Source organism: Rattus rattus, chromosome 4, assembly GCF_011064425.1.
Source record: "Rattus rattus isolate New Zealand chromosome 4, Rrattus_CSIRO_v1, whole genome shotgun sequence".
NCBI classification, from domain to species: domain Eukaryota; kingdom Metazoa; phylum Chordata; class Mammalia; order Rodentia; family Muridae; genus Rattus; species Rattus rattus.
The window spans coordinates 46,345,211-46,469,449 of record NC_046157.1 but is presented as its reverse complement, the minus strand read 5'-3'; the positions used below and the strand labels follow the sequence as shown (position 1 = coordinate 46,469,449).

General features: G+C 40.2%; 1 protein-coding gene and 2 pseudogenes across 1 annotated transcript; 1 reads left to right on the top strand and 2 right to left on the bottom strand.

Annotated features, from left to right (window-relative positions):
* Positions 1-10,635: 10,635 nt before the first annotated feature.
* Nsun3 (NOP2/Sun RNA methyltransferase 3) lies at positions 10,636-71,832 on the top strand. The gene is made up of 6 exons (XM_032900335.1): positions 10,636-10,752; positions 11,623-11,732; positions 27,293-27,636; positions 36,431-36,585; positions 37,480-37,601; positions 71,382-71,832. The coding sequence occupies exons 1-6, from the start codon at positions 10,741-10,743 to the stop codon at positions 71,683-71,685; spliced, it is 1,047 nt and encodes a 348-aa protein (XP_032756226.1). The 5' UTR covers positions 10,636-10,740; the 3' UTR covers positions 71,686-71,832.
* LOC116898926 lies at positions 42,450-47,566 on the bottom strand (annotated as a pseudogene).
* A 647-nt stretch (positions 71,833-72,479) lies between the features above and the next one.
* Positions 72,480-75,375, bottom strand: LOC116898339 (annotated as a pseudogene).
* Positions 75,376-124,239: the final 48,864 nt, after the last annotated feature.

Below are 124,239 nucleotides of genomic sequence, written 5' to 3'. Positions count from 1 at the left end.
GGTTGTTTTGATTTGCATTTCCCTTATGACTAAAGATGTTGAACATTTCTTTAGGTGTTTCTCAGCCATTCGGCATTCCTCAGCTGTGAATTCTTTGTTTAGCTCTGAACCCCAAAATTGGTAAAGATCTTTTTCCCCAATCTGTTGGCTGCCGCTTTTGTCCCAACCACAGTGTCCTTGCCTTTACAGAAGCTTTTTGCAGTTTTAAGGAGATCCCATTTGTATTCTTGGATCTTAGAGCGTAAGCCATTGGTGTTTTGTTCAGGAAATTTTTTCCAGTGCCCATGTGTTCCAGATGCTTCCCTAGTTTTTCTTCTATTAGTTTGAGTGTGTCTGGTTTGATGAGGAGGTCCTTGATCCACTTGGACTTAAGCTTTGTATGGGGTGATAAGAATGGATCGATCTGTATTCTTCTACATGCTGACCTCCAGTTGAACCAGCACCATTTGTTGAAAATGCTATCTTTTTTCCATCGGATGGTTTTGGCTCCTTTGTCAAAAATCAAGTGACCATAGATAGGTGTGCGGGTTCATTTCTGGGTCTTCAATTCTATTCCACTGGTCTATCTGCCTGTCTCTGTACCAATACCATGCAGTTTTTATCACTATTGCTCTGTAATACTGCTTGAGTTCAGGCATAGTGATTCCCCTGGAAGTCCTTTTATTGTTGAGGATAGTTTTAGCTATCCTGGTTTTTTTTTTATTCCAGATGAATTTGAAATTGTTCTGTCTAACTCTCTGAAGAATTGGATTGGTATTTTCCTGGGGATTGCACTGAATCTGTAGATTGCTTTTGGTAAAATGGCCATTTTTATTATGGTAATCCTGCCAATCCATGATCATGGGAGATCTTTCCATCTTCGATTTCTTTCTTCAGAGGCTTGAAGTTCTTTTCAGACAGATCTTTCACTTGCTTGGTTAAAGTCACACTGAGGTATTTTATTCTGAAGAGTGTCCTTTCCATAATTTCTTTCTCGACTTGTTTCTCTTTTGTGTAGAGGAAGGCTACTGATTTATTTGAGTTAATTTTATACCCAGCCACTTTGCTGAAGGTGTTTATCAGGATTAGTAGTTCTCTGGTGGAACGTTTTGGGATCATTTCTAAATATACTATCATATCATCTGCAAATAGTGATATTTTGACTTCTTCCTTTCCAATCTGTATCCCTTTGATCTCCTTTTGTTGTCTGATTGCTCTGGCTAGATCTTCAAGAACTATATTGAATAAATAGGGAGAGAGTGGGCAGCCTTCTCTAGTCCCTGATTTTAGTGGTATTGCTTCAAGTTTCTCTCCATTTAGTTTAATATTAGCTACTGGTTTGCTGTATATGACTTTTACTATGTTTAGATATGGGCCTTGAATTCCTGTTTTTTCCAGGACGTTTATCATGAAGGGGTGTTGAATTTTTGTCAAATGCTTTCTCAGCATCTAATGATCATGTGGTTTTTATCTTTCAGTTTGTTTATATAGTGGATTATGTTGATCGTTTTCCGTATATTAAACCATCCCTGCATCCCTGGTATGAAGCCTACTTGATCATGATGGATGATTGTTTTGATGTGCTCTTGGATTCGGTTTGCAAGAATTTTATTGAGTATTTTTGTGTCAATATTCATAAGGGAAATTGGTCTGAAGTTCTCTTTCTTTGTTGGGTCTTTGTGTGGTTTAGGTATAAAAGTAATTGTGGCTTCATAGAAGGAATTCGGTAGTGCTCTGTCTGTTTTAATTTTGTGGAATAATTTGGATAGTATTGGTATGAGGTCTTCTATGAAGGTTGGGTAGAATTCTGCACTGAACCCTCTGGACCTTGGCTCTTTTTGTTTGGGAGACTTTTAGTGACTGCTTCTATTTCTTTAGGAGTTATGGGGTTGTTTAAATGGTTCATCTGTTTCTGATTTAACTTCAGTACCTGGTATTTGTCTAGGAAATTGTCCATTTCCTGCAGATTTTCAAGTTTTGTTGAATATAGGCTTTTGTAGTAGGCTCTGATGATTTTTTGAATTTCCTCTGAATCTGTAGTTATGTCTCCCTTTTCATTTCTGATTTTGTTAATTTGGACACATTCTCTGTGTCCTCTCGTTAGTCTGGCTAAGGGTTTTTCTATCTTGTTGATTTTCTCAAAAAACCAACTTTTGGTTCTGTTGATTCTTTGTATAGTCCTTTTTGTTTCTATTTGGTTGATTTCAGCTCTGAGTTTGATTATTTCCTGCCTTCTACTCCTTCTGGGTGTATTTGCTTCTTTTTGTTCTAGAGCTTTTAGGTGTGCTGTCAAGCTGCTGACATATGCTCTTTCCTGTTTCTTTCTGCAGGCACTCAGAGCTATGAATTTTCCTGTTAGCACAGCTTTCATTGTGTCCCATAAGTTTGGGTATGTTGTACCTTCATTTTCATTAAATTCTAAAAAGTCTTTAATTTTTTTCTTTATTTCTTCCTTGACCAAGTTATCATTGAGTAGAGCATTGTTCAATTTCCACGTATATGTGGGCGTTCTTCCCTTATTGTTATTGAAGACCAGTTTTAGCCCATGGTGGGATGCATGGGGTTATTTCTATCTTTCTGTATCTGTCGAGGACTGTTTTATGACGGATGATGTGGTCAATTTTGGGGAAAGTACCATGAGGTTGTGAGAAGAAGGTATATCCTTTTGTTTTAGGATAGAATGATATATAAATATCTGTTGCAGAATGCCAGCAGCAAACCTCTGAACTACTAACGGGGACCCCGCTAAGGAATCAGAGAAAGAACTGGAAGAGCTTGAAGGGGCTCCAGACCCCATATGTACAACAATGCCAAATGCAACCAGAGCTTCTAGGGACCAAGCCACTACCCAAAGACTATATGGACTGACCCTGGACTCTGACCCTCATAGGTAGCAAATGAATATCCTAGTAAGATCACCAGTGGAAGGGGAAGCCCTTGGTCCTGCTAAGACTGAACCCCAGTGAACCTGATTGTTGGGGGAGGGCGGTAATGGGGGAGGGTGGAGGGGAACACCCATAAAAAAGAAGGGAGGTGGAGGCATTAGGGAAGTTGGCCTGAAACCGGGAAAGGGAATAACAATTGTAATGTAAATAAGAAATACCCAATTTAATAAAGATGGAGAAAAATAAGAAAATAAAAGAAAGCAAAAAAATTGTGTTCAGAAACAGAATTATCAACAGAGGAATCTTGAATGGCCGAGAAGCTCTTAAAGGAAATGTTCAACCTTCTTAGTCATCAGGGAAATGCAAATCAAAACAACTCCGAGATTACACCTTACACTAATCAGAACAGCTGAGATAAAAATCTCAAGGGCCAGGCAGACAGCACATGCTGGCGAGGATGTCGAGAAAAGGGAACACTCCTCCATTGCAACTAATGCTGATACCCACCAGCTTGCTATCGTCTTTCCAGCCCCATGCCACGTTTTCTTCAAACAGAAAAATTTTAAATGCTTTTTAGTGAAAATTTAGAATTTACTAAAGCTCTCAATAGCCTAGGAAAGTTCACGTATTGAACATTTTATCATGCTAACTGGTCTCTAACTATGAAAATATTTTGGGGTCTTGGAGATTGCTCAGAGTTTCAGAGCATGTACTGTTTTCACAGACCCCTGTGCTCTGTCCTCAGCCTCCGTGCCAGACAGCTCATAACTGGCTGTAACTCCAACTCCAGTGATCGGAAACCCTCTCTGGCTTGAGGCCTCTGCACTGTCGTGTGTGTGTGTGTGTGTGTGTGTGTGTGTGTGTGTGTGTGTGTGTGTGTGTGTGTGCATGCACACACACATAATTAAAAATCTTAAAAAATTATTTTAATTTGATGCTCATTGTCACACATTGATATTTTCTTGGTTCATTCTGATACGTTACCTTAGGAAAGATGTTCAATAAAACACATAAGATTTTACCTTAACCTTACTAGGGACTATAGATTGTACCTGAAAAAAATACAGAATGGAAATTCTTTAAATTAATTAGGATTTAAACTGAGTCAACAAAAAATAATTGAACCACAAAGGGTTCAGAACAGAGGAGATAAATTACAAGTTCTTAGTGTTTTTCAAAAATTATTGGGAAAATAACTGGTTACACTTATTATTAAATTAACTCTCAAGAGTTAAGTAATTTGTTTCAAGCCCTGCAAAGTGACTAAAATTTTAATATTCCACAAAAATTTACAGCTGAAACAGAAAGAGAATTGGCCCAGGTACAATAGAGATCACAAGATGCCTGTGTGGACAGATTAGACCATAAGCATGACTATTTTAACTTCACTCATTCTCCTATTGGAATAATTTTGTGAAGATTTAGAATTGATTTTTTTAGCATAAAAACAGACTAAAAGATTAAAAACCTATATAGAAAAAGTTTCTGAATTATTAAATGCAGACTAAGACTTTGTCAGTTGAGAGGAATTGATCCAACAGATATTGTAGTTCCATATACAAAGGCTCAAATTACAAAATTATGGATGATTGATGATAACTGTTGGGCAGTTTGCAGTAATTACTAAGGAAATATTAACAATAACTAGACTTCAGTTTATAACAAGGACATAGTGGTTTTGCCTCCAGATAGCTAAAAAAAAAATACCAAATCCTTTGAGCTTTAACATTTAACACTGATGAAAATAAATTAGGAATGGCAGGTTATAAATCAGGGATCATAATTAAAGTAGTTCAAAATCTCTATTCTGTTCAAAATCTGAATTATATAAAATTCTTATGATACTAGGTTTTCCTGAAACTCTCAACATAATTACTGATTCTCAGTATGAGAGGGAGTTGTTTTACATATAGAAACTGCTGAATATTTTTCTGTTAACTCAGAATTAACCTTATAATTTATGGAATTGCAACAGACAATTAGAGACAGGAATTACCCATTGTATATAACTCATAATCACTCTGATACTGGATTGCCCAGACCAGTAATACATATGAAGTATATCAATTTTTAATACGAAATGTATCCAAAATACCAAGATTTCATGATTTATTTAAACCTTTACTATTAATACATAATATTATACATATTACATAATATTATACATAATACATAATATTAATAGTAAAGGTTTAAATAAAGGTTCTCAGTAACGTGCAAAAAGCTAAAGAAATTATTATTTAAACCTGTTTTAATTGTTCCTTTTATAATCAAATTCCTTTACCTGCAGGTGGTAATCTTAATTGTGAACAAAGAAATGAGATTTTGCAAATGGATGTATTTAACAGAATTTGGAAAGCTAAAAATATACATTGTACTATAGACACTTATTTAGGTTTTCAATGGGAAATTGCCGTAAGCTCTGAAAGGGCAGATTCTCTAATCACCCATTTATTAGAAATGATAGATATGGGGATACCATTATAAATGAAAACTAATAATGCTCCCACTTATATTTCTAGTATCAAGCTTTTACATGATATAAAACATATTGCAGTTATTCCTCATAATCCTACAGGACAAGCAATTGTGCAAAGATGTCATTAAAAGTGATGCTTTTAAAACAAAAAGGGGGAATTAAATGCCTTCTTACCTTTAAATTTTAAATGCTAATGAAACAAAAACAACAGCTGCTAAAAGGCATTGGATTATAGAAAAAAATTGCTTATTTAAATGATCTTGTATATTACAAGAATGTCTTAAATTAGAATCAAAAGCAGGGAAGGTATTATGATGGCATCAATGTTATGTTTTTGTTTCTACAAGAGAAGAAAATTGTGCATCCCACCAAAACTAATTAAAATTCAACCTGGGCAAGAGAGGAGTCATGGAGGACTTGGCTGCTGACATGAATAGCATGGGAGGTATTTTTAGGAAGGAGAGGTAGCCGTGAGAGAGAGGAGAGAGAGAGGAGAGAGGAGGGAGGAGGAGAGGGAGGGAGGGGAGGGAGGGAGGGAGGAGGAGGGAGGGAGAGAGAGAGAGAGAGAGGAGTTGAGAGGAGATGGCTTGGCTTTGGTTATGTTTTGTAATTGTGAGTGCAGGATTTGTTCAAGGTGTATAATGTTGAGGACTTCAGGACAGTTAATGAATTCATGGGAATCCACTGGAAGTGGATGTGTGGCCGTCATTTGGGCAGAAGAAAAGTGGGAATGTGAGAAGAGAGGAGATTTTTGGGGAACCATTCATCTTGAGGGAACAGGAACCAGAGGGTAAGGAAGAGTCTTAAAAGTGGGGTGGCAGTTCCACAGGCTGTCATGTTGGTGTGATTTGTCTTTGCTGATAATGGGGGGCTCTGTTGATGCCCAGGTTCTGTGGGGTCATCTAATGCTAGGGAAAAAAAATTAAGATTTTTAAGCAGACGGTTGATCCTCCTACATGGGACAGCTTAAGAAATTGGCTGAGGAAGGAGAACAGTAGTTTGTCTGGAAAATCTGTGAACACTCCTTGTTTCTCACCATGATGCCTGTAATAACTGTACTGGTCATACGGACAAATCATACTAAGTGGGATTGTATTGCTAATCCTCCAATTAACGGAGGAGTAAGTTGGGGATACATGGCTATTCTTGTGGTGACCAATAACTCTTCTTGGCTACCTGGTCCTTATGACCATCGTGGATCTTCTCAACCTGCACAGGAGGGTAAGGAAATTGTAAATTATACTGTGAGAATAAAAGGAATTCCTATTTATATGGGAAATGAAATTTATTGCTTAAGTATAACTTCTCAATTTGGCTATCTAGAATTGATCACAGTACTACCCAGAATTCTTACAGAAAACTACATATACTACGAGCATTTAGAGTTGAGGGACAAAAGATTAATGTCATTGGTTCCGTAAATTTACTATCTTGCAAATTGTGGATTACTAACAAGTAATCTGATTGGCTATATTGGCAGCCATGTTAAATAAGAAGTCATTGATTGGAGCCCTTATGAATCCCCTTGATGACTGCGCTCTCAATCAGAATTGAAATGGCAGTGGTCCAATCAAATAAAATGGCGGAAGTTGTCTCTGCTTTTAGAGACTGTATTGAGTGGTTATGTCAGACCCTCTATCACAATTTTGTAATTCTATTCAGACTAATTTGTGGAATTTAGCATGTTATTTTCACCAATTTGAAGCATGGGATGGAAAGTTGGAATTTTAATAACGATAAATCTCATTCGTTCTTTAATTTAGAACAAAATCATACTTTTATGACTTGTATGCCATCACCTTGTTACTGACAGGACCTGTGCAATGGCTCCCTGACGGTTACAGCATCACTGTGCAGACTGCACTGTCTACACCTGTGTCAATGCTAGTACGTCCTTGCATGTTACCTTTGAAAACTTATGTATCCTCAGAGGAAGGCCAGCAATCTGGGTACCAGTGAGGTTGTCAAGACCATGGCAAGACTCACCTGTGAAGGTGCTAATACGGAAGCTTGCTGGAAGAATATTAAGAATTCAGATGGTTGGGCTGATAATTTCTGTGGTCCTGGGAATCATCACATTAACTGCTACTACTGTCGAAGCTGGAGTTGCTATTCACGCAGAAGTTCAAGCTGCTGATTTTGTGAAAGATTGGCATATGCATTCTCATGAACTTTGCACACACACACACACACACACACACACACACATGGAAATAGTTGAGGAAATAACTGAATTGAAACAAGCTCTAATGCTCTTTTGAGATGACTTAGAACTATTGAGTGTGCAAATGAAATTGAAATACGATTGGAATATTACTTATTATATTACGCCTTTAAGATTCAATGAGAGCAAATGTGATAGGGAAAAGGTAAAAATGCATTTGTGAGGTCATCCCAATCCGTCTCAGGCGATTCATGGTTTACAGCAAGAAATTATAGAAATATTTCCAAAGAAGCCGCCTGATTTTCTTTTCTTTTTTTTCTTTCTTTCTTTTTTTTTTTTTTTTTTTGGTTCTTTTTTTTTCGGAGCTGGGGACTGAACCCAGGGCCTTGCACTTCCCTGGCAAGCGCTCTACCACTGAGCTAAATCCCCAACCCCTAGCCGCCTGATTTTCAAAGAAGGTCTTGAAGATGATGTAGCTTCATTTATTCCCATGAATATGTTTTAAAACATTTCTTGCTGTTGTGGTTTTTATAATCTTTTTGTGGTGATAGCTTTACACATGTATGTATGCTGATCTATTTACCCAAAACTGTTACACGACTAGGTAGACCAAAGGCCATATTTACAACTCCATAAACTCCAACATTATTATCCAGAAAGACAGGGGGTGATGTAGTGATGTGTGTAGTAAAGCCTTTGTGTCCGACATTGAGTGAAATGCTTCAGCAGGGCTTTGCTGGGTTTAGACTTATTAGTGGAGGCTGTGAAATTGTTCTGAGACTGTCTGAACCGTGAAGAAATAAATGGTGTCTCCCTGGGAAGTCTGCATAATGTACACATGTGATCTACACACAGTGTATTTTATGTCCCCCTATAAGGGAAGTTTAGGATAACAAAACCAATAAGAATAGAGGTCATATCTACTTATTCAAGTAGTGAATTGTCAGCTTGAATTTCTATGCAATACCTGGGTGCCCCTAAACTACTGAGAGTCTCTCTCACCTGAACTGAAATACTGTGATTGCCTGAACTGTTCACAAGTCTTGATACCAGGTACCTCTATGAGTTTTGTTTGTTTGTTTTTAGTTTGTTTTTGCCATTTGTCCTAAGGAATGAAGAGCTCTCATAACATCAGACAGATTTTAATACCCAGTGGATTTTTACCGTTTTGACAACATAAACAAGAAGAATTTGTGACATGGCTTGTATAAATATGAAACATACATAAAATTGCTAGAATAAGAAATGAACTATAAAGTATTCCAAAACACTTCTTACATAAAATGATTTAATGATAAAAATGCCTAGATTAAGAGATCATACCTAGGGGAAAATTATTAGTCTTTTAATTTACTAGTTAAGACTTTCACACTATCATTGAAAGAAATACACTGAGACTGGGATGTAGTTGTTCTGGTGTACTGTTTGCCTAGCATTCACAAGGCCCTGGATTCAATCCCTGGCAACCCCATAAATTAGACATGAAAGCACACCACAGATAATCCCAGTACCTTTGAGGTGGAGGCAGGGGGATCGATCAGTTTAGGTCATCCTTCACTACATGGTGACTTGCAGGCCAGTCTGAGCTACCTGAGATGCTACCTCAAAACAATATTAACAAAGAAACAATAAAGCAAATTCTTATATTTAGTATAGGTTGTTTCTTATGCCATCAGTAGCTCAAATAAGTTAAAACATCCTAGTATGAGTCTACCTCCTATTTTCTAGGTTTTCCTTCATTGCAAATATAAAATTAGTATATTTACTAGTTGGGGCATTTTATAATGAACATACAAAGTACACAAAATCTCTGAATATAACAGCTAAAGGGTAAATGGATTACGTGTATTCATGTAGACATTTGCATGCTGATTATTGTATTTTATTTTGTACTGAATCAAAATTCTAACATGCTACTTTATAGATTATTGAGGAACTTACAAAAACAAAACAGAACAAACAAAACAAAACCATACTAAGCTTCAAATCACATTAGTGTAGAAGACAGTTTCTTTGCATAGGATTTACAGAGACCAGCACCTACATAAGTATACTATACTGACATTTTGAGCATTGAGTGCCATCTCACCATGAAGATGTTATTATAGGAGACCAAATCATCTCTGAGAAATTTCTGGTTTGTTACCAGGGAACAGGCAAATGATAATGAGTGGTTACTCCTAACAATGTCAACACTGATGCTGGTCGAAGTGGGCTGGGGGCTTGGTGGGTCTTTCCTGATGCTTGGGAGTGTGGTCTTAGTGCTTAAAACAGGCATTATTCAAGTACCGATGTTGTAAGTCAAGTCCAGCCACGTATAAAAAATAAGTCTACTTAAAAAACAAAACTGAAAATGGAAAGCAGAAAAAGGTGACTTATTCAATGTGATCATATAGGGAAGAGGAACAAAGACATCCAGGCCTTTAACCCACTGCCGCCCTTGTCTTGTGTTTGGGGTCCTAATGAGATCTGTGGTCCCTGGGACTAACTGGACATCATCATCGGGTTCAATCTCATTCTGTTAGAAGCTGCTTTGACATTTTAAAACTGTTGGAAATCTCTTTCCAAAAGACAAGTTCCCCTTATGGACGTCCTCCTTGCCTTCCCTCCGCCTGATACTCCAGGGAAAACTCCATTTTTTTGTATTATTTCAGAGGCTGATGCTGATAGACAAGCCATCTCTGGAAATACCTCCATACCTGTCGGGCTGCTAACAAAACATGCTAACGGCCAGCTCTCAGCATATGCCCTGGAGTCTCTGTTGAGAGCTCTAGTCGACATTTCAATGTAACATTTAACGCTTCCCATTTTGAAGGTACATCACCTCCGGCAATTCTAAGGGAAGGGGTGATTTCATCTTTTTACCGCTCTTCTCAACTCGAGGCTCCGTTTTGTAAATTAGCTATGCCTCTGGCTATAAAGCACTGACTAATAATGATTCGGGGCTTTTCTCGAGCCCACGGGCTGAAAGACGCGAAGGGTAACACTGCAAACGCAAGCTCGTTCCTTAGCTGGGGAAAGCACCCTATACGCTGCAAGCGGACAGCTTCCGCTCCGCCTCTCGCGGGATCAGAGTCCCCGGCGAGATTTCGCTAACTACAATCTCGCGAGAACGGAAACAGGAAATGTCAGGCAGCCGTGGCCTCCAAGCAGGACCCGGAAGTGTGGCGTTTCTTTGTGTTCTTCGGCGAACTCTTAAGGAAGAACTGTAGTTTGCGAGCTCAGGCGGGACCATGCTGACTCGGGTGAGGACTTCGGCGGTCGAGCGTCCAGGACTGAAGCCGCCGAGAGACAGGGCGGACTGGGATGGGACCCACACTGCCCAAAGCCCGAAACCATGCTGAGTGTGGTCCTGGTGTTTCTTCTGTCCGTCCGCTTTCACTGCAGGGTCCGGCCCCGGGGCTGGCGCTGAAATGCCGAGGACATTGTTACTGCGAGCTTCTCGGCCCTGGGGGCACCCGAGTGATGAAGGGAGATCCAGAAAGTCAGGGCGATGCTTATTTCCGTAATTAATACTTTTTTACGTTGACGGCAAGGTTGCCGAGGTGATATATATCTATAGTGTTACTTAAAACAAAACTTTTATGACTTCTGAATTCTTAGGATACGTTCACATCTAACCTGTGCCTTACACTTGGGTAATTGCCACTTTGAGAAACACCAGTTTCATAAGTAGGTAGACTGTCGATGAAATAATTTTGTTACAAGTAAAGCATTGCTTCCATGGCAGGAACTGACATTTTAAAAAAACATTTCTTTAAAAGCAGGAAGCCCCACTCCTGATTGCCTATTGGCAGTAGCTTGCTGAGGCTGCAGGAGGGTTAGTTTATGGTATGGCTTTAGGCTATGGCTCCACACACCCCTGTGTATAGTAACAGCACTAATTGGTCCCGAGTGGATTTTTTAAAAGGATGTGAAGTTGGAAGGGGAACTTACAGGGAGTCTGGGCGGAGTTAGAGTGGTGTGGGGGCGTGGTTATCAAAATATGTTGTCTACAAGAATGAAATTCTCAAGGAATAAATTCAGATATAAAAAATTTAAGGGCATGTAAATGTCAAATTTCAATAAACGTGTGATATCACAGTGTGTTGTCAGCAATTTTTTTCTTATCGTAGCTGAAAGCAAAATCAGAGGGGAAGCTTGCAAAACAGCTATGCAGAGTTGTGCTGGATCAGTTTGACAAACAGTATTCGAAAGAACTTGGGGATTGCTGGAGTACAGTAAGGTCAGTATGATTCATCCCTTGATATTTTGTGAGAGAACAGTGGAAGTATGAGGTAAATACCTCCTTGGTGAGAGCGGTCCAGCAAGAGCGTGGTATATATTTTACAGGTAAAGGAATCCCTCTCCTGCTTAAGCTGTAGACATGAGGGACAAATCAAAAACAGAAGACACAGTGAAAGTAAGATTGAATATCTTCTCAATTTTATCTGTAAAATGGGAATGTGCTATATTTTAAAACAACGCTGTAATAAAAACCCTAACTTTGGAGAATTCTAATGTTGTGAAATTCAGAAGATAACAAGTCCTTAAAGTCAGTGTTCTCTCTCTTGGCTAAAAGTCAGGCTTTATTGGGCAATTATGATCACCATTACATCTGTATCTGGAACACATGCATATGGACAGACCAATCTAAAAGCTAAGTGGCCTTCATGATGACTGTGGTTGAAATGGCAGGGAGGGAAGGCAGTTGACGTTAGGTCGGTAGATTGTGGGTTGTCTTTTGACCTCCATGCTTAGCCATACTCTATGCCTGAAATAAATTTAATAATTTTTTTTTTCCGGAGCTGGGGACCGAACCCAGGGCCTTGCGCTTGCTAGGCAAGCGCTCTACCATTGAGCTAAATCCCCAACCCCAAATTCAATAATTTTTAAAGTGACAAATATGACTTGTGTTTCGGTGAGTTTTTGTTTTCGATCAGAATGGTAGTGAAGAGGGTTTTGTATGGGATGCATGATTGTATATATGATACCCTCTAGAATACAAAGACAATATAGTCCTTCTGTCTAGTTTACATAAGTCTGTTCATGGGAGAGGTACAAGGGAGGGGCACCTTAAACATTCCAGAAACATGCATCAATAATAGGGCATTTTATTTATTGCAGTGTGTGGGTGCCAGTGAAAGCCACTGGTGACTTTGGAATTAACTTGGCAAAAGGACCAGATATTCAGGGCTGAGAGAAGGTTGCCAATCTATTTTGCACAGCTGAGATGAAAAAGTGGGATGACTGGATAGTCTGGAACTTAGACAGTAATGTTTCAATTATACCATCTCTTCTGAGATGAACTCAGTAGGTATATCTTTTCATAGAACAACTTAAGCTTATTTTGGAACAAAGATGAAGTCTTAATAAACTCAAGTGGGTCAAAGATGATTTTAGGACATCAAGATATTTAGGAAACAAAGTGAAACGGCAACTGTTATTTCAGCAATGCTACATTTTCTATCAAACCGTGAATAGTGACATATATAATGAATTCATGAGGATTTTAATATGCATTCATATGGAATATCTAAAGAACCACACGCTTTACATTTTTAGGTTTTTATGTTCAAATGATACCTACTTAAGTACTGTGTTTCCAGTTTGTCTTCTGGGGCTGTAGCATAGAGTTAAAGTAATCTGCCTAAATTTATTTAGCTGGTTAGTAAGTAGAGTTGGAAGTTCTGCCCACTCTGAGTCCCGATCTCCACTGCTGACGGTACTATGCCTCATACCTGGGATCTAATTAAGCATACTTGGGTGATTTAAAACAAAAGATTTACAAGAAGTATTTTTGTCTGGTCTTTTCAGTCACTTGGCTATTCATAACCTGTGATGAGTTGATTTTCTACTTCATATACCCAGAAAGGTTTATAAATTACTATATGACCCTGAACAAAATGAGCATTGAACCTTAAAGCCATGTAATTAGCTGTGCCTTCTGCTCTGTCTACCTTTTTGGTAGGATTTCATGGTAATGTTTGCATAAGCATGTACTAAATTTGCCATAGGCAAAATAAAAGCTTTCTCAGAAACACAGACCATGGAAGGTAGCCTAGGGGAAATAGGAACAGAATTACATGTTTGTTTTATAGCTATTTGCAAACCTAATGTTATACTTCATTTAAGTACTTTTACTATCAGCATTCTTCTCCTCCCCCTCTTCTAGAAGGAATTCACATTTCTCAGATTTCTGCAGCAGTGGGGAAGGCTTGGTTTCACGGTTTCTGTAATTGAGCGTTTGCTGCACTTGCTTCCAGCGTGGTCCCTTCAGGGAAGTGTGTGGCAAACCTTGGCGTTTGCATCCATGTGATGTCATGTTACACCATGCAGTTCTTTTCGGACTGAGTGCATTGCTTCTGTTTTCGAGCAGTTACTCTTAGTTCTCCCGTTCAGGATTCCCCTGTGCATGTTATTACTGTCTTGTAAACCCATGCTGCTTTCAGGATTTCCTTGGGTTCTCTCCTGTGGAGGCATCACTGTGAGTCTCGTTTCTTCACTCCATTATATCTTTAGTATCTTTGTAATAAAGAAACTTCATTGGGAAGTAGGTCTGGGGTTTTCTCTTACCTTTTCAGAGGTGATCTCTGAGTCCTTGAAAATGTACTGATAATGCCCTGATAAGAGTCAGATGTTTACCTGGGGATTTGTGCCACACCTGCCAGTCTAACAAGGGAGATGTAGACCACAAATAAGGGAATAACCTGCAGAAGGGTTGGCATCTAATTAAAGGTGACTGGTATGGATGGACAGTCAGTTAAGTCTCTGTGATAGAATCTCCAAAAAGAGCTGGGTACTTAGGTTTTATGAGCGTCCTTGGTTGGCATTATTACCTCACCCTGCTGTTACAGCGCTGTGTTCCCTTCCTTCATGGCATTGTGTCTAGGAGATTCTTCATTTTAAAACCAACACCACCCCTCTGAGCAGCCCTGTGAGGTACAGTCGTTTCCACTCACAGATAGTCAGATGGAGACACAGAAGTCAAATAACTTGTGAATGGGTACATATCGTATATCTGGAGAGGGAAAGCTTGCATATTATTCTTAGTCATTCTGTTATGCTGCGTCTCGTGCTGCCGTGCTTCACTGTGTTACCCTGTCCACCCTAGGCTACCTTCCATGGTCTGCCTTTCTATGAAACCTTCACTATGACGTGTTACACCTGAACCAAGAGTCTTAGAGTGAAGCGGAAGTATCCTCTGTGCCTTTGGTACTTGATGTTCTGCCCCCTCCTTCCGTATGGTAGTTAAAGAGTCGGTACAAATCTCTTAGCACCTTGTAGCATGTAACCTAAATAAGGTATTGAAGATCTCTACCACACTGTCCTGGTCTGTAAAACAAGCAAAATAGTATATATTCCATATAGTTATTTCAGAAGAGAATTTAAATTTCCATAAATACACCAGTGATTCTTAACCTTCCTAATGTTGTTATCTTCTTAATAGAGGTTCTCATGTTGTGATGACCCCTAACCATAAAGTTATTTTTGTTGCTACTTCCTAACTATAGTTTTGCTATTGTTATGGATAGTAAAGTAAATATCTGTGTTTTCCAATGGTCTGAGGTAACCCATGTGAAGCATTGCCAGGAAAAGGTGAGAAGCAGTTATCCCTTTGTTAAAATCTCTGAAGAAAACAGACGAAATGCCTTTGAAACAACCTCAGAATGTTTCCATGAGTCCATTGTTTCTGAGCCAATCCTTAAAATGGTCCAGTGAACACCCTCTAGTGGACAGGGAGGGCATTAGTATAGGGATTGGTTATTTTTGTCAACCCTAGAAATTCAAACTAATAGCTATTGTCAGCTTAGCTTCATCACCTATGAGAAGGTTTGGTAGGGACCAGAATAACAGGAGAAAGAGTGTCACAGAAAAGCTAAAGATTGTATTACCAAATATGTCCAAATACGTAATATTTCAACATTTTCATGTTTTAAGTGCTAGACTTATTAAAATAGTAATTACAGGGTTTAAGATATAACTCAGTGTTAGCATTCATAGTCAGTGTCTATAAGACCCTCGGTTTCGTCATGGATACCAGAAATAGAGTGAGAGGAATAGGGATGGAACCTGTGGCTGATTCCTTTACATTATCCAGAAGCTTCAGCGAATAGTAGTTATTGCTAATGTTATGAACCCCATACAACAGTCAAGCTGACGTAATGACTGCTGCTCGTGTGACATCACTGACTTTCTCAAAGATTAGTCATTCCTGTGTACAAGTTTAGTTTACTGTCTTTTAAAGTCACTTTACATAAAGTTTAAACATAAAAAAGTCATATTGTAAATAGGTAATAGCTTATGGCTCAAGCAGAGTATTTCTTTAGAGAATGAATGAATAAAGCTTAGCAGGAAGACAATAATGACTTGTCATGTTGTAGTAAGAATAAGAAATGTGAGTCACAAACCTTTCATAGGGACAGGCAGTCACAGCACGTCCCAACAGTCTCTGAGCCCTTTCAGAAGAATGCCTACCCAGCTCCCTAAGTGCTCCATCTCAACTGCCTTTCTCTGCTTCTCCTGGAGTCAGAAAGAAGCAAAAAGGCAACAGAACAACATGCACGGTTACACAATGTACCTTTGGGACTTCTAAAAAGCACTTCTTTTCTCTCTTTTAATATGTTTTATATTTAGTTGTTTTTCTTGTATCAGCATTGCTAGCATTTGTGTTTATATACACCATGTGAGTACTTCCTGCCTGAGGATGTCAGAAGAAGGGACATCAGATCCCTGGAACTGTAGTTACAGGTCCTTGTGAGCCACCATGTGGATGCTGGGAACCAAGCCTGGGTCCTCTGTAAGAACAAGAGATGCTCCAGAGCTCTTGAGCCATTTATAAAATATTTCCCTAGAATGTCAAACCCCACAGATGCCTAAGGTATGGGATATCAGTGTCAAGGCTTAGATAGGAATGGAGAATTGACAACTGAGCAGTTCCCAGTGTGCATCTCCACACAGCCAGAGAGCTGCAACCGACAGCTCATTAATGTGCTTGGGTGATGAATCAGTAACAGTTCGGGAGATGCTGGAGACATAACTCAGAAGAACTCAAGGTGGGAAACATGAAAACTGTATTGAATTTAACAAAACATGTTGACTTTTAACTGACTTAAGTGGTAATTCCTGTTTTATAAAAGTCCAACATAGGTATAAAATTGATATTGAAGCCTGAATCATTCTAGGAAAAAGTAATTATGTACGGAAACAAAAGCTTTTTCAATTAAGATATGAGTTTCCTAATGAATCTTACTCTTTAATAAATATCAAAATTCAAGTAAATTTACTAAGATTATTGATAATGGAATCTAGAATTTACCATTTTTACACATACAGATTTAAGAACACAGGGAAAGAAAACATAATAGTTATGTGCAGTGCAGGTATGAGTGTGCATGGCAGGCAATTGTGAATAAGATGGTGAACAAAAATGGTAAAAAGAATGGTTCCCAAGCATAAAAATATATTGAAGAAGTATTAGTACGTGAGTGTTGAGTGGACAATGACAGGTGTGGAGTCACTCCAATACTCACGTTCCTCAGGTGCATTTATTTATATTCGTTTCTGTTGTAGGTACTTTTTTTGGAGACAGGGTCTTGCTGTGTAGCACAGGCTATCTCAGACTTTGAAGTGTTGCATTTAAAGGAGTCATATTCCATATCTGCTCACAGATGCACTTAAAAATTTTTGAAATTAGCATATATTAATTATAATAGGCTATAATATAGCATCGCCATACACATACATAATATATTTTGATCATATTCATACCCTTTGTTACCGTCTCTTGTTCCCCTTTCCACTCCTGATAATAGAATTTTCTTCTCAACTCTGCCCACTTCTACTTTCATGTCCTATATGTATCTGTGTGTTTGTATGTGTGTGTGACCTGTGTGTGACCTAGTCAGTATCATTAAGGGTGACTATTGGAGCATGGGTTACAATTTACAGAAGCTTGGGCAGCTTACCAGTGGCTACAAAAATGAAGAAAGTGTTTATACCCACTAACCATTAGCTGTGTATGAGTCTTATGAGTCCCTTCTCCTTTAATACCAAGGTTCTGACTAGCCTGATCTTGTGCAGATCATGTGCATGTAATAACATTGCTCTGAGTCCAGGAATGCAACAGCCTTATCATGCCGAGAAGTCAGCAATCCACACCTTCTCTCTCTTCAATGTCTTCTTCCCAAACGCTCCTTGAGTCTTGGGAAGAGTGAAGTAAAGAAGTGCCATTTGTAGTGGACACCACCAGTCATTTCTTCTCAGTACTCTGGCTCGTTGTATATGACTTTCGATATTTACGATGACCACCGAAAAGATTCAGCCTCTGACGGAAGATGGTAGCAACACTATTCCGGGTCTAGGTCATTGATTTTGAAGGTGCCAGTCATACTGGCTTCAGATACATTTTTTTTCTCCTGACCTTAGATTATTGTTCTAGTCTTCTTCAGACTACATAGTTGTGAATCTTGGGAGGAGGCTTGGAACCCTGCTGTGTCAGTCTCCTTGAACTTTCTAATCCTACCTGTCCATCCATCAAAGCTGAGTTCTAGAAATAGTGACAGTTCTTGGGCTCTGAAGGAGCAGCACGTTCAGTGTTTTCTTGATGTGTGTGTTTGGTGGTGGTGGGGTTGATGTATGTGTCATGACCCCTGGGTTACAAATTTTTTTAAGATTTATTTATTTTACGTATATGAGTACACTCATTGTCTTCAGACACACCAGAAGAGGGCATTGGATCACATTATAGATGGTTATGAACCACCATGTGGTTGCTGGGAATTGAACTCAGGACCTCTGGAAGAGCAGTCAGTGCTTTTTTTTCTCCATCTTTATTAAATTGGGTATTTCTGATTTACATTACAATTGTTATTCCCTTTCCCGGTTTCCAGGCCAACTTCCCCCTAACCCCTCCCCTCCCCTTCTATATGGGTGTTCCCCTCCCCATCCTCCCCCCATTGACGCCCTCCCCCCAACAATCACGTTCACTGGGGGTTCAGTCTTAGCAGGACCAAGGGCTTCTCCTTCCACTGGTGCTCTTACTAGGATATTCATTGCTACCTATGAGGTTGGAGCCCAGGGTCAGTCCATGTATAGTCTTTGGGTAGTGGCTTAGTCCCTGGAAGCCCTGGTTGGTTGGCATTGTTGTTCATATGGGGTCTCGAGCCCCTTCAAGCTCTTCTAGTTCTTTCTCTGATTCCTTCAATGGGGGTCCTATTCTCAGTTCAGTGGCTTGCTGCTGGCATTCGCCTATGTATTTGCTGTATTCTGGCTGTGTCTCTCAGGAGAGATCTACATCCGGTTCCTGTCAGCCTGCACTTCTTTGCTTCATCCTTCTTATCTAGTTTGGTGGCTGTATATGTATGGGCCACATGTGGGGCAGGCTCTGAATTGGCATTCCTTCAGTCTTTGTTCTAAACATTGCCTCCCTACCCCCCCCCCAAGGGTATTCATGTTCCCCTTTTAAAGGAGGAGTGAAGCATTCACATTTTGATCATCTGTCTTGAGTTTCATGTGTTCTGTACATTTAAGGTAATTAGAGTATTTGGGCTAATATCCACTTATCAATGAGTGCATACCATGTGTGTTATTTCTGTGATTGGGTTACCTCACACAGGATGATATTTTCCAGTTCCATCCATTTGCCTATGAATTTCATAAAGTCATTGTTTTGATAGCTGAATAAGTACTCCATTGTGTGGATGTACCACATTTTCTGCATTCATTCCTCTGTTGAAGGGCATCTGGGTTCTTTCCAGCTTCTGGCTATTATAAATAAGGCTGCTATGAACATAATGGAGGATGTGTCTTTGTTATATGTTGGGGCATCTTTTGGGTATATGCCCAAGAGAGGTATAGCTGGGTCCTCAGATAGTGCAATGTCCAATTTTCTGAGGAACCTCCAGACTGATTTCCAGAATTGTTGTACCAGTCTGCAATCCCACCAACAATGGAGGAGTGTTCCTCTTTCTCTACATCCTTGCCAGCATCTGCTGTCACCTGAGTTTTTGATCTTAGCCATTCTCAGTGGTGTGAGGTGGAATCTCAGGATTGGTTTGATTTTCATTTCCCTTATGACTACAGATGTTGAACATTTCTTTAGGTGTTTCCCAGCCATTTGGCATTCATCAGCTGTGAATTCTTTGTTTAGCTCTGAACTCCATTTTTTAATAGGGTTATTTGTCTCCCTGCGGTCTAACTTCATGAGTTCTTTGTATATTTTGGATATGAGCCCTCTATCAGTTGTAGGATTGGTAAAGATCTTTTCCCAATCTGTTGGTTGCCGTTTTGTCCTAACCACAGTGTCGTTTGCCTTACAGAAGCTTTGTAGTTTTATGAGATCCCATTTGTCAATTCTTGATCTTAGAGCATAAGCCATTGGTGTTTTCTCCAGTGCCCATGTGTTCGAGATTCTTCCCCACTTTTTCTTCTATTAGTTTGAGTGTATCTGGTTTGATGTGTAGGTCCTTGATCCACTGGGACTTAATCTTTGTACAGGGTGATAAGAATGGATTGATCTGCATTCTTCTACATGTTGACCTCCAGTTGAACCAGCACAATTTTTCCATTGGATGGTTTTGGCTTCTTTGTCAAAAATCAAGTGACCATAGCTGTGTGGGTTCATTTCTGGGTCTTTAATTCTATTCCACGGGTCTATCTGTCTGTCTCTGTACCAATACCATGCAGTTTTTATCACTATTGTTCTGTAATACTGCTTGAGTTCAGGGATAGTGATTCCCCTGGAAGTCCTTTTATTGTTGTGGATAGTTTTAGCTATCCTGGGTTTTTTTGTTATTCCAGATGAATTTGCAAATTGTTCTGTCTAACTCTCTGAAGAATTGGGTTGGAATTTCGATGGGGATTGCATTGAATCTGTAGATCGCTTTTGGTAAAATGGCCATTTTTACTATATTAATCCTGCCAATCCATGAGCATGGGAGATTTTTCAATCTTCTGAGATCTTCTTCAATTTCTATCTTCAGAGGCTTGAAATTCTTTTCAGACAGATCTTTCACTTGCTTGGTTAAAGTCACACCGGGTATTTTATATTATTTGGTACTATTATGAAGTGTATCGTTTCCCTAATTTCTTTCTTGACTTGTTTCTCTTTTGTGTAGAGGAAGGCTAGTGATTTATTTGAGTTAATCTTTTACCCAGTCACTTTGTTGAAGGTGTTTATCAGGTTAAGTAGTTCTCTGGTGGAACTTTTGGGATCGCTTAAATATACTATCATATCATCTGCAAATAGTGATATTTTGACTTCTTCCTTTCCAATCTGTATCCCTTTGATCTCCTTTTGTTGTCTGATTGCTCTGGCTAGATCTTCAAGAACTATATTGAATAAGTAGGGAGAGAGTGGGCAGCCTTGTCTAGTCCCTGATTTTAGTGGGATTGCTTCAAGTTTCTCTCCATTTAGTTTAATATTAGCTACTGGTTTGCTGTATATGACTTTTACTATGTTTAGGTATGGGCCTTGAATTCCTGTTCTTTCCAGGACTTTTATCATGAAGGGGTGTTGAATTTTTGTCAAATGCTTTCTCAGCATCTAATGAAATGATCATGTGATTTTTATCTTTCAGTTTGTTTATATAGTGGATTACGTTGATGGTTTTCCTTATCTTAACCCATCTCTGCATCCCTGGAATGAAGCATAGTTGATCATGATGGATGATTGTTTTGATGTTCTCTTGGATTAGGTTTGCAAGAATTTTATTGAGTATTTTTGCGTCGATATTCATAAGGGAAATTGGTCTGAAATTCTCTCTCTTTATTGGGTCTTTGTGTGGTTTAGGTGTAAGAATAATTGTGGCTTCATAGAAGGAATTCGGTAGTGCTCCATCTGTTTCAATTTTATGGAATAGTTTGGATAGTATTGGTATGAGGCCTTCTATGAAGGTCTGATAGAATTCTGCACTGAACCCATCTGGACCTGGGCTCTTTTTGGTTGGGAGACCTTTAATGACTGTTTCTATTTCTTTAGGAGTTATGGGGTTGTTTAAATGGTTTATCTGTTCCTGATTTAACTTCAGTACCTGGTATCTGTCTAGGAAATTGTTCATTTCCTGCAGATTTTCAAGTTTTGTTGAATATAGCCTTTTGTAGTAGGATCTGATGATTTTTTGAGTTTCCTCTGATTCTGTTGTTATGTCTCCCTTTTCATTTCTGATTTTTTAAATTTGGATACACTCTCTGTGTCCTCTCGTTAGTCTGTCTAAGCGTTTATCTATCTTGTTGATTTTCTCAAAGAACCAGCTTTTGGTTCTGTTGATTCTTTGTATAGTCCTTTTTGTTTCTATTTGGTTGATTTCAGCTCTGAGTTTGATTATTTCCTGCCTTCTACTCTTCCTGGGTGTATTTGCTTCTTTTTGTTCTAGAGCTTTTAGGTGTGCTGTCAAGCTGGTGACATATGCTCTCTCCTGTTTCTTTCTGCAGGCACTCAGCGCTATGAGTTTTCCTCTTAGCACAGCTTTCATTGTGTCCCATAAGTTTGGGTATGTTGTACCTTCATTTTCATTAAATTCTAAGAAGCCTTTGATTTCTTTCTTATTTCTTCCTTAATCAGGTTATCATTGAGTAGAGCATTGTTCAACTTCCACATATATGTGGGCCTTCTTTCCTTATTGTTATTGAAGACCAGCTTTAGGCTGGTGGTCTGATAGGACGTATGGGATTATTTCTGTCTTTCTGTATCTGTTGGGGCCTGTTTTATGACCGATTATATGGTCAATTTTGGAGAAAGTACTATGAGGTGGTGAGAAGAAGGTATATCCTCTTGGTTTAGGATAGAGTGTTCCATAAATATCTGTTAAGACCATTTGGTTCATGACTACTGTTCGTCTGTCTATGTCTCTGTTTAATTTCTGTTTCCATGACCTGTCCATTGATGAGAGTGGGGTGTTGAAATCTCCTACTATTATTGGTGTGAGGTGCAATGTGTGCTTTGAGCTTTAGTAAGGTTTCTTTTATGTATGTAGGTGCCCTTGTATTTGGGGCATAGATATTTAGGATTGAGAGTTCATCTCGGTGGATTTTTTCTTTGATGAATATGAAGTGACCTTCCTCATCTTTTTTGATTACTTTTGGTTGAAAATCGTTTTTATTCGATATTAGAATGGCTACTCAAGCTTGCTTCTTTAGATCATTTTCTTGGAAAGTTGTTTTCCAAGCTTTTAGTCTGAGGTAGTATCTGTCTTTGTCTCTGAGGTGTGTTTCCTGCAGGCAGCAAAATGCTGGGTCCTCATTGCATATCCAGTTTGATTATCTGTGTCTTTTTATTGGGGGAATTGAGTTCATTGATGTTGAGAGATATTAAGGAATAGTGATTGTTGCTTCCTGTTATCTTCGTATTTAGAGGTGAGATTATGTTCATGTGCTTGTCTTCTCTTTGTTTTGTTGCAAAATGATTAGTTTCTTGTTCTTCCTAGAGTGTAGCTTGCCTCCTTGTGTTGGGCTTTACCATTTATTATCCATCATAGGGCTGTATTTGTAGAAAGATATTGTATATATTTGGTTTTGTGGAATATTTTGGTTTGTCCATGTTAATTGAGAGTTTTGGTGGATACAGTAATCTGGGCTGGCATTTGTGTTCTCTTAGGTTCTGTATGACATCTGTCCAGGAACTTCTGGCTTTCATAGTCTCGGTGAGAAGTCTGGTTTAATTCTGATAGGTATGCCTTTATATGTTACTTGATCTTTTTCCCTTACTGCTTTTAATATTCTTTCTTTATTTTGTGCGTTTGGTGTTTTGACTATTTGTGAAAGGAGGAGTTTGTTTTCTGGTCCCATCTATTTGGAGTTTTGTAGGCTTCTTGTATGCTTATGGGCATCTCTTTCTTTAGGTTAGGGAAGTTTTCTTCTATGATTTTGTTGAAGATATTTACTGGTCCTTTGAGTTGGGAGTCTTCACTCTCTTCTATACCTATTATCCTTAGGTTTGATCTCCTCATTGTGTCCTGGATTTCCTCTGTATGTTTTGGGCCAGTAGTGTTTTTTGTTTTACGTTATCTTTGACAGTTGTGTTGATGATTTCTATGGAATCTTCTGCTCCTGAGATTCTCTCTTCTATATCTTGTATTCTGTTGGTGATGCTTGTATGTACAGTTCCTTGTCTCTTCCTTTGGTTTTCTATATCCAGGGTTGTCTCCCTTTGTGCTTTCTTTATTACTTCTATTTCCATTTTTAATTCCTTCACCTGTTTGATTGTGTTTTCCTGGAATTCTTTCAGGGATTTTTGTGTTTCCTCTCTATAAGCTTCTATTTGTTTATTTGTGTTTTCCTGTATTTCTCTAAGGGAGTTCTTTATGTCTTTCTTGAAGTCTTCCATCACCATGATCAATTGTGATTTTAAGTCTAGATCTTTCTTTTCTGGTGTGTTTGTATACTCAATGTTTGCTTTGGTGGGAGAATTGGGCTCTGATGATGCCATGCAGTCTTGGTTTATGTTGCTTGGGTTCCTGTGCTTCCCTCTCACCATCAGGTTGTCTCTGGTGTTACCTTGTTCTGCTATTTCTGACAGTGGCTAGACCGTCCTATAGGCCTGTGTGTCAGGAGTGCTGTCGTCCTGTTTTCATGTTTTCTTTCAGTCAGTTATGGGAACAGAGTGTTCTGCTTTCAGGCGTGTAGTGGTTCCTATCTACTGGTCTTCAGCTGTTCCTGTGGGTGTGTGTCCTCAGTCTACCAGGCAGGTTACTTGGAGCAGAAAAGTTGGCCTTACCTCTGGTCCTGGACCTGAAGTCACTCCTCAGGGCTGTGTTTCAGGGCTCCATGAGGGCAGCAACCAGGAGGGCCTGTGCTGCCTCCTCCGGGGTCCCTGTGGTGCTAGGCATTTTCCTCTAGAGTCAGAAATGTGGGCAGAGAGTAGTCTCCTCTGGCTTCCCAGGCCTGTCTGCCCCTCTGAAGGTCTAGCTCTCCCTCCCACAGGATTTGGATGTAGGGAGCTGTTTGACCAGGTCCTTCAGATCCTGATAAGGTCTGGAACGCACCGTTCCTGCAGTTTGAGTGCCCCTATCTTTCTGTTCCCGCAGTCAGTTCTCTTAACCTCTGAGCCATCTCTCCAGCCCCTACAAATTCTCTTTACCTGCTCAATTGATTCCTAAAACTTCCTTATAATAATAAAAATCCAAGAATATCTTGGTAAGTTCTGAAGAAAAGAAATACTGTGCCGGAGGCGGAACAGCAGACAAGTACCCCTGGTTTTGTTAAGAGATGCATGGTTGATATAAGCCGAGCTAATCCCGACTGTTGCACATGACTGTGAACACTGACCAAATTCCCATCTACTTTGGGGCCCATGAGTGGTATACACATCCAGAATACTTATAATGACTTCCTCAATTTCAGTTTGGGACTCATGTTAAAGCTGTAGTTTCCAAAGTGTGGTCCTAGAGAACAGAGGTCTTTGTACCACCTGGAAACTAGTTAGAAACTTGAATTTCTGGCTCTGGGTAGGGTAGATAACTCAGTAGGTCCAAGTGCTAGTTAAGCAAGCTTAACCTCAGCTCAGATCCACTGAATGCTACTGCACCCATCTACAATCTCAGTAGTGCTAGAGCAAGATGGAGGAAGAATTGCTTGAAAACCGGAGGGTTGACTGGCATGGGGTACTAAATGCAGCTGCACAAACAAGAGAGACCCTGCCTGCAGTATGATAGAACAGGAGTGAACTAGTCCTCTGGCCTCCACAGAGGCACTGAAGTAAGTATATGTACACTTTCACTTTTGCACATGCACACCATATATTCACACACATATAAATAACTCACCAGTTTTCTTTAAAAGAAACAAAAATTCCAGGCCCTATCCTCCTGAAGCAGTAACTCCAGGCAGCATCCTCTGGCAAAGTAAATGAAATGAATGCACCATCCATAGGAGTAAGTGGGAGACAGCGAAAGGGGAAGGCACTCCACATCACCAGAGTAATTGAAATTCACATGGCAGGGAGGAGTCACAGGTGTTACATTTCAATGCAGCCATTTCTCACATAAGCAACTTCAGGGTGAGTAGCAGCTGGAATTTATTTAATTGACTATGGTTAATGAGGCTCCCAAAAACCTGAGCCGGAAAGGTCAGCTAGTAAATAAATGAAATGTTTCCTGCTGCATCATCTGTCATTTGATGTGAGCTTGTGATCGTTAGGAGAGCTAATTGTTGGATAGAATGCAGAACTCGGAAGGTGGGAAAGCGTGCACCATTAATCTATAGCAATGTTTAAATCATCCTTGGATCTGTATCATCTGAGCCTCTTTTCAACTCATTAATTCTATTACTGCAGAGTTCCCCAAAGTTAACTTTGCAAACCCCAGTTGTTGTTGGAGAAGAGCTTAATGTTCATCCCTTCAAACACATTATTTTGGTGATAGTATTCTCTGCTATAAAGAATCCTTGGCTTCAAATTTCATAACTAAGGAAAACTGTGCAAGTGCTGACACACAAAACCACCTTTTCTGGATCTTGTTCTTTGAAAGATTGATTATTATTAATTAAATTTGAGCCTGCCTAGGTTATGCACATCACCTGTGTGCAGGAGCATTCGGGGACTGAAAAGGGACACTGGATTCACTTTTCAAATGGACTGTTGTGAGCTGTCATGTGAGTGCTGAAAGTTGTATGTGTGTCCTCTGAAGACCAGGCAGCACTTGTAACCATTACTGAACCATCTCTCCATCTCCAATAAAAATCCTTTCTGGCAGATACAAAGCTATGTAAATTCTAGGCATGTTGCTGCCAGAGGGCAAGACTTCAGTGATATGGGAGCTAAAGTAAGTGAGGCATTCCTCTATGGTGTACATTTAAGGCGCCATAGAATACTCTGTGTGTGTGTGTGTGTGTGTGTGTGTGTGTGTGTGTGTATGATATCTTTGTTACATGCGTGAGATATGTGGTTGCACATGCTTGCACAGGTATGTCTATCAGTGCACATATATGTGGAGATTAGAGCCGAATGTCAGGTGCATTCAGTTTTACAGCCTTGAGAAAGGCTCTCTCATTGAGCTTCCTGTTAAGTGCCAGGGAACTCAACTCCCTGTCCTCTCAAGGCTGGAGTTAAGGGATGCATAGGTTCCCTGCCTTTGTATCTGACTGCTGGGTACCATGTTCGAAAAGCAACTTCTCCTCCTCTTCCTTCTTCCCAGCCTCTTTGAAAACCTAATACATCAATCAAAAGTAATTTTACAATAACCTAAGATGAATAAAAACATATTTTTAAATGAAGCCAGCATGAACATCGCAGCCTTATGAGACAAAAGAAAAGTCAGGAAGACCAGTCCTGAATTAGTCAGATTTTTGTCTTGCTGTTACAGAGTTAGTTATGAAAATGATAAGTGATAGATGTATTTTGCTCATAGATTCAGAAATGTCAGTTCATGATGAGCAGGGAGAATTTAGTGGAACAAAGTCACCCACATTGTCAGGGTCTGCAGATAGGAAAGGAAATGGGAGCGGCTGAGGCAAAATTTATGTCCCCAGGACACAGCCCTATTGAGTACTGTCCCCCAGCCAGGCCCCACATCTGACTTTTCATCATGTCCACCCACGGTACAGTATATGAACCTGCCAGGGATTAATCTATTGATTAGGCAAAAGCCTCAGAAACTAGTCATCTCAGAGGAAAAGCCAGAGGTCTGCAGAAATGAATGCAACTGTTTCTCAGCCCAGTCACAGCAGCAGTCCAGATTCACCATTACAGATCCTGTCTGAAAAATCACAGATAAATGAAGTGTAAACCTATGGCCACATTCACCCTCTTCATCTTCAAAATGTACTCGTTCACGATGCTAACACTCATTTATTGCTCATTTTCTGTCCCAGGGATGTTCTGATATCTCCATCACTGTGGCAATATGGTGTCCTCTTCAACCGATTCAGTTATCCCTCTGAACTGGAAAAGACCTTGTGTTTGAGGGGCTATCACACAGTCCTTCAGGACGCTTTGCCACATTATCCCAAGTCAATGAAGTGTTACCTCAGCCGAACTCCAGACCGAATGCCTTCAGAACAACATCAGCCTGGACGTTTGAAGACGTACTACCTGCTTAATGCTGCTTCTCTTCTTCCAGTCCTGGCTCTGGAACTGAAGGATGGGGAGACAGTCCTGGACTTGTGTGCCGCTCCTGGAGGCAAGTCCGTAGCTCTGCTTCAGTGCGCTTATCCAGGTACTGTCTGCTCTGTCCTCACCCACACTGTTCCACGATTCAGTGTTTCAGATACCTGGAAGGCAGATGAAAAGAGGTATGAGAACGAGGGTGCAGGGTTAGGAATCCTCAGTCACAGGAGGACAGCGTGAGTCAGAGTGAAAACCACAGCTGAGGAGGGATGGGGAAGTGCACTGTCTGATGCAGAACTCCATTCTGGGAGCACACATCTCCCAGAGAATGTGACTGAGTGCTCGGAAGCTAATTGAGGAGGGTTTTGAGATTTTCATTTGCTGTTTGTGCTTAGTTTCACTGGGGATGACACTCAGGGCTTCTCCGTCTGAGTAAGTGTTCTGCCACTGAGCTCCTTACACTAAAGAGGTTTGTCTGCATTTATTGTCATTGCTCTTTGTAAAATACACAAAAATCCACTTAAAACTGTTTCATGTGCTCTTCCTTAGACTGTACTGTTCTGTTCAGTAGAGGTATGCTAGGTAACACATACAGTTTCAAATTTTTTAATATTATCGTTTGAAAAAAGTAATAAAAGGTGAAATTAATTTTTCAGAATACTAAGATAATGTCCCTAAGGCACGTAATCATAACAGAGGTGCTAAACGAAGTATTTTATACTCTCATTTTTTTAGAGGTCTTTATGTTATTTTATTCCTAAAGCACTTGCCAAGTTCTCATGATCACATGTGGCAAGAGAAGATAGGATTAAGCAATGCAGTAAGTTCTTCTAGAGTGACATTGTTATTGTTAATACTGGTGTGAAGTGTAGGGGCTAGGATGTGTCTCAGTCAGTACAGTGTTTGCCGTGAGCTTGAGGACCGAATAATCTTGTATTCAGAGCAGTGCATTTCAAAGACAGTACTGGGCAGATTGCTTTGTGCCTATCAGTGTGCCGCCTGAGGAGGTAGAGACACAGGGCGCTCTATGGAGCTATGCTGGAGAACTGTGAACAAAGACAGATACCCCAAATCAACCTCTTCCCCCTCTACATGCTTGTTCAACTGAAATCTCACACACACACACTCACACACACTGTAAGTCCATTTCATTGTACAATTATATTGATACAGGTGATCATTTTACACAAGAGCTCTTACTTGCTGAGCCTTGTCTCCAGTCCCTTCATGGTTTAAATTAACTTTTTTGAAGTACTGGAGGCTTCTAGACTGTAACACATTTTTCTTAAGATTAGGGATGAGTGAAAAGCTTGCTTTTATTTGCAAACTTGGCGAATGGCCATGTGGAAGGAGATGTTTTTAGGAAGTGGATGATCTAAAAAGTGATTTGTTCAGATTCCCCAAGCTTTCCTGTCTCTTAGAAAGGCATTATTTTCCCCCAGGATGAACATACAGCAGTTTGTAAACTGCTAATTTATTTCTTCCTTTGAAAACCTGTGCTGTTGAAGTAAGCTTTTGGAAACATTCAATATGTTAAGCTACTTTTTCGCTTGATACAGATATATATGGCTATGATACAGATATATTGATATTTAGAAGGAAAAAACACCTAAACACCTAATATGTTTTACATCTTGGATATGATTTTGAAAGTGAGGATTTCTGTATTTTGACATAAGAAATAAAAATAAATAGGCTAGAATTTAGAATACATTATTATTTTTATAATCTGAGTTGTGCTTTTTGGAAGCATTTAAGGAGTATTTGTTTTATATTCTCTCTCTATGTGTCCCTTGATGATGATCTTATATTAACTCTCACAAGATTATTAATTTTAGGTATAGAATTTTGAATATTGTAAGAGATGGAAGAGAAATATCTGAATCCATTTCCATTTTGACAAGTGGTGTTTAATCTTAACCCACTTCATAGGTTATAGTACTTTACACATTTGTAGTGAGGACGATGACTGGCTCTGGAACTCAAAGGTAACTGATAACATTCTGGACCTGGAAGATGGGGAGAGCCTTCCATCAAGGGCTGTGAACTACCAGCAGTGTTCCCAATAAGGAGCTTTCCATCTAAGTGGGACTATGATAAAGGTTCCCTACAGGTGCTGCTGTCGTCATGTTGCTATTTAAAGCCCAAATTAAGTTAGCCATGGTGTTCACATGCGGATGCAGAAGCAATGCTAGTTGCTGCTTATAGAGAAGCAAAATTTAAAATGATGGTAATACTAAGTGTGCAGTTTATACAGTGGTTTTGTTTGTTTGTTTGTTTGTTTTTTACGTCCACACTGGATCTTATCCTGGGCAACAAGGTTGTGTCTTTCATTGATGAAAGGGTTTAAAATGATTAAAGAATTAGGCTACTTTTCTATCTGGTGATCCAGCTGCCTTCACCAGTACTCCAGTTATAGAGTGCCTTTCTTCCTCCTCCTCTTCCTCATCTTCTTCCTCCTTTTTCTTCTTCCTCTTCCTCCTCTTCCTCTTCTTATTCTTTTAAATTAAAAGAGCTATTGTGGGTTGGAAAGATGGCTCAGTGGATAAGGGTACTGGCTGTTCTTCCAGAGGTCCTGAGTTCAATTGCCAGCAACCACATGGTGGCTCACAACCATCTGTTATGGGATCTGGTGTCCTCTTCTTGCCTGCAGGTGTACATGCAGAGAGAGCACTAGTATACATAAAAATATACAAATCTTAAAAAACAAAAACAAAAACAGCTATTGTAGTATTCTAGTTTTTACTGAAGAAGAGCAAACACTTGTGATCCTAATGTAAAACATGAACTGCTAACCAGAAACCATGCAATCTAGTAGAGTGTCATGGTCAAACTTCTCCACAATGGCTGTAACCCTTCTACAGTGAAATTCTCTTACTGCCAGTAGTGCAATTTAGACATCTGGTTGGCATTTGGTAGCAGGAAATATTAGAATTTCTAGTCATGTCTGCCCTTTAAGCTATGCCTTAATATCTGTAGGCAGTTTTCACATTTCTGTTGTTTTTAGTATTATGTCTTTATTTAACCTTTCAGTACTTGGTCATAATGTACTTAAAGGTAAATCTGGTTGTGTTGGATATGATGTGACCATTGCCATCTCTGTGGCTGGATTCTTAAATCTTGTTCCAGATTTAGGGAGACTTGTAGTGAAGTCTATTCTACACCATTGGCATTTTCACTTCCTTCTCGAACCCCTGCAACTCATATAATTGCTTTTTTGATGGTGACATCAAATTCTCACAGGCTATCTTCATCCCTACACCCTACTTTTATTTACTTCTTTTTTTCTCCAAGAGAATGTTTTTAAATAATGCGTTTTCAAGGCAACTAGCATTTTTCTTGTTATCTGATCTGTTCTGCTGTTCCTGTCTTCTATTGCATTTAAGCATTTGTTAGATGTTTTTAAGAGTAGCTTTAAGGCTGGAGAGCAGGCTCAGTGGTGAAGAGCATTGACTGCTCTTCCAGAGGTCCTGAGTTCAAATAACAGCAACCACTTGGTGGCTCACAACCATCTGTAATGGAATCCGATGCCCTCTTTTGGTGTGTCTGAAGACAGCAACAGTGTATTTATGCATAATAAATAAATACATCTTATAAAGAATAGCTTTACTTTGATGTTTCTCTATTTAGGTATTAAGTTGCCTCTTTACATTTTCTTGAATCTTACCAAATTTCCCCAAAAGTACTACTTTAGCTCTTTTCATCATGCTGCCTGTTTATATTGTTTTTGTCAGTTTTTGTCTTATTTTATCCATTAGATGTAGTCATGATTCTGTGAAGATTTCTTGTACCTGATATATGAATTAGTCTGTGCATAAACATTAGGTATTTCTCCCAGGTTTTATACTATAGCTGTGTCTGTGTCTACTGTTTAAGAAATTCTGAGGTTTGCATGAATCTGTGGCCTTTCTGGTGATTCAGCACTAGATGGCACCCTAAGTCTGGCTTTATTATAGTTCTGCTGTTGATTTGTTGTTGTTGTTGTTGTTGTTGCTTGCTGCTGCTGGTGGTTCAGCTACCTGATTCCCTAAGCCACATTTTGTCACTTATCTTTTGTAGGTATGTAGTTCACAATGAACTAGAGAAATGCCTCAATGTATAATTTGTCATTACAAACGTTACTCCAAGGCTCGAGTCAGCCCATGTGGCTCACCTCCAGTCACTTGTCTGTGGTCAGGTACTAGAGCTAAACCTGGTTTTGAGCCACACAGGAAATGACCAAGCCAGGCTCTTACTTGGTGGCTGGATGCATCTTGGTACATAGCTCCCTTCTCTTTGCTTAAAACTCAGCACCCCCTTTACATACATTTTCGAGTACGTGTGTGTGTGGAAGTGCACGAATCCACTTGCCAGGCACACTTGTGGATGTCAAACTATGGCTAGCACAAATAGCGATCTCCTTCCAGCATGCGCATCCTGCCGGTCAACTTTCAGGTGTTAGTTGTCTCCTCCCTCAATGCCTCTATGGCTCAAACTCATGTTGTCAGGCTTTTGGGACATACTCCTTTACCCACTGACCATTTCAACACCCCAGTTCCTCTCTTTACTTGCCTTGAAGTAGATAGCTGTTCCCTCTTGATTTGTCAGGGAGGAAATAGAATTGATAGTTTCATGGTTAAAAATACTGAAAACCAAGATTATACCCAGAGCCCACAGCCTACTGAGACCATCATAGCTTAGGGACACTGAGACCTACATTGTTATAGACTGTTCCTTAATGGATTTATTTCCACCAATGGTTGCGAACATCTATAACCATCCACAAGAGATACTGGCAAGGTTAGAAGTTTAGTTGATGGTGGCATTAAGGCAGGTATAGGACCTGGGTTCATAGGGCACTGGCCTATGGCCTGGGATGGTTAGAATGTGCTCACTTAACAGCCTGGCACTGAGTTCTTGCATCAGTTTTAAAATGGTATTAACAACCTCAGTATTCCTCAAATGCATTAAATAAAAGAAATCTAAACCCTGCCCTGGGAGCAGTTTTACCAAGAGCGAGCCCAGATTTGAACTCTCTCTTCTCCGTGTGTCTTCCATCATTTGTCCTGTCTGTAATTTGTCTGGGTCTAAACCTGTGCTTGCCTAAACATTTCCTGTCTTGTCTCTTCTGTGCTTGTGTCCATGTCTGTGCCCCTAATAAAGAATGTTGTTCTGTATTTATTTGAACAGTGCAGAAAACACATGGGAAGGGATGGGGAATACAGAAATTTGAACAGGGTTTTACAAGGGATGACCCTTTACAGATTGCAGCCAACCCCACCAAACTGTGCTGCAACCATCGTTGCAAACAGACTTAGCAGCCCACATCCAGGGCACTTCCAGGATTCATCGGGAATAATTGCTTTCTAAGGTCGCTTTCAGCCTATTTCCATGTTTCCTCATTTATATAATACATACACACACGTGTTACTTGTAGGTGGGGGACATGGATGTACATATATTTTAAGATTGAGGCTATATATTTGCTTAGATTATAAAAGATGATCACATAGGCAGGCCACAAAATAATTAAGGCTAGTCATTACCATTTGTGCTTTTTGCTTCTTTTTAATTTTTTAATTGCATTTTTAATTTACATTTTAAATCAACTTTCCCAGTTTTCCCTCCAATAATCCAATATCCAACCCCTGTCCCCGCCCTGCTTCTATGAAGGTGCTCCCTCACCCACGCACCCACCTTTCACCTCCTTGCCCTGACATTCCCTACACTGGGACATTGAGCCTTGACAGTTCCAAGGGCCTCTCTTCCAATTGATGTCTGACAAGGCCATCCTCTGCTACATATGCGCATGGAGTCATAGGTCCATGCCTGTGTTCTCTTGGGATGGTAGTTTAGTCTCTGGGAGCAGTGGGCCATCTGGTTGGTTGGTATTGTTCTTCTTATGCAGTGGCAAATCCCTACAGCTACTTCAGTCCTTTCTCTAAGTCCTCCATTGGGGACTCTGTTCTTAGTTCAGTGGTTGGCAGTGAGCATCCACCTCTGTATTTGTCAGGCTCTGGCAGAGTCTCTCAGGAGACAGCTATATCATTCTACTTGTCAGCGTGCACATCTTGGCATCCCCAGTAGTGGCTGGGTTTGGGGACTGCATGTGGGATGGATCCCCAGGTTTGGCAGTCTCTGGATGGCCTTTCCTTCAGTGTCTGCTCCATAGTTTGTTTCTGCATTTCCTCCTGTGAGTATTTTGTTTCTCCTCCTAAGAAGGAGGGAAGCATCTACACTTTTATCTTTGTTCTTCTTGAGCTTCATGTAGTCGGGAATTTATCTTGGGCATTCTGAGCTTTTGGGTTAATATCCACTTATCAGTGAGTGCATACCATGTGTGTTTTTCTGTGATTGGGTTATCTCACTCAGGATGATATTTTCTAGTTCTATCCATTTGCCTGTGAATTTCATAAAGTCATTGTTTTTGATAGCTGAGTAGTATTCCATTGTGTAGATGTACCACATTTTCTGTATCCATTCCTCTGTTGAAGGGCATCTGGGTTCTTTCCAGCTTCTGGCTATTATAAATAAGGCTGAACTATGAACATTGTCCTTGGAGCATGTGTCTTTGTTATATGTTGGGGCATCTTTTTTTTTTTTTTTTTTTTGGTTTTTTTTTGTATATGCTCCTAGGAGTGGTATAGCTTCCTCAGGTAGTTCAATGTCTAATTTTCTAAGGAACCTCCGGACTGATTTCCAGATTGCTTGTACCAGTCTGCAACCCCACCAACAATGGAGGAGTGTTCCTCTTTCTCCACATCCTCACTAGCATCTGCTGTCACCGGAGATTTTGATCTTAGCCAGTGTCATTTGAGCTTTTGTTCTTAGCCATTCTGACTGGTGTGAGGTGGAATATTTTTTACTTATTTATATGAGTACATTGAAGCTGTCTTCAGACACACTAGAAGATGGCATCAGATGTGAGGTGGAATGTTAGAGTTGTTCTGATTTGCATTTTCCTGATGACTAAGGATGTTGAACATTTAGCTGCTTCAAAGCCATTCGATATTCCAAAACAGTTGAGAATCCTTTGCAAAGCTTAGCTCTGTAGCCCCTATTTTATCCAAAATTTTTTTAAAAAAATCCTTTTTTTTGAAATGCGAATGGCTGAGAAACACCCAAAGAAATGTTCATTTATTTTTTAAAAACTTATTTATAGAAAGAGAACACTCTCCATTAGTGAAAATCAGTCTGTCTTCAGACACACTATCCCTCTCTTGAAGATGGCATCAGATCCCTTTTCACAGATGGTTGAAAGAACAGAGTCACCATGTGGTTGGATAGAAAATGAACTCAGGACCTCTGGAAACAATGACAGTCAGTGCTGTGGAAAAATATCATCCTGATGAGCCATCTCTCCACCCACTCATTGATAAGTGGCTTTTTTTGAATTTTCTTGCCTAGAAAAATGAAACTCAAGACAGATGATCAAAATGTGAATGCAAAAAAAGGGGAAACTGGCTCAGTACATTGAGAATACTGAAGGAATCAGAGAAAAAACTGAAGAGCTTGAAGGCTGAGACCCCATATGTACAACAATGCCAAGCAACCAGAGCTTAGGACTAAGCCACTTAAAGACTATACATGGACTGACCCTTCTGACCTCAGGTTACCAGTCTTAAGAGCACCAGTGGAACCTCAAAGTGTATTGTTAGGGGGGGAGGGGAACACCATAAGGAAGGGAGGGGGGGGGGATGTTTGCCTGTCTGTGGCTTAGCAAAAAAAAAAAAAGGTAGTCTTTTTTTTTTTGGTGTGGGAGATTTGTTCACAGTAATGTCTTGTGTTCACAGTTCTAAGGCAAAGACCTTTGCCCCCTTTTTTGTCTTACCTCCTAGTGGGAGGGGCCCTGTTTTTTGTGTGTTTGTTTATTTGCCCGCTAAGGTTGTATGTAGAAGGAGTGTAGTTAGTCTCTGGACTCTCAGGCAGTCTCAACACTGTGCCCCAAGGCAAAGTCCTGTGCTCAGTTTTCTGCTTGATTTCCAGGAGCTTAGAGCCTCAGTCTCCAGCTCTGCTTCCCAAGGGTGGAGGAGTGGTGCCTGCCTTGCTAGCCCAAGTAGTAGCCTAGGTGTGAGGGCTGCAAGACTGACTTTCTGGTGCATGGTTTCACTGGGGCAGGCCATGCTACTGGATGTCAGGTCAAAGTCTGAACTTTGTTCCTTTCCCCTGCTCCAATGGGAGTCTCTCCTCACACTGTCTAGAACTGGAGGGATGTTGACAAGGACATCTCTTCATTTTTCTGTTTCTTTGGTGCATCTTCTTATACTATGCTAAAATCAGACACTCTCTCCCCTGGCTCTCCAAGCCCTTCAGAGCAGTGTGTCTTTGGGAAGCCACCATAGAAGGGTCTTCTTCAGTCACCATCCTGTCCTCAGTTTTCGTCACATTTAATCACAACAGCTATGCAGGTATGATCCCCATTTTACCAATCCCCATGAAGACACCAACACCAACACTGTCACAGAGCTAAGTAGCCTTCCTAGGCTCAGTTTCTCTGACTGGGAGCTGGTCTACTTACTCTTTTTTTAATATACACTGTATTACCTTCCTTCAGTTAAAATGGATGCCTTCTACCAGCAAGGAACTTAAGGTACCTATCAGAATTCATTGCTTACTGTCAACAGCTCTACCTCAGGGGGAAAACTCTGTGAGCTTTGGTTGTTCTGCATCTCTAGGAATCTGTAGGTTTACAAATTAAACTTGATTGAATAAATGCGAGAGCTTCTAGGAGGGTGTGAGGCACAACATTGCATGAATATTTTATAAAATATGTATTTATTTTTGTTTTTAAAGTTATCATAATGTTTACCTCTGAGCCGTATCTCTGAAACATTGATTTTTCTGAAGTTTATTTGCTAAAAAGTAGAATTTGCCAATGACATTGCCTTGGAGTACTTCGGAACTTTTTAATCCTTCATATTTAGGTTATCTTCTCTGTAACGAGTATGATCGCCTGAGAGGAAGATGGCTGAGACAGACGTTGGAATCTTTCATCCCACAGCCTTTGAGAAATGTAATTAAAGTGTCTGAATTGGATGGCAGAGAAGTGGGAGAAGCCCAACCTGCGACGTTTGACAAGGTACTTTTATTGTATTGTGGAAAGCTGACAGACTCCTAGTGATCCGGCATTGTGCTGCTCTGTTGTTCTTCTCCGTCTGCTTCCACATCGTACACTTTCTCAGGGCTCTGGGAGATTTGATAAAGTGGATGTGCGGGCATTTTTCATTTGATGGTTACTATGCTTCAGTGGAAACAGTGATGTTGGGTTTGGGGATTATGGAAAGTTGTTTTCTGGACCTCAAAGTCACTCTGGAAATGAGTTACCTTTTGAACCATTATAAGGAAAAAATTGTACATTTTACTTTAATTCAGTAACATTTTATATATTAGTGTATGATAGGTGAAGAAAGGTCATTTCAATAAATTAAAAGTGAATTTTTAATTCTTAAAAATAAACACTGATCCTGGGTTCAGTCCCCAACAGTGTAAAATTTACTAGGATAGAAAAAAAAATACGTCTCAGTTTCTGAAGATTGGTAACTTTTGTCGGTTTTATCTGTAGTCATCCAGAATATTAAGTCCAGCCAGGGGTGATAGCACATGTCTTAAATCCCAGCACACAGAAGGGCAGAGTCAGGCGGATCTCTGCGTTCTAGGTCAGCCTGGCCAAGGCAACACAGAGAAATCCTCCCTTGAAGAACCGAAATAAATGAATAAACAAACAAATAAAATAAAAAAGAATTTCATTGCATTCCGTTAGTAGCACCAGTAGGTGTTTAGTCTGCTCCTACTCTGTCTCTCCACTGAGACAAACACTGAAATTGCGTAGTGTTCTGTATCGGGGACAAATATATAACAGGACTTAGCACGTCCTATCCCGGGTCCCTAAGGTGCTGGTTTTATTTACGCACTGTTTGTCACGTGGCGGCTCCACACACCTCCCCTGAGAGTGTTTGCACTCTTCTTTCTCCAGGTGTTAGTTGACGCTCCGTGTTCAAATGATCGAAGCTGGCTGTTCTCCTCAGACTCTCAGAAAGCTACCTACAGGATTCGTCAGAGGAACAATTTGCCTGCCCTCCAAGTAGGACTCTTAAGGTGAGGACTGTTTATTCAAACGTGTATGTGGGTTCCCCATATAATTTAAATACCTGCAGTCAAGCGTGTCAGGAGGGCAAATGGAAAACTTCCTGGTTCTGATTAATTCTCCAAAAGATGCAAACAACAAACTCCAGGCGTCTGTTTAAGCTCTCACAGTGCACTTCTTTCTCAGTGTGGCTTCAAAAGCCATGAAGGGTTTCACTGTGACTCACTTGTTTTTCTGCCTAGGTTTGTCCCAGGCCAGGGCCTTAGCCTGCTGTTTAACCAAACTGGAGAAGTCTTCCAGTGGAAGTAGTATTGGACCACATCACAGTTCGGTAATTTCCTGGAGAATGAATCTCCTAGGAAGATATAAATACTTGTTCACATTTGTCTCCCTCAAGTTTTTCTTTATTTTTTCCTTTGCTGTAAGCAGTGAGGTTTCCAGCGAATATTTATTTCACCTCTCATGAAATTTCCTTCACTATGTTTTTTTAATATATTTATTTATTTTATGTATAAAATGAGTACACTGTAGCTGTCTTCAGACACACCAGAAGAGGGCATCAGATCCCATTACAGATGGTTGTGAGCCACCATGTGGTTGCTGGGATTTGAACTCAGGACCTCTGCTCTTCCAGAGCAGTCAGTGCTCTTACCACTGAGCCATCTGTCCAGCCCCCACTATTTTTTTTTAAATTGTTTTATTTATTTACATTCTAAATGTTGTCCTTCTTCCTGGTCTCAGGTCGAAGAGTTCTCCACCCTATGCCCCCTTGTCTTTGCCTTTGAGAGGGTGCTGTCGCACCCATTCCCCTCACCCACCCAGAGACTAAACCACCAACCAAAGAGCGTTCACAGGCTGGTCTGTGGCCCCGCCGTGCATGTAGCAGAGGGCTGCCTTTACTAATTTTCATTTCGGCCATTACCTAATCTCTTTGGATTTTCTACTCTATTTAATGCTTTTCTTCTCACATTGTCTCAGTTTATTTTCTATTGTTTTCTGTTTGCTTCATTTTTACAAACCTTTTCTTATTAAAGTTCTTAGATATCCACTAATTGTTAAGTGAATACTTTATCTTAGTTTTACTCAACTCACTCTACTTTTGAAATAAATTTGTCTGGAATTTGAATTTTTATTTTTCGTGTGTGTGTGTGTGTGTGTGTGTGTGTGTGTGTGTGTTTAGGCATGCACACCGTAATGCATGGTATGTGTATGGAGGTCCCAGAACCAATTTTGCAAGTTGGTTCTTTCTTTTCACCATATGTTCTGGGTATTGAACACAAGTCATCAGGTTCGCATGGCAAATGCTTGTCAGACACCTCACCTGCTAAGATGCAATAGGATATTAAGGTTCCTTCTTTTGTTTCTTCCTTTCTTTGCTTTCTCACTGTTTTTTTTTTTTTTTTTTCACTGTGTTGCTATGTAACCCAGCCTGGCCTCCACTTTTCAACCCAGTGCTTCATCCTTTCCAGTATTCAGATTATAGCCATGAGCCATCATGTCCAGCTAAAATGTACTTTTATGTATAATTATATTATCTGGAAATACCAATATTCTAAGATGATGATGTTAATGGTATAAGCCTCTTGGCCACACATCCAAGCACATACCAGGTTTCTTTAAGCCATGTCTAACCACTGGACTTAAGTTGGTTTTAAATGCCTGTAAACTTTCTGCATCAATCTCTATGTATGTGAGTATATATAAAAAATACATTAAAAATAGCCGGTGTTGTTATGTGCATATGTCCTGTAACTTGTAATCTTATATGTGGTACTTCAGAGCCTCTACATATATGTACCTTCTCAACTTCTGTGGACTAGAGGAACAGTCTATTATATTCTTTCTCTTTCAAAAGAGTTTCTTTCTGCATACTGTCTTTAGTCGCAGTGGACTGCCATCATAGTGATTTTCTTGATTGAATTTGAATTTTCTTCTAAAGTATATGGTGCCAGCCCATAGTCTTACTTACGGTTACCTGGGTGACTGCTTACTCTGTCTTGAAATATTCTCTTCTCTTGACGTTTGTGATTATGGTTTCTTCTTACTTGTGGTTGTGTCTTCTCTATATTTTGCCTTGCTCCTCTCACAAAACTTTGTTTCTTTAATCTGCTAATATCCTTTTATGTCTGATAGTTTCAAATGATATAAAGTGCTCTATTGCAAATATATATCTAAATTGACATTTCTTCCTAGCTGTGCACTTGTGCACTCAGTAACCTACCAGATGCTCTAGAAACATTTGTCTCAGTTAAAACTCATATTTCTAATGCTTTATTAGTCCCACTGCCAATGGCAAGAAAATAAAGAATGAAAGCAGCCTTGTCTGTCTGTCTGTTTTCTTCCTTAGTTAGTGCCGTTCTGCCACGTCTTTGCCTAAGTCTGAAGCCATCCCCAGCCCCTCCATTTCTCCGTGTCCAATCAATCACTAAGACATTTCAGTTGTAACTGTCACACGTCTGTCAATTCTGTCCAGTTCTCTCAATTCTTCCCAGCCTCTCCTAGACACAGCCGGTATCCATCACGGAAGTGATTTCAGCTGGCTTCTGACAGTCCTCCAGTGTGGGCTCTACCTCTTCCTCATGCAGAGAAGCCAAAGAGCTGCGTCCGACATGGAACCTGAGCCCTCCCGTCCGTTCGGGTAGACTTCAGTACCTCCCCTGAGCCCTCCCGTCCATCCGGGCGGTCTTCAGTACCTCCCCTGAGCCCTCCCGTCCGTCCGGGCGGTCTTCAGTACCTCCCCTGAGCCCTCCCGTCCATCCGGGTAGACTTCAGTACCTCCCCTGAGCCCTCTTCCGTACCTCCCCTGAGCAGCAGGACTTCCAGCTCCTCAACACAGTAATCAAGGCCACTCTTCATCACCCTTCAGGGTACTAGGACTCCATGTAATGGACTCTGGGAAGCCACACCTCACCTGCAGTTCTCAGTGCTGAGGTCTTCATTCCCTGTTTATTTTGCTTTAGAGTTCTAGGTCTAACTTTTCCTTCCACCTACTGGTCTTCAGAAGTCGGGTTTACTATGGCTTAACCAACTCACGAGGACTAGGACTGATATCTCATGGTATCTTCACCTTTTTGAAAAATGATCTATGTGGGGGGGGGGTGCTCTCCACTAGACCTTTACCTCTCCCTATCTCATTCTTTCAATAAGACTTTAAGTGTCTTGGAGAATAGAGTTTTATTCTCAACATAGTGGCCCACATATAAAGTAGCTCAGTTAATAATTGTTTAAAAACAAGTAAATTGTAAAATCTGAATATTTGAAATCCATAGGTATAATTACTCTGGCCAAAGTCAATCTGGTCAAAACAATCTTGTAATCATTATTGGGCTTCTAGGTAGGCATAAAAGTAAATCATTTTACATAATATATTGATTATTATAGCTTTTATCTAGGCATGCACGCCTTTGCTTTGACTTTAATGTCAGTTTTTCCATGTACTGGATGTTGTGATGCTGTAGCATTTCAGTCATTATGAAGATCATTCCATACTTCCACTCACCTCCTGTGACACAAGAGCTGAAGCTCTTCCTTAGGTAGCAACCACTCTCTGTCTTCTTAACTCTGTGAACAAGATGGCTTATGCTAAAATAGACTGACAGGGCACAAACAGAATGTCAGTTTTCATGTCCTCATATGTCACTGAGAAAGGCCATCAGTGCTGCTGTCATCCACGCTCTGCTCTGGGCACTGGTGTGCGGGTTTGCAGCCTCCGATTCCTAAGCTGCTCTGGGGGTAGACTGACTGGAAGCCGCTGATGTTGGTATCTGACTAAGTGATGATGACGGAAAGGGCAGGGAGACATAAACCATAGACACATTCTAAAAGGGTCTGATTACCTGATACAGAAAAGTCTTGGGGTTAAAAAGATAAAGCATACCACACAATCTTTCCTTATCTCATTTTCCACTTCAGAAAAGAAAAGGATTATGGTAATTTTTTATATCAGAGATACCACTATCATTTGCAAAGGAGGGTCTTTGGCCACTGTTTTTAATTTTTTTTTTTGCATTTTTATTTTTAAAGAAAGTATAATCATTTTCTTCTGTATTATGAGATAAATGGATTTCTTTTTTTTTCAAGCAAAAAAAGCAAAAATGGTATTTATTCAGCCTTTAAGAAATTAAATAACAAAAGCCATAACATGACATGTGACTGACCATGTCCAAGCACAATAGCACTTATTAATCAATATAAAAATAGAATTTATTTTTCCTAGTTTCTCTTCTCCCAACTTTTACTGCATGGATGTTATTAGAAGCCTGAGCTACCCAGCCCTACCATGTGACAGAGATTACGGTCCCACAGGGAAAAAGGTTTCTATTCTTGGAGGCCTCATCCGACTGGATCCCTCAGGACTTTTGCACTGGCACTTTCATGAGGAAAACAGGCGCTGTCTGTCAGAGCACAAGCTAACCTGGCTCTGGAACTCTTCAAGTTCTCTAAGCTCTTCACAGGACAACAGTTCTTAGCCACCAGTGATCCTGGCAGCCACTGCCCCATCGTCCTCAGTAGTAGCTTCCCACACTGCACCAAAACAGTAACTAACACAACTAGGTCAGCTGGTGTGGGAAGATAAGGAGCAGCAGCTGCTAACTGTACTCAGTGAACACCTTCAAGGAGTAGTAGCCAAGTGTGCTGCCTGTCCTCACCCAGCAGCATACAACAGACTGGAGCAAATGAGCAGGCCACAATGAACCAAGCCCCCAAAACAGAGGCAGATTTTAGTGAGCCAGGGCCACAGCCCATGCTAATAACCTCAGTTCATATCGGCCCTTTCTGGAAGAATCTTATGAATCTCCTGGCTCCAGAGTTCCCCCTGCCCAGGACAGAGAACAAAAGAAGCAGGCTTTCTAGCTACAACAATGCCACATAGAGTTTAAGCTGTGCAGAAGACTGCATCTGAGACGACAGCATCTCCAATATCTAGAGGGGCAGTGCTTGCCCGCTGGACCACACTCCTGGAGGACTTAATGCAGCTGAAGGGCAGTTGCCCAGATGTCGTTGCAGGGGAACTGAGGAAGGACCCATCCTTGGGGAATGGAATTGCCTTTAGGATGATAAGACAGCACCAGGTACTGATCCCAGTCATGCCTTATCTGAATGAGCCCAGGCAAGAAGTGCTCAGCCTGGGGTAATATCGACTTCCGGAATGGCTGCAAGAGGTGAGCGAGTGAGAACTCATCTGGATTCCGGAATAACTTGGACTCGATTTCACGTTTCCGAAGTAGAAGTTTCTTTCTCTTTTCTCTGTTTCTTTTCCAGTTCTCTTCTCCTCTCTTCCTCCTGTTCTCCTTCTAGCATAACTGGGAGCGCTCTCTCTTCAGCTTCATACAGTTCAGAGCGCTTTTTAATGAGCTTCCTCAGCCACTGAAGATGGTGCTCAAAGTCTCATCTGCTGACCCAGGAGGAGACCCCTTTCCTTGCTGCAGCTTCTTTTCTCAGTTTTCCCAGTTTCTCCAACGCACGCGGAATGTCCACCATTCTTTGGTGTGTGATTGTTTTTTCCTTACCTCAGCTAAGACCCCATCAGCAGCTGCTTTGAGTTCCTGTTCCCACTTCTTTTCCTCCACTTCCTGCACGCACTTCATCCTCCAGTGGTCAATCTCCTGCTCCTGTTCCCTGACCTGCATGGCCTCTGCCTCCTGCTCAGCCTCAGGTTAGAGGCCCTTTGGAGAAGCTGCAGCAGGCAGCTGCGCTGGATCTTGCAATTTACAATAGAGTAAACTGTCAGGATGAGTGTTGGCCAAGCAATAAGGAATGCTTAAGTCCTTGATTGCATATGTAAAGAGCAGTTAGGGCAAAAGGAAGCAGTTGTACTGTGGAGATAGTGCGCTTGCCCTGTGCCTCAGGCTGGGATTCCATAAATAAAGAGGGCTGAAGCAGGAGGATGATACTATCCATGGTCTTCCCAGAACTTTAAAAAACGATTGCTTAGATATGCAATATTCATAGGGTGTAGAATTTTAGCTTTTGAGAGTTAATAGTCTACAGTCATATATTACCATTCTTTGATGTTGTACATAAATGAAAAGCAATCTTTTACTTAGTGGAAGATTTTTATCTTAATTTCTAAAGGGAACTATTAGTAGATGTGCAAGGCTTTTGGTATTTTGTTTTGTTTTGTTTTGTTTTGTTTTTTATGTGGTGAAGACATCTTTTGGTGCTAAGATCAAACCCAGAACCTTGCATATGCTGGGGAAACCCTTTACAACTGGCGCTGTCTTCAGTTCTAATATTCTCTTATAAAATCTTTTGAAAGCAAATCTATATGCATTATATAGATGCAGTGTCATATGTTGTCATGACAATTTAATGTACTGTTTCTAGCATTGATAGCCAAAAGCATAAAAAGCCGAGTGATGTCAGAAGTCAGGTCCCAGAGCATGAGCTCACTGCACACTGAGAAGGGACCTTGGCCTATATGAAAATCTCTGTTGGAATTTTCAAGGATGATGATCCAAGGTATACAAAATTCCACCACACAAACATCCCCTAAGCTATTCTTAGATTATCAGAGTGAAGAGCAGGAATTAAAGGAATAATTGAACATAATTCAGTTTTAAAATATACCTTAATGGTTGTTTCTCAAAATCATTTCTGAACCAGTAATTCCAATGTGTGCCATGTGTATATACATCTATATGATAGAATTCTGTCAATCCAAGTACATGTCAGTGTATTCAGAAGAGTGTGGAGTGGGGAAATATGCTGAAAGTGATAAGCATGACATCTTTTTAGAAAGTGGTTCTGATATTTGTGCAGGAGAAGTTTACATGATTTGGGGTTGGGAAACTGCTAATGGAAGAGTATGATTTATCACAAAAATATAGGTATCTTATTGCAGTAATGTATCATGCCATCCATTTCCTAGAAGAAAATCAATCACACATAAAATACTGACCCCTTCTGGTTTTCTTTTCTTACTACTTGACAAGTAAAATTGAATTTAAGAACTCATTGAAAGAGGAAGCTTAGATTATTGGGTAATGTTTTGAAAATTTGTATAAATCATCCAGGTAACAAGTCTTAAAAACTGGTACACTGACAGCAAGAATTGTGTTTTAAAAGAAGCAATAAAAAATCACTAACGTTTATTCTCTGATGCCCTTTAGCTGGGCCGTGGGATTCCTCAGGACTCCTCGGGACTCCTCATGGTTGAGAGTACAGGCCTTTATCCTTTATCAACATGGTAACCAAAAGTGCCCGTCCGGATACTGGAAGAATAATCATAGTCGTAGGCAGAAGGGTTACATCACTGTGGGAGGATTCTTTCACTGTTCCTGTTATGAGTTCCTATTCATCCACTTTGTATGTCGTCAACACATGCTTGGTCATACATGTTTAGAACAGAAAATGGAAGCAAAGTATTCTGCCAATAACAGTAACTCTGAGTTTCTCCTGTCTTCTGTTTTTCCTCCTCCTTTCTCTTTTAATTTTTAAAGTTAGAGACCAGAGGTTCTGAGGTTGATCATCTATGATTTGGCAAAGTGAACTTTGTTTTCCTTTTTGGTCCTGAGTGCTAAGGTTCAGGCTCAGGAACCTTCTCGGTTCCTGCACTGCTCCTGATCTCCATACCCTTATGCCCAGCCCTTACATTTGCCCTTTTAACTGGAAGTTATCAGGATTCCATAGTAAATGGAATTATAGAAAGTTAAGGAGAAATCACCCCTATCCTTATGTTGCTCTTATGTTTCACTCATAAATGACAACTTTCTGTGGATTTTGTTACTTAAAGTGTCTGTAGTGGTATGAAATGCAATCTTAGTACAGGACTTTATCAGTATTTATTAATTTATCAAGTATCTATTAAATACCTACATTGTATGGCACATTTGTAAACAGTAAAACATGTACTTATAATGTCATGAGGAAAACGACAGAAAATGTAATAAAGATTGCACTAGAGAAAATAGCTAGAGAGCAGATAAGGCAAGTAAAGTAGTCCCACACACATACAAATGTGTGTGCACTTGTACACACACAGACACACACACACATTCATGTGCAAATAAGTATAATTTTAAAAAGAAGAATGGGGCTGTACCAGTGTTTACTATTAGTTTGTTCTTTTCCGCCGCTGCTTGCTTTGTGCCACACGTGCATGTATGGGGCAGATAATAAGGCTTTGGGTTGTAAGATAGAACTGAGGTTATCAGGCTTGATGGCAATACCTTTGCCTAGAGAGCAATCTTACTGACCTAATGCTTGATTTATTCTTTGCCAAACTGTTTGTTCTACTCAGACTGCATCCAATTTTTTCTATAGTTAAGGATTAAACCCAGGACCTTGCACATCCCAGGCAAGTGTTCAACTACTGGCCCTTACCCTGAGCCTCTACTTATTTAAGTTAACTGCACCTTTGACTCATATTTAGTTTAAAAGTTGTATTATATAACTGAAAATACCTCATTATTAGGAAACTACTGAAGTAATCTTTTTCAGTAAAGTGATTTCATTTTATAAAAATACTTTTGTTAATTCATTCAGAATTTCATACATTATATTTTGACCATATTCAATCCCAGTTCTCTCTCTTATCTTCTCCCAGACCCACCCCACCTCCTTCCATCTAAGAACTTCATGCCCCCTTTTTTTTAATTCAGTAACATTCTGACTTCAATTTGTGCTGCCCATTTACTTCTGAGGCCATTCACTGTAGCTTGGTTGACCTACCAGAAGCCATAACCTTAAGTAAAAACTATCACTCTGCAAAAGCCATCAGGAGTCCATAGCTCCTTATTTAGGGGTCAGGATTCATGAATCCCTTCCTATACCACAACAGAATGTTAACTAGCTTGATTTGTGTGCAATTTTCTGCAAGCACCTACATTTTGTTTTATGTTCGATTTTTGGATTATTGTTTTGTTTTATGAGTGACAGGATTTCTCAGTCTGGAACTTAATGTCCTAGAACTTGTCCTATAGACCAGGCTGGCCTAGAACTCAAGTATCTGCCTGCCTCTGTGTCCTGAGTTCTGGGATTAAAGGTATGTGCCGCCAGGCAGCAAGAGCTTGTTGTTGTGTATTCAAGAGTGCAGTGGTCATATCAGGACCAGAAGGTATAGTTTAGCTCTGGTCCTTCCCAAACTCTGGCTCTTACACTGTTTTGCATCTCTTCTTCCATGATGACCCCTGAGCCTGGGGAGAGCAAATGTATTCATGGTTGAGCACTGTCTAGCCCTCCACGTACTTACTCTGTGGACTTTGACCAGTCAGTTTCTGCATTCCCCATTCACTGGTGATGTCTGAGAGCTACGCCAGTACATGGATATAGAAAAGGAAATTTAGAGGCAGCAGATGCTGACAAGAATGGTTGCAAATAGGAGACCTTCATTTACTTTTGGTGGGAGTAGAAATTAGTGCAGTTACTGTGGAAATCAGTGCAGTGGGTTCTCAGAAATGAGAAATTGGTCTATCACATGGCCTAATTATAACTCTCTTGGGCATATCTAATGGACTCTGTTTCTTACTATAGGACTTAAATGCATCCATGCTCATAGCTGCTCTATTCACAATAACTAGTACATGCCTACATATCTATCAATTGATGAATGGATAATAAAAATGTATAAATACAGTACAATTTTAATTAGCTATAAAGAAAAGCAAAAGTATGAAATTTGGAGGTAAATGGATAGATCTGGAAATATACAGAGATAATCTAGACCTAGAAAGACAAATGTCATGTTTTCATTAATATTTAGATATTATCATCTAACCTTTGTCAGTTTCTATGCTTAATTTGGAGTACCTGTTAAACAGAGGAAAACTGAAAAATATGATATTGATGGGGAATGGAAAAAAATCTTGTTTGTTTTTGTTTTTTGTTTTGTTTGTTTTTGTTTTTTGTAGTAAGGGGAGAATAACTAACATTAAGGATGTTTGAAACCTATTATTTTATAGACTGTGTGTGTGTTTGTTTCTCTGTGTCTGTCTCTATTTCTCTGTCTCTGTCTCTGTCTCTGTCTCTCTCTCTCTCTCTCTCTCTCTCTCTCTCTCTCTGTGTGTGTGTGTGTGTGTGTGTGTGTGTGTGTGTGTGTGTGTGTTTTTCATATAGAAGAGTTTAATTGAGATAACCCAGATTAGGGGATTATGCTAATCCCAGAATCATAGGTTGCCAAGTAAAAATTTCAGTGATAGGTGTGAGATGCCTCCTCTTGAGATTTTCGTCATAGGTATCCAAGAGAACCCCATAATAGAACAGGCTATTCCCATTGCTCTTAGTCATCTGCCAAAACTTGATATTAAAACCATATTGCTGAAGACACCACGTATACTAGTCACAAGATATGGAAATATCAAATATGTACTGACCAGAAAATTTTCTCCCCCGTGGCTACCTCTCATAGGACTGGAAAATGCTATGTAGGCAGCTGGGGAGGGAGATGTCACTCTTATCTAACTATGAACTCCGTGAACTACAATAACGACCAGCATGAGAAGATATTATGCCCACGGTTATAGTAGTTGTACAAATGTTGTATGAGTGGCTACTTTTAAGCTTCTTGATAGAATTTAAGGCACAGAAGGAACCACATGCCTTGTAGAGTAAATCTGTCTATGGATTCATGGTTGGGGCCCTCAAAGGGTGTACCTACTACTATTGTTTTGCATTTATTTTAGAAAGATTTGTTCTTCCATGTAGAAGATAGATACTCAGGAGAAAACAGAGGAAAGTTAATTAGGAAGTATGGAAACTTTCAAAATGAGTGAAGGTGATCAAGCAATTAATTTAAGGGACATAGGTCTTGTGTGCTCATCTATACCTGTGAATGTACATGCACCTGTGTGTCCTTATATGTAGAGGCCAGTGGTTAACATCAAGTAACTCTATTGTCTTCACTTTATTTTGGTACAGAATTACTAAACATAGACTTTATCAATTCAGTTAGGGTGACTAACCATTGAGCTCTGGGAATTTACCCAGCACTTTTCCCTCAGCATTGAGGTCACAGAGCCATGCTACCATGGCTTTCACATGGGTGCTAGGGATCAAACTCTGGTCTTTATGCATATGGCAAACATCTCTAATTTCCACAAAGATTTTCCAAGTAGAATAGTAACTATGTAGCTCACCTTAATTTATGAAGCTCATAAGATACAATTTGTATCAACAGAAGTTTAAGTTATGTTTCCATAGTGACTTGAATGCAGATTTGAACTTGAAGTCCTGACTCAGCCTTCTGTGTACCTGGGAGTTCTGATCTGAACTGTCAGTATATGCTTGCCTTTTTCTGAGCATTCTTCTACTTCACTCCAGCTCTGGCTTTTGTATCCTCCTTCCATTTGATTTTTAGACAGGGCCTTTCTGAGTTGTCTAAGCAAGCTTTCTGAACACAACTGACCATTCTACCTGTGCTTCTCACGGTGCTGGAGAAGTGGCTCAGTGGTTAAGAGCACAGACTGCTCTTCCAGAGGTCCTGAGTTCAATTCCCAGCAACCGCATGGTGGCTCTCAACCATCTGTAATGGGATCTGATGCCCTCTTCTGGTGTGTCTGAAGAGAGCAACAGTGTACTCACATACATAAAAGAATAAATTGAAAAGAAAGAAGCGTTGGCATAACTGTGCTGTACTGTACCAGGCTTTGAATATTCTCAAGTGCAACTTGGTGTGCCATATTCTTCTTGAAAGGTCTCTTTATTAGGAACACCTTTCTCTACCTGATGGCTGTGAGCAGATTAGTGCACCCTGCTAATCACAGCTCCCTGAAATGCTTCTTCCGTCAGACTCAGGCTTGGCACTTGACCCCATTCCACCCTTCACTGTGGATACCTGACTTTTCCATGCTGTTGAGCTAAATGGGTTCACTAAGATGCCATCACTAAAGTTTGCAGGCTTTTAATTATCTTATAATCTGGCCACTGCAGGAGTCAAATGACTTCTTTCTTTAAGAGGAGATCAAAGTTTTTCTCTAAAGAATTATTCAGGTCAATGTGACTCTCTGTTCTGTAAAGACATAGGGATTTCTACAGCATCGATTCAGGGAATGTCTTTAAAGACAGTGTTCTGCATATTGGTTCAGGGAATATCTGTAAAGACAGGAATTCTGCATCGCTGTGTGAGGGGATATCTATAAAGACATTGGGTTCTACAGCACTGATTCAGGAAACATTATATAAAGACACGGTACTTCAGTATTGTTTTAGAAAGTCTGAAACGAGTATGTAAGATGACCTGGAAAGTTCCTTAATCTGTGTAAGTATTTCTGCCCAGATGGAAGCCTATCCTGGGACTCAGAAGACCATTTCTTATTTGAAAAATAAAATTGGAAAAAATAGTAATTCAAAATCATTGCTAAACAGTTCTGTTAACCAACATGTTTTGTCATGTATCCATTTGTTCTGATTGTTTTCTTATTTTTGAATGTTAAACCTGTTTAAGAAATGCATTGATCAAATCTATACTTTTGTCTCCTCTGCCGAACTCCTTCCAGAAAAACGGATGCATGTGTGCGTGTGCACACAAGCACACACACACAGAGACCTTCCCAGAAAAACTGTACAGTCACACACTCAAACACACACAATTAACTTTCTCAGATATACCCTATAGTCACACACACACACACACACACACACACACACACACCCTCCCACACACACACACACACACACCCACTCACACACACACACACACACACACACACACACACACACACACTCTTAATTTGCATACTTTAAAAAAAATTGCCTTTTTTGAGCACATGAGATTTCATTTGGTAGATCAAGACCCTATCTTGGAGTTAGGCAGATTTAATGGTGTCCTGCCACATTTAGATAATTTAGGCAGCATAATCTTACATTTATTATATTTAGTCTTAAGCAGAGAAGTTTTAATATTTACCCCTTCCCCATACACATATTAATGAAGAAATTAGCTTTGCAAGAGATACACAAAATGAGATCTTCAAGTGGAAATTGGTAAGAAGTGTGCGAAAGCGTGTCCTTTGTGATCTGCTTCAGGAATAGCTGATGCCATTGCTCTGTTCTACTAGCACCATGTAAGAAATATCCCTTCTTCAAGGTAAAAAATTCCTGCCAGAAGAGAGATGGGAATTATCTGTGTTTTCATTTCTTATACTAACAAAAGTCTGGCCAGTGGCATGGTGCTTTTGAAAATAGCAAGCTTGGTCATGTTTCTTTCTCTTTCATAATAAACAGTTTCCTATGTAGAAATTTGATGAGTTACTATGAGCACAGGGAAGGGTACCCTCAAGACTTGTAAAATAATACTTTTAAAACTGATGATAGCACTGGATAGCTATCAACCTAGAAATCTCTGTGCTTTGATGTTTACAGTACCTGAAACTTAATTTCAAATCTGCATTTATTTGACAGATTGCACATGAGCCCCAACTTTTCACCTTAATGCTTCTGTGGTAGCAGCGTATAATCACACAAGGGCATTCGACTTGCTTTCTTGCCTAGATGCTCTTTTCAGGCAGCAGCAGTAAACTGGTAGACAGGGGATGGGGGTGATGAGAAACAGGCAGTAGGGAAGGAAAAACCTGAGAGCCTCTGCAAAAGGACAAAAGCAGGAAGATTGGAAAGGAAAACTAGAGGTAAAGTGTATACAGACCCAGGATAGAAAGGGAAAAATAAAGGAAAGAGCTCCTCCCCCAGTCTCAGGGTAAAACAGAGATGGGTGCAGAGGAATTAGACACTTGGGCTGGAGGAATGAAAGGCACAAAACAGAGATTTAAAAGGGCTCAGGAGAATCAGTTCTATAGTTTGACAGTTTTTCAAATTATAGAATAGTGATTAAATTGATTCTGTTATTCCATCAATTTAGGTATAGTCCTTGAAAATGAATTTATTTTCTCCCTTTCAGACCAAATTTCCCTCTCCACCATTTTTAAATATATTCTCTTAGATATCTCTTTTCTTTTTTCTTTTTTAAAAAACATATATATATATACACTGTAGCTGTCTTCAGACACATCAGAAGAGGGCATCAGGTCTCATTACACATGGTTGTGAGTCACCATGTGGTTGCTGGGATTTGAACTCAGGACCTCTGGAAGAGTAGTCGGTGTTCTTAACCGCTGAGTCTCCAGCCCCAGATGTCTCTTTTCTTAATAAAAAAACAAGACCTAAGATAATTGGTATTAAGTAATTTAATTGTATTTTCGGTACCAGAGATATCATTTTTAAAGCAATAATATTTTTTCTTTAAATGGGGTCCAGTTACTTAAAAGAAGTTACCAAGTAGAGACTGGAGGGATTTCTCAGTAGTTAGGAATGAGCGCTGCTCTTGAAGAGGACTAGAGTTTGATTCTTCACACCCATGGCCAGATGGCTTACAACTCCTGATAACTCTAGCTACAAAGGATCTACCGCTCTCCCCAGGCCTCCACAGGTCCTGTTCATATCTATACAAATCTACAGAAAGTCAACCACTTAAACACATGATTAAAAGTAAATCTTTCAGAGCAGCCACAATACACTTTACCAGGAAAGAGGCCTCATTGCTTTAAGTAGTCCCCCCACCCCATTACTGGTTGTGTTACTCACTGTGGGGCTCAACATTTTTCAGTTCATATAAATTGTTAGAAAAACCATTTTTTTTTTTCTCCAGATGAAGCTTCTGGACTTTCTTAGAGGCTGCTTGAGCTGTGCTTTACTCTGACTTTTATGAATGGTTTACTGAAATTAAATTCATTCTTATGGTTGATGTTGAATAGTTTCCTCATGGTCTCCCTCACCCAATTCTTTCATATATTGGGTTATATTTTAAAATTACAAGCTAAGTTCAGTGGCTTGCATGGAATCTATACCAGCCTGAATACCAAGGCAGACATAGTCTTTTAAAACAAGATGCTGTCTTGTAATAGAAGCAAAACAAATGCATGGGCACATGCAGAATGATTATAACATGAGGGGAAGCACTGTTAATTAAGGTCTTATTGTACCATGATCACACAGGATCACTCCTCTGAGCTCGGCACAAAATGGAAGATTCCCTTTACCAGCAGGGCCTCCTGTTCTTTGACCTTGTCTGGGGAACACTACCCAGCCCCCTACCCTCTACAAGAGAAAGGCCAAGTAGTCCTTGGCCAATTTACAAGTTCAACTTCCTCTTTCCCACCTAGCAAGTACCTGGAATTTCTGGAATGTCTCTCCATAGAATTGAGGCATTCACAGTACTTTAAACTCCAGCCATTAATTTCATTCCCTGTGAAAACTCCTTCCCACTTTCCAAACTTCATATATAGTCTTTCCCATAACTGTTCCAGCCTCCACTTCATCCTTCCAACTTTGTTTACAGCAGTGCCTGGACAAGGACATGGAACCACAAATGGTCCCCAACACACACACACACACACACACACACACACACACACACACACACACACACACACACACACACACACACACTCCACATTAACGTAGTCATTATTGTTTGGAGAAAATATACTAGAGGATTTCATGGACAATAAGTTAAGCTTTCACAGACTGCACACTTTGCAGGGGGTTATGACAGATGAATCAGTGTTCACCTAATTTAAAAAAATCCATGTTTTGGGGGAGAGGGTCTTACATAATCCTTAGAACTAAGCATATAATAAAAGCAAAGAAATGTAATGTATATAGTTCTGGGACAGTATCTGTCTGACTGCCTGGAGACATAGAAATTCTATGTTTGGTTAGAAAATATCTCCCCAAGTGTTTCTACAGATATAGTCTGAGATTTAAGTCTCATCCAGCTACAAAGGGTGGTTACATAGCCTCAAGCTGAGCAGCCTGACAGCACATGAGATGGAAGATCCTATGTCGGTGAAGAAGGAGACTTCCGTCTTACTTGTGGTTTCCATTGCTATGAAGAGAAACCATGACCACAGCAATGCTTATGAAGGAAAACATGTTATTGGGGATGGCTTACAGTTTCAGAGCTTATAGTTTATCATCATGCCAGAAAACGTGGTGGCATACAGGCAGACATGGTGCTAGAGAATGAGCTGAGAGTTCTACATCTTTATGTGTAGATAGAAGAAGGAGACTGTGTGTCACAGTGGATATAGCTTGAGCATAGGAGACCTCAGAGCCCATCCCAACAATGACTTACGCCAACAAGGTCACACATCCTAATAGTGCCACTTCCTATCGTTCCACTTCCTATGGGCCAAGCATTCAAACATATGAGTTCATATGGGTCATATATGATCAAACCAACACACTGTCTCTGTGTTTCCAAATGGTGTATAGATCTATTGTTACTCTTAAGCTTCTACCTTTAATGGTGTTAGAGACCTATAGAGAATCTCTATACATATTGGATCCCTCCTTCAGTTAAATGGTTCAGAATTAGAAGTTGATATCTGTGATTCCAAGAGGGAGTATCCTAGAGGAAGTATGCACAGGCGCTGTCTTCTGCATACAGGCTGAACTAGTAGATCTGTAATTATGTGTGCATTTTAAGGAATCATGCCAATCAGATAACTCTGTCAAGAGGTAGAGAATGATTTTTTAAAATAAAATTGTGATGGTATAGTCCAGGTCATTTGCCATATTAGCTAGGGTTCTCCAGAGAAACTATATGCAATTATGGAGGTTAATAAGTCCATAATTCACAGGGTAGACCAGCAGGCTGGAGACCAAGGGAAGAGTCCATATTGCATTTTCAGTCCAACACAATCTGCTGTAGAGTTTCTTTTTTAAGTGAGGTCAATATTTTGTTCAACTTAGTATTTCAACTAATTGTTCAAGTCCCACCATATTATGAAGTGCAGCCTGCTTTATTTGTCTCTCAATTCAAATGCTAATTTTATTTAACCTCTTCACCCTCACCAATATGCTCAGAATAATATTTAACCAAATATCAGAGCATAGTGATCCGATGACATTTTAAAAAGTCACCAGTTATCCATGCTAGCATTGGGACTTGTAGTTTTGTAAACTTGTTCCTTAATACCTGCTTATTATACTGTTATTGCATTTTAGATTCTGCTATAGCAACTCCAGCGTGATACCTAACTCAGTATTAGTCAAGGTATCTTTTTCCTTATGTAACAGAGAAAAGACAGTTTATATAATAATGACTTAAATAATAACATTAAAAAAGCATAAAAAAGTAGTTCTGACAATCAGTAGACAGCTAGGTTCCACAGTCATAAGGACCTGAGCCTACCAGTGCAGTCAGTCCAGTTCTTACTGTTTAATTAGAATTCCACTTGTAGGAAGGAGTTAACAAGCATAACTAACATTGTGTACACTCTGGTTCTCAGGTCATTGCCTCAGACCTGCCAGCTCCTGGCTTCTCTATGTTAAAATGCCTGAAGGCCTGCAGTTTTTCCTTTCCTTCCATAAGCTTTTGGTATGATAAAATGAATGTCTGTTGCATCCTGGGTCTTGTTGCCCTAGATTCCATACTTAGTTTAGCTGTTTTAAAAGAGCTCTTTGCTCTAAGAAGCAGTGGTGAGCTTTTGGCCCTGCACCCCTTTTAGCTTAGGTTGGCAGTCTGTGCTTCTCTAATTAGCAGTGTGACTTAGTCAGAGTTTGTGATCCTTCATTTGATAAATGGAGTAAGACTTTACCCTATAGACTTTGTGAGGTCTTATTAAGACTGCATATGTAGTGCTCTTTAGGCATCAAATAAATATAAAATAGTGTTACTACACAGACAGATCAGATGTCCTTTGCACAGTTTAGTTGGATACTGGTGGTTGGCACTTGGGGTTCAGACTGCATGTTTTCAGGGTCTTGGCATCTTAAGAATGAAATGAAAGTGCACACAGACTATAGAAGAGCAAAAGTACTTTATTCAGTTGATGGTTTACATATGCTTGGCTCCGGGAGTGGAATGTGATGGTTTGCATGTGCTTGGCCCACAGAGTGGCACTATTAGAAGGTGTGGCCTTGTTGGAGGGAGTGTGTCACTGTTGGGGTGGGGGAGGGTTGGACTCCCTCCTCCTACCTCCTCCTACCTCCTCCTAGGATGCTGAGGCTGTTCCTGGTTTCCTTCGGGTGAGGTTGTAGAACTCAGCTCCTCTTGCACCTTGCCTGCCAAGATGCAGCCATGCTCCCACCTTGATGATAATGGATTGAACCTCTGAACCAGCCCCAATTAAATGTTGTCCTTTATAAAACTTACATTGATCATGGTGTCTGTTCATAGAAATAAAACCCTAACTAAGACAGAAGTTGGTACCAGGGACTAGGGTATTGCTGTGATAGGACTGATCAAGGCTTTTGTTTGGAAGAATGTGGACTTTGGGACTTTGGATTTGGAAAGCAGTAGAATGCTTTAAATGGGGCTTAATGGGCTATCTTATTAGCAATGCAGAAGTCTTAGTTACTGAGAATGATTTGAATTGTGCAGGCCTGGCCCAAGAGGTCTCAGAGGAAAAGAATTGCAGTATGTGCTATAAAGGCTGCTTTTGTGGTATTCTGGTAAAGAACGTGGCTGCTTTTTGCCATTGTCTGAAGAGTCTGCCTGAGGCTAAAGTGAAAAGACTCAGATTAATTGCATTGGCAAAGGAAGTCTCAGAAATGCCCATCATAGACTTTGTTCTCTGGTTAAGTCTCATGAAGAGCATTTTAATGAAAATAGGGAAGTTGAGAAAGAAAAACAAAATTCATGGCTCGAATATTAAAGGGACACCCAGAAGTGAAATGGAGCTGAATTCTGTGTTGAAGACTATTATATTGAATTAAGGGAGTAATGACTTTGGGGCAAGATCCTACCCAGCTCATTCAAGATCAGTCTACAGAGCAAGATCCAGGACAGCCAAGTTTAGGCAGTGAAGGAGTTAGAAAAGAGGAAGCTAGTAATAATGTAATAGAACAGGGGAGTCATGTTCCAGATCCTGCAAGCAACAGAACTCTCTGGCTTTATATATAAGAGCAGAAGAAAACAATTGATCCTGGTTAGCTGGAGCTAAGAAAGAGATCAGCATCACTGAGGTGAATCTTCTTGGAAGTGTTTTTTGAGAACTGTGTTCCAAAGATGCCAAGGTCGTACTGAAAGATCCCCGAAGAGAGACCCTTACTCAAAATCGCGGACCCCAGACACAGAGAGACCATTTTGGATGTAATAAACAAAGGCGAGGTTTATTACGGAGATCTATGGAGATCTCCGGGCCGACACGTATCCCACGCAGGAGACAGAGGTGTCGACCCGGACTTTTAGAAGCAAGGGGTTTTTATAGGGTGAGGAACAGGGGGATGGGAAGAGTTGGCTATAAGTGGTTGGCTCATTCAAACATAGCAGTGAGATTACAACACAGCAGAAGAGTACGTGCTGACTGGGGCGTTCGGGTTTTTAGAAGCCAGGGGCGTATCAGGGTTTGAAGGACATCTGGTTAAAGTGTGACTCTGAGTAAGCTGGGGGAGGTGCCTTTCTGCCAGATGGTTTGGGTCAGTCCTGATAACTCGGGCTGGTTCCTGCATTCCTTTTCTTTATCTTTATGGTCTGTTAGTCCTAGCGGCAGGGCGGGCCCTGTCATGTCTGGACTTGCCTGGGCTTGTTTTTCACAGTGTCTAGCCCTGAGTCTGTGAATTTTGAAACTTACTCTTTTAATTTTACATTTTTAAACCTTAAATCTGTATAATTTTCCTTTCATTACCTCATGCTATGGCTGGACTTGGTAGTATATAAGTGTCACCCAGGTGGTACTGGTTTTGAAGGCATGAAACGGTCATGAAGAACAGCTGAGGCTGGGCACCGTGAGAGGCCTTAGAAGGCCATTGGTGAAGGTGCAGCCTTAGTTGTAATTGATGGCCCAGAACTGAAGGGATCATGCAAAGGAGTTGAAGCTTGGCACCATGAAGGGAGCCTGTGAGAGGCTACTGGTGAAGTCTAGCTCCAACGGAAGATCCCAGTGTATTGGAGATGCCAGTACTGTGGGATGATCACCAAGAACAGCTGAGGCAGTGGAGTGGATCAACCTGAGTGCTACAGAGGACAGAGCTGGAGAAGTGAAGCCAGCCCTTTGGAGGATCATGTGTGGATCCAAGACATTGAAACAAGCTGTAACATTGAAGCTGCCTTGGAGACTCAAAGATGTTAAAGATGCCAGAGCCACAGGCTATCTGCTGAGGAAAGCTGCTAACAGGGAGTGGAACCAACTCAGGAGAAGGAAGTTTGTTGCAGTCAACAAAGATGAAAAAGGAGTTGAAGATCTGAAGGCCGCTTTGACATGAGACATGGAGATGGCAGAGTTAGAGTTTGCCCAGCTGCTTGCCTGACTTCGGGGATTACAGTTAAGTGATTGGATGGATCTCAGAAGAGACTGAACTTTGGACTTTTAACATTGTTGATACTGCTATAGACTATGGGGACTTTGAGTTGGACTAAATGTACCTTTTTTATTATACCATGTTTAGGTATAGCCTGCATAGATTCATGTGTTTAAACAAGCCTATGGAGGCCAGGGAGTGGAATGTGATGGTTTGCATATGCTTGGTCCAGGGAGAGGAATTCAGAAAAAGCAATAGCACAGGTCATATTTGCTTCAAGAGAGCAGAGTGCCACCTGAATGGAGATGTGTCAAGGTCTTCATTATTCTGTGGGACATCCCAGAGAGTTTTGTTTGCAAGATCCAAGTTATTAAGAGCCAAATCTACATTTTCTTTGAATCAGGAATATTCTATTGTTTTCCCAAAGAGTGAAATTGTCTTCTTGGGATGATATATAATATATATAATATATATAATATATAATATATAATATATAATATATAATATATAATATATAATTGAAAGACCCTCAGAGAGGATCTTCCCTCAGGAGGGAGACCCTTGAACCCAATGACCAGTCCGAGTCCACAGGCTGCAATCTGCAAGAGGATTTTTATTGATCAAGAAGCACAGGTATCTGTGGGCGCCCGAGTCAATTTGGAAGACTGGCGCGCCTAGCAGAACCAGGGATGGGCTTTTTATAGGGTTCTTGGAAGCAGAAGCAAGCATACAGAAGCAGATGCATGGTTACAGGGGTCAGCCCGGGGGCAAGTTCTCTAGCTGTCTTCCTGGAACATAACAGCTGACTCGGCCTCCCACCTGGGTGGGTCCTCTCCTGCCTCTCCCGGGGCTTTCCACATTCTTCTTTCTCATTGTCAGGCGCTCAACCGCAATCATCCTGTCGCCAGGCTCTCCACTCATCTCCTGTGTGGCCTGTGCACTCAGTGTTCTGACCTTTCCCTGAACCAGTCATCCTAAGTACAGCCTTGCAAAATGGCGTTACTGCTGCTAAGCTGGGGTCTTTCATAATAATATACTAAGTGCTTGTTGTCCTCTGGAACGAGCTGTTGTAGCATTACATTTTAGCTGTTATCTGGGCAGCGGGACTAGGAGGCTTCTAGTTTTCACACTATCCTGGCCCATCTTCTTTTCAGCACAAGTTGCAAGTGCTGTAAAGTATGGGAATCCGGAATCTGAAGTAATGGTTAACATTGACAAAATTGGCTCATGTTTACTTTAAATGCTTAAAATAATTATACTTTTATTTGATTCTTTTTGTGTTTCTTTTTGTTTTTGGAGACATGGTTTCTCTGTATAGCCTTGGCTGTCCTGGAAATTGCATGATGGCCTTGAGTTCACACAGATTGACTTGGCTCTGCCTCTGGAGGTCTGGGGTTAAAGGGGTGCACCACCATTGCCACTTTTACTTCATTGTTAGAAAGGATTTATATTTATGTCTAAGTGTGTGTCTCTATGCCACATGAACAGTGGCATCAGAAATCCCTGAGCTGAAGCTGTAGATGATTGAGAGCTGCCCAGTGTGTGTACTTGGAACCAAACAAAGCAATTTTGGAAGCTGCAAGTAACCACTGACTCTTCCTGACTTGATTTTTTTTTTTTAAGTTTAATTCTAAAGTATCTAAGGTGGTGTCTTAGGGATTTATTGCTGTGAGCAGACACCATGACCAAGGCAACTCTTACGAAAGCAAACCTTTAATTGGGGCTGGCTTACAATTTTAGAGGTTTAGGCAGATAGGCTGCTAGAGGAGAGAATTCTTAATTTTGATCTAAAGGCAGAGAGGAGAAGAAACTGTCCACAGGCAGACAGGAGGAGGCTCTTAAAGTCTACCCCTACACTGACACACTTCCTCCAACGACGACACACCGACTCCAACAAGGCCACGTCTCCTAATAGTGCCACTTCCCACTACCACATTCCACATCTTGGCATCCCATGGGCTTGTTAAAACATGTAAGTCTATGGGGGCCATATCTATCCATAGCATAATACAGAATACATTTAGTCCAACTTACGAAGTCCCCATAGTCTATCACAGTCTCAAAGTTCATCCCTTCTGAGATTCATGCAATCTCTTAACTTCAATCCCCTGTAAAATCAAAATCAAAAAGCAGATCCATAATTCAGACATCACAGGATATATATTACCTTTCCAAAACATTATAGCAAGAAAATTCTAGATCAAAGCAAGAACCAAAAGCAGTAGGGCAAACTCTATACTCTGTATCTCCATATCTGATGTCCAACTCCTTTTAGCTTTCAGTGTGTATTAAACCACACACTTCTTTGTCTCGGGCTGGGTCCACCTCCTGTTAGCAGCTTTGCTTGGCAGTTACCCCATGGCTCTGGCATCTCGAACATCTTGGGGTCTCCAAGGCAACTCCAGCTTTATAGCTTCTTGTGCCAATGTCTGGGATCCCCACATGATTCTTTCAGACACCTTGGGTTACCTTTCCTGCTCTGTCCTCTGTAGCAGTGTAGGGTCTAGTTGACTCTACTCCACTGCACTGCTGTTCTTGGTGATCATCCCATGGTAGTGGAATCTTCAATTTGCTGGTGTTTCCCACTATAACTATGCTTCACCAATAGTCTCTCATAGGCGCCCTTCATGGTGCCAAGCCCCAATTTCTTTTGCATGACTTCTTCTTTTTTTTTTTTTTTTTTTGAGTTTTAAGTATTTTTATTTTCTTTAGAGTCAATTCCTTTGATCAATCTTTCTTTTTTATTGGATATTTTATTTACATTTCAAATGTTATCTCCTTTCCTGATTTCCCATCCATAAACCCCATATCCCATCCTCCTCCCACTTCTTCTATGAGGTTGTTCCTTCATCAATCTCCCCACACCTTTCTGTCTCCCCACCCTGACATTCCCCTACACTGGGGCATCGAGCCTTGGTTAGACAAAGGGCTTCTCCTCCCACTGATGCCCAATAAGTCCATTCTCTGCTACACCTGGAGCCATGGGTTTGTTTGTCCATGTGTACTCTTTGGATGGTCGTTTAGTCCCAAGTTGGACTGGTTATGGTCTGCCTTTCCTTAAGTCTCTTCTCCATTTTTGTCCCTGCAGTCTTTTAATAGAAGAACAATTCTGGGTCATAGTTTTTGACTGTAGGATGGCAACATCATCCCTACACTTGACGCCGATCTTTCTACTGGAGGTGGACTCTACAACTTCCCTCTCCCTACCCTTAGGCATTTCATCTAAAGGACTTTCCTTTGAGTATTGAGATCTTCTTATCTCTCAGGTCTCTGGTACTTTTAAGAGGGTCCTTCCACCTCCCACCCTACCTTCAGATTTCATATTTCCATTTATTCTGCTGACCCTCGGAGCTTCTCTCCTTTCTCCCCCGACAATTAATCATGTTCCCCCTTTCCCCTCCTGCCTCACCTATGTCCCTTCCTCCCTCTGCTTCCCTTGAATGCTTTCTTCTCCCTCCTAAGTGTGATAGAAACATCCTCATTTGGGCCCTTCTGCCCGATAACCTTCTCGAGTTTTGTTAATTGTATCCTAGGTATTCTAAACCTTTTTGGCTAATACCCACTTGTTAGTGAGTACTTAGGATGCATGTCCTTTGGGTCTGAGTTACCACATGACTTCTTAAGTTGTAGGCCATCAACTGCCACTGAGGCTGTACCTTCACCAGTGGCCTTTCCTGGCCTCCCATGGTGCCCAACCTTAGTAACTCTCCATAACCCCTTCATACTCTCAAAACCTGTACCACCTAAGTGATTCTTACATATTTCCATTTACAGCTGCCAGCAGGATGTTTATTTCTGGGACACGGTTTCTTTGTACTCCAGAAAACATTTCCCCAAAGATTTTACCTCAGTGATGCTGGCCTATTCTTAATCACTGATAACTTCTTAGCTGTGATTTCTAACCAGCATCCAGGTAACCCTTTCTAATCTTGACTCTAAAGCCAGAGCCACATGGCCTAAGCTGCTGAATTCTGATGCTTTCTGGGGCTAGAACACGGCCCCTTTGTTCTAGAATATCCTTCACAGACTAGACTTGGCTGTCCTAGAATTTGCTTTGTAAACTAACCTTGAACTCAGAAATGGCCACTATGGCTCAGAATTCAGGTCAAAAGCCTGTGTCTTCCACCCTCAAGATTTAGAGCACAAGTGTGCATTCCATTTCTGTTTTGGTTCTTTTTTTTTTTTTTTTCCCCGGAGCTGGGGACCGAACCCAGGGCCTTGCGCTTCCTAGGCAAGCGCCCTCCCACTGAGCTAAATCCCCAACCCGCATTCCATTTCTGAATTGTAGCTCATTTCAGATTAAAAGTCCAAATGAAAACAATAACCAGGCAATAATAATACCTAACATGTTATAACTGCCCTTTGTTCACCTGCAAATGCATAAACAATTAACTGTATGGGATCTTGCCCTGAGGTCACCACACCCTTATTTCCATTTAATATCTTTGAACACTGGGTTTAGCTTTATTCCACATTCTGGTGTCTCTTTACTCTTTGAAAAATACATTTTTTTATTTTTTTCTTTCTCAGCTGGCTACACTTGGTCAAAAAGCTCTTCCTAAGAGTAAGGCAGAGGACATAATAGACTAAACTAGACTTTTTAAAAACTTCCCTGGTCAGTACAATTAATCTAAGTCTCACCTTAGCCTTGGGTAGACTCTTCAGACAAGGGCAAAATCAGCCACATTGTTCACCAAAAGATGACAAAACAGACTCTAGGCTACATACTAACATTCTTCTGCTCTGTATCCTCCTGAGCCTGGCCACCAGAGTTCAAATCACCCTCAGCATCACTCTCTCGCACGTTTCTACTCCTGTGGTCCATGAAGCCCCACTTACATTCCTCCAAATAAAAGCATCATCGTGCCTATCACAGCAGTACCAGTCCCTGGTACCAACTTCCGTCTTAGGGTTTCATTGATGTGAAGAGGCACCATGACCAAGGCAACTCTTATAAAGACAAACATTTAATTGGGGCTGGCATAAATTTTGGGGATTTAGTCCATTATCATTATGTCAGGAAGCAAGGCAGCAGACATGGTGCTGGAGATGCTGAGAGTTCTACATCTTGATGTGAAGGTAGAGGGAGCCAGGGGGAGGCTCTCAAAGTCCACACCCACAGTAACACACTTCTTCCAACAAGGACACACCTAACAGTGCCACTTTTCATGGGCAGACATATTCAAACTACCACGGGTGGATAAGATTGCTCAGATTGTGTTCTGTCTGCTTAGTTGAATACGTGAGTTTCATTTATTTGTTTGCTCTTTGTTTATACTTATGTCCAGTGATATGGTATAGTTGCTTTAAAGCTATAGTAACAGTAGAAAGACATAAATAATATGAAAAACTGTTACAGTATTTTTCAGTCATCATCTACATTTTCAAGAGTAGTCTATTGTTTCATTATCTATGCATCAGAAATTGGAGGTGAAGCAGGATATATATCTTAACATACATTATATTATAGTGATGTCCTAAAAGGAAGTCACTTAGCTCCTAGCAAGTCTTGAGCAATTAGTGAAAGAGGAAGTAAAACCATTTTCTTCTTTACCTTCCTTAGTCAAAAGATGGCACTGTTGCTGTGCTGATTGCTCTTTGTTTTGTTTTGTTTTTCCCCTATAATGTGATTTTTGGTCCCTTTTAAATGCAGAAAACAGTTAAACGTACTGATATAATTAACAGTGACCCTCTCCACTGAATGCCAAGTTTTCTAATCAGGCATTAGAAGAATAGATGAGAAGGGGGAATTTATAGCTTCTAAATATTAGGTGGACTTAACAGTATTTACATATAGAACATTCTCTGAGACTGAGATTGGCCAAAGGGAAGACAAGACAGGACATCCTGTGTCATGTGTTAATCCTTGGCTGAGGCTTCCACTGTTTTTCTATTGTTTTGCTTTCCTAGCTGTCAGGGTTCTCAGTCTTCCTTGGTTTTCTAGCTCATTTTAGCTCTCCAAGTTCATGATGCCTGTGCTGTTATGAAAGCATATGTTTTTCCCTCGAGGATTTAAATTGAGCTCGCCTTTTGCCTTTGCTGTTTGTTCTCTGTAAATCATGTGTTGGTAGTTGGAACTCTGTGAGCCCAGCTAGTAACTTATTGATGAACTCTCTTGTGCTGAGAAGCACATTCTCATCTCAAAAACTGAGATACTGATGGTTTAAGCTGTTCTCTTAGTAGAGCCTTGAAGGATGATCAGCTTCAATGAAAAGCAGAGAATTTAGTTTTGGAAAGAAAAAGGGAATGCCTTGCCACTTGACTTCATTCAGTACCTATAGGAAAAGTTCTGGTGGTTTGTTTTTGTTTGTTTAGTTGTTCAGTTCTTTCTTTTCTAATGCAAACACACAAATTAAAACACTTCGATGCCAAGGAGATCACTTGCAAAAACAAAACAAAACAAAATGTAGTTTTTCTCCTTATGTTAGGATGGGAAACCACTGGTGAGCGTCATAGGCTGCTTATTAGTACCTTGGTCAGTCTGATGATTCTGTAATTCGCCCGTGCTGACTGGGGATTGAACCAGGCATGCATGATGTGTGAGTCAGTGTGCTATTGCCGAGTCACATGCATCCACCTTCCTGATGCCGCTCAGAATTAACATTTCAGTTGTCTGCTCAGTGCATATATGTGTGGTTATTTGCAGATACATTACAGATTCTATTTTATAAAACTTCAATGAAGTTTAATTGAATATAAGGCAGAAGCTCAAAATCTGACTCAAGACACTTGAGGTATGGTGTTGTTGTTTTCAGAACTCATAGATTTTGATGGATTTTGAAAAAGGATACAGCCCATATTTGGCTGTACAACCGCTTCTTCCTTGCAGAGTTTAGAGAGGCACTGTGTAATCTAACCAAACACGTTAACACTCAGAAAAACATGGAAATAGTTACACCATATGTCCGAGGTCTTGACCGTAAATAAATTTGTATGAATTTATTGCTTTTAGACTAAGGAAAAGTTTAAAAATAAAAACATGTATGTTTCAGTGCTTTTTGGCTTTAGTGATGAAGGGCAAGGGAGGAGTCTTATTCAAATATACTTTGTAAGTTTCCAAAGATACCAGAAGGATTTTGTTACATTAAGAATCCAAAATCTTCTTCTGTGTAATGGTTTCCACAGTAGTAATATGTCTGGCTTTGTTTTCAGATGCATCATTAACTAGATGCTTAGGCATCAGATACACTTCAGCTTTTTCCAGAAGGCACTAAAAAGCAATCAAAGATTTGAAGAGAGCTAGATATTCTAGATCTGCAGTAAAGCACCAGGGCAAGTGCAATGCTATTTGTGACTAAGTGACCATACTTGCTCTGTTAGCAGTTTATATAAGGCATTTCCTACTATGTTTTATTCTATTACCATTAACCATGAGTGGCTTTGTTTGCTGTAACACTGCTCTGAGATAAAATTTTATTTTAATAAGCCTGATGAGCATTTATATAGGAAGCTTCTGGAAGGCTATAGAAGCTTTAGGAAAATGAGATTATATTGTGGAACATTCTGCTTCTTTCAACAGGACTACCCCAAATTTTATGTTTATACTTGGACATCATTTGTGTGTGTGTGTGTGTGTGTGTGTGCGTGTGCGTGTGTGTACATGTGTGTGTATACATTTATGTATATGTATCAGTTTTTATTTTAGAAATGGAGACTCATAACAGTTTTGAGTATTGGGTAAACACCTTTGATTCTGTTGTAGTTAGCCTGGTACTATGATGTATTTTTCCTTCTTATTTTAGCTTGTAAGTAAGCCTTCCTCTTCTACTTTTCAGTGGTGAATAATGTGTGTTAATGCAACATTATTTAGGATAATTTCATGCATTATGGTTAGCGGTTATTGTACAGGTAAATAATGTTACATTTGCCAAGATCTCGTTAACCTAGAAAACTTAGGGTGTTGAGAATGCAAGGTCATTGCTCCTTTGGAGAAAGTTAGCATGGTAATTTAGTTTTCTTTTCTCTTAACAAAAGCAGAAAAGAATAACTATATTTACCACAGAGAACATGTTGGAGGAAGAACGGAGGGAGAAGCCTGTTAGTTTCACTCAGGGTCTTTTTGTTTGTTTGTTTTTAATCTGTTATTCTTTTGTCTTTTTATGTGCCAACATCATACTGATTTGCCCAAATCCATTATTCAACTCTCTGGTCTTTAAATGCCTTTGCATCCAAAGGTCTACCTTTGTAGTGCATCTGTTACAGCTACCAAACTACATTGCTTAAAATCATACCTAAGGGTGGCCTGCATGGGAGGGCCTCCTTATGCTTCAAAAATGCTGTCTGTTCCTGAAAATTGTTTATCCATATTTTCTTTCTGCAATGAGTACACGTAGAGTCTTTGGGAGGTCTTCATATTTGATATCAGAGATGGGAATTATCAATGAGTTAACACCCATGTGGTAAGAACAGTTGTGACTTGTATCCTAACACCAGAATAGTGGGAAAGTATTTTAGATTTGAACAAACTATGATTCTGGCAGGAGGAGATTGTCCTGTATATCTCAGTGGGCCAGAGTTACCACGTAGTTCTTTACACCTATGAGAAGGAAGCATAGAGGTAGACTAGAGGCTGTGATGACTTCAGGATGGAATGACCTCATCACCTGGTGAAGGTACATGGATGTTAAAAAACAAAACAACCAAAAAAGCCAGGATTTCTCATGCAGAGTTCCCAGGGATAACATAGCATAGAAACATATTGATAGGATTAACAGAGCCTGTTATAAGGGTTTATAAACCATTGTCTCCAGAGTCCTGAAGGAGATTTGGCTCTAATACTTTAAGCTACTAATTGTGTTTTCATTTTACCAAAAATTTTCACAAATACTTATTTGTGATCATTTTCTATCGACTATGGCTGTACGAGTACACTTTTAAAAAAATCCATTAGATAGTCATTGTGCACAATGCACAATGCAGTGTTGAATGTAGATATCTTCAAACTCCCATTAAAAGGACTATTTCAGTCTTTTTTTTTTCATCTTTATTAACTTGAGTATTTCTTATTTACATTTCGATTGTTATTCCCCTTCCCGGTTTCCAGGCCAACATCCCCCTAACCCCTCCCCCTCCCCTTCTCTATAGGTGTTCCCCGCCTCATCCTCCCCCCATTACCGCCCTCCCCACAACAATCACGTTCACTGGGGGTTCAGTCTTAGCAGGACCAAGGGCTTCCCCTTCCACTGGTGCTCTTACTAGGCTATTCATTGCTACCTATGAGGTTGGAGCCCAGGGTCAGTCCATGTATAGTCTTTGGGTAGTGGCTTAGTCCCCGGAAGCTCTGGTTGGTTGACATTGTTGTTCATATGGGGTCTCAAGCCCCTCAAGCTCTTTCAGTCCTTTCTAAGATTCCTTCAACGGGGGTCCCGTTCTCAGTTCAGTGGTTTAATGATGGCCTTCGATATGTATTTGCTGTATTCTTGCTGTGTCTCTCAGGAGAGATCTACATCCGGTTCCTGTCGGCCTGCACTTCTTTGCTTCATCCATCTTATCTAATTGGGTGGCTGTATATGTATGGGCCACATGTGGGGCAGGCTCTGAATGGGTGTTCCTTCTGCCTCTGTTCTAAACTTTGCCTCCCTATTCCCTCCCAAGGGTATTCTTCTTCCCCTTTTAAAGAAGGAATGAAGCATTCACATTTTGGTCATTCTTCTTGAGTTTTATGTGTTCTGTGCATCTAGGATAATTCCAGCATTTGGGTTAATAGCCACTTATCAATGAGTGCATACCATGTGTGTTTTTCTGTGATTGGGTTACCTCACTCAGGATGATATTTTCCAGTACCAACCATTTGCCTATGAATTTCATAAAAGGCATTGTTTTTTGATAGCTGAGTAATATTCCATTGTGTAGATGTACCACATTTTCTGTATCCATTCCTCTGTTGAAGGGCATCTGGGTTCTTTCCAGCTTCTGGCTATTATAAATAAGGCTGCTATGAACATAGTGGAGCACGTGTCTTTTTTATATGTTGGGGCATCTTTTGGGTATATGCCCAAGAGAGGTATAGCTGGATCCTCAGGTAGTTCAATGTCCAATTTTCTGAGGAATCTCCAGACTGATTTCCAGGATGGTTGTACCAGTCTGCAATCCCACCAACAATGGAGGAGTGTTCCTCTTTCTCCACATCCTTGCCAGCATCTGCTGTCACCTGAGTTTTTGATCTTAGCCATTCTGACTGGTGTGAGGTGAAATCTCAGGGTTGTTTTGATTTGCATTTCCCTGATGACTAAAGATGTTGAACATTTTTTTAGGTGTTTCTCAGTCATTCGGCATTCCTCAGCCGTGAATTCTTTGTTTAGCTCTGAACCCCATCTTTTAATAGGGTTATTTGTCTCCCTGCAGTCTAACTTCTTGAGTTCTTTGTATATTTTGGATATGAGCCCTCTATCAGTTGTAGGATTGGTATTGATCTTTTCCCAATCTGTTGGTTGCCGTTTTGTCCTAACCACAGTGTCCTTTGCCTTACAGAAGCTTTGCAGTTTTATGAGATCCCATTTGTCAATTCTTGATCTTAGAGCATAAGCAATTGGTGTTTGGTTCAGGAAATTTTCTCCAGTGCCCATATGTTCGAGATGCTTCCCCACTTTTTCTTCTATTAGTTTGAGTGTATCTAGTTTGATGTGGAGGTCCTTGATCCACTTGGACTTAAGCTTTGTACAGGGTGATAAACATGGATCAATCTGCATTCTTCTACATGTTGACCTACAGTTGAACCAGCACCATTTGCTGAAAATGCTATCTTTTTTCCATTGGATGGTTTTGGCTCCTTTGTCAAAAATCAAGTGCCCATAGCTGTGTGGGTTCATTTTTGGGTCTTCATTTCTATTCCAATGGTCTATCTACCCAGATATACTTCAACAGAACAATGAATACAGAAAATGTGGTACATTTACAACATGGAGTACTACTCACCTATTAAAAACGATGACTTCATGAAATTCTTAGGCAATAGGATGGAACTAGAAAGTATCATCCTGAGTGGGTTAACTCAGTCACAAAAGAACACATATGGTTTCACTGATAAGTGGATATTAGCCCAAAAGCTGGAATACCCAAGATACAATCAACAGATCATCTGAAGCTCAAGAAGAAGGAAGACCAAAATGTGGATGCTTCACTCCTTCTTAGAAAGAGGAACAAAATACTCACAGGAGAAAATACAGGGACAAAGAGTGAAACAGAGACTGAAGGAAAGGTCATCCAGAGACTGCCACACCTGGGGATTTATCCCTTATGTAGACATCAAACCCAGTCACTATTCCTGATGCCAAGAAGTGCTTGCTGACAGGAGCCTGATATGGATGTCTCCTGAGAGGCTGTGCCAAAACCCTACTGATACAGATGAGGATGCTTGCAGCTAACCATCTGACTGAGTATGGGGACCCTAATGGAGGAGTTAGAGAAAGGACTGAAGGAGCTCAAGGGGTTTGCAATCCAATAGGAAGAACAATAATATCAACCAACAAGAACCCCCAGAGCTCCCAGGAACTAAAGCACCAACCGAAGAGTTCATATGGAGGGACCCGTGGCTCCAGTGGCATATGCAGTAGAGGATGGCATTGTCTGGCATCAATAGGAAACCATTGGTCCTGTGAAGCCTCAATGCCCCAGTGTGGGGGAATGCCAGGGTGTTGAGATAGGAGTGAGTGGGTGGGAGTGGGAGCTTCCTCATAGAAGCAGGGGAAGTGGTGGAAAGGGGATGTGAGAGGGGCAAAAGGGGGTAACATTGAAATGTAAATAAATAAAATATCTAATAAAAAAGGAAAAAATTCTCCTCTAATATATTACATCTCAACTGCAGTTTCCCCTCTGAGAGATGTGGACAAAAGGGAAATATTTTAAATTATTTTGAGACTAATATAATGATAATATATATATATATTTATAATATAGACTAATATAATGACATTATCCCTTCCCTTTTCTTCCCATAACCATACCTTGCTCTCTTTCAAATACAAGGCCTCTTTCTTTAGTTGTTTGAACATATCTCTATGTTCCTAAATTTAAAATATAACCTGCTCAGACTATATAGTGATATTTGTTTATGTTTGTTTTCAGGGCAGAACATTTGTTATTGGATATAGTGTATTTTTTTTCCCCTGGGGCTTTTTGAAACACGGTAGCCTGTCTGTGTAAACTTGGCCTGCTTGGTACTCACTATGTAACCAAGGCTGTGTGTGTATAAACCTGGCTTGCTTGGTACTTACTATGTAGCCAAGGCTAACCTCAAACTCACAGTAACTCTCTTAAGAGTTTCCAGTGCTAGAATTAGAGGGATAAGACATCCTGGTAGGTGTTTTAAATTGTTAGTGCTTAGGTTGTATACTATTCATTGATACATGTCCAGTCCCTAGACAGTAACAGCATATAATTGGTGTTACGTGGATAATAATGAATGTGGTAGCCTCATGGATGAGTCATTTCCCTGCCCCATTTCTGGAAAGTTGTCTTTGTATTGTATCATTCAACTCCTCTTGTCAAAATTTTGTACATTATTTTCCCAATTTTGTTAATTGAATTTTTGGACAAACTTGATCTTATTTTGACTTTAATGTACTTTGAAGATGAGGGGTCAGGGCTATGTTGACCTTTAACTTCCAAATGCTCCTACAGAATCTTCTTTATTTGGACAAACATATTAAATGCCTGTGAGCTGTATTCTTCCTGTTTTCCGTGATATTGAGTGATCCATCTTTGCTGATCCTTGTGTTTATTGTGTCATTTTGTTGCCTGAATTGAATTGTCAGTTTACTTCTAAGCCATATTTTTACTGTTTTTCTCTTACATATTGATTAATCATTTCTTGGGTATCTTTGGTTATTCCTTTTTAGTTTAGAATAAAACAGCACTGTATTGTAAGGGTGGGAGCTTTTTCCTGCTAATATCACATTATGATAAGCTGAGACCTTACTCTAAAGCAGTGGTTTTCAGCCTGTGCATCATGACCCCCCCCCTTGGCAAACCCTCTACCTCCAAAAATATTTATATTATGATTCATAATGGTAGCAAAATTACAGCTATAAAGTAGCAATAAAATTAGTTTTATGATTTGGGATCACCACAACATGAGGAACTGAATTAACAGGTTGCAACATTAGGAAGGTTGAGAACCACTGCTCCAGAGGATCACTTTAAGGTAGAGTGCAAAGGTCTTTGGTTTAAGGACTGGTCCACCACCGTGTCTTTATATCCTCACAAATTACTTATCCCTTCTTTCTAGGTGAATACCTTTTGATTTTACCTGATAGGCCAACCTGGAGTATATAGAGTAAATCAATGATTTACTCTGTCTTTTTTCAATTAGAATCTTTGCTTCCTATTTTATTTCCATGACTCAAAAGGCAAACACATTATCCATTTTCTTTTCCCTTTTCCCTATCCATAGAAGAACAAACAGTCAGCCAAATTCACTTCCTCTGACTTTTCTATCTTGATTTATCTGGTCCCATTTCCCAGTGATCAATGCAAACAAACTATGACTAGGGGCAGAAAGCCACCAGCTACAGTATCCTGAGCCAGAGGGAGGCGGGTATGCAGTTTCCTTGAGTTGGATCCCTTACTTTGCTTCTTGTACCTAACTCATCTCTTCATTTCCCCATTACACGCAGGTCTGCAATTAAAGCCTTACGTCCTGGAGGACTACTCGTATATTCTACATGCACGCTTTCCAAGGCTGAAAATCAAGATGTGATCAGTGAGATCTTGACTTCTGACAGTAACATCGTACCCATGGATATTAGTGGGATAGCAAGGACTTTCTCCCAAGACTTTACATTTGCTCCCACTGACCAGAAATGCAGCCTTTTGGTGATTCCTGAAAAGGGCAAAGCTTGGGGTCCAATGTATATAGCCAAACTGAAAAAAGGCATGAGTACAAGAAAATGGCAGGGTGAACTTTGTAAGCCATGCTGATGTGTTATTGTATGCATATTTCCTGAGCTCACCACGTTAGTTGTTATGTATAACTTTTTGCTAGTCTGCCTTTGTTCCAGGAACAGGCTATGCTACCAGCCCCCACCCAGCTTCCTTGTATCCACAGATAAAACACACACACACACACACACACACACACACACACACACACACACACACACACACAGACAGAGAGAGAGAGAGAGAGAGAGAGAGAGAGAGAGAGAGGTTCTTTTTTTTTTTAAATTCATTTTATTTAAGAAAAAAATATGAAGATGTGAATAAGCTTATAACTGGCCTGTGAGAAGTCACAGGATTCACAGAAACAAGTTCTGCACACCAGCTGCCCTCTGGCCTTTCCAAACATGCCAGAATCCATTGTAGGAATCAAATCAGGAAGACCTAGAGACCAGGGAGGCTGGCTGGTTCCCAAGGCCACTTCTATGGAAATGACCAGGTCTGGGCAGAAGGTCAAGCTCTCAAGGAGATAGGTAGGTCACTCAGCCTGCATTTATCATTTTGTTTGCGAATGTCTCCATAGGCAGGTGACCTCTGCCACTCTCTTCTTCCTTCAGGCAGGGTTAGGGGGTGTGGGGGGGATTTGAGGCTTCTCAAACTCAACCCACTCCACATCCATAGTCTCTACTTCAGAGATCAGCCGTAGAGGCATCTTTTCCTCCTATCTCTGGGCACACATCTCCTGGAGTTAGGGGCCGCTGACAGAGGAGAGTTCAGTCTTTGATGGCTAAGATGTAGTGGCTTGCGAGTGAGTCTTGTTTGCTGCCCTGATCATCTTATCTAGTAGGTCCAGGGACTGCAGCTTTCCTGAGGGGTTGCATCCTGCCCGGAGCAGCACTGGAGGTCCTGCCTCGAGCGGCACTGGTGGTTGGAAGATTTGTTTGCTGGGAAACAGGAGCTCTGTGCCCTGTGACACTTGGATGCCCTTTCTGAGATGAGAGAGGATCTGGAGCTAGGGCACCTTTGCCAGGTGGTATACCCCACCCAGTGAGTGGCATTCGGGTGACAGGCTTGAGGATGGCTGAGAGAATGGGTGACTAGAACACTTGGCGGCTGCTCCTATAGCGAGGGTGAACACTGGGAACTGCTAGCTGAGGTCTGTGGAGCTGGTCTGACAGGGATTGGCGGGCTTGCTGTTGTCTGTGTGCCGGACCCAGTTTTCTTCCGAGGTGGAAGAGTTGGTTTGCAAGAGGAGAGCGCCCTGGGATTTTGGATGCAGAGAACAGATTGCAAGTGGGTGATTCCTTCTTTATGCTGGAGGGCTTCTTTCCAGCTGCCACCAGAACAGCTCTGGCTGACCCCTTTTTATCACTGCTCCGGAACTCAGGTTGGTTGGAGGTAGGGTGCTCCAAGAACTCAGAGTGGGCAGCAGATCTCGAACAGGGCTGTTCTCCCGCAGAGGGCTGGGCTTCCCTCTGGGGCTGGGCCTTCCAGGTCCTGCACCAGCACTGTCCTGACCTTTCAGGACACACTCCTCTAGCTGAGGTGCCAGGCAGTTGGCTTCATCAAGGCTCTCCTCCAGCTTCTCTGGGCTGAGTGAGTTCAAGCTGAACCTCACACCCTGGAGGGCAGGGTCTACTTACTGCATTTGGGTTACTCCAGTGGGAGAGGCCCTGTCAAAGCAGTTTCTCTGGACTAATACTGTTATGTCTTCTTCCTCATGATTGTCAGATGGGGACAGCCCTCAAGTCCAAGGTCTCATCCATGATGAACTTGATATCCTCTTTCAAATCCTCCAGGTCCAGCCAGCACAAGCGAGTCAGCTTAGAACTCCAGCGCACACTCCCTTCCCACTTCCCACCTCACCTCACGGGCTATGCTGGAAGCTTTTCTGGTGATTTTCAACTCACCTTCTTTCAACAATTACTTGGTGCTACTATGTCCACCTGGAAAAGCGTGCCCTATCAGTACTCTTCCCTCCACACCTTCCACCTGCCCTAGACTTCAGTTGCTCAACTCCCCTAACCACTGTCTTTAGGAGCAGCCTGTGTAGTTACTCAGTTTTGAGAACTCACATGGCTGGTCAACTTTTCTCCATCAGAAGAAACTCTGTCCCTCCTCTTTGCATCTGTCTCTTTTCCTCCAGAGTCCTGGAAGTCCCTCCTGTTCCTTCTGCCCAGCAATTGGTCTGTGGCTTCTTTACTGCACATCAAGAACCAATTGCAGAACAGGACCATTCCTACTATTAATATTTAAATACTTGCAAAGCCACTTTCCCTAGGACCATTTGGATCCTATTTAGTTAGTATTTCGGCCTCACTGAGCACAGGCTTAAGAAATTTTCAGGTATAATTTTGCTCCTCAAAATATATTTATAGTGATGATTTAAAGTTGGACAGATGGTGTTGGTTCAGTATAATAATTTTTGCTTTTTAATTGGGATTTTATAGTTAAATTAACTAGAATACTGAGTTCTATGCATAAAATGTTTAGGATCATATTCTATAACATGGGCGTTTTAAATCTTTCCCTTAAAAAATGTGTATTTGCCGACACTTTACTCTTTCTTCATCAAATCTTCAGATTCTTTTTGTAAGAATAATTGGTATTCCAAGGCGAATTTCTTAAGCAGCACAATTTCTAGTTCTAACAAAATAGGTTTCTTATTTGCAAAGTTGTTTGTGTTAAGGACTGTCTTCTGTTTACTGCAAAGGTCAGTGACTCTATTGACACCAGCTTTATTTCTCCCCATTTTCTTTTATTCACAAATTCAAATTGAAAGGGTAAATTATGTTGAAAGGCCTTTAGAACAACAGATTCACATGCACGCATTTGACTTTCGACATTCAGCTTGTAGAATAATGGAGTCTATCCAGCAGGCTATAAAGCAAACACTTGAAACAAAACCAGAATGATTAATAACGGCAATAACTGAACTATATTTGGAGTGTTTTGTTACATAATTGCAGTCATAATGAGTACTACAGAATCTGATTATCTTACAGTTGCAATCTGGAGGGGCTCTTTATTTCACTTGGTTATAAAATGTTATATGAGAGTGTGATGTCCCATATTAATATAGAAGGGGAGGATGCCTAGTAAGAGTCATTTATTCATTACCAAAACCCCAAAACATTCAGAGTGGTCTCTATTTACACATATCCCAAAAACTTTTCTGTGTTACACACACACACACACACACACACACACACACACACACACACACACTCACTCTTAGGATTTTTTAAAACAATAAATTTTCTTTAGAAATGCTTCACTTGGATCCAAACATATTTTTTCAACTATTAAGAAAATTCATAGTGGCAGACATAACAATGCACACCTGTAATCACAGCATTTTTGAGACCGAGGTGGAAGAATTGTAAATTCAAGTCAGCCTTGGCTGCTTAGCAAAACCCTCCTTCAGGACAATGTAGGGAGGACAGAGGAAAGGAGGGAAGGTTAGAGCAGGAGAGGAAATTACAAGGGAACTTGAAAATTAGCCTTTTATTGTATTAAGATTTATTTATTTTTATCGTATTTATATGTATGAATGTCTTGCCAGCATGTATGTCTGTGTACCAGGTGCATACCTGTTGCATGAGGAAGTCAGTGGAGGGCCTCGGATCCTCCAGAACTGAGATGCATATGGTTGTGAACTACCATATAGGTGCTTGGAATCAAACCCTGGTCTTCCGCAAAAGCAATAAGTGCTGTTAACTGCTGAGCCATCTCTCAAGCCCAAAATTAGCTCTAAAATAATCAACTGTGGAAGCACAAAATTCCACTGACAGAAAATGGTATTATTCTGTTCTATTCATTAAGCTCTTCGTGATATACTTTTTGTTTTGCAAACCTGTGTAACTGGAGTCAAATGAATGGACAGTCTAGGAAAAATCGTCCTCCTACTTTTGTTCTCTATAATATTTTAAAATATATCTGACCAGTGTGTTTGTAGTAAATGTTTATCTCTTGGGCACATCAAATGTATTCAGTTAATACAGAAGATTAATGACAGAAAAGGGGTTTGTTTGTTAAAGTTTGACACAGTGGTTTGTTTTTCTGTTTTAATTCCTGTCTTTGGATTCTGTAGTTTTTAAAAGTGCTTTTGTATAAGTTAACCATCATGTAAAATTTTATAATACAAGTGCTGAATGTGTTGAATGTCATTTTTCCAGTATAATGTCATGAAACTTCAAATGTGTGGTATTGGACTTGTCTTGGGATTGATGGAAATATATGTACTTATTACATATATTCATCGACTTTATTGATATGATTATAACAAAAGAGCAAACATTTATTGAGCATTAAACGCTTGATTGAAGTCTTTATGATGCCTTGTTTGATCTTTATAACTATAGCCAGGAGTGGTGGTAATGGGCAGAGGACTCCCATGGCTGGTCACAAAGGGAGACACTGTCTCAAGCAAGTGACCAAATGAACAGTCACTGGTGATGAGTTTGTATTCCTGTCTGTAAACGAGGGAAGCAAAGCCCAGTGTTACCTGTTGTCAAGGACACTGCCAACATAAGAAGGGAGCCCGGAGGTGAGCTGGCTCCATTGCCAGGCTGTCCTGTCACTGGGCTGTCACAGTGTGGATTGTGTGATCTTCAAGATTAGTGGCTGCCCTTTGTGCCTGTTCTTCACTAGTCTGTTTCCTGGTTATGCACACTTTCCTATTCCCAGAGCTTCAAAGGCTTGATGAGTACTTGGGAAAGAAAAGTCTTTGAAATATTTCAGTCCTATTCCAAGGAAGTCTGCCTTGTGCCTGTAATACTTACTCTAAGGAATCTCCCATGGAGTTGTTTGTGCCTCCCTCTCTATTACAGATGGTGTGCTCAAGAATAGATATTTCAGCAGCCTTGCAATGTCAACCCAAAACTGAGGAACAATGGATGCTGCTTCCTATGGCATAAAGTCACTTTCAAAACAGCTTCATAAAATTTAGGTCACTTACTAATGCATTAACTGCACCCTGCCATCAGCACCCTGAACAGCCACTATATAGTTTTGCAAATAGACTAAGAATAAATGTAATGCATTTAAATGGTTTGTACTGAATTTTTAAAGCATAAGATACTATTTGTGGTTTGGAGTCAAGGTGGCCTACTATTCTTTATCCTATTACACATATCCATTTAGCCTTATACTTAAATTACATATTATTCCCTTCGTGGTACTGTAAAAAATATGCCTTCATATAATGTAGGTATAAAAAATGGCTACCTGAATACATGGAATATGAATAAATAATCCAGGCCTAATAGACCTTTCTTCAGGAATCCTGCATGCCTGGTGAGAAGCTCAGGTCATCTGCATAGGCTAATGCAACTTACCTGCAATACAGAAGAAAATCGGAATGAACGGTGAGAATTGTATTACATGCCAAGAAGTCCTTTGATGCAATCGAATGGGACTACTTTCATTATGTGGTAGGTAAATTTGACTTTGGGGACAAATAGAGCAGATAGCACAATTTGTTTTCAACTCGTTTATATGGTTCAAATCAATGGTTTACAATCTCCCTTCCGCAGCTTATTACTGCACTGGGGTTGGGAGCAAAGATGAGGCCCATTTGTGATGTTCCTCTCCAGCCTGGCAATGGTACTTCTGATATCACCCTATCCCAGGGGCACTGACAGAGCACCCAGAGGGAGGCTCCCAATGCACATACTACATGCTGATTGTGTACTAGTGCTGAGAGGCCTAACACCTTCTGTCCTGAAAACATTAACTGGAATGCCAGCATTTGCAGTGGTATCAGGCTGCAAAGCCAGCGAGAGAGAGTCAGAAACAGCTCTTGACACAACAGATTCTACAAACATTACACGTGACATCTTATAATAAAATCTCAACTAAGAAAGTCTTGATTTGGGATTCTCATAAGGAACTCAAGCAACCAAGTAAAACTTAACACTCAAAAATGGACTTGTAATTCGGTGCTGATTTTTAAAAAATTTTTTTTCAAGTGAGTTTCATTAAATCTAAGGAAAATTAAAGCTTAGTAGAACATGTACCTCTTTAAAATTTAATTCAGTAACTCTAATATTAAACTCCATACCTCTGTAACTTTTTATAAATGAAGAAATTCGTTTCCTTAGGCATGTAAGACCACACAGTCACCATGAAACCCTAGGATAGCATTTACTACCTCAGGGAAAGGATTCTTTGCCTCATTGGAAGCCATTTAATGGACTATGTCATGACTCAATTAAGCTTGCCATGGCTTGTCAAAAGGAATTTTCCACTGCATATTGCTACAGAAGAGCCTATTACATGTGACTAACTGCATCCCACAACAGGATAAACAGAGGCCAAAAATGTATAGTTCACTAAAGAATAAGAAACAGGACCATAGCACCCAGCTCAATCTAGTTTTTAAAAACAGAAGGGAATAAAATTGCAGTAGGCAAATGCCAGAGGCATTAGTGAGTCTAGGAGGGGAAAAAAAGAGGGACTAATCTTGTATTAGTTTGTAATTGTTTTTATAGAGAATTTCTTCATTTATCTATCCAGACAAGGTATTAACCACTTTTCCAAAATGCTACATGAGGATGAGGGCCAGAGAGTTGAGATGGCTAGAGGCTGTGGGCTGACTTATGACATGATACTGTTACCAGGTTGCAGAGTTTACTGCACTGACTCACAAAAAGAGAAGCATAGGGGTATGGTGATGACAGTGGTGATGACAGTTATCTCTCGTGTCATTAGAAAGTACTCTGTAAGACATTTTTAGTCACGAATGTGCAATATAATTGTATCATATGGCACAAGATAGATACTCTTTAATTGATCATAAAAAATGAGCTTGATTTCAAACCCTAGACTGTACCAAATGTGTTTCAAAAATGTGTATTTAAGTGAAGGTGTTCATGGAGGTGAGAGATTGGGATCGCCTAGAATTAGAGTTACAGGTGGCTGTCAGCTGCTGAATGTAGATGCTGGGAACAAAACTTGGATTCTATGGCAGAGCAAGTTAGGTACACTTCACGACAGCACTGTCTCTCCAGACATGCATGTGTTCTTTCGAGCTACCTGGTTAACCTGTAGCTCTAATATATATTTACATGTACAGCTAACTCGGTTGGTTCCTTCTCTATCCATGTTATTGAGTTGACAGAAGCAATTTGCCAGATGTAATGGGTGAAGAGTTGATGGCTGAAACAAGTTGAGGATCTGACTGTAGGTCTGTGGCAGAGTCTTACCTTGAGTTGGTAAAATGAGGTCTCAGCAGCAAGGGAAGCTGCAATAAAACAGGACTGATACACTACCAGAAGGTGATTACAGTTTCTAGTGCAAGTTAGGTGTTCTCTTAGCATTTGCATTGCTGTGAAGTGACACCATGACCAAGGCAACTCTTATAAGGACAACATTTAGTTGGGTCTGGCTTACAGGTTCCAAGGTTCAGTTTATTATCATCAAGGCAGAAGCATGGCAGCATTTAGGCAGGCATGGTGCAGGAGGAGCTGAGAGCTCTACATCTTCATGGAGGCCACTAGAAGACTGGCGCCCATGGGGTTAGGAGGAGGGTCCCATTGTCCACCCCCACATTGACACACTTGCTCCAGTAGGCCACACCTACTCTAATAAAGTCACATCTCCTAGTAATGCCACTTCCTGGGTCAAGCATATTCAAACCATCACAGGTGTGTATCTGTCTGGGCTTCGTATTCACTGAGGGTTTTATTGTCGATCTAAAATCTTCTGAAAGCTCTTGGATTTAACATTTCTCTGGACAATGCTTTGAATATTCTACCTTCCTGATTCTTTGGTCTCATCTGGCTTCTATCTCCATTATACTCAGTGAATCGTGTCTGGGAATCCCTAGAACTTGGCATTATCTAAGTCATACTGTCCAGTGGCCCTTTCTGCATTCTTAACCTCTCACCTTTCTATCTGCTGTCTTACACCTCACAATTTACTATTTTCTTTTGCTGTGGTCAATGTGTCCTTTCTACAACAAAATTCTTTTTTTTAAGTCTTTTTCAGTGTTTTGAGATTTTTTCCCTTCTTTTATTGGATATTTTCTTTATTTACATCTCAAATGTTATCCCCTTTCTTGATGCCCCCTCTGGAAACTACCATCCCATTCTACCACCCCTTTCCTCCATGAGGGTGCTCCTCCACCCACCCACCCATTCCTCACAGTCTCCACACCTGTCATTCCCTATACTGGGGCATTGAGCCTTCACAGGACCAAGGGCCTCTCCTCTCATTGATGCCTGACAAGGCCCATCCTCTGCTACAAATGTGGCTGGAGCCATGGGTCGCTCTCTCCATGTATACTTTTTGGTTAGTGGTTTAGTCCCTGGGAGCTCTGGGGGGGTCTGGTTGGTTGAAATTGTTGTTCTTCCTGTGGGTTGCAGAGCCTCTCAGCTACCTCAGTCCTTTCTCTAACTCCTCCATTGGATACCCCATTCTCAGTTCAATGGTTGGCTGTGAGCATCTGATTCTGTATTTGTCAGGCTCTAGCAGAGCCTCTCAGGAGACAGTTATATCAGGCTCTTCTCAGCATGGACCTCTTGGCATCTCCAATAATGACTGGGCTTGGTGACTACATATAGGATGGATCCCAATACGTGGCAGTCTCTGGATGGCCTTTCCTTAAGTCTGTGCTCCATACTTTGTCTCCATATTTCCTCCTGTGAGTAAGAAAAGTTTTAAAGCCTAAATAATAAAATATAAATGAACAGTGTTAGATCATCCTAGTGTGCTGTTGAAAGGATATGGCCACGTGAAGTCGGAGAGTGGTTTTGTTAATTGGGTTTTTAAAAAGTCCTACCGTATGTTTAGATTCTATTCTTTTTTTTTTTTTTTTTTTTTTTTTTTTATTATTAACTTGAGTATTTCTTATATACATTTTGAGTGTTATTCCCTTTCCCGGTTTCTGGGCAAACATCCCCCTCCCCCCTCCCCTTCCTTATGGGTGTTCCCCTCCCAACCCTCCCCCCATTGCTGCCCTCTCCCCAACAGTCTAGTTCACTAGGGGTTCAGTCTTAGCAGGACCCAGGGCTTCCCCTTCCACTGGTGCTCTTACTAGGATATTCATTGCAACCTACGAGGTCAGAGTCCAGGGTCAGTCCATGTATAGTCTTTGGGTAGTGGCTTAGTCCCTGGAAACTCTGGTTGGTTGGCATTGCTGTACATATGGGGTCTCGAGCTCCTTCAAGCTCTTCCAGTTCTTTCTCTGATTGTTCAACAGGGTCCTGTTCTCAGTTCAGTGGTTTCCTGCTGGCATACGCCTCTGTATTTGCTGTATTCTGGCTGTGTCTCTCATGGCGATCTGCATTCACATTTTGATCATCCGTCTTGAGTTTCATTTGTTCTAGGCATCTAGGGTAATTCAAGCATTTGGGCTAATAGCCACTTATCAATGAGTACATACCATGTATGTCTTTCTGTGATTAGGTTAGCTCACTCAGGATGATAGTTTCAGTTCCAACCATTTGCCTCTGAATTTCACAAAGTCATTGTTTTTGATAGCTGAGTAATATTCCATTGTGTAGATGTACCATTTTCTGTATCCATTCCTCTGTTGAAGGGCATCTGGGTTCTTTCCAGCTTCTGGCTATTATAAATAAGGCTGCGATGAACATAGTGGAGCACGTGTCTTTTTATATGTTGGGGCATCTTTTGGGTATATGCCCAGGAGAGGTATAGCTGGATCCTCAGGCAGTTCAATGTCCAATTTTCTGAGGAACCTCCAGACTGATTTCCAGAATGGTTGCAGCAGTCTGCAACCCCACCAACAATGGAGGAGTGTTCCCCTTTCTCCACATCCTCGCCAGCATTTGCTGTCACCTGAGTTTTTGATCTTAGCCATTCTCACTGGTGTGAGGTGAAATCTCAGGTTTGTTTTGATTTGCATTTCCCTTATGACTAACGATGTTGAACATTTCTTTAGGTGTTTCTCAGCCATTCGGCATTCCTCAGCTGTGAATTCTCTGTTTAGCTCTGAACCCCATTTTTTAATAGGGTTATTTGCCTCCCTGCTGTCTAACTTCTTCAGTTCTTTGTATATTTTGGATATAAGCCCTCTATCTGTTGTAGGATTGGTAAAGATCTTTTCCCAATCTGTTGGTTGCCGTTTTGTCCTAACCACAGTGTCCTTTGCCTTACAGAAGCTTTGCAGTTTTATGAGATCCCATTTGTCGATTCTTGATCTTAGAGCATAAGCCATGGGTGTTTTGTTCAGGAAATTTTTTCCAGTGCCCATGTGTTCCAAATGCTTCCCTAGTTTTTCTTCTATTAGTTTGAGTGTATCTGGTTTGATGTGGAGGTCCTTGATCCACTTGGACTTAAGCTTTGTACAGGGTGATAAGCATGGATCGATCTGCATTCTTCTACATGTTGACCTCCAGTTGAACCAGCACCATTCTTTTCCCTCCCCCTAGCTCCTCCTAGATCTTCTCCCTCCCAACCCACGCAACTTCATGTTCTGTCTCTCAAAAAGGAAAAGCAACACCAAAACACACTCATGTTCACACACACACACACACACACACACACACACACACACACACACACACACACACACACACACACGTGCACACACAAGCAATAAAACCATGGAGTCCATTTTGTATTGGCCAATTACTCTGAGGAAACCTGGAGAGTGGTTGATGTACCTACTGCCCCTTGGGGACAACTAATTTCCCTGCTCCTACTTTTTTCTAGCAGTATCAATTGCAACTAGCTTCTTGGTTAGGAGCAAGAGTTTGTGCTGAGCGTGTTTTCAAACAAGTAAGAAACAAAACTTTGTAGATCAGCTGCCTCACCTATTCATCCTAGAGTGTCTCAGTTATTTCATTAGTGTTCCTATGGCTTGTTTGTTTTTTTCTAATACCTATCACATCATTTTGTTTCTAAACTAATCACATTACAGGATTTAATATTTTGTTTTCTTTTTCTTTTCCTTTTTGGGTATTTTCTTTATTTACATTTTAAATGTTATCCCCTTTCCTGGTTTCCCCTCCAGAAATCCCCTATCCCATCCCTCCTCCCCCTGCTTGTATGAGGGTGCTCCCCCACCTACCTACCCAATCCTTCCTGCCTCCCCGCCCTGGGATTCTCCTATACTGGGACATTAAGCCTTCACAGAACAAAGGCCTCTCCTCCCATTGATGCCCAATAAGGCCATCCTCTGCTACATATGCAGCTGAAGCCATGAGTCATGCCATGTGTACTCTGGTTGATGGTTTAGAACCTGGGAGCTCTGGGGGGTCTGGTTGGTTGATATTATTGTTCTTCCTATGGGGTTGCAAACCCCTTCATATCCTTCAGACCTTTCTCTAACTCCTCCATTGGGGACCCCATGCTCAGTCCAATGGTTGGCTGTGAGTATCTGCCTCTGTATTTGTCAGACTCTAGCAGAGCCTCTCAGAAGACAGCTCTATCAGGCTCCTGTCAGCATGTACTTCTTGGCATCCACAATAGTGTCTGGGTATTTTTATTTTCAAGTTCCTCCACAAACATTAAAAGTATGAGTCTGTTATGTTCAATAACAGAAACACTTGAGTCTCTAGTGATCATTGAAAAGATCCAGATTACACCAGCATTCTGTACTTTAAGATGTAAAATAAGTACAATGATAAATCGTGCAGCACACAAATGTGCATTGGAAGCTCAGTCAGTGGAGAATCCTTGGGGACTATGTAAGTCCGTGAAGTTTATCTTCCCAACACTGCACTGTTGTTTTCTAACACTCTTGAATATGAAAGCACAGTCTTTCTTCTAATAAGTGCATCTTGGTAGTATCTCAGCAGAAACCAAGTACTTGGAAACAATTTGGAAAAGACAAACATAGGAGATCCTTGGTATATAGCCCTGCCCTACAGATTTCTCTCTAGGTCGGGGAATGCTTTTATCCTCACTATGGAAAGAGTGATCATGTAATTTATCGTCCAACACCATATTTTTTAGAATAAAGGGGCAGGCTATTAATACCCAGACCTGGGCAGGGTATACTATATGACCAGGGTAACTATATGACTAGGATGGGTTATGGAGAGGAGAACAGGGCCTTGTGCATCTAAAGAGATCAAACAAAAGTCATATATCAAATGGAGCGCATCCCTGAGAAATGCTTTTGTCCTTCCTATACACTTTCTTCAGTTTGTCTTCTCAGAAACCTCAGCCCAAATAAATTTCTATTTACAAAATAGAAATACAAAATAGATTGCCTTTCCCAGTTATCTGCCTCAACTGCAGAAGGGAAAGGGGCCCCTTGCAATCAACTCAAAATATATATGAGCACTATCTAAGGACTTCAACCTGCTGTCACCCTTGATGGGTGTTTTTGACAAGGTCCTAGCTGCAGTAAGAGTGTGTACCATGGGTGATCCGAGACTGACCTTCTCTTAATGCAAGCCATTGTTACTGTGAACCTCTTACCACTCTGTGACTGGTACTCACATGTAAATTATCCTAATTTGATTTCCTGTTACTGTGATAAAATGCAGACCAAAAGCAACTTGTGGAGGGAAGGTTTTATTTCCTCATGTAGAATACATCTCAGTATTGACAGATGCCAATGCAGGAGGGACTTGAAGCCAAAGGTACTGTAGATGTTGTTTACTGGTTCAGTCCCTCTTACTTCCTCCACTACCTTTCTTCCACAGCCTAGGCCCACCTGTCTAGGGATGACAGGGCCCACAGTAGAACGAGTCCTCCTGTATCACATAGAATTATGCAAATACTTCTCAGACAGGCCAACAGGCCAGTCTGAAAGGCAATTCCTCAAATGGGGTTCTCACATCCAATGTGACTTTAGTCATATGAAGTTGTCAGAAACTAAGCAGCATGGCCAGAGGGACCTTCCTACACCAATTATCATATATGCCCCTACAGACATGTTCAGAGCCTAATCCAAGCAATACAGTCCCTGCAACTATGTCTCTCTTATAGGGCTGTGTTGGGGGTAGCCCACACCTTTAATTCAAGCACTTGGGAGGCAAAGGGAGTTCTAGGACAGCCAAGGTTACACAGAGAAACCTTGTCTGGAAAAGCTAAATCCCCTCTAACCCATAAAAACACTCTCTTATGCAACCCTGGGTTGTATTAAGACGATAGCTGAAAATAACTAGACATCTCTATCCCTTGCCAATTTGATACATAAACCTATCACTTTAAATCAGAACCTCATCTTTCTTGTCTTAAGGAAGCTAAAAGCAAGTTATGATGGTTGGAGGAAGTCGTAAGTTGGTAGTTTATGTTGGTATCATCAAGATAGGATAGATAGGACTTTCTCCAAAGATTACTAAATACAAATGGACTAGACATTGTGAGTATAATTCTTACTTGATAGTTCTTATAATTATTTTTATTGTAAGAGAAAGAGTCTTTATTGGACTAAAAGGGAGAGGTGTTGGAGTACACTGTATGAAGTTGTGTCTCTGTCCTTTCTTACCTACTTAAGGCTTTAATAAAATCTAAGGGCCAATTAGCTGGGCAGGAAGCAGAAGGTGGGACTTCCTGGGAGGGATAAGGGAACTCTAGGAAGAACAAAAGGGAAGGCCCCTTTGCTAGGAGATATGAGAGGAGATGGACATGCTGTGAGCCAGGAAGGTATAGTTAGCCACATGGCTGGATGGGGCTAGGTGGTCAGGTTAGTTTAGATGAGCGAGTTGAGAGTCTGCCCAGCTAACGCCTAAGCTTTGAGATATTCAAATACTGTTGTGGTTATTTGGGGGAACTAGTTGGTTAAGGAATAACTGTTGTATTAATTTCCAGTATTACTTAATAGATACAGAATATTAATAATCTTTTTACACCTTGGCAACCATCTTTGTCTCTGTTTAATTCCTGTTTCCATGATCTGTCCATTGCTGAGAGTGGGGTGTTGAAGTCTCCCACTATTATTGTGCCATGAGAGAACTGGGTTCTGAAGATGCCAGGTGGCCTTGGTTTCTGTTGCTTAGGTTCTTGCTCTTGCCTCTTGCCATCTGGTTACCTCTGGTGTTAGCTGGTTTTCCTGTCTCTGACAGTGGCTTGACCCTCCTGTAAGTCTGTGTGTCAGCATTCCTGGGAGACCAGCTGTCTCCCAGCAGGATGCTGGAACATAGAGCTGTGGCACAGGGTCAGCTCAAGCACCAAGGGAAATCGGAAGGACCCAATCCCAGACTGCTCCTCAGCTCCTGCGTCCTGAGGGCTCTGGGCAGGTCTCTGAGTAAAAGATGGTGTTCTCACCTGTGATTTCAAATGTGTCAGCACTTCTGGGAAACCAACTCTTCCCTGGCGGGATCTGGGAACAGAGAGCTGTGGTACACCGTCAGCTCCGGGCGCAGATGAAAACTGGAAGGATCTTGGCACATATTCTATTACCATTTTTTTTATAAACACAAATGTAACTATGTTTTCAATGAATCATTTGTATCTCAACATTGTTCTCATCATTAATATTTGTTTTTCCATTAATATTTTAATATGTAATTTCAGACCTATACAACTCCAAAATTATTGTTTGTTTTGCTTTACTCTTATGGCTCACTCGTTTGTCTAGCCAGCAGTGTTTTAGCGAGCCCTTACCTAAACCAATTGAGAAGGTATTTGTACTTGAATTTACTCTGTAAATAAATGTGCTCTGCTCCATAATACCAATGTGTTTATGATGATGAGGGATGCCTGATAAAAACCTCCTAGCATAGGCTTAACTCTTTAACACATTTGCAATTACCCTCATAGGTAATCAAATAGACAAGGCAGGATACCAACAGAGATGAGAAAGTTAGAATGGGTGACACACATTCAAAACATGTTGCTATTCCAATATTCATAAACCATCTTCCTTCAATTCCCATCCAGCTCCAGGGGTCTGGATAAAAGATGCTGAAAATTTTGATGGAGGAAGTAAATAAATAGTTGGTTTTTGGATATGCTGAGTTTCAGGAGTGGGGAGCCGATCCTCAAACTGCTTTTCAGTCAATTTAACCAGAATTTCAGGCATATAGCAATGGTGTATATCTAAATGAAACTTCATCGTAAGTAGGAATGAGTCCACAGAGACAGAGAACGGAGGAGCAGTGATGGCTAATACTTGAGGCATACATGACTGACCAAGAAGCCCAGCATAGTTCTCAGGGAGCTTAGGGTGTAAATAAGACTATAGGAATAGGCTGAGATGGGTGAGAAGCAGGCAGAGACAGTGCTTAGGTAAGTGTTTGAAGGAACAGTTGATCATTAGAATTAAATACTCCAGAGAGGTCAGGGTAAATACACCAGTAACAGAAAGAGATTGGGTTGAGTCATTCTAGCAACTGAGAGATGAAGAATGAATGGTAAGCTGCTCTCATAGCAGCAAGGGAAGTGAAGAAGATGCCGTGGAAATTTTACAAGGGATGGCTGCAGACTTTGGCGGGTGTACTCATTTCTAGTTGATTCAAAGGAGAAGCCGCTAAGTATCATAGAACTTTGCAGCTAATCTGATCATTCATTTTATCCACTTTGATTTGCCATTCAGAAAATTGATGTCTGTAAAGTGTTTAAGATTCTGAGAGTGGCCAGAGTTAAAGTGAGATCGTGAGAATGAGAATGAGACATCCCTATTTAGTGCTTTTTCAGCTCTGAATACACAAAAGGGTCTGTAATGTGTTGTTGGGATGGTAACTGTTGTTGTTCTGGTGATGTTCTCTAAACAGAAGACAAGTTCCCAACCAACTCAAGAATAAAACGTCTCTCTCTCTGTCTCTGTCTCTGTCTCTCTCTCTCTCTCTGTGTGTGTGTTAGTGTATGTATGTGTATATAAATGTTTTCATAAAAACATATCTTTGCTTCTCACACATATTCTATGAAATATTCCTTATTCTATGGAAAATGACACATTTGTATATTGAAAATTTCAGTTAACCCAGTGAAATACTTCATTGTATCAACATCTATGGCTCTTTCTATAAACTTTCAGTAGTTTTTCCATGTAATAGGACAATGAGGGAAGGTCATGAAAAAGTGACAAAAGGAATTGATCCTGGCCCTTGGTTTTTATATATTTTTGTATTATTTGAATTGTCTATTCAGGGGCAAAGGAATATACCAGAATTGCTACACTGATTCCAAATTCCAGTCCATAATATACCAGTCCTTAGCATGGCTCTAAATGTAATATACAAATATGTGTTATTTCAAGGCACATGCATAGGACTGTCATGGAATTCACCCTATATTATGAGAATCAACCAAATTATCTCCTTCTCTTGCTCTCTTTATCAGCTCATAGCATGTAATGTCATGAGTTCCTAGTACTGCCCAATTGGGGCACTCTCAGTGGATTCTCTCAAGCTTGATATTGCTGTGCAACCCAGGTATGTTGCTAAAGGAACCTAATGGGACAGACTAAGCTGAATGACATAGCTGTCTCACTGCTGAGTCACCTTGACACATGAGGTTGTCAACAGCACTTTCTTCTCTTAAAGCCCTTTCTATTCTCCACTCTCCTCCCCTCTCCCCCTCTCCCTATGTAAGTTTAAATTTCTGGAGCAGCAATCATAAGCTCCTAGCTCCTAGCTCCTAGCTCAAGGTATCTACCTAAGGTAGCTTACACACCTTCATTAGTAGAAAACTCATCTCCCTGGCTTGCCTTGCAAGCTACCCTGAGAGCACTCTGGCTTTGTTCTGTCTTTTGAAGATCAAGAAACGAGTCTTTGTACCTTCCTGTGAAAGTGTTTACACACACACACACACACACACACACACACACAGAGAGAGAGAGAGAGAGAGAGAGAGAGAGAGAGAGAGAGAGAGAGAGAGAGAGAGAGAAAGAGAGGTCAGCCTGGCAAAACAAAGCTGAATAAGTATGGAATAAACACAGTCTTCTTTCTTTTTTTCTTCACAGTGAAGAAGCGAGAAGAACAAAGGTCTTGGCCAAAGGGACAGGACAATGAAGGATGGCACCTGTCAACAGTGTGGCTGGAGGAGTGTGGCCTCCATCTACATGGTGTAGCTTGGGACTTAGAAACTGGAGACATGTTTTTCACTTCTCCCTTTGGTTTGATGGGTGGCCTAGGCCTGCTGGCACAGAGACAAGACTTGCATAGCCTACACGGCCTGATTTTAAAGATACAGTGCAATGAAATTAAACTGAAGGTGAGGTTTTGTTTAAGCAAAAATGTCACCATTCTCTTTTAGCTATCTAAAGAGAAAAGATTGGTGTCAGATTGTGAGGATGCACTTAGTAGGTAGTGTACTTAGGTCATTGTCACTTTCCAGGGTAGTAATCATGGAGTAACTATGAATGCAAATAAATATTTTTTTGATAAAAATAACATGTGTTGAAATACCATTTATTAAGCAGTTTATCCCATTCATTCCTCCTGCCAAAGTTATGGATCATTTTTACATGATACATTTTATGTTTGTTCATTTCTTGGGAGCATAGTTGATCATTTGCCACATCCTTTTGTCATACTCCCCTTTAGAAAAATCGCTTCAGGGACTTCTACTGCTCAGGTACAGGCCATAACAGTGAGAACAGATGAGTGATGCTCCTGTCAGTTGAACTGCCTCACTCCCTAGATTTAGTTCCCAAAGACCCATTCCACTGTCCCCACCATCCTTCCCCACCACCCACCCTGATGATAATACCTCTGTTTCTGGCTCCTGCAGACTTCAGCTGTCAAGGTGCAGGCCACATCAAGCAAGAGAACTAGAGTAGGCCACTACAGTTTGAAGAACAGGTGGAAGCCAAGCAGGTAGGTGAACTCTCTGCTGAATCAGAGATCACACAGGATGTCAGAACCCAGATAGAAAAGAACCAGTGGATGTCCTTCACTCACTCAGTGCCCCTAATGCCCACTCCCCAACTTGGAGAGAACCTCCCCCATGACTGTACTGAAGACCAAGTTAGCCACCAAAAATCTAGTCCCCAACTTAGAAAGATACTCCCCTACCAGATCAGAGGACACAGAGGCCACCAGAAATCCAGGCTACAAAGACCATAAGACCAAAGAGGAAACAGAAACCAAGGAACAAAGCACCATCCAGTAGAGACAAACTAAGAAATCAGTACCTAGACCTGTGGTCATCCCAAACCCAAATGCCTAAATGCCTGTGTAAGAACACAATCAACAATAGTCAGGGCAACATGGCACCACCAGAGTCCAGCCATCCTCTGACAGCAGGACCTGAATATTCCATCATAGCTGAACTAGAAGAAAATGACCTTAAAACCAACTTTACGGAGATGATAAAAGTCTTTGTCTTAGGGTTTCCATTGCTGTGAACTAACACCATGACCAAGGCAACTCTTATAAGGGACACCATTTAATTGGGGCTAGCTTACAGGTTCAGAGGTTCAGTCCATTATCATCACAGAAGGAATGGTGACAGTGTTCAGGCTGGCATGGTGCTAAAGAAGGAGCCAAGAGTTCTACATCTTGATCCATAGGCAGTTAGAAGATTCACATCCTCAGGCAGCTAGGAGGAAACCCTCTTTGCCCACCCCTACAGTGACACACTTCCACAACTTCTAACAATGCTACTTCCTGGGCCAAACATATTCAAACCACCATAGTATCTAAAGAGGAAATGAAAAACTATCACTTAAAGAAATCAAGGAAGAGAAAAGCAAATTGGAGGAACAGTCCTGTGGCAAAAAGAAAAGAAAATAAACAAACAAAATCACAACAACAACAAAACAGGTGAAGGAAAAAACTGTTGAAGACATGAAAATGGAAATACAAACAATAAAGAAATCACAAATGAAGGGAATTCTGGAAATGGAAAAATTTAGGTAAGTGAACAGGAATTACAGACACAAGCATCACCAACAGAATACAAGAGATTGGAGAGATAGAATCCAATAAAAGAAATGGGTTGGGGGTTGGGGATTTAGCTCAGTGGTAGAGCGCTTGCCTAGGAAGCGCAAGGCCCTGGGTTCGGTCCCCAGCTCCGAAAAAAAAAACAAAAAAAAAAAAAAAGAAAAAAAAAAGAAATGGGTTAATTGCTCAAAGAAAATGTTGAATATAAAATGTTACTAACACAAAAATCCAGGAAAGTAAAACACTCTGATCAGACAAAACCTAAGAAAAACAGAAATAGAAGGAGAAAAAGTTCCAGCTCAAAATCCCAGAAATTGTATTTAACAAAATCATAGAAGAAAAATTTCCTATTCTAAAGAAGGACATGCAACTTACAGAACCATTTTTGCTATGTTAATCCTACCAATCCATTAGTATGGGAGGTCTTTTCATCTTCTGATATCTTACTGCAATTTTTTCTTAAAAAGACTTGAAATTCTTGTCATATGGGTCTTTCACTTCCTTGGTTAGAGTTATACTGAGATATTTTATATTATTTGTAGCTATTGTGAAGGGTGTTATTTTCCTGATTTCTTTCTCAGAGGGCTACTGACTTTTTTTAGTTAATTTTATTTTCAGGCACTTTGCGAAAGGTGGTTATAGCTGTAGGAGTTCTCTGTTGGAATGCTCAGGATTGCTTATGTATACTATCATATCTACAAATAATGATACTTTGACTTCCTCCTTTTCCATTTGTATCCCCTGTGCTGGGGACAGCAAACCATGATAGGGACTGCCAGCAGTAGGCTGGGTTGGAGATATCTCAGTAGCCTGCAGCAGCTCTTTGTAAAAATCAGTTGTTCCCATTTCTCCTAACCTTATCCCTGGACAACGGCTGTATAGATTTCATTTGTGCGTAACTGCTTTTCAGCTGACCTTGCTGTGTATAATTATTCTATCATATATGACTTTCCTACTTCTTTCTCCTTTTACTCTGATGAATTCTGTGAAACTAGATGTGCCTTGATGTAATGATTCCTTTTTTAAAATCTTTATTAACTTGAGTATTTCTATTTATTTATTTATTTATTTATTTATTTAATGTATGTGAGTACACTGTCACTGTCTTCATGCACACCAGAAGAGGGCATCATATCTCATTATATATGGTTGTGAGCCACCATGTGGTTGCTGGGAATTGAACTCAGGACCTCTGGAAGAGCAGCCAGTGCTCTTAACCACTGAGCCAGGACTACTGGTTTCTTAATGCCAACACTGACATATGTAGAGTGTAATTATTTTAGGATAGGTAAGCAGTGGCCATTACGGAGAGCTTACAAAAACTAACAATAGCAAAAAAAAAAAAAAAAAGAGCAAATTTGATCTTCATTAAAACACTCATACTTTTGGAGCTGAAGTGGTGGCTCAGTAATTATGAGGACTTGCTTCTCTTCCAGAGATCTAGGTTCGATTCCTAGCACCCACGTGGTAGTTTACAACTCCACAACTCAACTTGAGTATTTCTTATTTACATTTTGAATGTTATTCCCCTTCCCGGTTTCCATGCCAACATCCCCCTAGCCCCTCCCCCTCCCCTTCTAAATAGGCTTCCCGTCCCCATCCTCCCCCCATTACCGCGCTCCCCGCAAGAATCACGTTCACTGGGGGTCCAGCCATGGCAGGACCAAGGGCTTCCCCTTCCACTGGTGCTCTTACTAGGCTATTCATTGCTACCTATGCAGTTGGAGCCCAGGGTCAGTCCATGTCTTTGGGTAGTGGCTTAGTACCTGGAAGCTCTAGTTGGTTGTCCTTGTTGTTCATACAGGGTCTCGAGCCCCTTCAAGCTCTTCTAGTCCTTTCTCTGATTCCTTCAATGGGAGTCCCGTTCTCAGTTCAGTGGTTTGCTGCTGGCATTCGCCTATGTATTTGCTGTAATCTGGAGGTGTCTCTCAGGAGAGATCTACATCCTGTTCCTGTCGGCCTGTACTTCTTTGCTTGATGTAATGATTCTTAAACAATTGGAAATTGAGACATAGGGACACAGCACAGCACAGCCCTAATGGCCCAAGTGCATGCTATGTGTTCTCATCTTGGAAACAATGTAATAACTGCACAATAGTAGTTCCAGATTAATGTTGACTTGCAAAGAAAGTTTGAAGAAACTATTAGAAAATGAATTAGAGCCAACATTGGGACCCCAAGAATGGAAAAAGTTATTGAAGTTATGAAATAAATTTTACATAACATTTGAGAGTGATTCCAGGATAAGGAAGTATAGAATGCATAAAATTATATATTAGGAAAACTAAGTCAAAACATTGGGACTCTGAGGAGAGTCATTGTGACCAATGTAAAGGAACAGAAAGCTAGCGGAACCACTGAGTTAAGGGTTAACTTGATTCTTTCTGGCCACTGCCTGGCAGTTTTACCCATGTCATTTATCATTAGAGCTTCACAGGAAAATGCAAGTAACTGACCTTGAAGTTCTGATCTCTGAAGTATAATAAGTCAAAATTTAAAGTTTAAATAATGATAAGTTTGCAATTATTATTTTGGCCACAGACCTGGGAATAGGGGAAACTTGAAACTTTGGGGGGCAATTGTGACTCTTAATTCTTTGTAGGATGTGGTTATTCTTTTGAATTTGATTTGGCAATGATTATACAATGTCTTTTATTCTACCTGCTTTTGGATTATCGATAAAAGACTGGGGCAAGAGGAAAGCTACGGAGTGAGTGAGAGAGGGGGAGAGAGAAAGTGAGGGGGCATGAGAAGAGCATGTGAAGAGTGAGTGAAGAGCGAATGCGAGGCGTGTGAGAAGACTGCGTGTGTGAGGGAAAGGAGAGTGCATGTGGTGTGTGCGAGATGTGTGTGAGGTGTGTATGGAGAGTGTGTGTGACAGTGAAAGAGGAATAACAGAGGTGTGCATGAGTGTGGGAGTCCTAGAAAAGGAAAGTACAAAGGAGAAAAGCAGACTGTGCAAGAGAATGCAGAGTGTGTGCAGCCTCAAGCTGCGGACAAAAGAGCGAGCGAGAGAGAGAGAGCAGAGAGGAAGGAGAGAGAGGGGGAGGGAAGGAGAGAGAGAGAGAGAAAACAGAGCAAGAGAGAAGAGAGAGTAACTTTAAGCCTTGAAAACTTGCCTGTCAGTTTGTACCCAAAAAGTTGTCTGTGTATATTTATTATGCGCCTTCCAGATATCCCTGCTTCCAGCTGAGAACTTTGATCCTGTTTTGAGGCTGGACCCCGACACCCTTGATCCCCTTTGGTTGTCTTATTGCCCTGCAACATCAAGAACGATATTGACTAGCCATGGAAAGAGTGGAATGTTTTGTCTTGTTTGTAATTTTAGTGAAGTTGCTTTAAGTTTCTCTCCATTTTATTTGATGTTGGCTATTGGCTTTGTTACGTTTAGGTATTTATCTTACATTCCTTTTTTCTCCAAGATGTTTATTATGATGGTGCGTTGGATTTTGTCAAAGGCTTTTTTGTAGCATCTAATGAGGTGATCATGTGGTCTTTTTTCATTCAGTTTGTTTATATTGTGGATTACATTGACATAATTTTCATATGTTGAGCCATCCCTATATGTCTGAGATGAAGCGTACTTCATCATGGTGGATAATCTTTTTGATATGTTCTTAGATTATCTTTGTGAGTATTTATTGAGTATTTTTGCATCAATATTCATGAAGGAAATTGGTCTGTAATTCTCTTTCTTTGTGAATCTTTGAGTGCAAACTAGTACAGTCACTTTGGAAATCAATATGGCTATTTTTCAGAAAATTAGAATTTTATCTACCTCAAGACCCAGCTACACCACTCCTGGGTATATAGCCAAAGGGTGCCTCATTCTACCACAAGGACATTTGCTCATAGTAGCTTTATTCATAATAGCCAGAAACTAGAAACAAACTAGATATTCCTTAACTGAAGAAGGAGTAAAGAAAAATTTACATTTACACAACGGAGTATTACTCAGCTACTGAAAACAATGACATCATGAAATTTGCAGGCAAATGGATGAAACTAGAAAAGATTATCCTGAGTGAGGTAACCTAGACCCAGACAGACAAATGTGGTATGTACTTACTTATAAATGGATATTATTCACAAAGTTAAAGATAATCATGCTATAATCCACAGACCCAGAAAGGCTAAGTAACAAGGAGGGCTTAAGCAGGAGATGCAGGAATCTCCCTGGGAAAGGAAAAGAGAACAGATTTTGTGGGTGGACTCAGAGTGAGAAGGACTAGGAAAAGGAGGAATCATGTTGATGGGTGAGAGAGAAAATACTGAGTGAAGGGATTGGAATTGGGGGTATTTGGGGGATAAGATAGAAACCTAGGGAAATGGAAACTCCATGGACTCTATGATAGTAACCCTAGCGAAGACTTCAAGTAATGGGGAAGAAGGAGCCTGAACCAGTCATTTTCTGTAACTAGGCAAGTCTCCAATGGAGTGCTTGGGATGTCAAACCAGCCACAAAACCTTCAAACTGCAATTTGTCCTACTTGCCCAGGGTTTTGGGACTGGAGCCTAGCAGAAGAGTCATCAAAGAGAATAGAGAGACTTCACCCAACAACTGAAGGAAGCAGATTCAGAGTACTACAGCCACATATTGGGAAAGCTCATGGAGAACCAAAGAGGAAGGATTGGAGTAAGCAGGTAGATCATGAATACTACAAGAATACGAGGACACACGCAGAGTCAACTGACTGGGACTCATGGGGACTCAGAGAGATCAGGTAGCCTATGTGGGTCTGACCTAGGTCCTCTTCTGGTATGTTATGGCTGAGTAGTTTGGTATTCTTGTAGAATTTTTAACAGTTGGGGCTGTCTCTGACACCTTTGCCTGCTTGTGGGATTCTAGACCTTCTACTGGGTGCCCAATTTGAAAGCACCATAAGAAAAATGGAAGCTCATTCAATTCCATGAGTTGTAGATGTTTTTCTATGTGAGTATCCCTATCACCAGAACCACTACCACCACCATTATTACTTAGTAAGTAGTCTCTAAGAGGGCTCCTAATGCTCCTTGCTTTCCAACATTGATATGCTGTATAGTTGAGTAAGGAAGATCTGTGCAAGCAGTAGGGTATTATGATGATAATTATGTGGTGCTTCAGGTAGTGATGTACCTTGTTATGCAGCAGCAGATAAGCGATCACAATCATCACCATTCTCCTTGGGTGCCTCTCAGATACAAACAAGTTTTATAAGTTTATAACCCAGCTAGTTCCCAAATAATTGAAACTGGTCTATTAACAACCTTTAAGGACACAACAACTGAGCAGTATTACTCTATTTTAATCTTCTAAATTAATCTGGCTACCTCCAGGACAAAAATTCCTGAAATATTCACATTTTTTGGCTTTCTCTGCTACAGATGTTTTTCTGTGTTGTCTCCTGGACTCTCTCTGAGGCAAATCCCCACTTCTTCTCTTTTCTCCCTCTCCCCAGGCTGAGAGGAAGTCCAACCCTATTCTCTTCCCTACTTAGTTATTGGTTGATGAGCTATCCTTATTGACCAATCAGGGAATAATTGGAGAGCAATCTTTACACAACACTGAGACAAGTACAGAAATCATCATTTAAATATTACATAGATAATCTTTTTAACCTCGCACAATAACATTGTGTCTACAAACCAGTATATAATTTCAGTCTCATGCCAGACTTCTGAAGTGATAGTCACATCCTCATTATTGAAAAGAGGAAATGGGCACTGAAAGAGGTTGGTTTACTTGTCTAGGGAGTGGAGGATCTAGACTCTGAATGCTTTACTTTTATTTGATTTTACTATTAAGCACATTGTTTTCTTAATTGGTTAGAACTTCATACTGCATATGATGTGTTTTGATCAAATTCACTCCAATTTCCTCCTCTCCAGGTCCTGTCACAACTCTGTTACTTGTCCTCCCAACTTCATGTTTTCCTCTTCTATAGTTGGTTCATTGAATCCACCTAGTGTTTTCTGTATGTGCGTGGATGTAGGACCAACCATTAAAGCGTGTGAACTCTTTATTTTAAAGACCGTAATACTAATGGTACTTATAGCAGTAATCAAACACAGTATCTGAGAAACTTGGCTATCATGAGTCACTTTTCAAGAAATTTTTAAGATACAACATAGGAATTTTTCTATAGTTTCTTAAGATAAATACAGTCTTTAACATAAAATAACAATCCTTAGCTTTTATGTTTTTGATTTAGCTAGTTTATAAACTAACTGACTCCTGGTTAAACACAAGAAACAAATACATAGAAAAACATCAGGAATGATGATAGTAAGAGAAATACAAAAAAGCATGATTAAAATTATAAAAAATAATTTTCATACTTTCACAAATACTTCAGGTCTTATCTGCAAAGGAAGGAATGGTTTCTTTAAAGGTAGGTGACAAACAACTTTGTTTTTCTAGATCAGTTTCTATAGCATTCTGTCCTAAAAATTGGTTCTGCTCAGTAGCACAGGAGAGAATGTAATAATCACACAAGAATGTAAGAAGCCCCTGGCCTGACTGTGATCCACGTCCATTTTCCTGTCATACTAGAATGCTTACCCAATTGGATCGAATATAATTATTCTCCCAGAAGCACCCCACCAGTGACATAGTCATATATTGTGACTGCTTAAAGTACTTCCATGAGAACCAGCCACGTTTCTTTGAAATGTCTGTTAGAATAGACAGTTCTCTGTGAAACAGGTGCACGATTAAAATCTAACTGATGAGTGCTTAATGAAGACAGCCCAATTTGCCCAAATTTATAAACTACCTTATATTGCTGTTTTTTGTGCTCAATACTCCCATTGTCCTTTGTGTATTAAATCCTTTTGCTGACTCCCTTCCTGTGTCAGTTTCCCACAGTCAGCAGCCTTTAAAATTGGCTTATGATTCTGCTAGAGAAAATGCTGAAAAATCCCTTGCTGATTGTATGTGGCATGGACCCACATAAAAGTAGACCACATCACATTTTATTTTTGAACAGTGTTTCTCATAAGCATGAAATTACATTGGACTTGGGAAAACTATCTAGAGATGAACCAATTTGGGGGTGAGTAGTACATTCTTTTCTATGGGCACCAACACTGTGTAAGACCTTGAACCTGACTCCATAAAAGAAGGACACAAATGTAGAAAAGAGGAGGCTGGGTGTCAGCACAACTGGCCAAATGGGATGTACATTCAGCAGGAAACTTAATGAACCAGACAGAGGGTTGTGGCAGCCAATAAAAGTAATGGGCACTAACAGAAGGATGCTGTCTAGAATGAGGAAGGTGACGGCCATCATCCACCAAGACATCTGCTAGGAAACTGTATTATATTCTACATAAAAAAATTGTTGAAGGAATAGAGGAAAGTAAGAAAGTTTAAGACAACAGACTGTTTTAAATCTATACCTAGAGATATAATCAAGTAATTAATGAATTCTGTCAACTAAGGTTCATATTTTAGTTAAAATTTTAAAATAGGAAGGCTGAGGAGATGGCTAATTGGGTTAAAGCGCTCCTAAGCAAGCATGATACCCTGAGTTCAAACTCCCAGGACCTATGCAAAATAATCCAGTTAGTGTGTAGGTCCGTAATCCTGGCATTGTGAGAGACAGAGACACAATGACCAAATCACTGAGACATGCTGGCCTCTAGCTTAGCTACAGGTTCAGTGAGAGACCCTGCCTTAAGGCTATGAAGCAGAGTGAGGTAGAAGATAGACAACCGAAGTCCTCTTCTACAAGTGAGTGTGTGTAGACACTACACCCACACAAACACAAGTAAATACAGTCAAAGAAACAGAGGTTTCAAATTATGGGTTTAGAACGCACACACGGACGAAGTCAGTGGGAACAACTTCTGCAGTGTGTTCATCTGGGGCAGGGGATGTGTAGCTTCTGTAGGGGTGTTGACACAGAGTGTGTAGATGATACAGGGGTGTGTGGCTGCTGTTGTGTGATATTCCATGTGAATGTGATCACTGGAGTCTACAAATAATGCAGAGAAGATTCATAGGTGTTCTTGATATGTTTACTGCCCAGTTCCCTTTCATTGCTATGTTTTGTCCAACCAACATCAGGATGAAGATCAGCCAAATTAACAAGGCCTCAGTTCTCAGGTAAGATGTTATCTTGGTGTTCTGCAGAGGAGCAGAACTATAGAGTGAAGCCAGTTGCTAAATACTTCATGTCCTTCTTGATGTACAGTTGGTCAAATTTGTCTAGGAGAGACTTGGATAACTCAGTAAGTACAAGGATCATTAAAACTGATGTCTAATGGTGACCCAACAGTTTCACTTTGAACAGTATGAAAGAAAGAATTTAAATCACAGAAAGATCTAGTACAAGATTATTTGTAGAAGTAAGAATTCAAACAATGCTTTTCAATTCAGCCTCTGTTCCTACAGCATTTACTCTGTAACAAGGTTTGGAGGAACCAACAAACAAAACATTTTCCGGCCCCCATGCAACTACAGTCCATGGGGAAGGATAAAACAATGTAAATGTCATAAATGGTTGATTACACAACACAGTTTGTTAGCAGGTAATGTGTGCTATCAAGGAAAATTGAAAAGCAGGATGAAAGGAAGGGGGTTGGAGTTCACAGCTGTGAAGTGAAGGGATGGTGCTTATGAAGATCATTGGACCAAAGATTTGGTGAGGACCTTGCCATGCAAACCAACTGAAAGGAAGTTAGCATGTGAATGAAAGCTGTCAGTCAGTAGAGAATGAACAAATGATGATATAGGAATTATTTTTAATGTGCAAAAATTTTAACAGTATAATATTCAGTGTAACGAAAGGACTGGCAAGGAAGTAGACACAAATGTATTTCTGTACACCAATTCTGGAATGAAATTTGCGAAATGTCCACATCGATTTTCCTTTTTTCGATAAGAATTATAGATAACATTGTTTTCCATGCATTTTGATGAGATGAGCATTTCCTAGAATACAGCCATAGCTGAAAAGAGTTGGTTTGTATGATGCCTTTCTTTCACTGTGCTTATAAAAATAAGAATATAAACATGGGGTTTATTTCACTGTATAAACACACTTTTTTGGTATTTATCTCCTCCTTCTCAGTGATCCTGGGAGCTTAATAAACAGTCTAATGTGTAGAAGAAAAACTTCTGGAAGGTAGGCTCTGGTCCTACCTGTGAGACTAACATGGTCTTTACCTCACGATGTGTGGTTCAACCAATCCACACTTTAGGCTTTTCTAAAATTAGGTGATGGGATTAGTTGATATATAATGCTTCTGTCTCTGGTTTTCTGTGGTTCTTTGGAAATTATATTGTCTTCTCTTAAAAGACAGATAATTCAGAAATAGACATTAGATTATCAATTCATTAGCTTATAAGGAAACTCATTGAAATCTGTTATTAATTCATAGTCTTAATGTAGTCACAGTAGGAATACCTTATTTCACACATCTTGGTATGAAAAGACACCATGACCACAGCAACTCTTATAAAGGAAAATATTTAATTGGTGCTGGTTTATAGTTTAGAGGTTTAGTCCATAGCATGACTGGAAGCATGGCGGAGTGCAGGCGGACATGATGCTGGAGGAGGATCTAAGACTCCTTCATCTGGATTGGCAGGCAGCAGGAGTGAACCGAAAAGCACCTCCTCAAACAAAGCTGCATCTACTCCCACAATGCCATACATTCCAATAGTGCCACTCCCCGTGAGCCTTTGGGGGCCATTTTTATCCAGAGCACTACACACTCATTTGTAACTCTAGTTCTAAAGGATATGACTCCTCTCCTGGCTTCTTTGTGCACCAGAAACGTTCCTAGTGCACAGACATGCATGCAGGAATAATACCCATAGACATCAAATAGAAATAGAATGTTAAGGAATGAGTAAGTGAAGTGATTCATGGAAACCCCAATAACATTTTTGGAGCAGCATACAGCTATTGGGTCTAGGCTGAGCAACTTTTCCTCAAAATCTAAGTAAAATTCACATGCAAAAGCAGTCAGGTATCTGGGCAGGACTTCTTCACAAAGATGGTATTTGTTATTTTGCTGCCCCTAAAGAAAAAAAAATAACACCAAATACAAACACCAATCAGCTCCATAATTCACAGATGGGCATTATTAACAATGTGCACCATCTGGCATTTTCCCTCTTTTTGACTCATTTGTCTTGCTAACTAGGTGCAGTTATGGTTCATGCTGCTGAGAAGATGTTATGTGCTGTCAACATGAATATAGACTGCATTTGAATACCGCAAGGCCTTAGCATCGTTACTTGAAAAGTTTCTTCTTCTAAGATTCAGTTGCCCAGCCCTGGATTTCATTTTGCTTTTACTCATGTACCCTCGCCATCTTCATGTTGGCAGGGACTTGAGGGGTTGTTTCATTTTTAAATTACCATTAGAAATGTCAGTGGAATACTAACATCTTAAATATTGGAAAGACACAAAAGGCCCAAATTTCAAATAGCGTACTAGTTAGGTAGTTCTACAAGCTGCTATATGAAAGGCATGGGAGAGTTCGGGGTGATGTGGGCACATACCTGCTTGACCTCTCCAATCCAATTATTTTGCACAAGTTTAGAAGAATCTCTAGAGAGGCCTGAGTATCTCTTACTACAGTATGGGCTGACTATTCTGAAGATAGCCCCATGCCATTAATCACCCCTTGCTTGCTGTTCAGTATCTCTTTCAGTTTAACTAGGAAGGAGAAGTTATATCATCCTCCAGTTCACGCTGCTGTAGAATTGAAAGTGAGCTCAATAACTTTCTCATTATGGCTGGCCCTCTTACTCTTGCCTATTGACAGATTGTCAGATCTTTTTAAGAAATAAAGAATAGACATCCATCTCCAAGCAGCCTAAAGGAAACATTGGTCTATTGATCCAAACCACATCAGATATGATCAGATCCCTGACTCAGATTGTGTTTCCATATCTGTACTCTGGCCTGTTCAGCCCTGCCTCTCCTTGCTTCTTTGCGTCTCACTCACTCCTGTTGGTTTTCTGTGTTTTTTGCTGGCATGAAAAGAGGCTGATGAGCAACCTCCTATCCTGTGGCAGCCAGCTTAGCATCTCCAAAGAGAAATGAGCCATTTTCCTCACGACGATCGTGTTGCAATAAAAAGAAGGGACTCTATTGGGCTTGATTTGGTCACTTATCTTCCTCGTAGCAATTGTTGTATCCACATTGTTGTGGTAAGCTCCCTTAATTAATCCTCTACCACACTTGCAGGAATTTGCTTGCATTCTTCAAAGGAAAAAAACGCTTGTATATTAAGCATACATACACAGTGGCTATGATGGTTTGACACACTGAGAATAAAAGCATATATATATATATATATATATATATGTTAGACAAATGATATGACTTTTCTGGAGCAGTTGTGATTTCAAAAATTTTGTTCCATTGAATGACAGAATACCTTTGAGCCCATCATTTTCTATGAGAAGTAAAGCCCTTTTTGTTCTTAGGCATGCCATTATTGACTCTCTTAAATGAATATTTTAATGGTTCTTATATGATTTCGCCAGCTTACCTTTTTAGTTGAAATTTACTAGAGTACAAATGCAAGAGAAACATGATCAATGATAAGAGATTAAAATTTTAAGATGATACTTATGAAGGGGAAGAGTAGTTTGCAGCTCTGGGTGAGCCTTCAAACCTGGCTATCAAACATCCCTTACTGTACATAAACTTGTAAACTTCCAGAACTGACATTTAGGCTACTGTTTTCCTGGCACCCTTCAGAGGCTCATTAATTATGCTTTGAAATTTCACTTTAAAGACTATTGCTTCATAGTGAGGGAGCTCATTATTTCTTATTGGAAGTAGCTCATTGCCAAATGCTGCCATTTCATAGGAAGCAAGACAGGCTTTAATTCAAGCAGCAGCACAAGGCTCTATTACGCCCTTCTGTTCCTATTGCCCCCAATCTCCTGTCCTTCCCCCTTCCTGCCAAAATAAATGTCTCTCCCCACCAGGCATCCACTGAACACTTGGAACTTGCTGCACGTATGGGGAGACCACACATTAATCTGTTCTGCCTTCGAGAACAGATGCCACACAGGTCCTGGGCACCCAGGCAGAACTCAAGGCGTTTTCAGTGTTCAGAGTAACCACAAACGCTACAAGCACTGAAAAGACATTCATTTTTTATTTGATTCACAGCTCTTGGCATGTTAGTAACAAATACAGAGACAACCCCTTTTCTCCTAACCCTCCTCTACTGAAATACAGTGCTCTTTCAATAAACTCCAAATAAATCCAGCAACCAGATGTGATCAGGAAAACTGCAAAAGGCTATCATAAGGAATTGTCACCAAATGCCACCTAAAGCTCTGGTCCCAAGTAGCTGTTCTTAAGGTCACTTGTCTTCTGCCCTGTTAGACTATGGTGACTGTGGAAGAAGGTGTAGTAGCAACGGATAGATAAAAATAGTGCTAAGAACACTTTCAGGGAAGATTTCTTTAAAGGGACATTTATAGAAATACCTTTAATATAAAAGAATGTTTCTTGTCATCTTTATGCCATGACACGGTTAACAATATATCTATCTCCTTACCTTGGTGGGCAGGTGACACATCATCTTAGCCATCCGAGTGGTTTAGTCACACGACATTTTTTTCCAACAATTGGAATGAATCATGGAGATGGATGGAACGAGATTTTCCTGACATGCTAAAGGAAGCTAGCGAGAGGCTGAGTCACAGTTAATTTCTATGAGCCGATAAGAATTTCACTCCCTCCATTTAGGTGATACTTGTGGAATATGGAGACTAATGTCTGGTGTCTTATCAGCCTGCTATAAAGGCTGCTTAGACTCCTAACTAATGAGTCTCTGAAATGTTTTTAATGAATAATGGGGGTTGGGGGGAGAGTATGAAATGCTCTCATGTTTATTCATTTTCTCGTAATTCTGGCTGATAGACCGACTAAAAGATTGGGCACTTAAATAATTAACTCATTTAAAGTGTGAATTATGTGCATGATTTGCCTGACATGCGACTTGTGAAGTGGAACACACAGTGAAACCTCTCAGTAAGTCAGTTGAGGTAGGGAGAGAAGAAAGTTATTTTAGGTTTGCTTTATCTGGAAAGGGACACTTTAATATAAAGACATTTGCAGGTGGGATTAGCAGTTTTCCAAAAGCTCTGGCGAAAGTTTTTCCATATAGAGTTAAACATTAAGGAGTTTGTGTTCTGCAGGCAACATGGGACTATCCCACGTAGTGAAAAACGAAGCAGCTGCAGATAGTATTTAACTGAGAGAACACGGTTATGCCGTGATCATACACAGTCTGCAAAACATCCATATGGATGTTTATGTTTATGTACTTTGATGTGCTCCAAATATTGTTTTTTTTCTCTTGACCTGCTTAGCTGCTTGAAATATAACAGCATCCTTAGGTTGCAGGCAGGACAGAAAACAGACCATGGTCCTGCAGGGGGCAGTTTCTATAGAAGGCTGATTATAAATGTTTCCATTTAGTTATGAAATAGCTGTGTCTAGGGCTTGAGGTAGGCTGTAGAGTCATAAAACAGTACAGCATTAGGTTGGAATGGCCTTTAGAGAACATTCCGTCTAAGAAGCTAGCTTTAATAACATCACTGGCCTTTCAAGATTACTACAAAATGTAGAAGGGTTTTATATAACAGTACTATATGAAAAGCACCATATACTCGGTGATTTTCCTTGTATTAAGATTTGTTTCTTGACTTTCCAAGTCTGTTAACACTTATTAGTTCTTTTCATTTTGTTAGACTAGGGAGACAGGTTCACGGCGTTGTTCAAACTTTTCTAAAGCCATTTTTCTCATCACAACCTGGAGGAGCCTAGAGATCTCGTCTCAGAATAATATATTAAAGGCAAAGCATGAAATATTCTTGCGTGTGATTGTTTATAAAGAAAACATGCATTAAAATGCATTTGTAGAGTTATGAGAAATTCATGCTCTGGTAACATATGTGTCTTTGTTAAGCCCATAAACAATAAGATCTAGGAACGAATGAGGCATATAGACCATTTTTCCTTAAACTTTCAATTTCATGATTTGATGTGAAGATATCTTTGAATTATTTTGTGAGTAAAAATACTTTTAAAATCTCACACAGTAATGATACATATCAATGCCTTAGGTTTTTTCCCAGTTGCTGTGATAAACTACTCTGACAAAAAGAACTTAGGAAAGGAAGAATGTATTTTGACTCACGGTTTGAGGTGCAGTCCATCACCATGGGGAAGGCAGTACTGCAGGGGATTAAGGCAGCTGCTCTTATTTCATCTATGATCAGGAGGAAGCAGAGAGAGAGCAGTGAATGCCAGTATTCAATTCTCCTTTTCCTCCACATACTTCAGATTTCCAGCTTAGGAACAGTACCATCCACACCAGGCAGATCATTCTACTTTAATACAACTTGCATAAATATGTAATAAACATAATATATAATAAACATATAACATATAACACATACTATATAATATAATATATAATGTATAATGTATAATATACAGTGTATAATATATAATATATGATACATGATACATGACATATGATATAATACGTAATATACAATATAATATAAGATATATGATATATAATACATAACATGTAACATACAACACACAACATATAACACATACCACATAGCATATAACATATAACATGTAGCATGTAGCATATAGCATATAATATATAATATATACACAATATAATACATAATATATAATATGTGCTGTATGATATTTGATATTTAATATATGATATACATGTAATATTTATAAAATATAAATATCTTAATAAAAAGATAACCCCTACGCATGGTCAGAGTTCCATTTCCCACATGATGTTATAACTCATTATCCTGAGAATTAATATCAATTATCATCATAAGACAGAATGCTAAGGTATTACTTTTCAATGAGAAATGCAAATGTGAAACAGATCATCTTTTGCTTTTTTTTTTTTTTAAAAAAAACACTTCAGTCTCTTCTTTATAGGTCACATGCTAAAGAAGTTAAGACAGAAGGAACTTGCTTCATAATCAAGGAATTATTTCAAGGTAGTAAGTTGCATGATTCAAATGACCTGAATGTTCATCTTTGTAGGCAGAGAGACAAGAACAAGCATCCATTTTGGGGACTCGGTATTTGCATGAACATTTTCTGTATCAGAATTTCTAGATCATTTTGACGTGGTTACTCTAAATGACAGTCTTTATTTCTATCATGGTTTCTCTTAGGAAAACCTTCCCTTGCAGTCCCAAGAACTTTGAGAGTCCAATAGTGTCACTGTTGAGGTCTTATATGCTTCTCCAAAGTCCCTGTGATAAAGGCTTGCACTTCTGAGTGGCACTATTGGAAAAAGACAATGCCTTTAAATGGTGGGGCCAGTGGGAGATGTTTTGGTTATTGGAGCAATGTCCTTAAAGGGGAGTATAGAAACCTACCCCTTCTTCTCCTTTTTGCTCCCTGGCTCAGGATGTGATGAGTACTCTCGTTTCTCTATCCAATGATGCTGTGATATACTGTGCCACCTTAGGCCTAAAAGCAACAGGACCAGTGTGAATTGTGACTAGAAACCCTGAAACCACAGAGCAAGATAAAGGAGATGATTATCTAGGATATTTGTTAGAGTCACAAAAACGTCACTACAGGCACCCTGAATTACTCACAGAAAAGAACCCTCCTTTGTGCTACATAGCAAAAATAGCAACCTGTCTGGTAATTAATTTACTCTTTTTCCCTTTCCCATTCATTTCTTCCCTCCCTTCCTCCTTTTCACCCTTCTACCACTCTTTCTGCTAGAGTCAGTGGTCTATTACAGTGATTTCTGGCTTAATTGAATGATCTTCTTTGGCTAATGGAAATGAACAAATGGATATGAAAAGCACTTCACAACTTGCTTCTCTGCTGTTTGTGGTGGAGCTCGCCTCCTAGATTGTGGAAGATCTGGATTTCTATGTTATAAGACCTAAAACTATCCTACAGAGTACAACTTTTGCTCAAGCCACTCCAGAACAAGTCTGCCAGAGACATTTCCAGATCAGTGGATTCTCTCAGCGGACACACAGTCTCCAGAGCAGCAAGTACTCATTGCTTCAAGCTTCTGAGCATGTGACATCTTGTTCTGCACCCCAGGGAAACTCCTCCTGGTGTGGTGCAGTGCCTTTGTTCTCCTGTGCCCCGTCTTTCTGGTAGTATCATCTCCAAAGCTTATATAAATGCTACTGTGCCATGAATTCACTTGACAGAAATCCAGAACTTCTCCCCCACCATTTCTAAGTATTATGTTCTCCCACTGTGATGCCAGAGAAGCTGTTTCAACCGTCTCAAGCCGAATACAGTATCATGTGTGGACACCTTAGTGCTCTGATTCTAAATGTGACTCTCTATTAAGAGGAAAGAAGATAACAATAGAATAAACTACTTCTCCAGAGACACCAAATACAGAAGAGTAAAGAGAGCTTCCCACAAAGGAATAAAGGCTAATGAGTAGATTTCATGAGTCAGTTGAGAGATCATGGAAACAATTTGCAGCACACACCCCAGAAGAAGAAAAAAAAACGTTTATTAAGCTAAATGTCACATCCTCAGATAAGTTCATGGCCAGAGTGAAGGAAGACGTTGAGTTTGCTATGATAGGGAACTTAATGTGTTTTCTCCTTGAGTCCTTTAAGTTCAGGATTGACTCTTGAAAGTCATGCCATAATTTCAACCCTGGTCTACAGCATGTGCAGAGCATGGTACTTACCATTTTGTTAGGACCAGCACATGACACTGTCTTCTTTGTCTTGTTCATACAGCACAGATGGTCACAGTACCCACAGCCATTATTATCTCTTTTGTCTTTTGTCTCTTTGATGAAACATGAGTTTTTTCCTATTGTTACTTTTATTTTTGAGATTATAACGTAATTGTAATATTTTCCCTTCCTGTTTCTTCCTCCAAACCCTTCCATATATCCCTTCTTGCTTTCATATAAATTCATGTCTTTTTCATCATGTATATATACTTACCTATATGTATGTATGTGCATATATATGTATATATAGATCTCTATATATCTCTATATTTCTATATCTCTATCTATCTATCTATCTATCTATCTATCTATCTATCTATCTATCATCTATCCATCCATCCACCCATCCATCCATCCATCCATCCATCCATCCATCCATCCATCCATCCATCCATCCATCCATCTATCTATCTATCTATCTATCTATCTATCTATCTATCTATCTATCTATCTATCTATCGTCTTTTTATTATGTCTTCAGGGCTGACCATTTGGCACTGGATAACCAATTGTTGTGCTCTTCCTTGAGGACAATGATTTCTACCTCTCCCAGCATTCCTTGGTTGACTGTAGCTCTTAATGTAGGGTGTGGTTCTTACCCCTTATCAAGGAAACTTCTGTGTACAACAGGAGCCATTACAGAAAAGTGCAAGCAATCAAAATGCGGACTTGTGGAGCACAGTCCCAGTGGATAGGTCTACAGAGTAACTAACTCCTACTCCTAAAGCTCAGGGAACTTTGGAGACAAGGAGGCAGAAAGAGTCAGAGGATCCAGTAGTTTGGTGTGCAATTATGTCTCCTAGTAACAATAGAAGGGACATTAAAAAATATTACCAATATGACCAATATCTAAATGTGAATGATACAGCATGGGTTTTATTCAGGTTACAAGACAGAGATATGTGTTCATGAAAAGGCTCCTGTCTAATCCTGGGGGAATGAATTCTAAGTGTTCTGAATCAAGAAAATCTAAGTCCACTGTGACACTCTCATGCCCCTTGTCAATGATTGGTGGTTACAGGCAGGTGATGTAATCATGGTGAACAGGAATTGGGGTACTTCTGGGAAGTTTCCTCAAAAAACCAAAGAAATACCCAAGAGGGACATCTCTGGAATAGCAGGGCCCTGTTTGCAGATGTGGGCACTTCTGCTAATACCGTGAGAGGTGGATTGCTGACAGGCAGGTGATGGCGTCCTAACACCCAGGTCTTTAGTGCCCCACTTTGACCTGCCGAACTAATTATTCATGGGCCTTATCTTTTGGTTTTCTAAATGTGAGGTAATAATTTCAGTTACCTTTTATCAAGTTGTTGTTATTTGGTGCTCAAAGCATCATAAACAATAATGCAACCCAGAAATCTGAATTTGCAGAAGAATTTTTTCTGGGGACTCTGCCAGTTTCTTAATGCTTTAATTAAACAGCATAAAAATATCTCCTTTCATTTCAAGCACAGTTCAAGAAACAGCAAACACGTTAGAGGACCTGTGATCTTATGAATCTACATAATTCAAGTTCTGTGGCGAGCTTCCACAGACCCAGGCTTGATATTAATGAATGCAGAAAGGAGCCTCCAACGTCTTGTTATGGAGATGACATCTTAGGCCGTGGGTTGGGAAACATATATACTAAAATGTATGTATTATTTAATCACAGGGCCTGTGGTTTACAGCTTAAAAAGAAGAAAAGCAGAAAAGAGTTACAGGAAGATAGCGGAGCTCATTCACTTTCCATGGACTGAGAGACAGATACAGAATCATGATTTGAGAAAGTTCATCAAGAACACGAGTGACCAGGGGAGAGAGTCCAGCTCTTAAGAGTATCCACATACTGCTTTTGCAGAGGACCCGAGTTCAACTCCCAACACCCAGGTTGCCAGCCTCACAGGTTCCTCTAGCTCTAGCTCCAGGGTATTTGACCCTTCTTGGGGTCTTCAAGTATATTTGTACACTTCCACAAGAAGAAGAAGAAGAAGAAGAAGAAGGAGGAGGAGGAGGAGGAGGAGGAGGAGGAGGAGGAGGAGAGGAGGAGGAGGAGGAGAACAACAACAACACACACACACATATGCACATGAGTTAAAAAAATAAAAGAACAGGCACAATGTCTGTTCAGCCACAGATTTGCATCTAAAGAGATGTACCGCTCACAAAAACTTTACTTTGAAAGAGGTATGAAGAAAACAGATCTCAGACTTGCACATGCTTTTTAATCCAGGTTTCTTTTTATTTATTGGATATTTTATGTATTTACATTTCAAATGTTATCCCCTTTCCTGGTTCCCCTCTTCTCCCATCCCCCAGGTTTCTTGACATGGCTATTCCCCTTCTCTGTGCTGGAACAGGAAATTAGGGGAAAGCCACTGAACTAGTAAGCAGAAGGACAGAGTTCTAGAAAACATGAAAACAGGCAGAACGGAGCAGTGCACAGCTATGATGCCAGTGCTTGTGATGTTGAGGCAGCAAGATCCTGAGTTCAAGATCAGTCTGTGCTACGATGGTGAGATTCTGCCTCAAAAATGAACAAATGAATGAGGACAGGAAGACAGAAGCACAGGAACAGTAAGCGGAAGGACAGTTGAACTGTAAGGAATGCCCGGTAAGAGTGATCAGGAAGGGAAATGCTCTTTGTTGGCCATCTTACCACATGACAGGCACATTAAGATTACCCCTTATCTTCTTTCCCAGCCATCTTGACAAGGAAATACCTTTGTATCCCCATTTCCAGATAAGTGAGCTCACCTGATTTGCCTCTCTAGAAGACTGAGACTCAAATTTAGATCAACTTGGCCACAACACCACAAGGAAAACATCTTTGAATTCAGAAATTGTGTTGTAAAGTCAGTAAGGCAGCAAAGAAAGAAAAATCTGACAGTCAATAGAGCCTATCACTAGAGTATTGTGAGAAAAACATACCCAAGCAAGATGACCTGCAGGGAGCAGGCAAGCACCTGAAATACTTAAGGAGATGGGGAAGACGAGGTATTGGGGGATCCGTTTAATTGCAGATGTGATCTTAATTAATTTACTTTAATTGGAAATGGCTCTGTCATGAGATGGTGAGACAGAAACATCACATGCTACATATGTGCTGGCACTGAAGGTGCTGATAAAGTTGGCATTGCAAATATTTTGGTCTCTGTAATGTTTCACTTGTTCAGAAGACATAAGTAGCAGAGAGCAAGCCTCGAAGGTACCATGATTCTTATGTAGCCCCATCCTGCCAGCCTCTCTTGGTCCAGCATCTGTTAAAGATGAGAGACGCTATTTGTTGAGAAGCACATTCCAAATACAGGAGGGCGCATGCTTCTACTTATATTCTCCGGGTTAGAGCCTCTGTCAGTAACTAAGCAGCCGTCAGAATGTACCACAGATTTCTGGAATAGCAAAAAGATGGCACTCAGGTGAACCCCATACTTCACCTACTAGGCCATTAAGTCTAGATACTTCACAGCAATCCAGCATTCTATTCATCCCAATCTCATTTCCTTTTTCCTTTCCCTTCTTTAACCCTATATTCTTAGCCAGAAGTAGTGACATGAATACATGCATACTGGAAACCATGGTAACACTCTAGACTCTTACCTCCTGATGCTGTCATTGTTCCTTGCAACTAACCTCATCAAACATTCTAACATCTAGGAGAGTTCCCATGTGTGCTGCTACTGCACCTCCCCAAAGCTCATTGTACTGCATCTAGACCCTTCTAGTTCGGCTTTTCCTTCTAGCCTAGTCCATTTTAAGCTCCCATTTTGCATTGTTTGAAGGGAACTTTGTACCACCTTTTGACTTCTAGCAGCAGCTTTAGGATGGATAGAATTAAGCCCATGCTCTTAAGCTACTGCACAGATCATGTGTCCCTTCAACAGTGGTTTCAAGAATGTTTTTATTGTTTCCGCCTTCTACTTTCTGCTTTGACTTTTCTATTAAGCAGTATCTAATGGCATCCAGTGCTCAGAACATACAACACTGGCTGATGTCAGCGGTCTTTTTGCACACTTAGATGCTTCTCACTCTTTACTGCCTTCCTAATGCTTTCCCAACCATTGGAGTACATTAATCTGTTTCTGTGCTCCAAATAGAACCCTCGTTATTTCTTCAACTTATCATTGAAATTATGTTTGTGCATATCAGACAGTATGAATGAACCATCATCATTCATGTCACTGTCATCAGCAGGCAGATGAACCATTTTTTACAAATTTCTATATCTTTTTTCTTCCTTCCTTCCTTCCTTCCTTTTTCTTTCTTTCTTTCTTTCTTTCTTTCGTTCGTTCTTTCTTTCTTTCTTTCTCTTTCTTCTTCCTCCTCCCCCTATTCCTCCTCCTCCTTGTCCTCTTCCTTGTCTCCCTCCTCCTTGTCCTCCTCCTTGTCCTCCTCATTGTCTCCCTCCTCCTTGTCTTCCTCCTCCTTATCCTCCTCCTCCTCCTTGTCCTCCTACTCCTCCTTGTCCTCCTCTTCATCATTATCCTCATCATCCTTTTTCTTCTCCTTCTCTGAATCCTTTTGCTTCTATGTAGCAAACCCAGTTTGGAGCCTTTGGTCTAAACTACCATGTGAGATATGCAGCAAATAGTTGTTTATTAAATTCTTATCTGTAAATTGAGTTCAACTATACAAAGATTGCCAGAGTGCTTTTATTTCATTTTGTTTGTTCACTTAAAAAGGTAGGTAGAGCCTTGTACATTGCAGAATAAGTTTAAAGTTGATGGGATAAACTTGAGGCCTGTATTAGTTTGCTTTTCTGTTGTTGTGATAAAACACTCTGAACAAAAACAACATGGTGGAGGACAAGGTTTATCTTATATTTCCAGGTCACAATCCATCTTTGAGAAATTTTGGGTGGAAACCTGTAGTGGGGGGCTGGGGAACCGTGGAGGAATGCTGCTTACTGGGTCACTGTCTAGCTCATGTTTAGTTGCCATTTTATACTGTCTAGGCACACTTGCCTAGGGTTGGAGGCACCCACAGTGGGCTGGTTCTTTTCCTAACAATCTTCAGTCAAGGCAGTCTCTTACAGACATGGCCATGGGACAGTCTGGTCAAGGCATTTCTTTGATTGATATTTCCTCTTCCTAGGTAACTCTAACTTTATGTTAAGCTAATGAGAAAAACTTACCAGCATAAGTCTTTCACCAATTTTTAAATTTTTTTTTCTGAAAACTTCCAAGGTTGAATTTATTGTATAGGGTTGTCTGTAAGGTACATGGTTCTAGTGACTAAATACTAGAGCTCATTTAGCAGATGGCATAAAACTCTTGTACTCTCCATGATATTAAAGATATCTGAAGAACTGATTTTTCTAAAAAATGCATACTTAAATTATGTGGATTCTGTGCTGTAGGCATAATATTGAGGTGCTCTCATTCCAATTAGAAGGGCTGGTGTATATTGATTTACTTCTGGCTTGTTTTGTAGTACATAGAAAACATTGTATAGTGAACAATGATTCTGCACGCAGAGTAGTGGGCATCCTGAACATCTGAGGATCCAGTAAGCATTAGCGATTGATACTGCGGCTTCCACACAGTGAGTGGGAATGGAAGACCTCATTGTAGGCCCAACTCTGCAGCTCACTAGCCACGTGCCCTGAAAGAGCCAGATGGATTCTCTGGGCCTCAGGTTTTTCCTTCTGAAAAACTATGGGGATTGAATTTATGTTCCCAGAATTCTTTTGGTTTCAAATTTTATGTTTAGTACCAAAATATTAAGAAAATTAATAAGACTCATCATCATCACTTTTCCTTATAAAATTTCTGCATTCCTATTTTTCTTTATACTTTACTAGATCAAAAATACAGTAATATATTAAGTTGGTATTACTAATCTTATATATCTATTATTGTTGCCATGATATCAAGAGTGAACCTATAAATTATTTCATTTCTTATCAAATACACACCGGAACTTAGAAGTTATTATTCACACCACTTGCAATAAAAAACTTAGGGCATACAAAAATGAAGTAACTTTTTAAAAATTAAATTTTAACTTAGCATACAAAGTAATGGGCTTTGTTTGACATAGAATCTTTTTTTTTTGACATAGAATCTTAATGTTCCCTCCTCTCCATTCTTCTCAATAGTCTTTTCTCTCCAGCTAGCTCCCTTTCTTTAACAGTTGGGCCCAATCTTGAAATAACTTTTAATGCACCTGTATAAATTACCAAACCAAGAAGTTAAACCCCATCTTTAAAGTAAGAGTCAACCATGCTGCTTCTGCTTAACTGACTTCAAAGAATTGACAATGCCATGTGTGGTGAGAGAGAGAGAGAGAGAGAGAGAGAGAGAGAGAGAGAGAGAGAGAGAGAGAGAGAGTGTGTGTGTGTGTGTGTGTTGTGTGTGTGTGTTTAAACACAAAGCAAGAGGATCTTCAGAATGAAAAGGACCAATTTCAAGCAATTAGGTGGATCATTAAGACAGTGCTAAAAGGCCAAGATTAAAATGCTTCTAGGAAGCTTCCATATTCTATTGGTTAATTTTTAAAGATCTGCCAGTGTCATAGCTGGCTGAAACTCCATTTGTCATCTGTTGTGAAAAATCTCCATCTTTCACTGTCTGTATGCAATCACGTAGTGTATGCAGGTGGCCTCCTTACTGTTGCAATCTGAGACTCTTCAGACCACCAACCCACTGTCAATCTAGCTTTTCTCCTCACTGGTACCCAGTGTCAATAACAGATTTCCAGCAAAACTCTGCAGTCTTGGCGTCCTACCAATTCACGCCGCCTGACTTTAATTGCTTCTTAATCCTTTCATTAATCTCTTGTTGATCCTCTAACAGTCTGCACATGAGCTATTTCAAATCTGGTCTCACTCCCAAGTTTCTGCTCTCACTCTTGCCTCTCATTTTGAAGTGGACAACCTCCCTTTCAAGAAGCAGAGACTGAGCATAATACATTTTTTTATATAATATGACTTTCTTAATATGCGCTTTTGTCTTTTGTGTTTTGGTTTGTTTTTTGTTTTGAGGTAGGGTCTCACTTTTTAGCTCTGGCTAGCTATGTAGACGAGGTTGCCCTCAAACTCACAGAGATCCACCTGTCTCTGTCTCCTGAGTACTGGGATTAAAGGCCAGTACTACCATACCCAGGTTTGGGTTTTGTAACAATGAAAAGCATTTTAGTGCTAGGACTGCTGCTTCCACTTGAGCAGTAGGTGTCGTATTTTAGTCACCTCTCTTTCTCTGCCTCTATACTTTCTTCTCTATTCGATATTGGATAGAAATCACTATGTCCTATACTCTGAATCTCCTATTCCATTAAACACCTCTTATTTCTCTGCCTCCCCTAAGTGGCTACTCAATGCCTACACATTTGTAACAGCTACCAATTTCGCACCATATTGATTTTGCTAGTCCATATCCTATTGAAGCTTTTCTCATCAAATGTCTAACAGCCATTTTCCATGTCTAATGAATGATAGTGACATTTTATAATTCATATTCATTATCACATATCTTAAACACTAACCTTGGCTGACAATGCCCTTTCTCATGAAACATATTCTCTTCCCCCAAAATCTCACAACTCTGTAGAGCTTTTGTTTCCACATCCCACCCACATGCTATTTCACTTCACAGTGAGTGACTTAACTATTAGACAATAAGCTTGTGTTTCTTCTGTTTTTATTGTAAGTTGTCCAGATATTCTGTTAATTGTAGCACCATGGGTTCATTCCATGTGAAACAAGTTTTGTTCCTCTTATAATTGTTCTATTTTCTTATAGCTTGCATAATAGAACTGCAGCACCAGCACCCTGCTTGCTCCAATTCCTCTCAACTGAATTCAAAGCTGAATCCAATCAAGTACCGTTTGTCTGATTACATTAATTTTTTATGTTGTATAAGAAATTAGTACAAATTTAGTTCTTAAAGCAATTCAAAGTCATTGTATCACCTTTCCCCTGTGCCAGGATGCTAGGTACCCATTAATGACATCTTGTGCATGCAATCTACACAATGACTGCAATAGGGATGCTGGCTAAATGTTAAGTCATGTCTAACAGCTCAACAGGAAAATGATCTTAGATTCTTTACATTGGTAGAAGAATCCTCAATTTAAAATATGTTAGTTTTATAAGTAATAGTTTGTGATTTGCAGGGGGTCTTCTGCACTGGATGGGTCTTCTAAGAGATTGATTGTTTACAGATCTATTTTCTACATTTTTTTCTATATTGGTTAAGAGAATAAGATCCGGTCACTACTACCAAAATCCTTTAGCTAGAAGAAAGTCATAGACCCTGTTAATGTCACAAAATAGTAACTATGTTGGAGATGGGCTGTGTTAAAATTTTCCCTATCACACTGTTCTTTCTATTGGGTTTAAGCAAGAAAAAGGAGTAAAAGTACTTCTCGAGCTAAGCTGAATAAACAAACAGAAAACTGAAATGGAATTCAATTCATTCACTCTCAGATGCCATATTACCTTGGTTTCTATTGCTAGGAACTTACACATGAATCCGCAGAAAGAAACGAAAATAGAGCCCATGAAGAAGGTTTGCTTAGCTTCCTTTTTATACACTACTGCGAGTGGTGCCGCTCACAGTACTCTGAACCACATCAATCATTAATAAGGAAATGCCCGACAATTCAATCTGATGGAGGAAATTTCTCAGCTGAAGTTCCCTCTTCCCAGGTGACTCTGATTTGTGTCAAGGCAACTAAAACATAACCTGCAGAGGTGTTAAATGGAACAAGACTTGCTTTATAAAAACAAGAAGAAAGAATGGGAGGTGAGGATGGTTCTGATCAGGGCTTCTGGAAACGTCTTCCTCAATAGTCTCATTCTGTGCTTCAGCCACCTGTTATTCAAGGCCTAATTTTTTTTATTTGTAGTCATTGTTTTAAACGTATCCAATTTTTACAGGGACTGAATTTTATAAAAAGTTAACAAATGAGTAAGGAATCTCTTGAATTTACGGGAAAAGAGGAAAGGAGTTATGTAAAGTATGAGTCAGTTTTGTTTTTTTTACTGTAAGCTGAAACAGACATAAAATTACCCAATAGAATGCTGTGAAAATTTCTAACTTGTTATTTAAGGTACCTGTGTTTATTTCATTGAAGATGGATAGCATTTTTTAAACCAGCATTCTCTGATGTCCTTATTTTGAGCAGAATTGATCTAATTCACTTTCTCATAGCATAAATTCTCCAAGTCTATGATTACTATCCTTTTGCTCTAAGTTCAGGTTCAGGCTTCTTTTCTAAGCAGTTAATTCATTCACTGACAAATGTACTGTAGAGCGTTTACTGAATCCAGCGGCCATACTGTGTGATAGAAAATACTAGATGACTTGGTGACTACTCTTTGTCCATTATGGCCTCAGGATTCAAACGATTCAAGCTCATTGCCTTCTCTCTGCCTTGTTTTCCTAGTTATGTGCTCAAGCGCTTTCACCCACTGTCTGCCATACTCAAAGATCTCGATTATCTACGCATCATTCAGATGTTTCCTTCCAAATTAGCTAAGCCAGTGGTTCTCAACCTGTGGATTATGTCCCCTACAGGGATCCCATAGCGGGTATCCTGCATATCAGCTATTGTACATTACAATTCATAACAGTAGCAAAAGTATAGTTATGAAGTACCAATGGGACAGTTTTATGGTTTGGGATCACCACAACTTGAGGAACTAGGTAGGTTGAGACCCACTGGCCTCAGCTATCTAATTCCACACACCTCCACTCCTCAGTGCCGATTCCAGGTAACACAGATGGGAGTTGTTCCAAAGAACCTTTCTAGGTAGGTCCACTTCCCTTGTATCTTTTCTTTACCACTACCTCTGGTGGATGGTGGGTTACAAGGGAGGTTAAAGCATTTAAGAACCCTCATTAAAAATAGTATTTAAAAAATTAAAATTACAACGTTCATTTCTCAGAAAGTAAGTCAAGTCCTGGGAAAATAGATAACTGGAAAGATGCTGTAATTAGGTTCTGTTGCCAAGGTGACAGCAAGATCAGAAGCAGATCAGCTTAGCTCTATCAAATGTGCTGGATTTGTTCCTAGAATATATATAGCAACCCTTTCTCTAGAATTTCTTCATCCTTCCATCATGAAACATCAACAACAGTTTTTAACTTTGAAAATTCAGTTTCATTGTGGAAATGGGGATGTTCAGTTAAATGTAATCATCTCTATCTTATAGCTCAACACCTTGGCTCTCTGAAGCTCAACACTGGAACTCAAGGGAATAGGAGAGATAGGACCAAGGAAAGATGTATCAACTGAAAGAAAGAAACAGCAAATGCATCGAGTTTGAGACAGGAAGTATAACAAGTCCAAAGAACTGCAGACAATCCTGTAGGGCTTCAGCTATACTTTAAAGGGAGTTCTCTAGAAATTCTTGTCACATAAGACACTGAATAACATGATAAATTGTCAGTTTACTGATAGCCTTTAAGCAAGGCATGACCTAATGAGGCATAGAACTTAGAAAGGTCCACCTAAATGTGCTGTGGCTTGTCGGGGCAAGCAAGAATAATGTTGAGGACACTAGGCAAACCTCTAGCGTGGTCTTAGGAAGAACTGTTTGCCTGAATGAATGTGGTAGCAGTGAGGGGTGGAGATGTATGGAAGTAGGCTAGCAGTGATGGCTTGATCCAATCACAAACACTTCACAGATACACCAGCAATCCAGTTTGGGAGTTGGGATAGCAAACAAGAGTCAGCAATGGTGGCACTACCTAGCAGAAACAGCCAGGCCTCAGCCTTAGCACAAGTCAGAAGGAGGGACCAGGAAGAATTTCAGGAAAAGTTCTCCACTGGGTCTCTCTCGGAGAACTGAAGATCAGTGAAGATGCAAGACCAACAAGCACTGATTGCAAAGTTAGTTTTATAAACAAGCCTAGCTTGGTCTCCATCACTGTCCTGTTTATAGCCCTCAAAACATCACGTGTTCTCCATTGGTCTTTTCTCAGCGTGTATCTTGCCTAAGCTGACATCACTCTGCTAATCAGACTGAGTTTATGGAAGCAGCAAGAAACGGCAGCACACAATGAGAAGTTTTTTGTGTGTTTCTCTCTAGGGAGTCCTGACAAATGCAGTTCAACTAAGCAATGATAAGGTTGACAAATGCATGTAGTTAGCAAAGAATCTTTCACCACATGTCTGTTCATGTTTGTTTAAGCACTTCTGTGTCCCCGTCAGTAAAATGTTCCTTCATGAGTCTGCCTTAGTCCTTCACCGGTGTCCACTTCAGCTAAACATACCTTCAATGTGTTTGCCCCAGCAAAACACCATCTAACCAGCTTTCCAAAGAACTCCTAAGTTTCCACTTCAGAATAGAAATAAATTTTGAGGCTTTCATTTTATATCTGTAAATACATCAAATACATCTCTGTTTAAATGCTTCTTTTTCAGGGAGAATCTCTTCCTCCTTCTTATCTTTCCCTGCTTTCTCCTTCTGTGTGTGCTGTGTAGTATAGTAGAGGTCCTTGGGACTTCAGCACACTATATATTGCTCACCATTGAACTACCCGACAAGCCCCAATCACGGACAGTTCAAAAATTTAAATACTGATGTATCATCATTATTTATTGATTGATAATCCAAGATATATTTGGCTTTATTTTTACCATGTTATTTTAAACATTTTCTTTTGTAAAATTTTAATTCATAAATAAGTGTATAGATTAATGGTTTCTCCATGTTATATATTTCTCTCCATCCACATGTATTTTCTTTCAATACATCATTTTTAAAAAAGATTTATTTATTTTATGTATACGAGTACACTGTAGCTTTCTCCAGACACACCAGATCCCATTACAGATGGTTGTGAGCCACCATGTGGTTGCTGGGATTTGAACTCAGGACCTCTGGAAGAGCAGTCAGTGCTCTTAACCGTTGAGCCATCTCTCCAACCCCTCAATACATCATTCTTAATAGCCTTCCTTGTAAGTCTCTCTCCTGTCTTCGACTTTCTCTTTCTTTCTTTCTCCTCTTAGGTCCTCTGTTTATGTTCAGGTCATCAGCATTAAAAATAAGGTTAGATTCCACATTGGGGAGAAACCATTTATACCTTACATTTCTATTTACTTTATTACACCTAACATCATGGCCTCTAGTTTCACCCATTCTGCTGCAAGTGTCCTGATTTTGTTCTTTATGGTCATACATACTTCTCCATATCTATCTATCTATCTATTTATCTATCTATCTATCTATCTATCTATCTATCTATCTATCTATCTATCTATCATGTACTGAATTCATTATTTCCGTTGAGAGGTATTGCATTGACACACAATCCCCAGTACATTTAAAATATTTTGACCACCTCAACATCTGGGCACTCCTAAACCTTCCCCTGTAACCTGAGGCCCAATTGAGGGAGTGACCAGTGGCCAGTTATCCAAAATCTCATCTGGTTGGTTGACTTTATTTCCTGCAGCGACTGCATCTCCTTCTTCCTGAACAGCTCTCAGTGTCCTTCCCATGCTTAGCCATTGGCCACAGAATCTTTATTGATAGATCAAAAACCAATTGGGAACCAAGATTTTCAGCATCTGGATACAAAGATTCAAGGGTTAGCACCAATCTCCAAGCCATCACCACTTAGTAAAGCTCATGTGATTCTACTAAGCCAGATGGAAAGGGGCTACCTCCTTGATATTAATAGTAGGGGAAGCATTGTCTTTCCAAGGACCAAAACTCCACAGCTTTCACTAGGCTTCAGGACACTCAGTGACTTAAGTTCTAGGTCACCTGTCTGGAGGCCAACTGAATGTAGACCTCTTATGGGTGAAAGGCAAGTCTCAGCTCTAGCATCCAAACTGCTGTCCTAATGTAAATGATCTTCCTCAGTTTGTAAGAAAGTGAAGGTGGAGAAATAGGGTCTGGGTACTCAGATACACTTATTCCACACAACGGGATTGTGTGTGTGTGTGTGTGTGTGTGTGTGTGTGTGTGTGTGTGTGTGTGTGTGTGATTTAAATGGAGACTTGTCCTTTCCCTGCCTCGAAAAATACTAAACATCTCCTTTCTCTCCTGTCAAGATTCAGCTCTTTCTAGGACCATACACTTCTATTATAGACTTCTGCCTCTGACTACACTGTGTTTTAAGTTAGAGATATACAACTGGTAGGGGTGTTGGGATCTTGCTTATTACAGCATTCTCAAGGATCCTGTTCTTGCCCACTTCTAGCATTTATTTGTATTTCATTCAGTATTTATTGCTAAGGGAGAAGACTTAAATTTTTAATGGCTTGGGTTTTGAGGAAGTTTTATTTTCCATCTTTAAGATTTATGTTTTTCTCCTTAGTTGGAGTTGGAACTAAATTAATTTTGTTTGAAAAAAAACCAATAAAACCCAGTGGCTCAAAAGAATAATCTCATATTATTTATCATTAGTCTAAGTCAACTGGTCACTTAGTTTTGCTGACAGAGATGAAGCTCACTGATCCCAGCAGGCTCACTCACACATCTGTGAAAATCTGGCAAGTCTGTGAGGGCTGCTGAGTCTAGGCTTAGCTTACTTATCCCTGGCTGAGTACTGATGGTTTAGTTGTTATGATGGAAGGGATTCATCTGGATATATGTCACCATTTAAACATTTGGGCTGGGTTTGTTCACACACTAACCGTGGCTCTCAAGGCAGAGAGTGGAGAGCAAAAGAGATTACAGCTCTTGAGTTCAGAATGGTCACGCTGATCCTTCTGTATTTGCTTAGCTATAGCAAAGGTGACCAAGAGAATGGAAACAGATACTCCCTTTGGAAAGGGAGGCTCTACCACATAGTACATGAGTAAAGGGTTAGAAGCTGTGCCATTTTGGTAGCCAATCCTTCACAATTTTTATATTTACAGGCTTTCTACCAGGTAGATAGAATGTTGAGATAGGTTTTGGGTGCCAATGTTTAAATACATTTACCAGACTACCTACTATATATATTTCATAGATTCTTCCAAAAAAAGTAAAAGTCAAATGTAAACCATTTTGTTGGAAACATTTCTTCCATGGAGAGACATAAAAAATGTTTATTCTAATGGAAAACCAAAATGTAAGCTCACTAATGTTCACTTTGGAGAGTCAATTAGTTCATTTCATGTAATTGTAAGATTATGTGTATAGGATTACTGTTAAGCATGTTGGCTATCCCAAAAGCAGTCACATTGGAAAGTCCATTCCCAGTAGGGATGTTGGGTCCTCTGTATCTGAAACAGATGGAACTCCCTTCAATTACCACCACAGAGACCTCAGGCAGTCAGTAGAATCATATACAAATGGCTGGGGAGAATGACTGAAATCTTAGGAGCAGGGCCAGACACCCACCCCATCTCTTCCTTCCATAAGGGTCAACAAAACCCATCACAATGGTCTCTGCTAGTATGCACAACTGATTTGATTTTACTCCAAGGACCCCAGTTTACAACACCGAAGATTGTGTGAATTTTCAGAACAAAGGTGTAGACGTTTTTCATGTTGTCCTCCAGGGCACATAGCAAGGGCACTGCATCCAACAGGCTCTCAGAATACTTGCTGGGTGAATTATATGAACTGACAAGCATAGCACATGGAGAACCATGCTCAGATGTCCTATCCTACCTATGTGGCTTGAAAAAACAGGAAAGCATGAACTCAACATGTTCTCTCAATGTTTTCTGGATACTTACTTAATGTAGAGAAAGAATTGAACCAAATTATAATTTAGATCAATTGCTAACAGTCACTTGATACTTCTGGGGAAGAAACAAAGACTGCTTTTTTCAGATAGTTAGAATTTTGAGCACAACAACACAGAGATGAGACAAAAACAACTGCCAAGGGCATTACAGAAACCAGAGGCCCTACCTATTCTGTGTCCTATGAATGAAGCAAAAATAGCCAGAGCAAAAGGTTTGTCATCCATACATGGGGAAAACAATTGTTCATTAAACAGTTTTATAGTTGCATTAAGTTAAATGATTAAGAAAGGGTTGAACTGCCCTGTCTGTGAAAGCATTTAAATCAACTATCCAAATGTAAAGCATAGATTAAAAAATAGGTAAATTACAAAGATAATCTACCCTTCACATAGAAGTTGTGAGACAGCCTTCTGCTAGAAAACTTGGTTATGAATCTGAGTTTTTCCTTCATCCTTTTCCACTCAAGATGTTTTATACAAATGTGTGTACAAGTAGAGAGATAAGGTGTAAGAGAAAGAAAAAGAGGAAAACTTCTTAGCTCTTGATATTTGCCTTTTGCTTTGCAAATGTAATTCTGTCAACATTCAAAAGTAGGAAGGAAATGAGATAGATGTATATTTTAAAATAAGTGACTTTGGGAAAAAAATGGGATAGAGGAGCAGGCTTTTCTCAGATTTTACTGTATTGCTGTGTTCTTTGTTTGCTTTAAGAGATACTGTATTTCCTCCCATGCTATTTTCTTTTCAGTGGAAGGTGATTGGAATTGTTTCAATTAACTTTGAATATGAAGACTTTGATTTCAATGAAGCACAGCACACTGAAGAAGGAAAGAAAAATCTCTCTCATGGGCTATATAATTATTACAGAGTAGGGATGCAATCCAAACAATTTTGGATGTGAGAGGAATAAAGAGGTGACATTGATATAAAACTACTGTATTCGTAAAAGTTCCTCTCCTGTTTTTTTAATACAGGCAGTCAGGTTGAGGTCTTATAACCTCAAATTTATATTTTCCTCAAGCAATCCAGATCTTATTACATTAGGCAAACACTATTCAAGAGAACAGTGGATCATGTAAATACCTCTAATATTATTCATGAATTTCACTCCTACTGTATGTTGGAAATATGCTACAGATACTCTGTTATAAATGACCTTTTTTTAGCTTCTAATATTGCTTTTCTTCACTTTTCCATTACATTTTAAAGAGGCTTTGATTTACCACCTGACCGTGGGCATGGAGTTCTGTTCTCAGTATTTGCTTGATTTTTTTTCTTCTTCTCTGTGTTTACTGTTCTGTCTTTTGTCTCCTGTTGGCACCAATTCATATCCACAGTCGGGATTGCACATGAAAGCTAATACCTCTAGCTTTAGACAGCATGGGGATTTTAATGGAAGTGTGTTTTTAATCAGTCTGTAGTTTACGGCTACTACACAGCGTGGCACCCACTGGCAGAAAGGAGAGCTTCAAATACTTGTTCAACAGGGCAGACTTGCTAAGCAGTGCAAGCTCGTGTCATAGGACACACATCTCAGGAGAATAATGGGATCTCAGAAGAATTAAATAATATACAACATTAAAAAGTAGATGAAACCACTTTAAGCCTTCATATATTATATTAATATCTAAATAGTCTCTGTAAGTAGTGTTTCCAGCTTCCTATAATAATACTGAAGCAAGCTGAGCACACATAAAAATACTGGGTCAGAAATGGGAGTAAAAATATGAAAACAGGTTTAAAATTTGATTTGGCTAATCTGTAATAATATATGTCCATTCTATGTATTTGTTTAGGCGTTTAATGAGCATTTATTGAGTATCTACAACGTTCACATTGCATAGAAGATAGGACTGAACAAAACATTTTTTAAGTCTCTTTTAGTAAATGCTAGAAGAAAAATAAATCAGTAGGAAGTTACCCACTGACAGATGTGATTTTAGTACTTCGTTGTGTTTAATTACCCAGTAAAAATGAAGGAAATGAATGAAGGCCTGTGTGGAAGAGACAGTGTACTTTATGAAGGAGTGTGCATGGTATGTTCAGTGAGTGTGTGAACGTGTCTTTGTATATTCAATTGTTAATCCTGTACCAGCAGAGAGCTAAATGCTGGCAGGATCTTGGTATTGCATGTCCATGGTCCATTACCAAGTTTTCTATTTGTAAATGTTCATTCTTCCTTCCCTGCCTAGGGCAATGTAGAATTGAATCTGAGTGGCTGTAATGAGAGCTGATAGCCAATTGATGGTGAGAAAGTAGGAGTTTGAACTTCGGGGGTGGGGGGAGTGGGGGAAGAATTGGAGATGAGAGATTCAGCCATTGGACATTGAGGTGAGCTGATGGACCAGAGCAGAGCAGAGAGGTTGATCTGGCCACGTGACAAGAGGTAGTGCCAGGATTAGTTGGGATAGAGTAGGTGGGAGACTGCCACTGTGTCATTATTTATATTGTTGGCAAGTCTGAGT

Bases quoted from the DNA above. Each gene is read 5' to 3' on its own strand.
- Nsun3 (XM_032900335.1), top strand. The intron at 36,586-37,479 runs GTACTTTTATTG...TTCTTTCTCCAG, and splicing joins AACCTGCGACGTTTGACAAG to GTGTTAGTTGACGCTCCGTG. The intron at 37,602-71,381 runs GTGAGGACTGTT...CATTACACGCAG, and splicing joins CTCCAAGTAGGACTCTTAAG to GTCTGCAATTAAAGCCTTAC.